General features: G+C 38.1%; 5 protein-coding genes and 1 long non-coding RNA gene across 8 annotated transcripts; 4 read left to right on the top strand and 2 right to left on the bottom strand.

The window, feature by feature from the left end:
• Positions 1 to 2,277: 2,277 nt before the first annotated feature.
• LOC139166851 (histone H2A.J-like) lies at positions 2,278 to 4,237 on the top strand. 2 transcript variants are annotated; one of them, XM_070751009.1, is made up of 2 exons: positions 2,278 to 2,356; positions 3,138 to 4,237. In XM_070751009.1, the coding sequence occupies exon 2, from the start codon at positions 3,145 to 3,147 to the stop codon at positions 3,556 to 3,558; it is 414 nt and encodes a 137-aa protein (XP_070607110.1). In that variant the 5' UTR covers positions 2,278 to 2,356; positions 3,138 to 3,144; the 3' UTR covers positions 3,559 to 4,237. The 2 variants fall into 2 exon arrangements, with proteins under 2 accessions (XP_070607110.1, XP_070607111.1); XM_070751010.1 differs by having other exon boundaries at positions 2,279 to 2,352.
• A 3,581-nt stretch (positions 4,238 to 7,818) lies between these two features.
• LOC139166849 (histone H2A.J-like) lies at positions 7,819 to 9,758 on the top strand. 2 transcript variants are annotated; one of them, XM_070751007.1, is made up of 2 exons: positions 7,819 to 7,893; positions 8,669 to 9,758. In XM_070751007.1, exon 2 carries the CDS (start codon positions 8,676 to 8,678, stop codon positions 9,087 to 9,089), a length of 414 nt encoding a protein of 137 aa, XP_070607108.1. In that variant the 5' UTR covers positions 7,819 to 7,893; positions 8,669 to 8,675; the 3' UTR covers positions 9,090 to 9,758. The 2 variants fall into 2 exon arrangements, with proteins under 2 accessions (XP_070607108.1, XP_070607107.1); XM_070751006.1 differs by having other exon boundaries at positions 7,819 to 7,897.
• Positions 9,759 to 17,793: 8,035 nt separating this feature from the next.
• NMS (neuromedin S) lies at positions 17,794 to 26,456 on the bottom strand. The gene is made up of 11 exons (XM_070751024.1): positions 26,279 to 26,456; positions 25,396 to 25,451; positions 25,079 to 25,129; positions 24,014 to 24,073; positions 23,844 to 23,870; positions 23,702 to 23,755; positions 21,087 to 21,161; positions 20,683 to 20,718; positions 19,682 to 19,723; positions 18,917 to 18,966; positions 17,794 to 17,888 (listed from the first exon to the last, which is right to left on the bottom strand). The coding sequence occupies exons 1-10, from the start codon at positions 26,454 to 26,456 to the stop codon at positions 18,928 to 18,930; spliced, it is 618 nt and encodes a 205-aa protein (XP_070607125.1). The 3' UTR covers positions 17,794 to 17,888; positions 18,917 to 18,927.
• Positions 26,457 to 32,861: 6,405 nt separating this feature from the next.
• CHST10 (carbohydrate sulfotransferase 10) lies at positions 32,862 to 51,410 on the top strand. Its single transcript, XM_070751022.1, has 6 exons — positions 32,862 to 33,566; positions 39,115 to 39,250; positions 40,290 to 40,387; positions 43,877 to 44,111; positions 45,964 to 46,069; positions 48,286 to 51,410. Exons 2-6 carry the CDS (start codon positions 39,151 to 39,153, stop codon positions 48,821 to 48,823), a joined length of 1,077 nt encoding a protein of 358 aa, XP_070607123.1. The 5' UTR covers positions 32,862 to 33,566; positions 39,115 to 39,150; the 3' UTR covers positions 48,824 to 51,410.
• Positions 39,075 to 66,129, bottom strand: LOC139166860 (uncharacterized). Its single transcript, XR_011559049.1, has 4 exons — positions 64,801 to 66,129; positions 60,612 to 60,806; positions 45,865 to 46,053; positions 39,075 to 39,314 (listed from the first exon to the last, which is right to left on the bottom strand). It is a non-coding gene; the product is annotated as an uncharacterized lncRNA (long non-coding RNA).
• Positions 64,770 to 108,787, top strand: LONRF2 (LON peptidase N-terminal domain and ring finger 2). The gene is made up of 12 exons (XM_070751021.1): positions 64,770 to 66,156; positions 88,064 to 88,182; positions 88,659 to 88,781; positions 89,421 to 89,582; positions 90,874 to 91,093; positions 92,343 to 92,442; positions 94,365 to 94,479; positions 95,850 to 95,971; positions 97,424 to 97,582; positions 98,587 to 98,749; positions 100,304 to 100,453; positions 105,206 to 108,787. The coding sequence occupies exons 1-12, from the start codon at positions 65,376 to 65,378 to the stop codon at positions 105,362 to 105,364; spliced, it is 2,373 nt and encodes a 790-aa protein (XP_070607122.1). The 5' UTR covers positions 64,770 to 65,375; the 3' UTR covers positions 105,365 to 108,787.
• The last annotated feature ends 10,206 nt before the right edge of the window (positions 108,788 to 118,993 follow it).

The following is a 118,993-nucleotide window of genomic DNA, read 5'->3' as shown; positions in this document are numbered from 1 at the left end:
TGTATTGTGCCAGCTGTACCGATGCATTATTTTATTTTATTTTTAATTATATGTTGATTTTTGGTTGAGCAAGAATGCTGCCATTAGATCCATCTATGTACTGTACAGTGTTCCCTCGATTTTCGCGGGTTTGAACTTCACGAATAGCCTGTACCACGGTTTTTCAAAAACTAGTAATTAAAAAATACTTCGCGGGTTTTTTCCTATACCATGGTTTTTCCCACCTGATGATGTCATATGTCATCGCCAAACTAATAAATTTTGCAAATAAATAACAAAAAAAATTATTGTTAATAAATAATTATGTTTATAAATATCAGGATCATTAAGTGTCTTATTCAATGGTGAGTACCAGTAATAATGGTGAGTAAATGGTTGTTAAGGGAATGGGAAATGGTAATTTAGGGGTTTAAAGTGTTAAGGGATGGCTTGTGATACTGTCCATAGCCAAAAAATGGTGTATTTACTTCCGCATCACTACTTCGTGGAAATTCGGCTTTTGCGGGCAGTCTTGGAACACATCCCCTGCGAAAATCGAGGGAATGCAAAATAAAAACGTAGCAACAGAAACATGAACCCCGTTACAAGAGAACTGCTTCCGCTCCGGTAATCTCACACTACTAACTTTCACATACAAAACTTTCACCAGACCAATCCTTGAATTCAGCTCATCTGTCTGGAACCCGCATCGCATTTCGGACATAAACATTCTAGAAAATATCCAGAGATACTTTACTAGAAGAGCCCTCCACTCGCAACACAATACCCTACACAACTACACTTACAATCTTCGGTTTAGAAAGTTTAAAACCACGTTGCCTTAAACACGGCCTAAGCATAGCCCATAAAATCATCTACAACCTCCTTCCTGTAAACGATTACTTTAGCTTCAACCACAACAACACACGAGCACACAACAGATACAAACTTAAAGTAAACTGCTCCAAACTCGACTGCAAGAAATACGACTTTAGTAACCGTGTAGTCAATGCATGGAAATCACGACCTGACTGCAGTATCATCACCTAACCCCAAAAACTTTACCCTTAGACTATCCACTTTTGACCTCTCCCGATTCCTAAGAGATCAATAAGGGGCGCACCAGTGTACATTCTGTCCCCTGTCCTAATGTTTTTCTGTTACTAGTATCATGTAAATAAATATTGTTATATTTGTATAGATTCGATAAAACAAATAAAATTAATAAATATGTAGCTCAGGATTGAACTGTGCTTTTAAGCTTGGTCAGTTACTTGCAGGCATTTCATAATCTGATTGGGGTAACGCTAGTGAATATTAACACCTAATTGGGTAAGGACATGTCTGCAAATAAAAAAACTCAGCCCCTAGAATTGACTACTGATTATAAATTATATTGTGGTTTTGAAGGTAATTTTCCAAAACGGATTTCAAAGATGGGAAAGAAATAGAAATAAAACATCCAGTAAATAGTAAATTATTTTCCCCCTATTAAGTAAGGGCCTCGAGAATGGAGGAGAATGGCTAATGAATGACTTGAATCAGTCAAAACCTTCCATCTATTCCGAAGTCAATAAAATTGATTGATTGATTGATTGGATTTGAATGCCGCCCCTCTCCATAGACTGGGGGGCGGCTAACAACAGTAATAAAAACAGCATATAACAATAAACAGGGAATGGGTCTCATTGAAATTGGGGATTTACAAGTATGAATTAAATAGTACTGATACTCAAGTACCTTGCTTAAGTTTACTGTATATTGATCTTTTGGCTAACATCTTGTGTCTGTGTCTACTCTTAGATTATTCTCCCCTCCCACCATCTAAGAGAAAACAAAGTCTTCATGGAAAGGTAGCTTGTGACACTAGGTACAGTACAGTATTAGCAATAAAAGACTCAAAATTGCCTTGTTAAGGAATAATTTTTCCCTGTTTGTGAAAGGAGAAATGGTTTCTATATACTTAATATTGTTACAGTTTCCCAATAGCCAAGCACACTTACCCATAGGTTCTCAATGAATCATGTTTTCTGGTTTTCCATAGCTTACTATGGAAGATAACATAGATTAGTTTGCATTCTTGTTAAGATAAAATGAGTTTGTTTATTTGTAGTTTAGTGTATTGTGCAATTCAGCTTTAATCTAGAAATTAATATTCAAAAGATAAAATAATTGTGGTAACCATCCTGCTACCCATTACAAGTTTTCTATTGTAAGATGGGATTGTAGTTTTGTTGAATTAAAGTTAGTATTAGTAGTTAAGCAGCTGCAGCTGCTTAAATCCACACTAATTATAAATAGAGGTATTTTTAAAGAGCCGATATCTGCCTCAAGGAAGAAGGAGTTATTTGCCTGCAGAGACTCCAGAGAGCAGTGAGTGAGTAATTTTGGAGGGTTTTTTAAAGTTATCAATATAACTTTGGTTTTGGCTTACTTAATATTATCTGATAAAATAAGAACATATACAGTAGTTAGCCTTATATTATCGAGAACGTAGAATTTTTTAAAAAACAGGACTAGATGTTTTATTTAAAATGTTGCAAAATTGACCAGAAATATTTCACCTGTTTTGTAGCAGTTGCCTAATTAGCAGACTTAAGTAATAAACCTGTAATGTTTTATATCTATACAAAGCAACCTGCTTTTTAGTATACCATTTAATATACTGTATTGTGCTCCATTGTGGTTTATTCAATAAACCATAATTCAGTACAATCCACTGAGAATACAGACACACAGCCAATATCAAAGAAACTGTATTGTGGTTAATGAACCAAGAGATGTCATAGTTTTATACAGAAGTAGCTACAAAACATATTCCCATAATATATAATGGTTCCACTGTAAAATTGTACTGTAGCTGCTCGGTAAAGTTAAATCTTAATAATTTATTCTTGTTATATAGCAGTTGATGCTTTTAATGGTATTCTGGAAATATTTGCCAGATTTTTCCAAACTGATTGAACCTGATAACATAAGTAGCAAAGCTGCTCCATTCACCTTGATAAAACAGGTTTTTATAGAAATATGGTAACAGGACTTGTATTCTTACTTGCATTCATGTTTAATGGCTAGTGCTTAAGTTTGTTAGCAGTCTATAGATCTGTGTTAAATTGCAGAGTTAAACTGAAGTAATGAAACGTTGTCTTTGTTTAAAGGACCAGAATGTCTGGACGTACAAAGAAACATCCAAAGCCTGTGTTGCCTGAGAGAACGAGCAAGACAAAAAAATCCGGCTTGCAGTTTTCTGTGGCTCGAATTCACCGGTACCTGAAAAAGGGCCGTTATGCTGAAAGAATAAGTCCAGGAGCCTCAGTATACCTGGCTGCAGTCTTGGAATATCTGACTGCAGAGCTCATGGAATTAGCTGGGAATGCTGCTCATCAGAACAAGAAGCACCGGATTGGACCACGCCATATCCAGCTGGCAGTAAGGAATGATGAAGAACTGAACAAGTTGTTTACAAATGTGACAATTCCTCAGGGAGGAGTTCTCCCCAACATCGAAGAACCTCTTCTTCTTAGGAAAACAGCACAAAATAAAAGAGACAACAAGGATGGTCACTCCCAGGAATTGTGAAAGGTTCTACATCTTTTCTTGCAAGAACAGACTCTGCTAAAAGGAAAAGACTGGAAATTGGTTCTTTTTTTGTAACATTTTCCACTGGTTATTATATCAATCCTCAAAAGAGGAACAATGTACTCCTTGCTCTAACATAAATGGCTTTTAGGCCTGAATGGGCCAGAGAATTAGTGGTGCATACCTCTCTGTTTCCATACAGACTCAATATTAGTGATCATCATTTACAGTGTTGTGGGAATCTTGTTGCAAAAAGCATAGATGATGTCTTATGTTAACCTGGCTATCCTCAGGTTGGCACTCTTCAGATATGTAATTCTCCAAACTCTCAACTTTAAGAAGTGTGGTTTTTTTCCTGTTTTTTCAAACAGTAAATAAAATTAAAGGTATTGGCAAAACCATTTTGATATTCAAGGTTTTGCACCCAGATCGGCACTTATAATTTATTTACTTGCATTGAGGATTATGATCAACTGAATTACATTCTTCCTTGCATTTCTGGTCTTAGGTTTTTATGATGTGGGAAACTAGTTAGCGTTTAATTCATGTACTTTTAGATGAGTTCCTCATCAGATGTGTTTGTCATTGAATTAAGAAAAGCTCTCCTTGAATGTTGGCTCCATTTAATACAAACCATTTATGTAATGATTTCATAATTAAAAATATACCTCACTTGCAATTGTGTTCAAAATGGTTTATTACTCAAAAGCAGAGAACATGCTTTTTGTGCCAAAGTTCCTAAGTTGGGTCTCTGGATTCCTTTGATAGCATTATCAACAATGCTGGTCTAGATAGATTAATAATTTCAAATTGTGGCAATCCTTAATGTGATTTGTTTGGTTCTGGTTAAATTTGTTGTGTGAATCCATCCTATATTTAAATGAAACAAAACAAACCGTGGTTTGGTACTAAGTGAACTTTGGCAATATAAGGCAGCTTCCTAATTTCAGATGTTTTGTGGAGCTAGAACTAGCTGCAGTGAAGATATGAATGTTGAATCTGCTATTAAAAGTAAATGGAAGCATCTCATAATTGATTGACCTTCCTCAAATAATTTTAGTAAGTTGGGTTGATGGTAACTCTGTAAATCTATTCTATCTGTAATGCTTTCAGAATATGTGTGTTCCCCCAGCAATAAAAAGTAGCTTCTGTGCATGCGCAGAAACAAAAATCCAAGGTGGCAGCACCCACGAACCGGGACTTCCAGAGTCAGCTCTATGATGGTCTCACCAATTTACTAACAGTTCTAAAGAACCAGTTAGAACCGATAGTAACCTACCTCTGTTCCCCTGTGTCTAGTTTTCGCATAGAATGCCCTATAGCACCATCCCAATGGAAGGACTTGATAAAGCTGTATGTATATCCATACAACTTCAGTGTATATAAGTGGGAAGATATATAAAATTACCGGTACTTCAGTTTGGCCTTATCACTTATAACTTGCATTCTTATATTGTTAAGTGGGTAGGATTGCATTAGAAGCATTTGCCTTTGAAATCTATGCATGGTATATTTAGGGTATGGAGTACCTAGCTTGAAGTTTCTTGCAAGTAAATTCCGGAACTTCCAAAACTTTTTGTGATCTATCAGTAGAAACTAGTATAACATTTGATATTTTTCATTTTTAGTATTTTTAACAAGTCGTTCTTTAATTAGTCTAAAATTGTACTTTCTAACCAAATATACTTTAAACAGGATATTTTTTCAGCCATTGAAAATTAAGCACGTCGCCTTCTTAATATCAACCTGCAGCCAGACAAGACTGGAAAAGTTTGGAATTCTGTCTATATGTAGACCTCAATATACAACAGTTAATTTAGTGACTGTTCAAAGTTACAGCGGCACTGAAAAGTGTGACATGACCATTTTCTACATTTATGATAGTTGCAGAACCCACTTGGTCACATGACTAAAATTCAGAAGTTGTGCAACTGATTCATGACAGTTGGGAGTGTCTGGATGTCTAGTGATCACTTTTTATAATCTTCTGATTATAAGCCATAATCATTGCAGTTCAGTCTTACTAATTGAAATGCAATGATTCACTTAACAACTGTGGAAGAAAGGTCATAAAATGGAGCAAAACTCACTTAACAAATACTTTGCAACATAATGGCTGGGCTCAATTATGGTCACAGATCGAGGAGTGAAATTTTTGGAATCTCCAGGATGAAGAAAGATTCCCATCTTTCCTCATCCTGGAGATTCCAGGAAATTTACTGGGGAGTGAGGCCGAGGGAATGTTTTTGGGAATCAGTTACATATGAAAAGATAAGGAAATCCATATAAGAATGTTGTGTTAAAGATGAACTTTGTTTTCCTATGTTAGATCTCAAAGTTTATATTATTTCTCTGTACTATACTAAATGTATCTTCAATAATGGAGGCTCATGGAAGGTAATTAAAGAATGGTCCAACCTAGAAAAGGAATTTCCTGGCAGTCAAAACAATTAACCAGTGGAATAGCTTGCCACCATAAATCGTGAGCCACTCCATCACTGGATGTTTTTAAGAGTCTAGACCAGGGATGACAAATGTGTGTCATGTTGTCCTCCCTTGACTTTTCCCCCCTTTGCTAAATGGGATGGGTGTGGTCAATGTGATGTCTGCTGTCCTGGAGATTGACACTCCTGGTCTAGGAAATCACTCATCTGAAATGGTAATTTTCTCCTGCTTCAGCAAGGGGCTTGACTAGAAGACCTTCAAGGTCTATTCCAGCTAAAGCCCAGGCACTGTATGTTTTTAATTTTTCAAGCTTTTTCCCTGATTTATCTACATTTATGTCCCTAAATGCTTGGTTTTCTTTATTTCTTTTTAAAATGTTTCCTCAGGAGGAGAGAAAGAACTTAACCTAGACTTTACTAGACTTACAATCTAAGGTTTAGAAAGCTTAAAACTACGTTGCCTTAAACAAAACCTAAGTACAGCCCATAAAATCATCTCCTACAAAGTCCTTCCTGTCAAAGACTACTTCAGCTTCAACTAAAACAACACACAAGCACACAAAAGATACAAACTTAAAGTAAACTGCTCCAAACTCGACTCCAAGAAATATGACTTTAGTAACCGAGTAGTCAATGCATGGAACTCACTACCTGACTCTGTAATATCATCACCTAACCCCAAAACTTTACCCTTAGACTACCCACTGTTGACCTCTCCTGATTCCTAAGAGATCAGTAAGGGGTGCACCAGTGTACCTTCCGTCCCCTGTCCTAATGTTTCTCTCTTACTAGTATCATGTATATAAACATTGTTATATTTGTATACTTGACAAAACAAATAAAATTAATAAATATGTAGCTCAGGGTTGAACTGTGCTTTTAAGCTTGGTTAGTTGCTTGCAGGCAACACTTGGGGTAACGCTAGTGAATATTAGTGAATATTAACACCTAATTGGGTAAGGACATGTCTGCAAATAAAAAAACTCAGCCCCTAGTGTTGACTACTAATTATAAATTATATTCTGGTTTTGAATGTAATTTTTCAAAGATGGGAAAGAAATAGAAATAAAACATCCAGTAAATAGTAAATTATTTTCCCCCTATTAAGTAAGGGCCTCAAGAATGGAGGAGAATGGCTAATGAATTACTTGAATCAGTTAAAAACTTCCATCTATTCCGTAGTCAATAAAATAAACAGGGAATGAGTCTCATTGAAATTGGGGATTTACAAGTATGAATTAAATAATACTGATACTCAAGTACCTTGCTGAAATTTACTGTATATTGATCTTTTGGCTAAGATCTTGTGTCTGTGTTTGATCTTAGATTATTCTCCCCTCCCACCATCTAAGAGAAAACAAAGTCTTCATGGAAAGGTAGCTTGTGACACTAGGTACAGTATTAGCAATAAAAGACTCAAAATGGCCTTGTTAAGGAATAAATTTTCCCTGTTTCTGAAAGGAGAAATGGTTTCTATATACTTAATATTGTTACAGTTTCCCAATAGCCAAGCACACTTACCCATAGGTTCTCAATGAATCATGTTTTCTGGTTTTCCATAGCTTACTATGGAAGATAACATAGATTAGTTTGCATTCTTGTTAAGATAAAATGAGTTTGTTAATTTGTAGTTTAGTGTATTGTGTAATTCAGCTTTAATCTAGAAATTAATATTCAAAAGATAAAATAATTGTGGTAACCATCCTGCTACCCATTACAAGTTTTCTATTGTAAGATGGGATTGTAGTTTTGTTGAATTAAAGTTAGTATTAGTAGTTAAGCAGCTGCAGCTGCTTAAATCCACACTAATTATAAATAGAGGTATTTTTAAAGAGCCGATATCTGCCTCAAGGAAGAAGGAGTTATTTGCCTGCAGAGACTCCAGAGAGCAGTGAGTGAGTAATTTTGGAGGGTTTTTTAAAGTTATCTATATAACTTTTGTTTTGGCTTACTTAATATTATCTGATAAAATAAGAAGATATAGTTAGCCTTATATTATCGAGAACGTAGAATTTTTTCAAAAACAGGACTAGATGTTTTATTTAAAATGTTGCAAAATTGACCAGAAATATTTAATCTGTTCTATAGCAGTTATCTAATTAGCAGATTTAAGTAATAAACCTCTAATGTTTTATATCTATACAAAGAAACCTGCTTTTTAATATACCGTTTAATATATTGTGCTCCATTGTGGTTTATTCAATAAACCATAATTCAGTACAATCCACTGAGAATACAGACACACAGCCAATATCAAAGAAACTGTATTGTGGATAATGAACCAAGAGATGTCATAGTTTCATTCAGAAGTAGCTACAAAACATATTCCCATAATATATAATGGTTCCACTATAAAATTGTACTGTAGCTGCTCGGTAAAGCTAAATCTTAATAATTTATTCTTGTTATATAGCAGTTGATGCTTTTAATGGTATTCTGGAAATATTTGCCAGATTTTTCCAAACTGATTGAACCTGATAACATAAGTAGCAAAGCTGTTCCATTCACCTTGATAAAACAGGTTTTTATAGAAATATGGTAACAGGACTTGTATTCTTACTTGCATTCATGTTTAATGGCTAGTGCTTAAGTTTGTTAGCAGTCTATTAGTCTCTGTTAAATTGCAGAGTTAAACTGAAGTAATGAAACGTTGTCTTTGTTTAAAGGACCAGAATGTCTGGACGTACAAAGAAACATCCAAAGCCTGTGTTGCCTGCGAAAACGAGCAAGACAAAAAAATCCGGCTTGCAGTTTTCTGTGGCTCGAATTCACCGGTACCTAAAAAAGGGCCGCTATGCTGAAAGAATAAGTCCAGGAGCCTCAGTATACCTGACTGCAGTCTTGGAATATCTGACTGCAGAGCTCATGGAATTAGCTGGGAATGCTGCTCATCAGAACAAGAAGCACCGGATTGGACCACGCCATATCCAGCTGGCAGTAAGGAATGATGAAGAATTGAACAAGTTGTTTACAAATGTGACAATTCCTGAGGGAGGAGTTCTCCCCAACATCCAAGCACTTCTTCTTCCTAAGAAAACAGCACAAAATAAAGGAGACAAAGAGGATGGTCAGTCCCAGGAATTCTGAAACGTTCTACATCTTTTCTTGCAAGAACAGACTCTGCTAAAAGGAAAAGACTGGAAATTGGTTCTTTTTTGTAACATTTTCCACTGGTTATTATATCAATCCTCAAAAGAGGAACAATGTACTCCTTGCTCTAACATAAATGGCTTTCAGTCCTGAATGGGCCAGAGAACTAGTGGTGCATACCTCTCTGTTTCCATACAGACTCAATATTAGTGATCATCATTTACAGTGTTGTGGGAATCTTGTTGCAAAAAGCATAGATGATGTCTTATGTTAACCTGGCTATCCTCAGGTTGGCACTCTTCGGATATGTAATTTTCAAACTCTCAACTTTAAGTGGGGGTTTTTCCTGTTTTTTTCCAATAGTAAGTAAAATTATAGGTATTGGCAAAACCATTTTGATATTCAAGATTTTGCCCCCAGATTGGCACTTTAAATTTGTTTACTTGCATTAAGGATCATGATCAACCGAATTTCATTCTTCCTTGCATTTGTACCCTTAAGTTTTTATGATGTGGGGAACGAGTTAGCTTTTACTTCACGTACTTTTAGATGAGTTCCTCATCAGATGTGTTTGTCATTAATAAAAACTCTTCTTGAATGTTGGCTTCATTTAATATAAACCCTTTATGTAATGATTTCATAATTAAAAATATACCTCACTTGCAATTGTGTTCAAAATGGTTTATTACTCAGAAGCAGAGAACATGCTTTTTGTGCCAAAGTTCCTAAGTTGGGTCTCTGGATTCCATTGATAGCGTTATCAACAATGCTGGTCTAGATGGATTAATAATTTCAAATTGTGGCAATCCTTAATGTGATTTGTTTGGTTCTGGTTAAATTTGTTGTGTGAATCCATCCTATATTCAAACAAAACAAAACAAACCATGGCTTGGTACTAAGTGAACTTTGGCAATATAAGGCAGCTTCCTAATTTCAGATGTTTTGTGCAGCTAGAACTAGCTGCAGTGAAGATATGAATGTTGAATCTGCTATTAAAAGTAAATAGAAGCATCTCATAATTGCTTGACCTTCCTCAAATAATTTTAATAAGTTGGGTTGATGGTAACTCTGTAAATCTATTCTATCTGTAATGCTTTCAGAATATGTATGTCCCCCCACGAATAAAAAATAGCTTCTGTGCATGCGCAGAAATAAAAAACCAAGGTGGCAGCACCCACGAACTGGGACTTTGAGAGTCAGCTCCATGATTTGCTCGCCAATTTACTAACAGTTCTAAAGAACCAATTAGAACCGATAGTAACCTACCTCTGTTCCCTGTGTCTAGTCTTCCCATACAATGTCCTATAGCGTTATCCCAAGGGAAGGAGTTGAAACAGCTGTTTGTATATACAGTTTCAGTGTATATAACTGGGGAGATATATTTATTTATTTATTTAATTTATTAGATTTGTATGCCTCCCCTCTCCGTAGACTCGGGGCGGCTAACAACAATAGTGAAACAACATATAACAAAACTAATATTTAAAATAGTTTTAAAACCCCTACTTTAAAAACCAAACATACACACAAACATACCATACATAAATTGTATAGGCCTAGGGGGAAGAAAATATCTCAGTTCCCCCATGCCTGACGACAGAGGTGGGTTTTAAGGAGCTTACGAAAGGCGAGGAGGGTTGGGGCAATTCTGATCTCTGGGGGTAGTTGGTTCCAGAGGGTTGGGACCGCCAAAGAGAAGGCTCTTCCCCTGGGTTCCACCAAACGACATTGTTTAGTCGACAGGACCCGGAGAAGGCCAACCCTGTGGGACCTAACTGGTCGCTGGGATTTGTGCGGCAGAAAGCGGTCCCGGAGATATTCTGGTCCGATGCCATGAAGGGCTTTATAGGTCATAACTAACACTTTGAATTGTGACCAGAAACTGATCGGCAACCAATGCAGACTGCGGAGTGTTGGTGTAACATGGGCATATTTAGGAAAGCCCATGATTTCTCTCGCAGCTGCATTCAGCACGATCTGAAGTTTCCGAACACTTTTCAAAGGTAGCCCCATGTACAGAGCGTTACAGTAGTCGAGCCTTGAGGTGATGAGGGCATGAGTGACTGTGAGCAGTGACTCCTGGTCCAAATAGGGCTGCAACTGGTGCACCAGGTGAACCTGGGCAAACGCCCCCCTCGCCAAAGCTGAAAGATGTTTCTCTAATGTGAGCTGTGGATCGAGGAGGACGTCCAAGTTGCGGACCCTCTCTGAAGGGGTCAGTAATTCTCCCCTCCCGGGTAATGGACGGACAGATGGAATTGTCCTTGGGAGGCAAAACCCACAGCCACTCCGTCTTATCAGGGTTGAGTTTGAGTCTGTTGACATCCATCTAGACCCTAACAGCCTCCAGGCACCGGCACATCACTTCCACTGCTTCGCTGACTGGAGATGGGGTGGAGATGTAAAGTTGGGTATCATCTCGTACTGATGATACCTCACCCCACGGCCTTGGATGATCTCACCGAGCGGTTTCATGCAGATATTAAACAGCGGGGGGGAGAGGACTGACCCTGGAGGCACCCCACAAGGGAGCAACCTATAGGTTGACCTCTGGCCCCCCACTAACACCGACTGCGACCAACCAGAGAGGTAAGAGGAGAACCACTGAAGAACAGTGCCACCCACTCCCAACCCCTTCAGCCAGCGCAGAAGGATACCATGGTCGATGGTATCGAAAGCCGCTGAGAGGTCAAGAAGCACCAGGACAGAGGATAAACCCCTGTCCCGGGCCCGCCAGAGATTATCCATCAGTGCGACCAAAGCAGTTTCTGTGCTGTAGCCGGGCCTGAATGCTGACTGCTGAGGGCCTAGATAATCGGCTTTTTCCAAGGACCGCTGGAGCTGAAGCGCCACCACCTTCTCAACAACCTTCCCCATAAAGGGAATATTGGAGACTGGACGATAGTTATTGAGAATGGCTGGGTCCAGGAAAGGCTTCTTGAGGAGGGGGCGCACAAGTGCCTCCTTGTAGGAATCCGGAAAGGACCCTCTCCCCAAAGAAGCATTGACAATCTCCTGGACCCAGCTCTGTGTCACCTCCCTGCTGGCCGAGACCAGCCTGGAGGGACACGGATCCAGCAAACAGCTGGCAGAACTCACAGCTTCAATGGCCTTGTCCACTTCATCAGCGGTCACCAGATCAAACTCTTCCCAGACAGATGGACAAGTATGGGCCCCAGTCACCTCGACTGACTCGTTGTCAGTCAACTCTGTTATCCAATTGGAGTCGAGGTCCACTCGGATCCAAGCGATTTTATCAGCAAAAAACATGTTAAAGTCCTTGGCACTACTCTGCAAGGGCTCCCCAACTCCCCCCAGGTTAAGAAGGAAGCGGGTCACCCTAAACAGAGCGGCCGGCGGGATTCCGCTAATGTAATCAAGGCGGCATGATACGCATATCTTGCCGCCTTGAGCACCACTTTGTAAGTCTTAATGTGAGTTCTTACAAGTGTTCGATCGGATTCGGACTTACTCTTCCTCCATCACTTCTCCAGCTGTCTCTTCTGGCGTTTCAACTCCCGGAGCTTCTCGTTGAACCATGGAGCTCTACACAGTCTAGTGCGGTGGAGAGCCTCCGCTGCAGCCTTGTTCCAAGCCTCAGCAAGAGACACTGCCGAACTGTGGACCAGTGCATCTGGAATAACCCCAAGTGCCTTCTGAAAGCCCTCTAGGTCCATCAGGCATCTGGGGCGGAACCTAATCGGTTCCGCCTCCCTGCGGGGAAGGATTGGAGCCAGGAAGTTAAGCCGTAGTAGAAAATGGTCCGACCATGACATATATAAAATTACTGGTACTTCAGTTTGGCATTATCACTTTTATTTATTTATTTGTTTGTTTGTTTGTTTGTTTGTTTGATTGTTTGTTTATTGTTAAGAGTTGAAAGGGACCATGCAGGTCATCAAGTTCAACCCCCTGCCTGAGCAGGAATCCTAAAGCACCCCAGCCAAGTGGCAGTCCAATCTCCTCTTGAAAGTGTCCAGAGTTGGGGAGTTCACAACCTCCGCAGGTAGGTTGTTCCAATGGTTGATCGCTCTGACCGTCAGGAAGTTCTTTCTTACTTCTAGGTTGAATCTCTCCTTGGTCAGCTTCCAGCCGTTGTTCCTCGTTCGGCCCTCTGGTGCTCTGGAGAATAAAGTGACCCCCTCCTGTGTGTGGCAACCCCTCATATACCTGTACACAGCTATCATGTCCCCTCTGGCCCTCCTTTTCTCAAGGCTATCCAGGCCCAGTTCCCGCAATCTCTCTTCGTAAGTCTTGGTTTCAAGTCCCCTAATCATTTTGGTTGCTCTTTTCTGCATCTTCTCCAGAGTTTCAATGTCTCTTTTGAAGTGTGGTGACCAGAACTGGATGCAGTACTCCAGATGTGGTCTGACCAGAGCGTAGTAGAGTGGTATTAATACTTCCCTGGTCTTGGAGTGTATCCCTCTGTTGATGCAGCTTAGGATGGTGTTGGCTTTTTTGGCCGCTGCTGCACATTGCAGGCTCATGTTTAGTTGATTATCCACCAAGACTCCAAGATCTCTTTCGCAGTTACTGCTGCTAAGTGGGTTTTTCCCCAGGCTGTATGTGTGTCTAGGTTTTTTTTTACCAAGGTGAAGGACTTTGCTCTTGTTGACGTTGAACTTCATGTTGTTATTGTGGGCCCATAGTGTTAATCTGTCTAGATCTTTCTGTATTTTGAGCCTGTCCTCTGGGGTGTTGGCTACCCCTGCCAGCTTGGTGTTGTATGCAAATCTGATTAGTTCCCCTTCTACTCTCACGTCCAGGTCATTAATGAAAATATTGAAGAGTACAGGGCCCAGGACGGAACCCTGTAGTATCCCACTGCCTACCTTCTTCCAAGTAGATTTGGAACCATTGAGGACAACTCATTGCATACGGTTGGACAGCCAACTGTTTATCCATCTGCATGTGTTGTAACCTACCCCATTTTTTTCTAATTTGTGGATTAGGAGATTGTGGTCAACTTTATCAAAAGCTTTGCTGAAGTCCAAGTATATGAGGTCCACTGCGTTGTGTTGGTCCACTGATTTGGTTATGGTGTTGAAAAATGATATGAGGTTGGTTTGGCATGATTTCTTTCTGACAAACCCGTGCTGGCTGTTGGATATAATGTTGTTTGTTTCTAGGTAGTGGCAAAGTTGTTTTTTAATTATTTTCTCCAGTATTTTTCCAGGTATAGAAGTCAGACTGGTTGGTCTGTAGTTGCCTGGATCAGTCTTTTTACCTTTTTTGTGGATGGGGACTACGTCAGCTCGTTTCCAGTCTTCTGGAAGGTCTCCAGTGGTCCAGGATTTTTGATAGATGAGGAGAAGTGCTTCCGCGATGGTGTCTGCCAGTTCTTTTAGGACTCTGGGGGGAAGTCCGTCTGGCCCTGGTGATTTGTACTCGTTGAGCTCCCACAAGTAGTCCCTTATAACTTTAATTCTTATATTGTTAAGTGGATAGGATTGCATTAGAAGCATTTGCCTTTGAAATCTATGCATGGTATATTTAGGATATGGATTATCCAGCTTGAAGTTTCTTGCAAGTAAATTCTGGAACTTCCAAAACTTTTTGTGATCTATCAGTAGAAACTAGTATAATATTTGATACTCATGCTATTTTTTTTTTCATTTTTAGTATTTTTAACAAGTCGTTCTTTAATTAATCTAAAATTGTACTTTCTAGCCAAATATACTTTAAACAGGATATTTTTTCAGCCATTGAAAATTAAACACGTCGCCTTGTTAATATCAACCTGCAGCCAGACAAGACTGGAAAAGTTTGGAATTCTGTCTATACGTAGACCTCAATATACAAGTTAATTTAGTGACTGTTCAAAGTTACAACAGCACTGAAAGTATGACATGACCATTTTCTACATTTATGATAGTTGCAGAACCCACTTGGTCACATGATTAAAATTCAGAAGTTTTGCAACTGATTCATGACGGTAGTGTATTGAAGTCTTGTGATCACTTTTTACAATCTTCTGATAAGCAGTCAATGGGGAAGCCATAATCATTGCAGTTCAGTCTTATTAATTGAACTGCAATGATTCACAACAACTGTGGAAGAAAGGTCATAAAATGGAGAAAAACCCACTTAACAAATATTTGGCAACTTAATGGGTGGGCTCAATTATGGTCATAGATCGAGGAGTGAAATTCCTGGAATCTCCAGCATGTTCCCATCTTTCCTCATCCCGGAGATTCCAGGAAATTCACTGGGGAGTGAGGCATGTTTTTGGGAATCAGTTACATATGAAAAGATGAGGAAATCTATATAAGAATGTTGTATTAAAGAACTTTGTTTTCCTATGTTAGATCTCAAAGTTTATATTATTTCTCTGTACTATACAAAATGTACCTTGAATAATGGAAGGTCATTAAAGAATGGTCCAACCTAGAAAAGAAATTTCCTGGCAGTGAAAACAATTAATCAGTGGAACAGCTTGTTTCTAGAAGTTGTGGGAGCTCCTCTATCACTGAAGCTTTTCAACAAAAGACTAGACAATCATTTGTCCAGAATGATATAGGATCTCTGGCTTGAGTAGAGGATTAGACTAGATCTCCAAGGTCATTCCAATCTCATGGGATTATCTTCTGCCTCAGATGTCCCAGCGACTGGTCAGACCCCAGAGTTGGCTTCTGAGTGCCATTGACCAGTGTCAGCTGGCAGGACCACGGAGGAGTCTTTTGGGGACTCTGGCTCTCTAGAATCAACTTCCTCCAGAGATATGCACTGCCCCCACCCTCCTGGCCTTCCAAAAGGCCCTAAAAACATGGCTTTGTCGCCAGGCCTGGGAACATTGAGCGACAACACACTGCTCCGATCCAAATCAATGAAAATTTGAGAAATGTTTTTTGATGAATTTTTATATGAAGGTTTTATTATGATTGATAGATGGCTGAATGTTTTAATTAATGGGATTTTATTGATTATATAAAATCAATAAAATCCCATACACTGAGTCAGTTAGAGAAGGACGGCTTATATATCTAATAAATTCAATTCAATTCGTTACTCTACTGTATGTTCTATCTATTTTCTAATATGTATTTCCATCTCTGCATTATTTCAATCTAGGCAGAAAGACACTAATTATATATATAAACTTGGCAGAGTCTGCAATATCATATTTCAATATCTTCTGTCTTACGAGAAGAAGCAGTGGAAGTGATGTGCCAGTGTCTGGAGGTTGTTGGTGTCTGGATGGGTGTCAACAAACTCAAACTCAACCGTGATAAGACGGAGTGGCTGTGGGTTTTGCCTCCCAAGAACAATTCTATCTGTCCGTCCATGACCCTGGGGGGGGGAATTATTGACCCCCTCAGAGAGGGTCCGCAACTTGGGCATCCTCCTCGATCCACAGCTCACATTAGAGAAACATCTTTCAGCTGTGGCGAGGGGGGCGTTTGCCCAGGTTCACCTGGTGCACCAGTTGCGACCCTACTTGGACCGGGAGTCACTGCTCACAGTTACTCATGCCCTCATCACCTCGAGGTTTGACTTCTGCAACCCTCTCTACATGGGACTACCTTTGAAGAGTGTTCAGAAACTTCAGATCATGCAGAATGCAGCTGCGAGAGCAATCACGGGCTTCCCTAAGTATGCCCATGTTACACCAACACTCCACAGTCTGCATTGGTTGCCGATCAGTTTCCGGTCACAATTCAAAGTGTTGGTTATGACCTATAAAGCCTCAGTATTTGAGGGGCTGCCACAAAGAAGAGGAGGTCAAATTATTTTCCAAAGTACTGGAGGATAGGACAGGAAACTAATCAAAAAGTGAAGCAACCTGGCTTTAAGGAGAAACTTCCTAAGTGAGACAATTAACCAGTGGAATAGCTTGCCTCCAGAAATCGTGAGCCACTCCATCACTGGATGTTTTTAAGAGTCTAGACCAGTGATGTCAAACTTGTGTCATTTTGTCCTCCCTTGACTTTTTTCCCCTTTGCTAAACGGGATGAGTGTGGTCTGCCTCGAGTTTGACACTCCTGGTCTAGAAAATCACTCATCTGAAATGGTCATGTTCTCCTGCTTGAGCAAGGGGCTGGACTAGAAGACCTTCAAGGTCTCTTCCAGATAAAGCCCAGGCACTGTATGTTTTTAATTTTTCAGGCTTTTATCTTTCCCTGATTTATCTACATTTATGTCCCTAAATGCTTGATTTTCTTTATTTCTTTTTAATCTGTTTCCTCAGGAGGAGACAAAGAACTCAACCCCTAGCTAAATTTTTAAAAATCTATATAATTAGGAGGTTTGCATTCCCATCTGTTCTGAAACACCTTGTATGTATCTACAGACTGCATTAAAGAGAAATTATGTGATTTTTTTGTATTCAATAGCATTTTGTGCAATCTAAATTAATGTCTTCAAAGAAGAATGCAAATTTCCTTTAAAGCAATCTCATTACTTTAATGTGATAGCTTTTGCCATTGAATTAGAACTTAAACTGGAACAAGCATGATAAATTGGATTGTAACGCAGCGAATATCCACTTTTATTCACTTTTATCTTCTAAATTTCATATTATTTGGGTTAACCAACTGTAAACTTGATTTTTAGTTCTGAGTAATTTGTTGAATAGGTCATATGCAAATCTTTATGATAATTAATTTGGAAATGAAGAGAAGCTAAAAAGATTGTCTTTGAGCACTCATACACATTTTTCAAACAAAATATATAGCTGCAAATTTATTGTATGTGACTTCATATGATACAGAATAATCTATTTTAATATTCATAGACATACATCTGTTTTCATAGTAGAACGTAATGGAGCAAGTCAGCCAAACATGGATGTATCTTCTGTAGAAATTGGAAAAAAATTACGTTTTAAAATATGTTCAGTCTTTAGAGGATTATAAGCACTTAAAATGTGATGCGAACACACTTTCATATTCAAAAGTACCATTATTTACTATGGGAAGCTCTGATGAAATATTAATTTGTATATCAAGATTGTGCCTTGCACATGTAGGAGATCAGCCTGGGACTCATAAAGCTAAGCTGAAATCAAATCATATTATTTCTTAATGTTATTTGGGTTTGAGACTCGTGGTTCAGTCATTTAATTTTGTGACAGTTCTAGTAGACACATTACTACAAAAGTAAGGATTCATATATAAAGGCATAAATACTTTATATAAAGTAATTTATAGCTCAAACAAGTAATCTCTAATAAAGGATGGATTGAGAACCCCTAAATTATATTCACCTTGGGCCAGATTCAGCCTTTGTTGCTTTTGAAAATGGTCCATTTTTCCAACCAATAATTTTAGGAAGATTTTTTTTTAACATCAATAAATTAAATAGGGCTTCCTTCAAATGAAGCTCAACTCCTGATGACTTGATAACATCTCCATGCAGCATTCGTAGCTACAATGAGGTTTTAGAACCCTTGCTTTCTACTGTTTAGTTACTCAGTAGTAAGTACACTTTGCAAAACATCAACTCACATAAATGATTATGGGTATAGAATTATCTGTTGAGGAATGAATGAATGATGAATGAATGAAATGTAACAAAGGCAACATGCTGCATTGTTAATTAAAGCAAAGAGAAGCATAGCAGGGCCTATAGCTCTTCCTGAATGACTTTATAGGTAGGAATAGCCTTAATATGTATGGTCACAATAGCAATATGTATGATCATGCTGATGCTGTTAAAAATGATTCATGCAGGACAAATACAATGGGCCATGAAAATGCTACATGGACTAAATAAACACATAACAACTTGTTCCAAGCTGCATCTTATGTCAACATTTCCAAAGACAGTAAGTGGTTTACTATATGAATAAAGAAACACTATTCTTATAAATAAATAAAAATCACCTTCTTGTAGCCTATTTGTCATCTGTATCAACAGTTCTTCCATTTCTAGGCTGAAAATGAATAATAAGATGGTGCTTGATAATGTTCCTTATGAAATACCAGTGGAAAAAATATTTGTACTAAGTTTGCAATAAAATTAGGCACTAGGTAATTAGCAATATCAATAACACTTAGACTTATATACCGCTTCACAGTGCTTTACAGCCCTCTCTAAGCAGTTTACAGAGTCTGTATATTGCACCCAACAATTTGGGTCATCATTTTACCAACCTCGGAACGATGGAAGACTGAGTCAACCTTGAGCTAGTGAAAATTAAACTGCCAAATTAGTAAGAAAAATGGGCCAATGTTTCAATTAATCCCTCATTCACCATCCTATTGCATACTCCCTGCCCACCTCACCATCATTTATTCCACTGAAATAATTAGAGTGCCATATTATGACTCAGCTAGTACAATGTAATAGCTTATTTTGGCTTCTTACTCAGTCAATTTCAAAGGAGAGACTACTAAACATAATTATATTTTGCTATTATGCACATAAATATTTTAATTGGTTTTCTTGACTAGGCCATTTTACTTCTCATCAAGCTTTTAATTAGTATAATATCTTATTTTTTTAATTTTGGGGAAGAGAAATTCATTTGTGTAGGATTTATGTAATTTGTTATAATTTATAAATATGGTCTCCATTTTTATTTTATTACAAAATGGCTGTAAATCAAAATGAAGTTTCTTCTTACAAGGAGAAAGAAAAATTAATACCCTGAAAAGAAAAAAGGATCGTCCTAAATCATCCAAACCATCCTGTAAAATAAATAAGAGAGTTTTAATAAAATACTTCAAAATGCAATGTAAGTGAACAGTTGTCAAACAGTTCTATTGTAACAAAAGCATGAAGTTGTAAGTTCTCTCTCTCTTTCTCTCTTTCTCCTTCCCTCTCCCTCCCTCCCCTCCCTCTTTTATCAGCTACAGATCTGAAGATGTAATGGAAGCCAAGGGGTGCCATGCACATCAATCTGGAGCCCGTTCCTCAGCTGCAGAGAGCTTTCTGGAAGGCGGAGGTGGTGGGGATGCCACACATATCAATCTGGACCTTGTTTCTCAGCTGCAGAGAGCTTTCCAGAAGGCTCTGACAGTGAAATGGAGATGGTGTGTGTGTGTGTCAGAGGATCTTGTTTCTTGGCTGTAGAGGGCTTTCTGGAAGGCTCTGATGGCAACATGGATACCAGGGTGATATGTGCAAGCAGCAGCAAGCAGTCACAAAAGTGGTCCAAGAGTGGGCTCCTACTGGTTTAGGTTGTCAGTGCCACCACCATAAAGTGAGTCAATGATTAGACCTACCTGAAAAGAAGCGCTAGCCATTTGGGGGGGGGGGTCCCCCCCCAAAAAAAGGCCAGTCATATTTTCAGGGAAACACGATATATATACTTAGAATGAGAACAAAAACAAAGCTAATGCTTAATATAATTGTTCCCTGTTTAGCTAATATTATTCCCTCTGACGTTAAAAATTAAAAATATTTCAGAGGAGGTAAGGTTGTAACAAACATTTTGGAGCTGCAAGTCTTCATCCAATAGCCCAAGGCCATAGTATATGCACACACAACAATGGGCTGTGGTGGTATAAGATTCAGAGGTCTCACGTGGTTCCTAGAATCTGTATTAATTTGCTGATTGTGATCAGTGAATCCAAATCCCCATCAAAAGGTTGGAAATTGGCAATAATATCCATATATAACAATAAGATCTACCTTTTAACATTACCTTTCTCATGAATTCTGCTGCAGCAATCTGCCATTCCTGCAGGAGAGAACACATGTGAATTTCATTACCTAAATGCCTTCAATTTGTATCCTGTTACTACCGTGTTTTCCCAAAAATAAGACAAGGATTTATATTTTTTCACACACCCCTCCCAAAATGCCCTTGACCTTATTATCAGTTATGGCTTAATTTTTGGGTGGTGGGTGCAGGAAGCGGGGTAGACTAGGCAAGATAGAAAGGATGGAATATAGAAAAAAAGAAAAAACATTGGAGAAAAGAAGGAAAGGGAAATAGAATTTTTCTTTAGTAATTACTCACAAGCTGATCACTTGACACAATGACTTAAAAATGGTTAAAATGTAAATTAAAAGATGCAAAGTAATATGGAATATATGAATGCATACTGGATTAAGGAATCTTTTCTTTCTTCTGTCCGACAGCTTTGGAGCAAGGCTCATTAAAGGATGTAGAGGGAATGACTATAACAAAAAGATATAGTGAATGCTAATTTAGATGTTACAATATTAGAATAAGTAACATCTAAAATTTAGATATCAGCCAGGGGTGGGTTCAAACCTACCTCGTTACAGGTTCACTTCCTCCTACACCACATGGGTGCACCTTGTGCAGTGCCAAAAAATCCAGGGGGCAAAAAAAGGCAAAAACAAAATGCCGACCGCATGCACAGTGGTGGAAACTTGGCTTCTGCACATGCTCAGAAAAAATGCTTTTTTTAAAAAAATTCAAAAACAAATTCAAAAAACAATGGCAGTGCCCATGGAACGGCACCAACCAAATCGGGTTCATGACATTATTGTGATGTCACGTGAGTTACTACCAGTTCGGGCGAATCAATCCAAACTAGGAGGAACTCAACTCTGATACAAGTTAACTGGTTTGATGCATGAATATTTCTAATGTAACCATCTATAAATTGGAGCTTTTTGGAGGTCTGAAATAGACTTACTGACTGAAGACAAGAGTTGCACGCAGATGAATCTGAGCCCACCTGAAGATGAAGCTGCATATTACTTCAACTCTGGATGTCTCGTTCAAGCTATGTTTCTATCTATATCATCCACATTTGCTCTCTGCCTTTAGTTTGAAAACTTAAGTAAGGTCAGTATCTATTGCTTGGATGTCACTAGCACAGGAATCATTGTACTAGCCAAATAATTATTTTTATTATTGACAGATATTAATGATATAAGTAGTGACTGATAATGTTATGTCCTGACGAAGTTGTATACCCCCTGCCTTTTGTATACTGCTGCTGGAAGTTACTCCCAGTAACCTAATAAAGAGCTGAAATCACTCCACCAGTCTCCTGTCTCTCCAGCACCATTCCCCGTAAGCTGCGCCCGTGAGCAGGCGCGCATCCCCAAATACCCCCGTGCACGCCATTTTCCACGGGCGCGCGCTCCCCATCCCCCTGCCAGCCTGCGGGGGGGCGCCGACAGTACAAGGAAAGGGAGCCGTGGCCACCCCTGCCTCCCCACCGTGCCTCCGGCCCCCTGGCGCCCCTGGCCTCTCGGCCCTGCCCCCCCCCGCCCGCCCGATCCGCCCCCTCTCCTCCTTCTCCATCTCCTGCACTCCCAGCCAGGGGGCTGCAAGAGAGAGTTTCCTCTGCGCGCTTCGGGAATGCCCGCCCCACCCCTCTCGCAGCCCCTTCGCTGGGAGTGCTTTCCTCCTGAGCTTTCAGCAAGGGGGCTGCAGTAGAGGCAGGGCAGGCGTTCCCGAAGAACTCAGAGAAAGCGCTCTCGCAGCCCCCTTGCTGAAAGCTCGGGAGGAAAACGCTCCCAGCGAAGGGGGGAGGGGACAGGGATGGAAAAAGAGGAGAAGATAGTAATAATAGTAATATATTTTGGTTTTGTTTTATTATTAATTTCTTTTAATAAAAAAGAAGGGATTTTTTCTTATTAATTAATTAATTAATTGATTGATTAATTGATTGATTGATTGGTTGGTTATTTATTTATTTATTTATTTATTTGTTTGTTTGTTTGTTTGTTTATTTATTTATTTATTTATTTATTTATTTATTTATTTATTTATTTATTTATTTATTTATTTATTTATTTATTTATTTATTTATTTATTTATTTATTTATTTATACTTCTATGCCACCCAGTCCCAAAGGGACTGCCGCTCAGACACTATACTTTTCCGCCCACACCGAAAAAAAATTAGAGGGAACATTGCTCTCCAGTTTCGGAACTCAACCGATAATATTGAATGTATGTATGATTCAATTATGAATCATCAGTAAGGAGAATCTAAATAACTTGAATAGGGTGCAAGGGGCTTTATTTTGCATATTATATTATATTATATTATATTATATTATATTATATTATATTATATTATATTACAGAAAGCTTTTGAGAAACAGAATTTATGTCACTGTTTGTAGCCCATTTGGCTCAGGAAATTAATTGTTCGATATTTTTTTTTAAATCCTGAAATTAGAATATAAATTACAGAAGACATCAAGCATCTGCAGCAGGGGGTGGTTCTAACTTACCTCGCTGCCGGTTTGCTTCCTTCCCTGCTGCATGGGCGTGCTATGCCGAAAAAGCCCAAAACAAGATGGCAACCACATGCACAGTGCCGGAAATACAGCTTCTGTGCTTGCTCAAAAAAAAATATTATTTTTAAATGCAATTCTTTACAAAAAAAATTTAAAAGAAGATGGTGGTGACCAGGGACAGGCACTGACCAAACTGGGTCCACAACATCATCGTGATGTCAACAATGGGCCACTACCAGTTTGGGTGAATCGGTGTGAACTGGGAGGAACCCACCCTGATCTACAGCATACCAAGTGTTCATCAAAATAAAGAAAAATGCATTATTTGCCTCCTCTTTGAAAATATCCATGGAAGATCCATTTCATTTTACTTTAACTGATTGCTGCTTAAAGAAGTTATAAATACACTGAAGAGATGTTATTTTACATATCTTTGCCTACTCTTTTGTATAAAAATGTATAACAAACAAATATGTTAAAGTACTAACCCCGGTTTTAAGTGGATATGTTGAGTCTTGAGCTCTAGAGTAGTGAAATAAAAACTGCATAAAAAGAGCTATTTTAGTATCTTATAGTGTTTCAATTAAAATATTATGCATATCAATTCTATTTTAAAAAATTAATACTCACTCTTTTATACAATTCCTGATTATTTTCCTAAGAAAGACAATGATAAACATATTAGATTAATAATAATAGTTGATAATAATAATTATTATTATCATAATTAATAATAGTTGATAATAACTATTATCAACAAAATATTATGGTACTATATGCAAGGAGAACAATCACCTTACCTCATCTATCTGCAGGCTGTCAAACATGGAGTTACAAAAATCCAAAAATGCACTGGAAATCTGGAAGGAAAATATATTTCAAAAATAATTCTGCTATTGATTATATGATTTGACCCCAAGTTTCCCTGAAATATAACCATCTGTCCATCAGAACTAGAAATTTTGAGAATTATTTTCCAAACTGATCGAAGAGAGAGTTCTTCAGGATGACCATGATATATTATTATAGATATATCTTTAAAAAAACAATGACATGAGTGTTAAATCAATATATTAATAAGAATAGTAAAATACAAAACATTTATATTATTTTTGATAATTCCAACAGATGCTTATTAGTAAATATTTGCCATTTTCTATACATTATTTATGAACATAACATTATAAAAACATTTTATGAAGCAACAGTTTAAAATGTAAAACACATTAATTATTCATTTCTTACCTGTGGCATGATCACTATAAAACTAAACTGGAATGTTAAAACATACACTAGCAGAATATAAAGGTTTACAATAGATCACTTTACAGATGTATAAAGTAGCCAAAGACAGTCAAAGATGATGTTGAAGGTAAATCAACAACTTTTAATAAATATTTTTAAATATAAAATTATTTTTTTATACTCACAATCAAACACTAAGACTAAATGTTAGACTATTCCTTATGTTGTGTTATTTCCACACTGCTTCTTTTATGTGGAATTGTGGTTCCAACAATGTTAGTTGATTAAATATACCCATATCCAAATGGCTGGAAAGTGTAATTCGAACTAATACTTGTAGGGATAGGTTGTAAAATAGAGCAATTTTATTGAAAATTGCTTAAGAAAAAACAAGTGCTTAAATTTCAGTATTAGAGAAAGACAAATAATTTACATTAATTATTTGCTTCAAAAAGATTTTTAGAAAAATAAAATTAATAGCATGTGGGTGAATATACATTTTTGAATGCATTTACATTTATGATTACTCTATCTTTTAAAACTAATTTTATATATATATATATAAATATATATATATATTACGAAAACAAATATATATATAAATATATATATATATTTACCTGAGGTTGTTCAAAGAGTTCTGTCCACTGACTGAAACATAGTGCCAGTCTCTAGAGCAAAAGTAGGAAAAAGAAAGTTATAATTTAGTTAAAAACTTGTGCAAAAGATTATGATATTTACAAGTTCTAACATTAATTCACAAGCAGTTCATATTTATATATTTTGCTCCTATAACAATGCATTTATTTACATGCATTTACATACAGCAAACACTACTGTATATGGCCTTTCTTACCTAACTGCAGTAGATTTCTTATTTTCCAGGCATTTATACTTTTCTGGTTTAGACATGAACAATATGTTAAATATTATGTACCTCATTTTTAGGAATATTTGATTCATCCAGATAGCTGGCAAAAGTTTGAGGAAATCCTATTAAAGTGAAATAATAGGTAAGTATTTGATGTAGTAAAGCATGACTGATTTAATATGAATTAATATAAAGAAAATACATACCCTTCTGAAAAAAACTTGTATATTATAGATCAAACAAAATCCTCTGATCAGAGAATCATATCACTTCCTTTCCTAGAATTTTAAATTTGAATTTAGCATTTTGAAAGTTCATTCTGTAATGAACTCCCATCCTCACTTATAAAAGAATAAAAACCTTTAACTTGGGATATAAAAATAAGCCAAACTTATGTAACTGAGAAGGTAGAAGAGAAAGGGAATACAGCCTCACATTTGAATACATACTGACTTTAAAGACTTGTGATCTGCTTTTAATTAATTAATTTTCATGAATTATTATTATTATTATTATTATTATTATTATTATTATTTATTAGATTTGTATGCCGCCCCTCTCCGCAAACCAAAACTTTTATCTAAAAAATTATCCATAGAAAAGGACATGGCTGCCATATTCTCTTCAGGACCTTGGATAGCTGAGAGATCGAAAGTTTACTTGCACTGAATTTGTGCAAAGAAAGGAAGGAAATGCAAATCCTGTTAATCAAACACTAAAACCATTAAAAATGAGTCAAAGAAAATCAGTATTTCATCTCTTATGGTAAAGTTCTTAAAACAAGAATTCCGTTTTAGGTCTTTGACCTTTAAAGCTTATAGAAACAAGAAGTACACTATACACAGACAGGATATCTACAGAGTGGTTTTAATTTGTGCAGCAAGTCACTCATAGAGTTGGGGCAATACACAAACATCTTAAATAGATATGGAATAAGAATGATTCTTACCTGAAATAAACTGTCCTGCACAAAAGCAGATTACAAATATCAAAGTAAAAGGAGAAAATGACTGTTTCATTTTCATCCACCAAATCAAACCCAAACTTTTCTGTATCACCAGTTCAAGTTCATGGAGCAGCCAGGTTACTACAAACCTTTCTATGCCTAGTCTAAACTTGAGAGGCATCTTTATGTGCAATACTGAAAAAGAACCAATCAGTGCCTCACAGTAGCCTCGTTTTCTCATTAAACTTCATGCTGTGTCTTTATTTAAGAAGTAAAGTTTCCCCCCATCAACTCTCAGCAAGTCTACCAATTAGGTAGATCTCTATACACAGAATGAAAGTCCTTTAAAAGGATGGAGAGGTGAGGGGGACTAGGATATAGCCAGGTGGGAAAGGGAAGTGCCTCTAAAATTTTCTGGTGAAATAATGTGGCTCAAATAAGCAGTCCCAGCAGGACGATTTGATACAATTGGAGACTTAATCATACTTCCAACAGACACTGAAATCAGTTTCCATATTAATAATAGACTTAGGCTTATATACCGTTTCACAGTGCTTTACAGCCCTCTCTAAAGTGGTTTACACACTCAGCCTATTGCCCCCAACAATCTGGGTCCTCATTTTATTGACCTTGGAAGGATGGAAGACTAAGAATCAAACTGCCGTACTGCAGGCAGCCTGTATGTATATTTCCACTAATTATAAAGCCAACATAATTCTAGAAAATCCCTAGGATACCTTTCTTGCATCCACTGACAGCCTCTCAGAAGTCCAGGCATCCAGTCCCAAATAAAGGTGCTGTGATAAAGATTCAGCAACAGAGGACATAACTCTTGTCACATCTGAGATATTTATTTATTTATTTATTTATTTATTATTATTATTATTATTATTATTATTATTATTATTTATTAGATTTGTATGCTGCCCCTCTCCGTAGACTCGGGGCGGCTTACAGCAATCATAAAAACAATATATAATGACAAATCTAATAGTTAGACGCTAAAATAACAATAATACATTTAAAAAGTCTAAAAAACAAGAAAACCCAATATATAAAAAACATACATACAGTCATATCATACACAGAAAACTACAGATTTGCCAGGAAACTAGCCTGTAGAAGAACCAATACTGAAAAGTACATTCCCACAGCTATATATTGGATGGATGCTCAGCATGCCTTCCCAACAGCAACTACGCTCCCAAAAGCACTATACCATCAACACAAAGTTCAACACAGAAACCGACAGAAACAACAACACAGGGTGATAAAACTAATATGGAAATGTAACAAATGATACAAGGCATATTTGATGAGATAAAAGAGATAAAATCAGAAATTTTAGGCAGAATGGATGAGAGCATAGGTAAAGTTGGGGAAGACCTGAAAAAAATAAGAGGCTTGATGGAAAAAAATGAGCAATGACTACAAAAAGCAGACGAGGGAATCTATGATAATAAAGAAAAGATAAAAGAGGTGGATGCATGTTTGGACGAAATAGACAGAAGAAAGAATAAATATAAACGCAGCGATGGATCATTCAAAATATTACTTATGGTTCCAGAAAGTGATAGAAGAAAAAAGAAGAAATCTTAGTGGAAAAAAGGGCGAAGATGCTAGCAGATGTGATGGGTGAAGACAAAGAAAAAGTATTAAATGATATTGATGAAAGGGGCGTGCATAAGTGCACCTTTGTGCCTACCGTTCTTGTCCAAATGTCTTTTTTATCTTTTCTATCTCTACTTTGTACTTATATTATGTTAAACATACTACAATACAATACTGTATTTGTATGACAAATAAAATAAATAATAAATAAATAAATAAATATGCAGAGTGAATACTAGATATGCAATGAGAAATAAACTACCCAGGGAGGTCCACATTAGATTTACAGAAAAGACTCGGAGAACAGAACTTTTACTAAAACTGGGAAATATGACTCTCAAATACAAGGAGAGATTGTCATCATGAAACAGGAACCAAGAAAGGTTAGAGACCTAAGAAGAGACTATCAATTCCTGACCAAAAAGTTGATTGAGAGAGTGTCAGTTTCAGATGGCTGACACCAGAAGGATATTAGTGATCTGGTGAGGGCAAAGAATAAGACTGGATACAATAGATAAAGCTGAAAATTTTCACTTAGCATGCCTAATTTATTGGCCTCACTCCCAGGGAGCAGATACTGGACTCTTCCCCCCAAACTGCAGTTCTAACATGTTTACCTTGCCATGCCATGCTTAAAACTCTAGCTTCTACCTCACCTTGTGTTTTGTCTTGTTTCTTGGATTTGCCACTTGTTTAGTAGACTCCTTATCTCAAACTGAGCTAATCCTATGATTATATTTGTAGTCGCTGCCTTAAAATATTAGTTTAAAAGACTAATTTTTGCTTGAACCTACATTACTGGACTTTCTATCTTGCTGGTTTCAGCACAGAAAAGCTTTATAAAACCTCAAATCAATAGGAATTGGGAGGTAGAGTGATTAAATATATTTTCTTGTCATGTATTAATTATCCTTTGTAAGTAGAGAAATAATCCCAGTTGTGACTAGGTTAATCTTTAGCCAAGTAAACAGAATCGATTGCCAGATCCTCTCTTTATCATAAACAGTCCTTTTTTTCAATTCTCAATCCAGTCTGCACAGGAGAAAGAAATCTTAAACATAAAATGTGTTATTTTAAACAACACATTAAGGCTTGTTCAAACAGAACCATATTGATCAGCTTTCTATTCCATCAATAAAATGTATTCAAAGTTTGAAAGTCAGTACATAACTTCAATTCAGGATTTTAAGTCCAAAATCATAGCTTTTTAATTATTTTTGCTTCTATATCCCATATTTCTTCCAGAGTTTTAAGATAACATAATCCAGCATTTCCTTTCTATTCCCCCCATAATAACCTTGTTAAGACTTCATTTATTTATTCAGTTTTTATTCTAGGCACTCCAACTGATTCTGGGTTTCACAAAGTATAAGGAACATAAAATCAATAAAATATAGTTAAGTTACAGAACAAATGCAAATGACAAAACAATTATACAATAATAAGATATAAAAAGAACAAAAACAGGAGTCTCAACCTTCATATCCGAAGACATAGAAATAAAACCATGTTCTTAAGCTCTTCAGGCTGGAGATGTATAGACCTCAGGTGGGGAGGGGGGAGATCTCATTGTTGAGGGCAAGTGCTCCTATACATAAGGCATACTTTCCAAAAGATGACACTGTTTAATTGAGAAGAATGAGACATGCCAATTCTACTAGATCAGTGATGTCGAACCTATGGCATGGGTGCCACAGGTGCCATGCAGAGCCATATCTGCTGGCACGTGAGTCGTTGCCCTAGTTCAGCTCCAATGTGCATGTGTGTGCCAGCCAGCTGGTTTTTGTCTTGCACAGAGGCTTTGAGAGGGCGTTTTTGGCTTCCAGAGAGCCTCCGAGGGGATGAGGGAGAGCGTTTTTATCTTTCCCTGGCTCCAGGGAAGTGTTTGGAGCCTGGGAAAGGCGAAACATGAGTCTATTGGGCCCACCAGAAATTGAGAAACAGGCCATTTCCAGCCTCCAAAGGGCCTCAAGGGGGTGGGAAAAGCTGTTTCACCCTCCCCAGGCATTGAATTATACACGATAGTGCACGCCCATGCTTTCAGGACCCGAAGGAAAAAAGGTTCGCCATCACTGTACTAGATCATACTACTACCCAGACAAAAAGTGTGGGCCCTCAACTAATCAAGCTGAAAGCCAAATGTGGCCTTCTAGATCACAACTAGAATCTTGAATGGCACAGCAGCTACCAGACTCCCTCTTTCCTCTCAGTCTTTTTTTGTATCTAGCATCTGCTAATGCTGGGGGAAAAACCAGATACTGTATATCTCAAGGTAAGCGAGATGGGAGGAAATAACTTTCCAGCTCAGTTTTCAAAACATTGAAAGTATTGCCCACAAGATCATATGCTGCAAAATCCTGCCTGTCAACGACTACTTCAGCTTCAACCGCAATAACACAAGAGAACAGAACAGATTCAAACTTAATATTAACTGCTCCAAACTTGACTGTAAAAAATATAACTTTAGCAGACGAGTTGTCAAAGCACAGAACTTATTACCAGACTCCGTGGTGCCAACCCCCAACCTCTTTCCCCTAGACCAGTGTTTCCCAACCTTTTTTGAGCCGCGGCACATTATTCATATTTTCAAAATCCTGGGGAACACTGAACGGGGGGGGGGAGAGGGGCGGCTAAAAAAAAGTTTTGGGGAAAAAAATCTTCCTCCATTTCGCTTTATTTCTCCCTCACTCTTTCTCTCTCTTCCTTTCTTCTCTGTGGAGGCCGGCGAAGGCTTTTCTTATTTTAAATGTTCCGGGTGGCAGGGGGATGCGGAGCCCGCACGCACACACACCCGACATTCCAAATCCTGCCTCAGTTGTGAGAAGAGCGCCTGCCCCGCCTGTCCTGTAGCCCTTTCGCTGACAGCCTGGGACAAAAGCGCTCGGTGAAGGGACTGCAAGAGGGGCCGGGCGGGTGTTAGCAGCCGGATGAGGAGGACGAGAAGCCGCTGCAGCCACCCCCAATCCCCCCCCTTCCCTGGGTGCCTTCCAAAGGCCCCTGGAAAAAGGCAGGAGGTAGCAACGAGGCGCGAGGACCAGCAGGCAGCTTGGCAGAGGGGAAGTGCTGACAGGCTCGCCTCCTTCCCCACCCCCGCGCTTCTCTCCTGCCCTGGCTTTTGCTTTGCCCGCAGATTTTCCCGCAGTTCAAAAGGAGGCAAGAGGTGGCCTGGATGAAATTGCGGGGAAATCATGGAGCGAAGCGAAAGCTAGGGCAGACTCGCAAAGGCGGGCTCAGGCTGCATGAGGAGAAAGAGGCGGAGGGAAAGAAGGCGACGGCAGCGGGACCTGCAGCTCGGTGGGCGTCTCCTCGTGGGATGGAATCCTCTCTTTCTCATGCTACTCCCACCATGGCTGTGCACAGTCCCGGTGCCCCTGGCTGAAGGTCGTCCTGTGGCTGGTCTTGGGCTTTACGGTTGCTTCCTGGTTCCCTCTCCTCCCACCGCCTGTGTCTACCGCCAGCGCCTCATTCCTCGGGCCAGAGCTGCCGCTTCCTTCCAGGCAGCCCAGCCACGCTGCCGTAGAAAGTGCAGAGGTTATTGCCGCCACCTCTGCCTCCACTCAGGGAGCCATCGTGGTTGAGCTGAGCGAGAGGAAAAGGCGCGGTGACCACGGTGGCTCCCTGAGTGGAGGCAGAAGCGGTGGCAATAACCTCTGTGCTTTCTACGGCAGCGTGTCTGGGCTGGCCGGAGGGAAGCGGCAGCTCCCACTCGAGGAACCAATGGCAACGGCCAGCGGCTTGGCGGGAGGCGACGGCAGGAGACACAGGCGGTGGGAGGAGAGAGAACCAGGAAGCGACTGTGAAGCCCAAGACCATCCACAGGATGGTCCCAGGCAGGGGCGCCGGGACACATGCGATGGGACTGCTCAGACAAGGAGCACAGCAGGACGGCGGCCGGAGGAGGAGGAGGAATAGGAGAAGTCGCAGGCTCCGCCACAGCTGCAGCCACCTCCGCGGTAGGAGCCAAGCCGGGCTCCAATGTTTGTAAAAGTTTCCGTGCCTCCTCTGTGGCCTTGATGCTTGGCAGGGAAGGAGGCCATGTTTTGCCTTCTTCTGAGGTCGCAGGGGAGGTAGGCGCACGCGACTGCAGCCTACTAGAGCCGGAGAAGCCGGGGGTTTCTCCCCCGCCCACAGCTTGGGAGGGGCAGATCAGCTGTTGGGCGGGGAAGGCGGGCTCCTGTGCGCTAGCTTGAAAAAGAGTGCGCCATGCTTGGAATTTGCCCGCGCCCAGCTCACAGGGATCTATGCCGGCAGTGCCCCGCCCAGCTGGAGCTTCCCTAGGAGCTTCGCGGCACACCTGACCGTGTCTCGCGGCACACTAGTTGGGAAACGCTGCGCTAGACTATCCACAATTCACCTCTCCAGGTTCCTAAGAGGTCAGTAAAGGGCATGCATAAGTGCACTAGTGTGCCTTCCGTCCCCTGTCCAATTGTCTCGCCTATATCTTACATTCATATATCTCTCCCTCTTTTCGTCATCGACATATTTTATTCTCATATCTCTTCTTCTATCCTTTCCTTGATATATTTTACTACATGTATATTCTCTTCAACCTTCAATGTGTAATAATAATAATAATAATAATAATAATAATAATTGTAATAGTTGGAGGCTCGTATCGGTCAATAGTACTTTATTGAAGAGGTCGGAAAGGCGTTACATGAGGTAATCCAGAACCATAAGCTGATGACAGGTTTTATATACCCCTGCCGGCTGAGGCAACCACCAATCGGGTAACATAACATTTGCCGCCCTTGCAACAGCGATAATGAACCAATAACTGTCACCTGGGTTCACCCAATAAACAACTTGTCTCCAAGCTTGCTTTTGTTATTGTTATGTCCTGGGCAGGACATAACAATAACAATAATAATAATAATAATTTATTAGATTTGTATGCCGCCCCTCTCCGCAGACTCGTTAATTGGTCAGCCTTTGCTTCAGCACCAAACGAAACCGCGGCTTAAGCGAGATTTGTCTCCGGCCTGCTGAATAGGACGGCGGCTTTTTTTTCTTCTCGCTTTGCCCGCCCTTTTCCAAGCTGAGTCAGCGCGGCACCCCAAGACGTTTCCCACCTCCCGCCCAGAGCCCCGTCTGGTTGGCGGCCGCCTTCTCTCTCTCTCTCTCTCTCTCTGTCTCCCCTCCCCGCTCCCGCCTTTCTCTTCCTTCCCCGCCTCCTCAGCGGGCCAGCCTGCCTGGCCGCCCGCCCCGGGAGGCAGCGCAGAGAAGGGCGCTGCGAGGAAATGGAGGCAGCGGGTTCAGCGCAGCCGGGCGACTGGCGCTGAAGGGAACCCCCGGGCGGGCGGGTGGCCATGTTGCTGGAAGCGAGGCGAGGGCGATGCAGCTTGCAGCCGAGCTTGGCTGTCCTCACGTGGTCAGGCTGAAGCGAGGCTCTTTCGGCCGCCGGCAACGCTAAGCAGGCCGGCCCTAGGATTAAAAAAAAAGAGAGAGACGACGAGGCGGACGCGGCGCTGCGTTGCCGAGCAACTGCGGCCCGGGGAAAGAGGCTTTTCGGCACCATCCCTGGCGGCGGCCAGAGCCCGGCTAATATGTAACCGAAGAGAGGCGTGTTGCACGAAGGCCTGTATCTCTCTCCTCAGAAGCGCTGGCCTTCGGCCCTGGACGGATAAATGGTTCCTCTTGGATTCCCAAAGAGGTCGGCTCGTTTGGCGCGTCCTCGGGAGTAAGTATTGGCCTCTCCGCGACGCAGCGGCGGGAGCCGGTGGCGGGGATAACGAGAGGTTGTTAAAGTCACCTGGGAGCGGGCAGTTGACACCGACATCGGTGTCTTTGCGTCGCACGCTTACCTACTGTGGACTCAAAACATTGCTTTCCCAACCTAGTTTTCTGACTCGGTTCCAACAGTCTCGGTTTAAGCAAGACGAAAACCTTGGTGATTCGGAGAGAACGCAACTGATTCTTGAATTTAAAGCGCCTTAAAGAAACTACGTGCATTTCTTACATAAGTGCCATAGTATACTGCTAAAAAAAAATAAAGGGAACACTCAAAGAGCACATCCTAGATCTGAATGAAATATTCTCATTGAATATTTCATTTGCACAACTATTCCATTTGCACAACAGCCTGTGAAATTGATTGTCAGTATAGTGGACAGTTTGATTTCACACTTGGAGTTATATTCTGTTGTTTCAGTGTTCCCTCTATTTTTTTGAGCAGTGTGTAAAATGTGCAGTCCAAATGTAAACTAGTTTATTATTTTGGAACACTTAATTGACAGTTGACAAACCCTGTTTTTTACCTGATTGAATTGACCCATTTTCTGGCTTTGTACATTACATTGAACCATTAAACTGATAAAATAGAGTCTGATAGTTAACAATCAGATTTTTTCTTTTCTACAAATACTTTACATAAGTCCCAAAGCCCAAAACTAACTGAATTGCTCAGGAAAGGAATCTTTAGTTTCCCATGCGCCGTGTGTTATCATTGTGAAAAAGGGCATATTCAATATTGGGGAAATTACAGATTAAATGATTTGCTGTAAAGTGCCCAGATTGGTTAGCTTGATGCTAACTAGGTGGGTCCAGAGAAGAAGATAGTCTCATCTTGCAAAGTTATCTTGAGATGAGTTTGATACTGTGAATCTTAAGTGTACAGGGTCCTCTGTAGTACACATAAATCTTGGTTAGACACAATTGCAACACACAACTTGTAATTTTACTTCCCCATTCTCTATTAATTTTGCTTGTTGTAAGCCATTTGGGAAGCACACAAATAATAATCGTGACTGTGGGACACAGTGACAATTATAAATGTGAGAATTGGTCACAAAGCTGCAGGGTTGGGTTTTTTTTTTTACACCACTGTAATTTTGAATAGTCTCTAAATGAGGCAATAAGTAAGTAAGGACTGCCTGTTTAACCTGTATCAGCTCAGCTACCTATAGTCTACAACTCTCCTAGTTTATAAAGACCTGATAGATGATTGAAAGCTGAATCAGAATAGATTTATTATCCTTCAGAGAAGGAGTTAAACTTGGGGAAAAATGAGTAGTATGCCTCCTTCAGAAGCATTCACTCAACTCCAGTATACTGTATTGGATAATTATCTAATCTCCAGCTTTCTGGGGTGCAAGTTTTTGCTTGAGATCCTTGCAGATCTCAAGTTCAAAGCCAGCAGGGTTTTGAACTTGATATCCCTGGAGAAGCAGATTATCTGGACCCATTTCACTTTGGCCTCAGCATAGAAAAGGCATTATTCTCCGTATCAGTGATTTCTGGTATGACAGGAAATTGACCTTTCTGATCCTACTTGATTTCAGCAGCTTTCAGTACCTCCTTGTTATCGGTCTGCCATTCTCCAAGCATCAGGAATGGGGAGCACTATATTACATAGTTCTCATTCCTGAAGAGATAGAAGTAGTTATGAGGGCAAAATTGAGCAGTAGACTCTTCCATTGATTATTACTGCTAATGGTCCTTGTGCTAGGTCTAATCCCAATTCCTCACTTACGACTTATTAGGTTCTTTCTCATGAGTGTGTAACAAGCATTTTCCTTGGGACCTAGATATGTTACATAGCCCTTATGAGTACTGTTATAGCTATTTATTAATGAATTAATCAAATTTCAAATTAATGGCGGCTTGCTGTAGGACAAGTTAGAAAAAATGATTGATAGATTTGTTTTATTTTATTTTCCACATTGCCTAAAAACTTCACTATCTGGCAGGAAAAAGCATCCATTTTGGGCTAGGGAAATTTTGATTGATGGCTAGACCAATAGATTTAGGCATTTGTCAAAATTTGGTATTGAGACCGCTGAGGTGTGAACCACATGGGAATTTCCTCATGCTGTAAAGCAGAAGAGAGCATATTAATTTTTCTTTACTCAGTCCCTAGAGCAGGAGAGGAACTAGAAGTTCTGCAGTGAAGAAGAACTTCTTCCTTTACATCAAAACATTTCCCTCCATATGAAAATGCAATTTGGACTTTAGGCCAAAGCTAATAATTTTTTTACAGGTAGTCCTTGACTCACGACTATAATGAAGCCTGCCAATTAACAGTCATAAGCCATGAAAGTTATATTGTGAGTCATCATATGACCAACCCAATTTTATGGCCTTTTTTGAAATGGACATTACATAGAAACAGAACATTGGCGGCAGAAAGAGACCTCATGTTCCATCTAATCTGCCCTTGTACTATTTCTTGTATTTTATCTTAGGATAGATATATGTTTATCCCAGGCATGTTTAAATTCAGTTACTGTGGATTTACCAACCATGTCTGCTGGAAGTTTGTTTCAGTAAAATTATATTTTCTCACGTTGCTTCTGATCTTTCCCCCAACTAACTTCAGATTGTGCCCTCTTGTGTTGTACTTGTGTTCACTTTACTATTAAAAACTCTTCCCTCCTGAACCTTATTTAACCCTTTCCCTTCCATCCTCCAGACTATACAGATTGAGTTTATTAGGTCTTTCCTGATAATTTTTATGCTTAAGACCTTCCACCATTTTTGTAGCCCGTCTTTGGACCCGTTCAATTTTATCAATATCTTTTTGTAGGTGAAGTCTCCAGAACTGAACACAGTATTACAAATTCCACATTAAGCAAACACCACAGTCATTCGCAAGTCTATTGTTTGTCATGAGACATTTTTGCTGGAAACTGGAAGCAGCTAGTTATAAGTCAAGGTAGTCCTCGAATTACAACAGTTTATTTAGTAACAGTTCGAAGTTACACTTATTTTTTACACTTATCAACTTTTGTAACACCCCTGTGATTATGTGATCAAAATTCAGATGCTTGGCAACTGACTCATACTTATGACGATTGCTGTATCCCAAGGTCATGTGATCACCTTTTGCAACCTTCTGACAAGCAAAATCAATGGTGAAACCAGACTCATTTAACAACTGGGTTACTAACTTATCAACCGCAGTGATTCACTTAACAACTGTGACAAGAAAGATAATAAAATAGTATAAAACTCACTTAAATGTCTCACTTTAACAACATAAATTTTGGAGTTCATTGTGGTCGTAAGTCGAGAACTACCTGTACATTAATTTCAATTGTCGTTTCCTTGCCTCTGTTAGATTAATCAATATCAGTGGATAGTAAAATAATGGTAATTATTTTATAAAATTCATATACATAATTAAGCCAAATTGTTAATAAAATACACACTAGTACTCAATGTTGTCTTATCCTGAGGTCAGTGTAATAGATGCACTCCACCACACCTGTGGCACTCAGGCGGCATGCTGCAGGCCCTGTCAGACAAGGAATTCTGGCTGATAGGCTCCAGGAGATGGGTCTGTGTGGCGCTTGCCCTTTCAAACCTCTGAACTCCTGCAGTGAGAGGTCCCACCCTTTTGAACCATAAAGAACCTGAAGACTTGGTACTTCTAGATGAACTGGGGGACCCAACAGGAAGCATCACACTGGTTGTGGTTGTGAACCCCACCTCCCGCTGTGCATCCTTTTCCCTCCATCCCCATCTTTTAAGTATAATTTTATTTTTGATTGTAATTTCCATTTTTATTGTTTTAGAAATATTTTGTCTTTTAAAAATTTTAATATTTTTAATACCCAGCTATCCAGAGGTGCAAATAAATTAATCATTGAAAGAAAGAAAGAAAGAAAGAAAGAAAGAAAGAGAAAAAGAATCAAATAAGTAAATGAACTAAACTGCCTATCTCAGAGATCTGTGTTGGCTTCACTCCAATTCTTTCAGTCCCCATCTTCCTCCCTGCTTTATTTCAGGCGTGCTGCATTTTCTGAGGCAGCTACCCTGGCACAGCTGAGCAGTTCTGGTCAAGTCTGAACACCAACTACTTAGTGCCTGAGCCTGGCTGGTCTGGAAGCATCCGGAACTAATTCCTGTCCCTGGTCTTTTCCCATACATTGGGACCTTTGTGAAAAATAATCAACCCATATAAGCCATCTTCCATCACCTGAAAGAGCCAAGGATTAGGGTGCTTGAGGACAAAAGCAGTGGGTAATATACAGGCACTGCAAAGAAATGTACACAATTTCCCCAAAAAGTTCTGTAGCTTCTACCAAATACATTAAGTGTTTAAGCAGTTTTGGAGGTTTTATGTGAAAAAACAAAAGTTAATCCACCTATAGTAAAATACTGTATATTCTGTTATAGATTACATATAATAATATATGAGAATTTTCAACTGCATTGTGACGTTATGTTGCTAAAGAGGGAGTATGCTGTTGTATATACACTTAATTGAGCAGAGTCCCATTGAGCTTATTCGGAGTAATATATGATTGCATAGTAATTGGGCTTCTTAATTCTGGCAATTAAATTATGTGCTGTTGTCTTTTACAAATCTGTTGTGACTGAGCACGGTGCAGACAGCAGTGTTGATAGGACTCATTAAAAACTGATTTATTCATAAGAAGATAGATTCCTTTCTAGAAACACAGCACATCTATATGTATTAACAAAATTACCTGATAATGGGAAGAAAGTTTTGAAATTAATTGCAAAATTATCTTTTAATTTTGAGAAAATTAAATAGGTTTAGTGGATTATTATTATTATGTCAAGATACCTTATCAACTACGCTTGTTTACTGAGCTCAGTAGCACTTGAAGTCTAATTCTATAACCTTTGATATTATTGCTAAAACCTCTCCAGCATAGTTAAAAATAAACTAAACTCTCATTTTTAAAATTAACTAACTCAAATATGTTCAGGATAGCAAATAATATTGCTAAATCTGAATGGTTACACAATAAACTAATAATAATGAAAGGGTACCTCATTTTTCTTGTGTCCATGCAAAAATACATTAAAATATGTAAGCTGTTCCCCCCACCTCCCATTCAAACTTTACTTTGTTATATAGGAGCATTTCTTTAATTCTCTATGTAGATGAGAGCATACTGAAATTTAGGGCAACTAAATGGATTTCTTTTCAGCAAAAAATAATATTACATTTAAAGCAGGGTGAAACGCTCCCAGTTCAGATAGGCCTGCCGATGGTCGGACAGCCAGTAGCAACGGCAGCGCTTGGCCCACCCACTTGGATGCCACCATTTGGGTTCTTTTACTCTCTGCACATGCACAGAAATCTTTGGCGAAATCCGGAGGGGTGGAGAGCATTTCACCCCTGATTTAAAGGCTGTGCTGTTAGACCCCTCACTAGTGTATTCTGTATTTCAGATATCTTTTGTTATTTGTAGAGACATAAAATGAAAGGGTACACATTATTATCATTTATTTTTGTGATTTAAAAAAAACAGAAACTAACAGAAGTTACATGGCTCATATCTGACATCATGTACCACCGGTGGCTGCTGTTAGCTGCATGCTTCTGGGTAATATTCATGTTCATGGTTGCTAGCAAGTTCATCACATTGACCTTCAAAGATCCTGATGGTAAGTTGATCCAACTGTATTCTTATTAATGCAAGTAATTGCTGAACAATTTTTGTGTCCAAAACTGTGAGAGAAATCAAACAGATCTAGTTTTGTTTTTTCTTATCCATTTTTTCTTATTCATATTTTCATTATGTTGACTTTAAAATAAACCTAAATGATTATGCAGCTTGCCTGTGAGTTGTAATAGTGAAATATTTAATGCAGGTGATTCCCAATTTTTCTTGGCTTTTTCTGTCTTTGTTTCTGACAAATGCCTAAATGTTGAAAGTTACAATTATTCCTTATTTCTTTCAACATTGAACACTATCTAGGAAAGTGAAAGTGAAAAAAAGATTTAATAGAATTTTAATTTTATATGGAAAGGTACAGATACTGATTTTGATATATCTGAGCATTTTGTTATTGTTCCTTTTCAATTTAACCTATAATACTTGCGCATAGACGTTAAAATCACTTATGTCTTGTCCTATAGGGAAGGCTTTTGCTTAGTTTCATTAGATAATTCTAATGAAACGAGTCTTCGGAGAGGGGCGGCATACAAATCCAAATAATTAATAAATAAATAAATAATTCTATCGCTGTTCTCTTTCACAGACAAGCAGAATGGTCTTAATTCATTAGAAACACTATACCAAGTTAGCATCTTGCAATCAACTTTGCAACACTTTCATAATTTTGTGAGATTTCCTTTTTTTATGCTCCTCCCTAGTCTAAAATTCAGTCCTTGTGGTAAAAATTATATCTTTTCAGCTTGGTTTAAGAAACAACACACAAACATAACCGTCAGAGAAGATGGGGAGTACTGTATTGTCTCAATGCATGAAGGTGACAAGTTTGGAGAATCTGGCTTACATAATTCATTACACTAAGGTTTTCTAAATCATGAAATTTGTTATTTTTTAAATAATTTGTATTCTAGAATTATAGCCTGATTGAGTGTAATTAATTATAATTATATAATTGTGATCAAATTGTTTATGCAGTACAAAGGGGAAAAAGTTCACTTTTCTTCAGTTAATCTGTTTTCTTCATCTAGTTCATGGTGCCAAGCAAGAGCCAGTAATACCAACAACTGTAAATGAAGTAGAAAAAGGTCATGTAACAAAAGAGAAGAGCCTGCCGGGACAGTTTCAGGTATATAAAAGGGACTGGTAGAAAAGTTAAATAAAGGAGTGTTGGTCTTACCTGATATTCCTCTTCTTGTAGGGTGGAGCTAACCTCCAAGAATGGAATGCCACCGTCCTATCATCCAATGAGGACTGAATCAGTCAAATTGTATACCTTGGTCCTCCTGCCTTAATCCCTCCTCCTTTGATGAATGACGAGACTCAGCATGAAGGACCCAAGGTCAAAAACAAATAAGATAACAATTTGATGTCCTGAAAGCCAGACTAGTCTAACTTTGTGCAGGATTGGAAGTTAACTGTACCTTGCCAGATGTGTATCAGGTAAGACCAATGGCCCTTCTCCATAGTGGGTGGAGCTAACCTCCAAGAGTGGGACATACCAAAGCAGTCTGTTCATTGGGAGGGCTAAGTCTGGCTGGCTGACCCAGTCTGTGGCACCATGAATTGGAGAACTCTGTGACCAAACACTGCCTCAGCTGACACAAAAACATCAGTTTTGTAGTGGCGGATAAAGGGAGTTGGGGAAGCCCAAGTGGCTGCCCAGCAGACCTGCTTGATGGATGCTTGAGTGGAACACGCAGCCATCACAGCCCTGCGTGTGGAGTCACCATCACCCTGGTCAGTCATGGCAAGGACTGCATGTCATAAGCCTTTGCTATCACGCTACACAGCCAATGCCCCATGGTGGTGGAGGATGCCTTTTGTCCCAAGGAAGTGAGCTGAAAAGAGAGAGGTGCGTTTGAGGTAGAACTTCAGGGCCCTTCTAACATCAAGCGTGTGTCACTGTCTCTCCAAAGAGTGTGATTGATGGGGACAAAATTGAACAAGACAATTTCCTGGGTTTTGAAAATAAGAGTTTATTTTCAGGACAAATGTGGGGTCCAGTTGGAGGATTACCCAATCAGAATGAAATATACAGATTCCCCCCTAACAGACAAAGCAGCAAACTCAGAGATTCTATGAGTGGAGATAATTGCCACTAGGAATGCCACCTTAAAAGTAAGGAGGTGGAGTGAAGTATTCTTCAAGGGTTCATAGGGGGCACCTGTCAGCGATAGCAGAATTTTGAGAGGTCTCAGGTCAAGTACCAATGGATGACAGGAGGACACAAATTTACAGTCCCTTTCAAGAACCTGCGCAACAGGAAATGGTGCGATAAGGAGTCCAGAGAACCACAGGACTAAACAGAAGAGAGCGCCGCCACCTGACAGCAAAGCATCTTGGGGGAAAGGCCCTTGTTAAGTCCAATCATGCAAGAATTCGAGGAGGTTGATGATGGACAGATCAACTGGAGAATAGCCCTCCTATGAACACCAGGAGCAAACATTTTTCCAAGTGACCGAATAAATTTGTTTTATGGATGGCCTGGAGAGTCCGAATGATAATGTTGCAAACATTACGGTGCCTTAGAGGGCCCTGCTCAAGCACCAGAAAGTCAGTTGATACCACCAAGGATGACCCCTGTCAGAGCGATGACACTATCAGTGGAATTCTTCAGGGCTGGCAGACTGACAGAGCTTTGAGGTCCACAAACCAGGCTCTCCTGGGCCAGCGGGGACCAAGGAGCAGGACTTCAGCCCACTCCTCCAAGACCTTCCTGATGACCTTGGGGAGGAGTGACAGAGGGGGAAATGCATGCAGCAGATTAGAAGGCCAGTTGCAATGGAGAATATCCACTCCCTCCACACCCTGGGTCTGGAATCGCATGAAATATCTAGGCAGCTTGATGTTCTCTGGGGTGGCAAGATCCATGATGGGAAGACCAAAGCAACTCACCAGGGCTTGGAGTATGGAAGCTCCACTCCGCCTGGTCTATGGTGGTGCAGCTGAATCAATCCGCAGTCACATTGGCCACCCTGGAGATGTGCTGTACCGAAAGCGACAGAAGGTGGCATTCTGCCCAAAGATCCAGGGTCCTGGCCTCGTCCATGAAATGATGGAACACGGAGCTTCCCTGCGGATTTATGCAGCTACATTGTCAATGGCCCTCTGCTTGGCAAATGGGGAGAATGCTCACCGCGCTCCACCCAGCGACTCCAATGTCAAGCCAGTCAGCTGGGGAGAACTAGTTCAAATCTAGTTCAAACTAGATGATCAATGGGAAAAAAACTCCTCTAAAAGGGAACGAGAAACATGTGTTTTGTTCAGGCCGAAGACTGAGTCAAAGAGGAGGAATTAAGGCAGGAGGACGAAGATGTACAGTTTGACAGACTTAGCCCTCATTGGTTGAAGGGACGGTGTCATCCCACTCTTGGAGATTAGTTCCACCCAATATGAAGAATGGTATGGTTGCAGCGTTCTCTATGTCATATTTCATTGTGTTAGATTGTAAATTGCTCTTAGAATCGGTCAGCCGAATAGTATAGAGATTGATGAGCAAAGCACCACTGTAACCATCTGTACTGCCTTCTGTTCAAAAGCAATTTTCCCCTGATTTATTGTCCCATAATTGAAGAGTTTTAGTTTTAAAAACTATTTTGGTATTATTTTATTAATTAAATAAATGAATTTTGTTACATTATTGGGTTATATTCATATTTTAAAACAATGTTTTATATTTTGGTATATATTTGGGGATACATTTTTAAGCATGCTTATCTAGGAATCTGTTGAACATAATAACAGATTATAACAATAATCTGGAGTACCACTTTCTGTAGCAGCTTTTTAAACACATTTAGAAGTTCTCTAAGTCTGTAAATTATACTTCAGGTTTTCATTTACATTTAAAAATTTAAACATGACCACTGTGCAACATTTTTGCATAATTTTTTATTTTTAATCAGTAAAGTGAAAACCATCTTCCTTTTTCTTTCTATAATCAGAAAAAAACATTCATTCATTTTAGTGCACATTTAGAATATTGTTTGACTTGTGCTGCCCATTTATTTGTAGAGTCAATTTCTAAAATTTTGTTTCCTTGCTGCTGAAATCTAATTACTTTGAATCAGCTTGACAGAAATGGCTGTTTCAAAAGACAGTAATACTGAGATACTGACCTTTAGAAACCTTGTACAGATAGTTCTCGACACACAACCACAATTGAGCCCAAAATTTCTAAGCAACTCCATTGTTAACTAAGTTTTTGCCTCATTTTGCAAACTTTTTTGCTACAGTTAAGTGAATTACTGCTGTGGTTAAGTTAGTAACAGTTGCTAAATTAATCTGACTTCCTAATTGACTTTGCTTGTCAGATGATCGCAAAATGTGATTACATGACCCTGGGACACTGCAACTCATAAATACATGCCAGTTGCCAAGCATCTGAATTCTAAAACATGTGACCATGAGGATGCTACAAAGGTCATGTGAAAATGGTCCTAAGTCACTTTTTTGGTGCTGTTGTAATTTTGAAAGGTCAGTAAATAAATGGATGTTAAGTCAAGGACTAACTAAATACGTTTGAAATGCTAGATTTTCTTGCATGAGTTGAATGTTAAATGCAAAGTAATTTTTCTTCTTCTCTTCTGTCATCCCAATCCATTTTTATATCAAGACAATAGGAAAAGGTCTATCTGAAGACCTTGTACATGAAGGCCTGGTCCATATAGAGCGGCTTGAACTACTCAGGAATGTCTGCCAAGATGCATCTCTGAAAAACCTCACCCATACTACTGTTTCCAAGTTTGTTTTGGACCGAATTTTTGTATGTGACAAGCACAAGATTCTCTTCTGTCAAACTCCAAAAGTTGGCAATACTCAGTGGAAGAAAGTCTTGATTGTTTTAAATGGTATTTAATTAACTTTCAAAGTCTAGAATGTATGTTCGCTTAGACATAAAAAATTTTCAAAAATGTCTAACAGCAAAATATAAAAATAAATATGATTCAGTGGAATACATTTTGATTTTTGGCATTTTATATTTGGCTTGAAAACTGCTTCAGATATCATAGCCCAGTTCTAGCTGCTTTGCTTAGATGTGTTATTGCCCACCCAAAGAACTTTATATATATAAAGTTCCTGTCCTGGTTATTTTGTGAAATGATTTTGTGCTGGGATTATTAAAGGAGAAATAATGCTAACCCTTTAAAATTAAACAACTAAGATATCACAGGCACCATAAATTTAAAGGTTTAATTTAAAGGTTTAATTTAAAGCTCTCAAGATCCCAGGATTCTTCACGTCATAATATTTGATCAAAATTCAGCTTGGAGATGAGGGAGGAAGAAAAGGATGATTTGAAAAATGTTTGCAACGTATTTCCATATATTAATCTTTACTGGAAAATAATGGTTTACATGGCTGGAATTAATACAAATCAATAGTTCAAATGTGTATATCCATATTTTTTAATTGAGCAATTAATGTTATTACTTGAACCTAACACCCTCTTTAGGGAGTATATACAGGGTTTTTGGTAGACTGTTTTATCACACAAGCAATAGCACCACATCTACCTCAGACAGACAGATATAGATATAGATATAGTCTGACAGCCTATCCTACTTAGAAAGAACAGATAATGCTTTATCTGTTATTACATTTTCATTGAATCCATTTTGAATTTTTGGTAATTTAGTTCAGGGCAAATTATAATAAAAAAATAAAACGGTTTGTAAAAATAACAAACACCAAGAAACCACTATAAAACAAAGCAATAACATTTTATTTTACTAGCATCTTTGATTTTAATGTAAAACAAAGTAGGCAGTGACACAGATTCAACTCTACTACATTATAAAATCACTCAATTCCATGTGGATATTATGTGAAAGATAATATTGCTTTGAACAATTTGACTTTGGGGGCTATAACTAAAATATTGTAATTAAGGTCCGTTGATGGAATTCTTTCTGACAGTGGACCTATATAGGTCCACTCAGAGTTTTTCTTAAATGTTGGAGACCCTTTGGAGCAGATAGGATGACAAGATCTGTTATTACAAGTAAAGGAAAAGAAAATCCTACTGTACTAGTAGATTTCTATATTATATTTTGGCTTAAGGACAAGCCAAACATGCTAAACTATATGTGTGCTTGTATTCCAGTTTCTATACTTTTTCAGGCAAAAGGCTGTAATGGAGAGTTACACATAACTCTGGGTAGTATGAAATCAGGGAATTGACTACTTGCTTTCTGCCCATATTTAAAAAAAATTAATATGACTGACCCACTGTATTTTTGGATCCAGCTGTTTGCACATCCAGATTTAGCAATTGGTCAGACTTTGGGATAAAATATCTTCCACACATAGAATGTTATAATCTGGCATGCGTCTGACAGCTGAAAGGGATTAATTATTCCAGGATGCAGACTCCAGGAGTCTTTGAATAGAAACCCTAGATTGTAATGAAAAAAATTAATTGAGCTTTCCATTTTTTTAAAAAGCAATTTAGGGTTCAGACCTATATTGTAGGAAGATGAGAAACTTAATATCAGGGCATGGAGACTGGACAGTAAAGTAGAAAAGTATTCCATAAGTAGACAGTAGCAAACTACTTGATGGACATTTTTGTGAAGTCACCAAAGTCTGATTTGTCCTTACCTTTTTACTTAATAACAAATAAATAAATCATGACAGCCACTATTGATGTAGATCATAATGGGAATGGACTGAAGAGCAAATTCTAACTTATTTTCTCAGGAGCTTTTCCTTCCATTGACGAGATCCCTGAAAACATTGTGCATGACCATGAGAAGAATGGTCTTCCACGCTTATCTTCCTTCAGTGATTCTGAAATTAAAAAAAGGTAAGTTGTATTTTAATGTGTCTTTGAAAATTCCTTCCATTATGAAAATCTCATTTTTGATAATTGGTGCAGTTTATGATTATTTAAATGGGCTGCCCATTCCCTTACTCTTAAATAGAGGTGATAATCAGAAAATGTTTAGAGGTAGTCCTTGACTTACAACCACAATTTGAACCCAGAATTTATGTTGCTAAGTGAGAAATTTGTTAAGTGAGTTTTGTCCCATTTTACAATTTTTCTTGCCAGAGCTGTTAAGTGAATCATTGCAGTTGTTAAGTTAGTAAGAGTTATTAACCGACTCTGGCTTCCCCATTACTTGTCAGATGGTTGCAAAGGGGATTGATTGTATGGTTCCAAGACACCACAACCGTCATAAATATGAAACCACTTGTCAAGTATCTGAATGTAAATTACGTACTATTATAAATCTGGAATTACCTGTATTATAGCTTTGGATGATGATCTATGTTGTCACTGTATACACTCACAGTTATATAAAAAGCATTAAAATTGTGGTAAAGACCAGTTTGCTTGGTTTTAGAAGAGAGAGTATGGATGTAAAGTACAGTGTTCCCTCGATTTCCGCAGGGGATGCGTTCCGAGACCGCCCGCGAAAGTCGAATTTCCGCGAAGTAGAGATGCGGAAGTAAATACACCATTTTTGGCTATGGACAGTATCACAAGCCTTCCCTTAACACTTTAAACCCCTAAATTACCATTTCCAATTCCCTTAACAACCATTTACTCACCATTATTACTGGTACTCACCATTGAATAAGACACTTAGTGATCCTGATATTTATAAACATAATTATTTATTAACAATAATTATTTTTTTTGTTATTTATTTGCAAAAATTATTAGTTTGGCGATGACGTATGATGTCATCGGGCGGGAAAAACTGGTATAGAAAAAAACCACGAAGTATTTTTTAATTAATATTTTTTGAAAAACCGTGGTATAGGCTATCCGCGAAGTTTGAACCCGCGAAAATCGAGGGAACACTGTATTGCTTTGGGATTTTTAAGAAATCACAAGGACAGAGCTGACTCTCACTACACACAAAAACAGAGACCTTTACAAAGTAATGCTTATAGTTATTACTTCAATTTTTTAAAATAATAATTCTTAATCTTGATAACAAATGGTATTTATAAGTGACCTTGATAGCATTTGCATCTTTAAAAATAAGATATAACACTGAAAAAATAATTTGAGTATAGGAATTCTTTATTTAGTTGCTACAATTAGGACTAGCAAGATGTGAGGACTGATCATAGTTATTTCTTCATCACTGTCATAATTGCAAATAGTGGCTAAATGAGGCAGTCACAGGTAAGAAGGGATTACCTGTGTAGTCCTAGGAGTAGGACAAGAAGAAAAAATATATGTTGACATTGTCATCTTTTTAAATAGACTTTTAAGGACTATTTGTATAATTTGATTTCATTTCAACTCTTATTTTTATTTTTTTCCTTTAAAAAAAACCAGCCAGACATTTTAGCAAGTGCATTCCACATTAAATGAACAGATTTCTGTTCAGCGATTGAAGTTGATTGTGCATTTCTTGGAACAGATTTACAAGACAGACAACGTTGAGTAAATCCTACTGACAGATTCCTGTCAGGTTCTTTGGCCATTGCCTAACAGTGGCCAAACAGTGCCTTGATTCTTTCCAAACAATATTCTCAATGAGCTCTCTTTAAACAAGATTTATTGAGAAGAAAAGGATAGTATTGTAATAATTTAAACATTCTGCATTTAGTACCAATAGATACCTGGCAGGAAGCTGCAAATGGCTATGGGATGCTGTAACCACGTGGGAATCATTGAATGATAGCAATTGGAACTGCTGCAACTGTGCTTATTAAGTCAACATGGTCATGAGTTGCCAACCCCAATTATCTCAACAAGGGAGGACTATCTGTTCTATAATACTATTTGGTCATTAGATAAATATAACTGGAAGCAAAGATTTAATTTTTGCAGATTTCTTAGTGTGTAATAATGCTTAACAGCAAAATAAAAATATTCTTTAAAAATAGTGCATCTAACCTGTTTATAAAGTTTCTTATTATGTGATGCCTCAATTGCACACCATTTGTTACTATGTCATTAAGAGAGGAATATGAGCAAGTCAGCACTGTTGTAAACAGAATTTTTAGTAAATTTCAAAATACTATCCACAATTACTTTTGCTTGTGTTTTCCATTCAGATTGAAACTTTATTTCAAGTTCTTCATCGTAAGAGATCCTTTTGAAAGGCTTATTTCTGCATTTAAAGATAAATTTGTCCACAATCCTAGATTTGAACCTTGGTATAGACATGAAATTGCTCCTGGAATTATTCGAAAATATAGAAAGAATCGTACTGAGACTAAAGGACTGCAGTTTGAAGACTTCGTGCGTTACCTTGGTGATCCAAATCATCGATGGTTAGATATACAATTTGGAGATCATATAATTCATTGGGTAACCTATGTTGAACTATGTGCCCCCTGTGAAATAACATATAGTGTAATTGGACATCATGAAACTTTGGAGGAAGATGCACCATTCATCTTAAAGGAAGCAGGAATTGATCATCTGGTATCTTATCCTACAATTCCTCCAGGCATAACGATATATAACAAAACAAAAGTGGAACACTATTTTTCAGGCATAAGCAAGAGAGACATAAAGCGCCTTTATGCCCGCTTTGAAGGAGATTTTAACCTTTTTGGCTATCAAGAACCAGATTTTCTACTAAACTAGTATCTAGAAATTCTGGCAAATGAATCTAAATCTTAACTGTAAACATATACTGTGTAACTGAGGCTCCTATTATTGCAATATATCTAGATTTTTCCAAACGTTCTTTGCATTTGTTGAATATTTGCAAAGGAGCCACGAAGGACTGCCAATTAGTCACTTAAAAAATATTACTACATGACACTGCGATAAAGCAGTGCAAAAAGTACTAAGATAGTAAATGTCAGACATTCCTTTTTTCCTTAGCCAATAGAGAATGGATGGACCAGTAATCTGTAAAGAAGCTTGATATGAATACAAAACAAAACATTTAGAAAGAGCAGCAGATTAACACTTATGTCAATGGTTTTACAAATCCATGGAGACCAAACAGATTGGTAAGTACTGTATAACTTAAAGAAAAGATTCCAGATCCTACCATGGAATCAATCTTAATCGGTTTTAATTTGTAAACTCTTGAGTTGTTATGAGGTGAAAAATCTTTTGCCAGATAAGCTATGGATCCCATTGAAGAAATTTTAGAGAACACTACAAATGATTCTTCATTTGCTTTATAACCTTAAATAAAAACCAGTATAGCATTGACTGTGTAATTTACCGGGATCATTAGGTCTACACATTTTGATATGGTCTTTTAATCCTACCCCACAGAGGTGCTATTATAAAGTTGCCACAATGAATGAGATCAATGTTCTATTGAAACCTAGCATCTTATTTTTGGGATTTCTTAGTTTCATAAAAAACCATACATATAGATGAGGCAGCAAGTTCCCATAAAGTACTGTATATTTATTTCATATGTAATATGTTATGTAAGTAATTTTTGATCTCTCAAATCTTGATATTATAAAACAGATTACAAAATTGAGAAGCAGGTGCCTATTGGTACCACGTTGCATCATACTCATAATGAGGCATAATTCCATTCCTATGCCCAATAGTTTATGTGGAGCTTTCACAACTGATCACTGGGTTTGTTTATTTCAGGTTCATAAAATGAATAAATTATCCTTCCCCTAAAATAGTCATTTTTTTTCCAAATGAGTTTCTTTTTACACTTTCACAGCAGAATTTGCCATATAAAATTATCAGTGAATAAACAGCCAGCTTAATCCAAACTATTGATGTCTGTGTGCATAACAATGAAAATATTAATATAAAATGTAAATGCCCAGGATTGTAAAGGCATAATACGTGTGTGTTATTTCTGTTGGTTGAAGAAATCTTTTAAGTTCACCAGCAATAAAATCTTAAAATTGATGCCTTTGTTCCCTTGGGTTTTCAGGAGGAACAAACCAGTTAAACTTTAGTTAGCAGTACGTAAAAAATAAATTTGGAGCAATACTTTACATGCTGTAATAAGGTCTTAATGACCTTGGTTAGAATGGTGGAAATGAAGAGAAATTCTATTAAACTAACTAAAATTCTTAAGAACTTTTGTATTTATAAATTTTAAAAAAAATCAGTGCCAAAACTCTTCCTTTCTGTGAAATAAAGACTGCTAGAGAGGGCTAATTTCAGAAAGATTCCTAAAAACTGAGCCATTCTACACAATATAGAAACAAAGGTAGTCTAATTTATAATGTAACAGTGGATGAGCAGGGGTAGGTTTGTACAACTGCTTGGTACTTTCTAAACAAGGCATATAGTAAGTAAGGCATACAGTAAGTATTCCCCCAAGTCTTATACAGCAGATTTGGTGAGGTGGAATACCTGGGCTTATAGACAGTATTATATTTATTAACAACCTTTAGATTTTACAATCTTTCCATCTCAACTGTAGCAAATCTGGAGAGGGGGATTGGGTGCCTTCAAGTTAGTCTGGACTCATGGTGATTAGATGGAGAAGTCTTTGGCAACATTTTTCAGGAGTGGTTTCTCTTTGCTAGTGGTTTCCTAGCTAGGGGTGAGAGTTGCTTTCACGCCGAAGGCAGGATTAGAACTCCTGGTTCCTAGCCTGGTGCCTTTAATCACAATAAATTAGCACTTCCTCTGTGATTAGAGAAAGCATATAAAATAACCCCCAAGTAGATTACTGCTATTTTTATTTTGTAATGTGTAGAATGGTTTAAATTTATGCATTATGGGATATTTTTAATGTAGACTTTTTTCCTCACAGATACCTGTTCTGTGTAGGAAAATTACATATTGTTATGTGCTTGAGTGGAAAGCTTGTGTGTACATACTGCCACCTTTGTATGTACTTACAGCTTTCCTTTACAAAAGTAACCTCTCTATAAAAATTATTCTATATGAAGCTGTCCTTACAATTAGCAAGAAAAAAACAACATAACTTAAATCTTGTCCTTCTAAAGAAAGAATATTAATAAATATCTGACATGGTAAGGTTAAAGTTATTTTTATATGACGTGGTAGGAGAAAATATGTTTATATCAGGATTAATGAGCTGATCAAGTTATTTCTCTGCTGAATTAAAATGAAATAATATGAGAAATGTGTACTAAATTAAGGCCTTAAAACTAGATCTAATTAAAGAAGTGAATTGCCCAGAATAATGTATACTGAGCCATGTCTCTGTTCTCAAAATAAATATGAAATAAAATACAGGTGATTATATTTATGCTGCAAATTATTTTTTCTGGTGACTTTTTAGTTCATAAAAGATGCGGGGAACTTTCAAAATAGCATATTTCTCTGTCTCAAGAATGAGAAAGATGCATATCATAGTTGGTTTATGGATGGCATCCCTTGTCACTCGACATCACTTCATACTTAGTCAATGAAATCAATTCTTGCTTTTGTTTTTGCCACTTTTTCCTAAAAATCAGCACGTCTCTTAATACACACAGATACACACACACACTCATTTATGTAACCTATTTTTGCTGATATTGAAAAGTAAGGAAGACTAGTAGTCTCCCCTTTATAGAGACTAATATAATTATATATCTATACATACATACACACACATACATACATACATTCAATGGCGTTTAACTAATATTTTATATTCCTAAATGTTCAGCTGTTAAAGACTCAGAAGGGGCATTGGTGTCACCTGATATGGCTCTTCTTGTAGGGTGGAGCTGACATCCAAGAATGGGATGAAACTGTCCATTCAGCCAGTGAGAACTGAATCTGTAAAATTGTAGATCTCCACCTCTGCCTCCATTTCCCCCTCTTTGGCAAAGACCAATGGAAGACTTGGCATGTGTTCTCCCAAGGTTCATTCATAAAATAAAATATCCCCAATATCACATGATGTCTCGGAATACAAACCAGACTGAATTTGGGTGGGATTGGATGTTAGATCCACCCTGCAAGAAGAGGTAAGATCAACACCACTTCTCCATAGTGGGTGAAGCTAACATTCAAGAATGGGACACACCAAAGCAGTCTGTTCATTGGTTAAGTCTGGTTGGTGTTCTCAGCCTTTGAATGTACTTTTTGAAGAACTTGGTGATCAAAGATCGCTTCAGCCGATGCAAAAATATCAATTTTGTAGTGGCAGATCAAAGGTTGGCGGGGCCCAAGTGGACGCCATGCAGACCTCCTAGATTGACGCATGGCCCAAACCACCATCGCTGCACTACACATTGAGTGCGTCGTCACACAGCCTGGTCTTGGTAATGACTGGTGATCATAAGCTCTCATTATGGTGCTATGCAACCATCTTTCAACAGTAGAAGGTGACACTTTCTGGCCCAAAGAATTGGGTTGGAAGGAGACAAAGAGAGCCTCCATCCTGTGCAGTGCGGACATGCACTTAATATATATCTCGAGGGTTTGCCTAACATCAAAGATGAGTCACTCACTCTTCTCTAAGGTATGGGAAGACAAGCTCCTGAGCCCTAGGAAACTAGGAATTTATATTGGGCACAAATGTAGGATCCAGGCGTAGGATCACTAAATTGGCATGGAAAATGCAGAGGTCCTGCCTCATCAACAGGGCTGCAAGCTCAGAAATTCATCTGGCGGAAGTGATCACCACTAGGAACACCACTTTACAAGTAATATAAGTATCTGCTGCATGTTATAGTACAGTGAATAGTGATAATGGAAGAATTAGGGATGCATTTGGAGAAACACTGTTCGTATTCTGAATGAACATAGTTCAGGGGTGAAATTATTCTGTTAAATGGGAGAATCATTGGAAGAAAGTCTTGATCATTTAGAGCAGGACTGTCACTATGGTCCAAGGGCTGGATGCTGGCCACTCACACCTGGTCTAAAAGGGAGGGAAAGTCCTGATATTTCCTATGACACTGCAAGTTTGACATCCCTGATTTAGAGATGCAAGAATGAATAATGACTTTGTACAATATCACACTTATTGAAGGTCTGTTTCAAATATGAAATTTAAGCATGTCCATTTATTTAATGAAACTAGCATAAATCTAAAAGCTTTGGTTCTGTTACGAGGAAACAGGAAAGTACTGATCAATTTGAGGAGAGAGACTGAGTAGTGTCAAAAGTGGAACTTCAGTAAAAAGGAAAAGTGAAAAAAGTAGACTACAAGAAGAGAAAGAATGTCTTGGATGGGAAAAATAGTCCCAAGAGAATGAATGAAAAAAAGAATGTTAAAGATGATGTGGAAACTACTGGAAACACAATAAAAAGAGTGCTGTTGAATGCAACAAAGTTTCCAGAATTATGTTAATGGAAGGTAAGAAAAAATGGGGGAATGTTGAAGTGAAAGAAGCTGTGGGTAAGATTGCCTATAAGAGGATTGCTTGAGGAATGGAAAACGAGAAACATGATATAAAGTCCACTAAATATGAGAAAAGGGGGAGAAATCTGAAGATATGCAAATGCTGATGAGAACTTTAAACAAAAATTATCTCCAATTTTGCTCAAGTATTGTTTTCCTAGCTATGAGATAGAAGCAACATTTAAAGATACATATTTCCCAAAGAATGCACACGCTGAACCTAAAGAATTAGGATTATTCTACTAGTCTTATCTGTTCTTTCTTCAAAAGAAAACACAGAATATCTATTTATCCTGAATATACATCATTTAGCAGAAACCTATTCCAGATTCCATTCTTAAGATTCTTTTCCAATCATTTTTATCCCCTTAACTGTCTTTGTCTAATGACATTTCGTATTGTGTCTGTGAAATATTTTTTTCAGTCCCTTGATAGAACTGGAACTCATTAGAATTCCACTCGACATTACCAGACTCAATCCTGATGGCAACATGTTCTGAATGTTCTGAAATGCCAATTGAAAGTTTATGGCATGTAGATTTATGGCAGTATCAATCTCAAGAGCTCAAATAAGAAATAAGGACAATTGTTAATGGCACAGAATTTAGATCCCCAAATCTCAAAAGTAAAAAAAGAGGACTGAATACAGTGGTACTTCTACTTATAAACTTAATTTGTTCGGTGACCAGGTTCTTAAGTAGAAAGGTTTGTAAGAAGTAGCAATTTTTCCCATAAGAATCAATGTAAAGGCAAATACTGTAATGTGTGCAATTGGAGAAACCACAGGGTGGGTGGAGGCCCTGTTTCCTCCCAAGAGATTCCTAGAGAGGCCCCATGGAGGCTTCTTCCCACCTTTTCTGGCCCTGTTTTCTCCCAGAAGATTCCTTGAGAGGCCCCACGAAGGCTTCTCCCCGCCTTTTCTGGACCTGTTTCCTCCCATGAGATTCCTAGAGAGGCCCCACGAAGACTTCAACCTGCCTTTTCCGGTTACAGTTTCGGAAGCTCGGGTTTGTAAGTAGAAAATGGTTCTTGAGAAGAGGCAAAAAAATCTTGAACACCCGGTTCTTATCTAGAAAAGTTCGTAAGTAGAGGCGTTCTTAGGTAGAGGTACCACTGTATTACCGAACTAGGAACTCTGAGATCCTTCTCTATAACCAGGGGTGGGCTGCTGCCCGGACGCGGGTGAACACAGTGGGGTAGCGAAAATGGAGCTTCATCCCAGAGCACCCAATTTGCACTGAAAGATGTTGAAAGAAAATGCAGGGTGTCTTGCATAAGCCACGTCCACAGTGTGGTAGTAAAATTTTGGGTAGCCCTTCCCTGTCTATAACATATACATCATATCCCTTAAAAGTTCCGTTAAAGTTAAAGAGATTCTTCTGAACAGCTGATCAACGGATGTGAAATTCAGGAAGAGAGATCCACAGCTTGCTGGTTTAACCCTGCTGTTCTGTTCGGGTCGTATGTGACTCGAAACCAAGTTTGAGTCCCTGTAAAACATTTTCCCTGCATATCTGAAACTTGAAATTCCATGAGTTTTCATCATTTCAGGGGTTCTCTCTATGAGAATTTTTTTTGGGGGGTGGGGGGTTTCTTTCTTGCTGAAAAAAAAAACCTCCCTAATGTTATGTTCCCGGGTCTATTTGACCCGGACTGCAAATTGATCATTTTAGGTACTTATATTTGGTCTTTTTGAAAGCTTTTTTCACCTGGAAACAGGTTTGAACATTTCTGCACACAATGATATGAAAATTGAAATGAAAAAAGTAAATCTTATTGGTTTATTTCGTGGATATAATGCATGCCCCCCCCCCCGTTTTTGTGAATTTTTTTCAATTTTTCCAGTTCAATTTTTTCAATTTTTCCAGTTCAATTTTCATATCATTATGTTCAGAAATGTTCAAGCTACCAATCCCACACCAACTTTAGTAAAATAGAATGGATTTTGCTAGCAAAACTATCCATAAAGTGAAGACTATTTCAAAAAAACGGAGGGGCATGCATTTCATCAACAAAATAAACCAATATGCATCAATTTTTCCAGTTCAATTTTCATATCATTATGTTCAGAAATGTTCAAGCTACCAATCCCACACCAACTTTAATAAAATAGAATGGATTTTGCAAGCAAAACTATCCATAAATTGAAAAAATTCACAAAAACGGGGGGGCATGCAATATATCCGCAAAATAAACCAATAAGATTTACTTTTTTCATTTCAATTTTCATATCATTGTGTGCAGAAATGTTCAGACTACTTTCCAAGTGAAAAAAGTTTTCAAATTGACCAAACATAAGCACTTCAAATGAAGAGTTTTTGGTCCGGGTCGTATGTGACCCGAACATAACATTAGGAAGTTTTTTCGAACAGAACAGCATTTTAAAGGCATTTAATATTTCTTTAAACACATCTCAGTAATAAATTGAAGGGAGTAGCAAAATTAATCCATGCTAATATATTAAATTTGGGACTAATATATTTTTAGAAAGCTACAAAAATAGAATGTTTATGTTGAGTTCCGATACTGAAGAGACAGGAGTGACTTCAGCTTTTTATTAGGTTACAGGGAGTAACTTCCAGCAGCAGTATACAAAAGGCAGGAGGTTTAAATAGGGAGCCAATCCAGCAGGGAACCAATCAGAATGTTCCTACTTTACTTCCCTGTCAGACTGGAGTGAAAACTTCCCCACTTCTTCAGGACATAGTGTGAAATCTGCTTATCAGATTTAGAAACAGGGACTCTGAATTGTGTGTAAGTAAAAAAAAAAGTCTAGTGTTCATCATGCAAAATATTTTTCTGTTTGAATTCTTAATTAACTACAGTAAAGCATTTTGAAACAGCATTCTGTATATTGAAAATCACTAGATTATATGGATGTTAACCCAATTTCACTCTAATGGGCAATACAAGAAATAATATTCTTGACATTTCTGAAGAATTGCAAAATGATGAGCATAGCCAAAAATACTTCAGTTAGCCTCCTTTGTCGATTTATTACTCATAGCCTGATATATAAGGCAGTTAGCAGCTGAAAAAGTGTTCTTTCAAATCGGCAGGGATAAGAAAAATCAATCTGTTTTTGCCTTTAGCACACTGCCAGTTAGAATGCATCATTGGACAATTGCCCGATGCTATATATGTTGACGAATCACCAAAATTAACTGATGCATCTGATGGATACCTTTGACGAGTGAAATTGCTGCTTATTTTCCACCCTATGAGTCAAATCCAAATTAGCCTTCCAAACTGAACAGCAGCGTGTGAGCAAGAGATCACGTGTTAGCTTTAAGGAAGTGAAAATAAATTCTAAATGAGAAGCATCACATTAAGAAAAAAAAAACATCTTCAGTATATGAGTCATGCTTCTAAAGGGTAAACACAAATGGAAGCTATGCAAGTTCTCACAGAAGGTTAAAGTGACCTAAGCAAAATGAAGTAACTAACCTAAGCTAAACTGAATATTTAAAAGTCAATCCTTTTATAGATAAACAAGCTTGTTTTACTTAAATTATGACAGATATTGGTGGAACTGGAGCACATGTAATATCATCCCAATTCCAGAGTTCTGGGCCTATTGCCTTTGATGGCACTTGTGTCATTTAATTATGCCAGTCCTGCCACCATGGGTGATCAAAAGTGGAATCATACATACAATATACCAGTGATGGCAAACCTGTGGCACAGGTGCCACAGGTGGCACGCGGAGCCATATCTGCTGGCACACGAGCCATTGCCCTAGCTCAGCTCCAATGTGCATGTGTGTGCTGGTCAGCTGATTTTTGGCTCACACCGAGGCTCTGGGAGGGCGTTTTTACCTTCCCCCAGCTCTAGGGAAGCCTTTGGAGCCTGGGGAGGGCAAAACATGAACCTACTGGGCCCACCAGAAGTTGGAAAACAGGTGGTTTCCACCCTCCAGAGGGCATCGGGGGGGGGAAGCAGTTTTCGCCCTCTCCAGGCATCGAATTATGGGTGTGGGCACTCGTGCATGCACAATAGCGTGCGTACATGCTCTTTCAGCACCCTAGGGAAAAAAGGTTCGCCATCACTGCAATATACCCTAAGAGCCAAGTGTTTCTGAGGTTATTGCATGGTTGATTGCAACATAACAAAGATAAATTCTAGCAGGGAATACCAACTGCGCATTTGGTAAGAACTGTTGGACCTCATTATAGATCAGGGGTGGGCAGTTAATTTTGCCATAGGGCGGCATGAGAAATTTGGATGGTTTTAGAGGGCCGGACTAATATAATTAACTAAGTTCTACCCAATACTGTATATTATTGGGTAGAACTGAGTTAATTATAATTATAAATTATAATTCTATACTATATATTATATATTACATTATATATATATATATATATATATAATTATATATTATATCTTGAACATCCGGTTCTTATCTAGAAAAGTTGGACTGACCTCCGTGGGCCAGTCACAGACAATGGGCGGGCCGCCTCCGGCCCTCGGGCCACATCTTGCCCAGGTCTGTTGATAATCCTCAATTTACCAAAATTGATCATTATCAGGACTAATTTTTTGTTGTTAATTAAGGTGGTTATTAAGTGAACTTAACACTTGATTTTAAATGTCAACGCTTGATTTCATGACTTTTTCTATCACATTTAAATGAATCAGATTTCCCAAAACTTCTTGTCGTTGAGTTTATCTTACTCTACAAAGCTACCTCTTTTTACTGGTATGGCATACAGACAAACATAGAATTTTAGGCTTTGGGTACTATCTTTACCTTATGTAATACAGTGTGAAATCTGGTACAATCTTTTTCATGACTCTGGTTTCCCAAAATGGAATTATTGATTTCATAACAGGAATAGTCCAACACCTTGTCTTGTTATTCTGTCTTCTGCCCTACTTCCCCAACCTGCTTGCATATCTTGTTACACCTGCCCAGCCTTGCCCTATGGATAAAGGTACCCTGTATTTTAACAAGCTGTGAACTAGCCTTAAGGCATACAACATTATTGCATTATACAGTAATTATTGTTAGCTTCAGAATTGTAGCAATTGTATCTGGCCCAGACATCCTTAAGCATATTGTAATTTATGGGGAGTGTCTCTGTTCTCAGAAAAGGATGCAGCACAGCGACAACAAATACTGTTGTTTTGAGTTGACCCTGGTGATAACCAAAAGGCGATTAAGGTAAATTCCATTACCTTATTTGAAGCAATTTCTAATATGCAGCTATGAACAACAAAACCAATCTAATTCTCTGCTTATATTGAGATATTTTCTGTTTTCACAAAGACAGCTACATTGGAATTTAAGGAACTCTTGCTCTCTTTACAAATCTACACATATTATTGTGAGGGAAGAGGAGCTCCAAGTGAAATGAAATATTTGCTTCCCCAGTAGCCACTCCGGTCTTATTAAGGATTACCTCTACAATAAAAATAATTGCTATTATATATATGTATGATCTCAGATTTGGCTATAATTTACAAGCATTTACTTCATAGCTTGCCATAACTAGATACGTTTTTTAGCAATTTTTGCCCAGTACGTATTCTAGTCATGGTCAATTAAAAATGGTCTCTGCTATCATCTATCATCACCTGGTAAATGAGAGATGGGCAGCTCTTGGTTGCATAGCACTTTTGGGTTATCCAAAAAGTAGAGTCAATAGCCATAATGACATGATTATTCATTAATTATGTACAGAAAACTAAATAGAACAAGTGTGTTAAGTCTTGAGCACACTTATTAATGCTAAAAATAACTCAAAATTTAACAGATAGTGTTTTTTACCCCAACTCTTCATTTCAAATACCAGTAATGCTTAGTTGATAAAAACAACCTTCTTTTGAGGTTAGTGACACTTAAACTGCTATGCATTTGTCTTCAAGTTATGCTGAACATTAAGAGTCATTACTTCACGGTTCATGTTTTGGACCAAAATATATTAAATTTTTAAAAATCACTGTTGCAACTCAAAATTTTAATCAAAAAAGGGGAAAGAACTTAATTTCATTTATTAAAAAACCAAGAACATTTTTGATTCACAGTGATTTGCTATATGTAGGAGTGTCCTGGGACTGCATTATTTGCTGACTAATTACAAAGTGTTTGCAGAGCAGATAAACAAGTCACTTAAGAGACAAACAAGCAATTTAGTCATAAGTGCAGCTTCCTCCAACTGGATGCCCACACAGCTGTTCTAGTTCAAGAAGACAGGTGTTGCCTAAGCCATTTGGAAAGGCAGATCAACAATGCATGTTGCCACTGTTTTGCATTCACGATGTAGAAACATGACCGGTGGTTGAAATTCAGTTCCAAGCAAAGAAGCAAAGCTGCCTGCCCAACTCCAACAGTCTACCATCTTTCTAGTGATCTGAATTCAAAATTCCATGTTTTCACTGTTAAATGATGGTGGTGGGAGTGTTGGTTTAGGGATATATATCAGACTTGATAAATGTTATAAGGGGCATGAATGGGCTACTTGATGTAATGGAAATCTCAAATGATAAAATACCCACGTAGTAAAAGTTAGTGAAGAGGATACATCTTGTTCTTCTTAGTCTCCCGGGAAATACCCTCTATCAAAGTACGTATATTACTTTGTTGTTATTTTTTACAGCCTTCCACAGAAAGAAATACAGCCTTTTGGGGTTTTTTAAAATGCCAGTGGGGGTTAGGTATATTGGGCTCAGAAGACTCTTTGATGAGTTGTTTTGAAAAAAAGAAAGAGTTCTTGAAGAAAATAATGCTCAGATCAGCACTCTTTGCACACACCTCAGTTGCCTTTTGAATAAAGAGACTATGCAACCACTCCAATAACAGATGGTGGAAGGCAGAATCAGCGAAGAACACTTTAAATGAAATCTCAGTATATCATACCCAGTTCAATTCTGTTGCCTTCGGTGCAGTGGAAACCATTCTCATAACAAAGTAAAATATTGGTTGTCCTTGACTTACGATTACAATTGAGCCCAAAATTTATGTTGTTAAGTGAGATATTTTACGACCTTTGTTGCCATAGTTGTTAAGTGAATCACTGCAGTTGATAAATTAGTAACCCAGTTGTTAAGTGAATCTGGCTTTCCCATTGACTTTGCTATCACATGACCTTGGGAAACAGCAATTGTCATAAATACCTTTTCACAGGTCTTTATATCAGTGTTGTCAAATTGTACATCATATGGTCAATCATATGACTGTCAAATCAAGTCCATCATACGGCCCGCTGCAGCCTCCTCACATTCACGGTCAAACTGCTGTTTAGGTAGGGGCCCACTTATCCAAGCGTCTTAAGTACAGTTCACTGAACTGTAGAAGTTGCCACGAAGCAGCTTAGATATTAAAATATCAAAAAGCAGGTCTTGAGTATAATGTCTGTGACACTGTATTAAATGATATTGTCAAACTAATAATCATTCCCTCCTCAAAATAAAATCCTAAATGGAAGATATAAGAAAGAATATCTAAAATGGAATTTCACTGGACTGGAATGATCAAACACATGCACTATCATTCAAAGTCCCTGATTCAAAGTTAACTTTAGCCGACAATATATATTACCTAGTTTTTAATAAGCCAAATAGTCCAAGCAAAATCACATTTTAGAATAGAATGGAATAGAATTTTTATTGGCCAAGTGTGATTGGACACACAGTGAATTTGTCTTGGTGCATATGCTCTCAGTGTGCTTAAAATAAAAGTTAATCAGGAATCATAAAGTATAATACTTAATGATAATCCGGATACAAATAAGCAATCAAATCATATTAGAAACCTGTCAATATAATTTGTAAGGATACAGGCAACAAAGTTACAGTCATACAATCATTTGCGGGAGGAGATGGGTGATTGGAATGATGAAAACATTAATAGTAGTGCAGACTTAGTAAGTAGCTTGACAGTGTTGAGGGAATTATTTGTTTAGCAGAGAGATGGCGTTCAGGAAAAAACTGTTCTTGTATCTAGTTATTCCGGTGTGTAGGTGCTCTGTAGAGGGTAGGAGCTGAAACAGCTTGTGTCCAGGATATGAGGTGTCTGTAAGTATTTTCACAGCCCCCTTTTTGACTCATGCAGTATACATGAGGATGTATGGAAGGAGGTTGGTAGCAATTGTTTTTCTTGTATTTTAATATACACTACTGTATAACACAAAATAATACCGTTCTATATTTTGATGCTGCATATAGCTACTGCAATCAAATATATGAAGAGCGTTTATTATTCCATTTATTGCTCTTTTTGTTCCAACTCAGTTTATCAGAATCTATACTTCCACCTTTTAATCTAAAAACTATAGTGTTTATTATTTGGATTCACCACTAGATGTCCCCAACAAACAATTCTTATTAAAACAGAATTTCCAGTATCTTTTAACCATTTTGGCAGTTGTCTATTAAACTAATTAAAGGCAGACAGGATGATTTTGTAGTAGTGAGAATATATGAAAAAACCTGGTCCCAGAAATGTTTTGCCAAGTATCTTCATGGTCCAAGGTTGTGAACAAAGGTTGGAAATGACTGCATATGTCCATTGATTAACTGTTAATGTGAAACACATGAATATATTTTTTGTCTATCTTAAAGTCAGTTTTTTTTAATCACATCATGAGGACTGTACTGCTCTCCAGTCAATGCAGTCCTCCTGATGCAATTTAAAAAATTATCCTGTCTTTCTTAGACAAAAAATATATTCATGTGTTTCACATTAACAATTAATCAATTGAAATATGCAGTCATCTCCAGCCTTTATTCACAACCTTAGACCATGAAGATACTTGGCAAAAGATCTCTGAGAGCAGCTTTTTCATATATAATCACTACTCAATTTTATTAGTTTCACAATGAAATTCTTCATGGGACTTGGTGATATATTTGAGTGGATAATGATAAAATATACTGTCCATTAAAAAAAAATCTGTAGATCACTTTTCAATGCAAATTCACATTCTAAATAAGAAAGTGCTCTGTACTTAAAACAAAGATGGCTGAAATTGTGATTGCAACTATGCAGGAAATTTTGCCAATATTAGAGAAGCAATTTGTCTTTTTTTTCAATTTCTCAGCCTAATTATTTAATATTTTCTGGTGTTTCCATTACAGTGGGGTTTCTTAGACAATGGCAACTTTAAAACTTGGGGACTTTAATTTCCAGAATTCCCACGTTGACTGGGGAATTTTCTAAGTTGAACTTCAGGTGTCTAAAAAAGTTTCCAAGATTGGGAAACCCCGCATTACAACATTTTAAAAGTATGCAGGTAGAGAGCCAAAAAACCCCCCCTCTTCCAGTTTCCCAGGAATTCTAACCTAGTAACCGAGTCTACGGAGAGGGGCGGCATACAAATTTAATAAATAATAATAATAATTATTATTATTATTATTAAAATGTGTTTCTCAATGATATCATAATTTCTGACAAATATAACAGATTCATGCAAACTATAAGCAGAGACTTACAATGCTCAAATTCTGTCAGTACTATGGAAAGATTCAAATTGATTAGCTATATGTATAATCATAACAACTTTCCCCAGTTTTCTGTCCAGCACAGAGGTAACCATACTAGGTGCTCTGGCTATTTTACACTACCACTTTCATTATCCCAGATTATTAACCATGCTTGTCAAATGCATCAAGTTTGACAATCCCAGCATAGTCAATTCAAATTGTAAGAAAATACATGAAAAAAGGTTACACTGATAACCTTGGATCTTGATCAAGGTGAACGTCATGTCTAATTTCAGAAGCCACTATTCAACATTTGATACTTAGGAGGGAGAATAGCTTCTTGCATAAGAAAAGAATGATATAATTACCCGTGTAGTCTTTCTCTGTGAATATATTTTTTTAATTTATTTTTATTTATTTATTTTGTCAAGTACTATTGATAGTATACAAAGATATAACAATGTTTATATACATGATACTAGTAAGAGAGAAACATTAGGACATGGAATGGAAAGCACGCTGGTGCACTTATGCACACCCCGTACTGTTCTCTTAGGAATCAGAGGTCAACAGTGGATAATCTAAGGGTAAAGCTTTTGGGGTTAGGGGTGATGATACTACAGTCAGGTAGTGAGTTCCATGCATGGACTACTCGGTTACTAAAGTCGTATTTCCTGCAGTTGAGTTTGAAGCAGTTTACTTTAAGTTTGTATCTGTTGTGTGCTTGTGTGTTGTGGTTGAAGCTGAAGTAGTTGTTGACAGGAAGGACGGTGTAGCAGATGATTTTATGGGCCACACTTAGGTTATGTTTAAGGCAAAGTAGTTTTAAGCTTTCTAAACCTAGGATTGTAAGTCTAGTTGCTTAGAGCAGTGTTTCCCAACCTTGGCAACTTGAAGATATCTGGACTTCAACTCCCAGAATTCCCCACCCAGCATTCGCTGGCTGGGGAATTCTGGGAGTTGAAGTCCAAATATCTTCAAGTTGCCAAGGTTGGGAAACACTGGTGTAGACTATTCTGTTGCAAGTGCAGGAATGGAGGGCTCTTCTAGTAAAGTATCTCTGGACATTTTCTAGAGCCTTTATGTCCGAAATGCGGTGTGGAATGCAAGTCATTCTTATGAAAAGCCCCCCCCCCCCCAATAAGCTATTTATCTTGCCTCAAGTGCAATTTTTGAACTCAGTGTATTTTGCACGCTATGATTTATGATTCAGGAAACCAGGCCGCAGTTGCATACTTAACACATTGTGTAAGCTCTTATAAATTGTCATCTTTTGTTCATTTCCTGCTAGAAAGTAATCTAGACTAGGCTAGAAGTCACCCAGCATCCTTGAATTATCCGCCAAGGACCTCATCTTTCTTTCTTTTAAAAAATATCTTTTATTATTTACATTTAAAAACAGAAATAAAAACAGAAAGACATACAAACAAACAAACAAAACCATACAGATTTATAATATATAGATTACTTTGGTATTAGAACTTAACCATCTAATAATTAATACATATGCCAGATTATTCCTTACAGCCTGTTTATATTTGTCGTATATTTGATCTCATCTTTCATTAGGTTCAAATTTGATGAAAACTGAAGGGGGGGGGCTCCGATCAATGGCCAGCAAGTACAGTACTCTGCCAGGCCCGATAAAACATTGCTGCGAAAAAGTTGCTTTCACTTCCTTCGGACGTTGCGAAGGAAGAACCAAGTTCGCCTCACATCTCCGTGTTTTCTCCATTTTCCTTTTTTAAAGCGAGCTACGTAAAACGTGTCTATCAAAATACGCCAGATTTACACCCAATGGTTGAAAAGGAAGTTCTAAAAAGCCCCGAGTAACTGAGACCGCCCCGTGGAAGCGCTTTCCCTAAACAGATGTGTCACCTACCCAACTCGGCGAAAGAACCCACCGAGCCTCTCCCTACGGGCGAAGGAAGAGCAAGGCCGGCCTGAGGGGGAAACCATTCGGTTACCGCCGCCGCCTCCCTTTCCAGGCCCGACCTCTCTCCGGCCATGTGCATGTGCGCCCTGCTCACCAGGCTTGGAGACTGGGCGGGCTCAGTAGGGCGGTGCTGCCCTCCGCCGGGGAGGACGAGTTATACAACGGCTCGGAGTTGCATAAGCTCCCGAGCCCAGAAATAGTCGCGGTCGCCTGGCTCGAGTGGCTCCAAGGGAAGGAGGGAGGGCGCCGTCCCATTCTCCTCCCCCTGACCCCGCTGCCGTCTCCGCCGCCGGGGACCGCCCGAAGCGGCGCTCCTGAGTTAGCCCCGGCCCTCAAAGCGCGAGGGTCCGAGCGAGGCCGGGCTGGGCCGTGGGGCGGAGACGATGGAAGGCTATGCTGGAACGCTTCTTCCCCGCGCCGCCTGCCTTCGTGGAGCCTGACTTCCACCATGGAGCCGTAGCAGCCGCAGCCCCCCGCCGCCGCCGCCGCCGCCACACCCACTTGGCTTCTTGGCGGCGACAATGGAGCTGGGGCCGGCCGCCGGGCTGCCGGCGCAACCGTATCCCCCTCATCCCCAGGCCCCGTCGGGCGGAGGAGGTCCCTGCCCGGAGATGCTGCAAGTGGCCGAGGAGGCTTTCCGAGGCGGGCAGTTCGCGCTGGCGGCCGAAATCCTGAGCTCGCAGCTGGCCGAGCTGTCTCAGCCCGAGCGGGGCCTGTGCCTGCGCCGAGGGGACGCGCTGGCCCGCGCGGGGCGCGTGGCCGAAGCGTTGGACTCGTACAACGTCGCCGCCCGGCTGGCCCGCTTGCGTCCCGAGGAGTTGCGCGAGCTGACCGAGAGTTTCGCCCTCCTCGTCCGCGAGAAGGAGCTCCGGCTGCCTCCCTGGCAGGGCCCCGGGAGTGGCGGGGAGGGCGGCCCGGTGGCGGCCGACCCGCTGGGGGACCCCGCTTGCTGCCGCCCGCCGGAGCCGCTCGGCTGCCCTTCGTGCCTGCGTCTCCTCCACGAGCCGGTGACTCTGCACTGCGGGCACACCCACTGCAAGCGCTGCGCCCAGAACGGCGGTGGCGGCGGCCAGTGTGTCCGCTGCGCCGTCCGGCGTCCCGTCTCCGCCTGTGCCTCTCCCGCTAGCACGGCCGGCCAACCCCCCGCTGACCTCCGGGTGAACGTGGTGCTGGGCGGCTTGCTGGAAAAATGGTTCCCGGCCGAGAACCGAGCGCGCCGGCTGTGCGCCGAAGGGGATGCCTTGCGGGAGAAGCAGGAGCTGGCGGCAGCTTTGGAGAAGTACAACCAGGCCCTTGAACTCGGTGAGTTGCCCCTTCGTCTCGTCACCCGCCTTGCTGATTTTCCTCAGTCGCCGGTACCGAGCCAATTTTAGAAAAGGCGAGCGTGACATTTAAAACCTCCGGGCTGTCACGGCCATAAGCCGACTTTTTTGGCTCACGAAAGGGGTGGTGGGAAAAAATAGGCCGTGTTATTGCATGTTTGCTCTTAGCTAGGAAACAGGTTAGTGGGGAAGGAAACTGTACTTGTAAGCAGCCTCTCAGGAGTGAGGTGAGTATACCTTCTTAGGCAATAACCATACTTTGGATAGGTAAAAGACAGAGTTGTGGAGTGTCAACAAAGTTGTTCCATTTCTCTGCTTCAGAGGTCTGCATTTTGGTATTGTGTTTCCATTTTTTAGACCTATTCTATACTGCGCCTCTCTCTGTGCACTGTTGATTCTTTTGTGCACCTCTACTGAGTCAACTAGACAGTGTTTCCAAACCTTGAAGATATTTGGACTTCAACTCCCAGAATTCCCCAGCCAGCAAATGCTGGCTGGGGAATTCTGGGAGTTGAAGTCCAGATATCTTCAAGTTGCCAAGACTGGGAAACACTGAACTAGTCTTACAATCCTAGGTTTAGAAAGCTTAGAACTACCTCGCCATAAATGCGACCTAAGCATAGTCCATAAAATCATCTCCTTCCTGTCAACGACTACTTCAGCTTCAACCACAACAACACTCGAGCACACAATAGATACAAACTTAAAGTAAACCGCTCTAAACTCTATTGCAGGAAATACAGCTATAGTAACCGAGTAGTTGATGCGTGGAACACACTACCACCAGACTCTGTAATATCATCACATAACCCTCAAAACTTTACCCTTACACTATCCATTGTTGACCTCTCCTGATTCCTAAGAGGTCAGTAAGGGGCGTGCATAAGTGCACCAGAGTGCCTTCCGTCCCCTGTCCTAATGTTTTTCTTTTACTAGTATCATGTATATAAATATTATTATATCTTTTTACCTACTTGACAAAACAAACAAATAAAAGAAATAAATAAACCTAAAATAAAACCCAAACTTAGATCACTTTTCCTGCAACACAGGCTTGTATGATGGATTGTGTTACAAAAGGGAAAGCATCCTAGAAATAACATTTCTAGCGCAATCCTACTTAGAACTCTGACACAGATCTGAAAATGTGACATGGGAAGTTGATTCATTCTATCACATTTCACAGTGCAATGATTGGTAGTGTTTTTAAAAGTTTGAAGTGGGGGAAGGGTAAATGTGATCTTTTTAATTACAGTTGCTGAATATCAGAGGAGCCAGCATAAACTGATTTGCATTCTTTCACATATTACATCACAGAAACAGTCAAAGGTTTTCCTAGTTATGCAAACAACTCTCTTTAGTCTGAGGACTGCAATTGTAGAATGGTTCCTTGTTAAATATAGTGTAAGGAATGTGTGGCTCTAAAAGAGACATGAACTTGTCTGATATTTAAACTGAAATCTTAAAACTTGTATGAGTTGTTATACAGTATTTCTTGGTGTAAGTTGCAGTAAGATATTCTTGGTCTGATGTGTGAATTAAATGTGAGTTAGTAAGAAAGAATTCCATTTATATATTTGTCTATTATATAAAATATATTTTTAGTACTGTTGTGAGAATCTTAGTGAAACAGCACTGTGGAAGTTAGTATAGTGGAAACTTGGGAATGATTTAGTGTACCTGAAAAAGTACTCCTATTATTCTGGACAGTTGTTCCCTCATTTCTTTTTCCTGCCAACTAATAATAGCCAATCTGATTTTCGTTATCTGTGTTTCTGCAAGTCATAGAAGCTGAAAATCAATGCCACAAGTATGGGTATGAGGGAGGGGGAGGAATTATGAAACATGCACAATGACATCATCACATAAGTGCCACAATTTACCGAGTGCAAAGATGTAAGGATGGCATGTGCTTTATGATATCATTATAGTATGCTGTGTTAATCATTTTACTACCATTGCAGTTTGCTGCAGATGGTGCTTGGTCCCCTTCCTTTGGGGCAGAATTCCTAGAACAGCATTCTGTCAACAGATATTCTCCAGACACATTATACACAACCACTTTCATCCCTGGATGAATGATTATGCTAGTGAAGATCATGGGAATTACAGTCAAAAAATATCAGGGGACCAGCCGCAGGTAGGAAATACCTGCTTTAAAGTGTGTGTGTCTCTGTGTTAAGACATAACTTCATTGCCAGTCCTCTTAATTCTGACCAAAGCATCTAAGAATTTCGTCAACATTTCTTACAATTTGGTTGCAGTTGTATATTTGTCAACATTTTTATTATATGGAACAGGCCAGTATATTTAATTACAAATTAGCTCAGATAACTCGAGCAGTGAACAATAAGTACAGAATTGCACCTGTCAAAAATCAAATAATTTGCACCATCATCATTGAAACACAATAGGAAAGAGGGGGATAATATGGTCTATGCTGCAAATACAGACATTTTGAATGTTTTGGTCTTGAATGCTGCTTATGAGATTTATGTAGGATTCTTATACAATAATCTAGTCACTACTCTAAATTTTACATGTTAATCTAACCACTGAAGTGCAAGCAGAGAAAAATACTATTACGGTAGTTTCCTGACATGTTCTTCTAACTGAGCTCTTCCTGGCTAACTTAATAGACTAGGAAAGAGTCTTATATGGAAAAGAGGTACTGTATACTTATTTTTTCTGTCTGCTGTTTTTGTTCTTCCCAGTAGACAGAAATATTAATGTATTAGCTACTTTAATTGAATTGTTACTTTCCATTAGTTTCCAAACAGTGCTGTTGCAGAACACATGTGCATTTTGGAAAACAAGGTGTTTCATGACTTACATTGTCCACCCCTAAAAGAGTTTAGATCTCTGTAACATGATAATCAAAACCATCTTTGTAAATTTAATAGCCAACATAATATTAATTGTTTTATTTTTTCTTCTGACATTGCTAATAAAAAAAAATTCAGTCATATTGGAAAACATTTAGAACAATGTTAGATTTGTTCAGTTTTGTAATTTGATAAGAAATATATGGATAGAGTTTGGGGGGAAACTTAGTTAAAATGCAACAACCTATGAAATTATCTCCCTCCTTTTTCCAAATACACATCGAGGGTTCCCTTTTTTGATGAATGATTCTTATATTCATCTTGAAAACCATAAACTCAAACGAGGGTGATTTTGTTATTTTGGTCATTCTTAAACTTAAAAACTGTTTTGGCAAAACTGATGAGCATACAATTACCGATGAACACTTTTAAAAGTGAAATATTAGGTAAGCAAAAATATAATTCTAAAAGACACAATCTGTAGATTTCAGTTGGTTTTATATCTTACTTGCAAAAAATATGGATTTTGAACAATTTTTAGTGATCAGATGCTTGTGATACAGGGAAGATAAAGTTGCTAAAAAGTTGTTTCCAAAATGTTAGAGCTAAGTTGCAGCTGTACTCAGCCAGATGTGGTCAGACTCATTCTTTGCTTTGTTTTTCCTGATCCTAATATTCCTAACATATAGTATCAGAAATGGCTAGACAGGATTCTAGAATTTATACCAAACATGGCCATCTAAGAAACTTTGTAAGTTCTTCTAGAAGACGCACATGCTTCTTGTGCCAGGAGAGTACTGCAGTTTGGTCACTGATTTTATTGGAGTAGCTGCCATCTGACTTTTTTAAAATGTAGAATTGAGTGATAGGAATTTATCTTTATCATTGTCTTTCAGTGCAATTTATATTTCAATCATATCATGCTGGCCATTGACCCCTCCAGTTCCTTCTTTACCAGGACTTGCTGACATTGTTGTTGCTGCCAATATATATGTTGCTGTTGTTACTTAGGATATATCTTTTCTTAGTTGGAATCATAATGTGTAGATTGGATTTTCCCCCCTTCTTATAGTTGTCCTTATGCTTAGATTTGTGAGGCTGTGCTTCCAAAGTAGTTAACTCGTGAAGACCGTTCAGATCCTTCAATGGGAATTTTCTTTTTACTTATATACTGTATGTGGGACAGAGAAAATTTAAATTCCATACTTCATTCTCCAAAACACCTGAAGGTAGGACAAGAAGCCCTTCATGGCACCGGACCAGAATATCTTCGGGACCACCTCCTGCCGCACAAATCCCAGCTACCGGTTAGGTCCCACAGAGTTGGCCTTCTCCGGGTCCCGTCGACTAAACAATGTTGTCTGGCGGGACCCAGGGGAAGAGCCTTCTCTGTGGGGGCCCCGACCCTCTGGAACCAGCTCCCCCCTGAGATTAGGACTGCCCCCACCCTCCCTGCCTTTCGTAAACTCCTTAAGACCCACCTTTGCCGTCAGGCATGGGGGAACTAAAACACCTCCCCCTTGCCCATGTTGTTTTGTTGATTGATTGACTGTGTGCCTGTTTTTTATATATACTGTTTTTATGAGATTATTAATTTAAATTGTAACTAGATGGGTGGGCATTGGATTTGGTATTATGTACTGTACTGTTTTTTTATTATTGTTGTGAGCCGCCCCGAGTTTGCGGAGAGGGGCGGCATATAAATCCAATAAACCTAAACCTAAACCTAAGAAGTAATGGGTGAAAACTAATCAAGGAGAGAAGCAACTTAGAACTAAGGAGAAATTTCCTGACACTTAGAACAATTGATCAGTAGAACAGCTTGCCTCCATAAGTTGTGAATGCTCCCAACACTGGAAATTTTTAAGATGTTGGATAACCATTTTTCTGAAGTGGTGTAGGGTTTCCTGCCTAAGCAGGGGATTGGACTAGAAGACCTCCAAGGTGCCTTCCAACTCATTATTATTATTATTATTATTATTATTATTATTATTATTATTGTTGTTGTTGTTGTTGTTGTTGTTGTTATTTTGAATTAAAGAAAAGCACAGCTGCAGCTGCCTTATTCATAGTGAATCAGTGTCTTGTAGATTCTCCCTGTCTCAGTTTTAGGCTACTCAAATCTTCTTTGACAAAAGCAGCTGCTTATTGGGTGAACAAAAGTAGATTTACCTCAGAATTACAATTGGAGTTGATTGTCAATGGCAGGGATTTCTTTTAAAATACTAAATAGGCTAGAAATAAACTTTTGCACAGAAGAGATCTTGCAGAGCAGTTTCTCATTTGGTTACTCAGGGCTAAAATAATATAGTTTTAGTTAGATAGCTAAGTGATTGAAATTTAAGTTTAAAGAGCAAACTTAACTGTCTCACATAAAAATTTAGGCCATTCAGTTAATAATATATTTGACCTACCGTATTTATAATGTTTGATGTTAAACATGCCACAGATCTGGGTTTTTTTTGGGAAAAATACATAAGAATGTGTCAGAGAAAGTCAATAAATCTTGCCACACACCATTACCTAATTTTATTTAAATGTGATTACAGCTACCTTGTGTACATAAGATAAAGGATATGTGGAAATCCACATAATTTATGACAGGTTTTATCTACATTCTAGACAAGTCTGTACTTTTAACATTGAAAGGCATGGAATAAATGGGATCCAATGGAAAACAAAGCCTGAATTAATCACTCTGTATCAAGTTATCAACAGTGAAATGCTTTACTGCCTTGCAGTTTATGACTCATCCTGCAGCATTTCTAGAAAAGCTTTTTCCGGTTTATGATGAAAACAGCCATAAGTAAAATGTGTTGGTACTGCTGCTTTGAGACAAAATAGACAGGTTCATTGCAAGACCATTACCTTTGACCTCTGCTGGTGAAACATCCAGAGTGATTTATTTATTCATGATTTTATCCAAAGTTGCTAAACTTTGCAGGCTTATGTAACAAACATACAGAGTAAGCAAGAGCCAGCTGAAGTCAGATAACAATTACACTTGACTTTTTTTTTAATTCAGAAGGTTAAAAAAAACCTTTTGTCCAGACTCTGTAAGGAGTATGGTTTCGTATGCATTATGCAGAAGCAAAGCTAGTATTACTTCTGAGTAAAGGGGTTAGCACAGCTTTATAGTTAGACAATATCCTAGGATAAGTAATGATTTCAGAATGTTGGCATAGCTGTATTATTATAGCTGTATATGTATTGTATTTACCAAAGAAGGATATGGAAGTCAGATGACTGCAAATAAAGTTGGATGCCTTTGAAGATCAGCCTTTGTTGTTACAGGAGAAAAGCATTCATTCATTCATTCATTCATTCATTCATTCATTCATTCATTCATTCATTCATTCATTCAATTTGAATAGCCATCCATCTCAAACCAGTAACACTGGGCAGCATACAATCATAAAGACAATTTAGACAATAGATAAGAGTAATTAAATTCAATTAGCAGCCAAGAAATATTATAATCCATCACGATCAACATAAATTAGGAAATGGGGTCCTTCACACATGCATAGCCAAGTCTTGAAGTCCTTCCAAAAGGCCATTAGGGTTGGGACCATCATAATTTCTGGTGGGAGGCTGTTCCAAAGGGCAAGGGCTATGACAGAAGGCATGTATCCTGGTCCCTGTCAGCCAATATTCCCCAGCCAATGGGACCTGAAAAATGTCTATCTTGCCAGATCAGATTAGACAGATAGAAATAACTGGAGAAGAGCAACCTGGCTCAAGACATGAAAGACTTTAAACAGTGGTAAGGAGCACATTGAATTGCTCCCAGAAGCACATTGGCAACCAATGCTGCTCCTGAAGCAGTGCTATATAGCCAACACCATTTACAACCCAGACAGCTGCATTTTGTACCAGCAGAAGTTCCCAAACGCTCAAAAGCAGTCCATGTGGACCATATTGCAAATAGTCCAAATGGGAGATAACAATTTCAGTGAGTAAAGTTTGCTGGTGGGGAGGAGAAGAGTCTTGGAAATGGAGGTAGGAAGCTGTTGGGCCTAGCCAACCTATGCTTTCTGGCTCACGTTTCCATATACAACCAGTAAAACTTATCAGCAAAGTCCTCTTGGCCCAAATGGGGGAGGGGATCGCGACACTCCTGTGGTTGTAAAGGTTGGGCGCATTGCTAATCACCTAGACTTTGATCACATGACCCCAGGAGTGTTGCAATGATTAAAACTTTAGGCAGAAGTTGTAAGTGCCTACAGCATGGTTGCAATTTCAAATAGTTGTTTAATGAATAGTTGTAAGTTATATGTACAATAAGAGAACTCCAGTTCCACTAGGACAGTCCTGCTGTTTTAACCGACATGCCTTTCAGAAATTGTGTGAATGGACGGGATTGTCTGATAGTACTAAAAAAGTTGTTGAGTACTTTTAAAGGATGTTTTTCTACCCATATTGCTATAAATAGGACCCCTGCTAGCTATTGAATTCCTAGACAGCTTTGTGTAATTTGGACTTTGATTGTGTCTTCAAGCAGGCATTCCTGTTACAAATACCACTAACGCTCTTCTCGCAGGTTTTCTCCACTTCAACTAGTTTGCTTTAAGAAACATAATGTCTGAGCTACTTAAGAATTTACTACAACTTTCACTTGCATTGAACTAAAAACAATACTAAAGTATCAAAATGGATAAAGGACATTGAAAATTGCATTCTTTTCATCTTGAATTCTTTCAGGGAAGATTTTTGAATGAGTTATTCTTTATTTATTGTCTGAATCTATGTTGATCATTAAAAATAAGATTAGATAACAATTTTCAGTACTAATTTAAATTCATTCCCTCCCCAGCCATTTTGAAAACTGAGCTAAATCTTACTTGGTTTTGTTTGCTGCTGTGTAGATATTATTCCATATTAGATGCCATGTTATTGGTTACTAAGTGAGAAATCCACACTCAATAAATCAAGTGTAGTTCCCCTATGAGAACTCCTATATTTAAACATTTAAAAATAGGTTCATACCTAGGCCATGAAGTCAAATAGTTTAAAAACTATAGTTGGCAAAACTAGCTTCTCTTTTTTTCTTTCTGAATCATAATTAATGTTTTTGAGATTGTGTGCAAGAGTTGTATGCAAGAATTTTGTTGTGGCAAAATAGTAATTAATCATGTAGAATTGAAGTGCTTGATTCAGATTTTATTTCTCTAATATATTTACTATGAGGAAAGTCGTATTTTTCATCAGGCTAATATGTCAGGATTTTGAAATTTATTAGTATTAATATTTTTGAGTAATATTTGAAATAAAATACAGTATATAAATTCTGGCTAGGAACTGCATTGCTAATGAGTTTTGATTTTATTATTACAAACAAGTAAGAGGTTTGTGTTTTTAAAGAGATAATAAGCTTCCTTCTAAGGTCAATCCAAGTGGTAAATAACATTACAGTATTTTAAATTGTGGTAAAAATGGTAAGTGGCAAAAATAGATGATAGATTTCCACAGCATCTGTTTATTGACAACTTTCTCATAATGCTTTTCAAATCTGTTAACACGAGCAGGGCAGTCTCTGTATGTACTCATTGTCTCATAGGATGATACGCGGAAATAATTTTGCTATTGATACACAGGTAGTCCCCAACTTATTACGACAATTGAGCTCATAATTTCTGTTGTTTAGTCATACATTTGTTAAGTGAATTTTGCCCCATTTTACAACCTCAATGCCGTTTTAACTTTGTTCACTAAATGAACTTTGTAAGTCCAGGACTACCTGTAGTGGTAATCACAATAAAAGTCAATTAACAGTGAATAGCAGACAATAGCACATATAAAATGGCTCTGCAATTCAGTCTTGACATGACAATAGGTATATGGCTGTGTTGTGTTAGCATACTAATAGCAAAAAGACGTCTCAATTCTGAATCCATCCAATATTTTTGCTTCTAAATTTCTACTTTTTATTTTTTTTGGTAGAGAAATGGCTGGCCACTGTCTTCTTCCAGGAAATTTTTGACTACTCCAGAGCCTAGCATATCCTGATATAAGCTAGGTCTTTATCCCATGTTGTTTCAATGGTACCAGTACCATTTCCTTCTGAAGCTAAAATGTTCTACTCTCCTGAGTCCAGAAAGGCTTTACCATTTCAGTGGCCAGATTCTTCCATAGCTCTAAAGAGACAGTTTCCTTTGGTGTTGCCCTTTTTGTTTTTCCCAGAGCTGCTGAAATCAGCTGAATCAGACCTGTCTACAGACTACTGGACATAAAAGCTGCTAAATGGGGCACTTCTGAGAAGGCTACATTACTTTTGCTTTTTCTTCTCTCCAAAGCACAGAGATTTAGTGGTGGGATACCTCTGCCTATTGCCGCTACTTAATTAAATTAGCTGAAGTATAAATCACCTTGCTTTACCCTTTTCTCTCAAGGCAAGTCTCTGAACAATCTTTTAGTAGGTGTCCAATTTTTTGTGGTAACTACCTTTGTTGTGTATATGATGGTACTGTATATAAATCTGAAAAGAGCATTAATGCTGATTGCTGAACTTTATAACCGACCCTTTCCCAGTCAGTATAATGAAATAATTATGTGAATTGTGTTCCTATTATAGTTGAAGCACATCAAAGTGGATAAAAGAGAAGATACATACTTCCCTGATAATATTTCTCATTGTATTTATTGTAAATATTTTTGAGGGGGGGGGGGCATGGGTAGGATTGCCCAATAAATAAAATATAAGCTTTCATTGTGATTTTGCTACTATCAATAATCTATGGACTTCTTGAGTATTCCCTGCTGTTTGCCTGTTGTTGTAAACCATTTGCAGTTAAAATATTATTTATTGCCTTTATTATTATGACAGGTTCAGAACAACTTGATGTGAGGCCAGAGAATGTTTCAATTCATGATGTTTCAATCTTTTGAATGAGTTCTATTGTCAAATATGAAATAATTATCTATGTCCATTATATTTATTGATAAGATTAGGGGAAGGATTTTTTTCTCCATCTCTCTCTTCTTCTATGAACTTGCAGTGATGGTAGGCAAATCATTATTTTGATGCGTTAATAGGTCTTATGCTGTAATTAATTGTTGTGACATTGACCTTAATTGTAAAAAGCTGATATGTTTATGGGATGGGGTGTTTGATTGTATTTGATTAATAAAAGTCTCAGCAATAATAGTATTGCAAGCATTTATTCAATATCAGAAAAGATACCAGACATCTAGACCTGTTATGTAGTATCAATATTTTTTTCTTTAGTTGTAGAAAAAGAGACAAATAACCTAGTCCTAGACTTTTGTCAATCAAGTAAGGGGACAAATATTAATCACTCTGTAGATACTTACCACCCCCACCCCCCACACCATTTGTTGATCCATTGGTTGTGACAGGAATTGACTGACTGGCTTGCCAGCTGAGCCTGACATTGCTGTAGATACTTGTTTGTAAATATCATAATGTTCTGTTGTTTGCCTTGGAACCTGATACTGCTTGCTCTTGACTTGTTGCTTCTTGATATAATACTTTGCTATTATTTAAGGACATCATAGACACAAGTGCTTTTCTGTCCTTCAGAAAACTACTTTTAAGAAAGAAAGTAAAACAACCCCGTCATAATGCCTTGTACAGTGGTGGTGTTTTTCCCCCCGCCATCAGCTCTAAGTTTAAAATTATACTTTAGCAATCTTTGGTAAAGGTACTCGTATGTGATGGATAATCTAATGACTCCAAAATGAATTCCTAAAATTTCAAATTTTCAAAGAATTTTCAGAGTCAGTATAAGAGCAGACTACTTTGTAGAGTTGCTGATAGACTTAGTATCATTAAGTTGGATGAACAAAGATGCTGACTGAAGAAATAGTTTCCTCCATTTACAAATATTTGTTTTTCTGGATTATACCAGGTATGGGTTTTACTTAGCTTCCCCACCAGTTCGCATTGTGGCGGAGGTGCACATTTTGTGTGCATGTTACTTCCCAGAAATGACCCTATGCACATGCGCAAGACTTTTTAAAAAGCTTCCGCGCATATGCAGTGTGGATGCTGCTGAGTCCCTAATGAAAGCTATGCCTTCAAAAGAGGCTAAGTGCGACCCAGCCGTGTGTGGGGTCACCCACGAAAGCGAATCCTAGAAAGAAGAACCTGGACACATTCTCTCTCTGGGTGGAGTGACATGGAGTAGAGCCATGCGCTCCTTTTTATTTGGGAACATAAGGAAATGGGGTATAATTACATATACATGTCAAATGATACATCAAACGTATCTTTGAGTTCTTCCTTTCCCATAGATATCAAGAAACAATCTTCTTGGAGCTTCCTAAAAGCAGATGTTTATTCACACCTAATTTCTCTGAAGGCTTCTTCTTTATCTGGCTAATCTTTCTTAATTGCCCTGCTGTTTGTGTGCTCCAGGCAATGAAAATTTCCCCCCTTTGATCCTATAATGTCCTGTCCGGAGTGGTGAAAACTTTGTTTATTTGAGCCCCGTTTGTTTTCCTGTAGTGATCGCCAGGAATGCAGATTAGGTGAGTTTATTGCCCTTCCTTGTCCTGGGTTTTATAGAAATAGAGTATTTTTTATGCTAGAAATCCAGATTTAATACAATCCTATTCTAACATAATTTGCTATACTGCAACAATGCAGAAGAAAAACCAAGATGGCTCTACTTATGGTGCCACCAAGAGAACTGACTCAAGGGTGTGGCAGGCCTGAGTCTCTGCCTGTTCCAGCAACCCAGATTGCCACATAACTATCGGTTCTATAGAACTGACCCCAACTGGGAGGAGCCCACCTCTGGATTACATGCATATTGAGAAATTATTCTGAATAACACCGGAAATTGCGTTCTCAGGAATGTGTCTTTCCTGAGTAACTCCCAAGAAATCTATTGAAGGCTGAAGTAGAGTTTGAATTCAAATTCCAAATAACTTATTTTCTTCAATATAGTTTCGACATGTCAGTTTCACAAAGAGAATTTGGGATGATTTGGGGGAGGGGGGAAATCTCCAAAAGCAAAACTGTATCCCCTAAAATCTATAAGAAAGCAGACAGGAAAACCACTCTCTCTCAAGAATGTACACAATGCAAACTATGATTTTCCTAAACAAACTCGGTGCATCTATATAGTGGAAGTGGTTGATTAATAATAACAGATCCCACCAGCCTCTCCTAACTCTGCCCCCGCCCTACCCATGTGTCCTTGATTTAAAAGTCTGATTTTTACTTTTTATATTTTAATTGCATATGTGACTTTAAGTTACCCAGGGTTACCCTTTGATAAGATGGGTGACCAATACAATTTGTTTGTTTGTTATTGTAGAACATACTAAAAACATTTTTAAAATAAAAGAATTATTCTCTCCCTTTAAAAAAGCAGATACAGTGTGTCCAGCAAACTTGGAAAACAGGGAAATCAGGGAATTATCGGGGAAATCAGCAGTTTGGGAAATATCAGGGAATTAATGAAAAAGGAATAAATCAGAGGAAAAAACAAACTCTATTAAAATGTTTAAAAGTCAGGGGGAAATCTTGTATTAAAAAAAAAACCAGGTTGTGCTGCCTGGCAGAGTCAAGCAAAAATGAGCATAACTGTGGCAATAACTTGCTTCCTCAGCTATCGATATTTCTCCACGGCTTAGCCGTTTGGCATGACGTCATCTATGGCCGCGCTTTAACTAGATCGCAAGCTACAGGGAAATGTCAGGGAGATATCAGGGAATTTCAAAATGCTTTCCCCCTGGATACCCTGAAATTGTGTCCTATAAACTATAGAAACACAAGCACAACTATTCTCTTAGAAAGAAAGAGAGAGAGAAGACAGCATTTTGGCCTCAAAGCAAACTGACACCATTATCCCAAGAAACAACAGTAACAACAAAACAATAATGAGTAAACCTTTTCATCTTGCTCCTTCTCAAATCATACCAGCAACAAGGGGAGGGATAAAATGGCAGGAGCGAGCACCCAGTGGACTGTATTAAAAAAGGCCATCTTAAAAGCCACTGGACTGTATGTAAGGCAAATAACTAAGGGTAAAAGGAAGAAGAAACCGCTATGGTTTAGCAATGATGTAAGGGCTATAGTCAATGAAAAAAAGGCTGCCTATAGGAGGTATAAAGAGTCTGGAAGTATAGCTGATAGAGAGGTGTATAAAATGAGACAGAAGGAGGTGAAACAGATCATTCTCTTAACCAAACTAAATCAGCTAGCGGTACCTGAACACACTTGTAAGTGGATCACAAGCTTCCTAACAGACAGGAAGCAGCAGGTGAAGCTAGGAAAAATCACATCAGATATATGTACAATTAGCACAGGTGCCCCCCAAGGCTGTGTGCTCTCACCACTTCTCTTCTCTCTATACACCAATGACTGCATCTCATACGATCCATCTGTTAAACTACTGAAGTTTGCAGATGATACAACAGTGATCGGACTCATTCGAGACAATGATGAATCCGCATACAGACGGGAAGTTGAACAACTATCCTTGTGGTGTGACCAGAACAATCTAGAACTGAACACACTCAAAACCGTAGAAATGGTGGTAGACTTTAAGAGAAACCCTTCCACCTCTCACAATTCTAGACAACACAGTATCAACAGTAGAGACCTTCAAATTTCTAGGTTCTATCATATCTCAAGACCTAAAATGGTCACCTAACATCAAAAACATCATCAAAAAAGCACAACAAAGAATGTTCTTTCTGCGCCAGCTCAGGAAGCTCAAACTGCCCAAGGAGCTGCTGATTCAGTTCTACAGAGGAATCATTGAGTCTGCCATCTGCACCTCTATAACTGTCTGGTTTGGTGCTGCAACCCAACAGGACCGACACAGACTTCAGAGGATAATCAGAATTGCAGAAAAAACAATTGCTGCCAATCTGCCTTCCATTGAGGACTTGTATACTGCACGAGTCAAAAAGAGGGCGGGTAAAATATTTACTGACCCCTCACATCCTGGACACAAATTGTTTCAACTCCTACCCTCAAAACGTCGCTACAGAGCACTGCACACCAAGACAACTAGACACAAGAACAGTTTTTTCCCGAACGCCATCACTCTACTAAACAAATAATTCCCTCAACACTGTCAGACTTTCTACTAAATCTGCACTTCTATTCTACTAGTTTTTCTCATCATTCCTATCACCCATTTCCTCCCATGTTGACTGTATGACTGTAACTTGTTGTGTATATCCTAAGATTTTTATTAATATTGCTTCTTCATTGCTTATTTGACCCCTATGACAATCATTAAGTGTCATACCACATGATTCTTGACAAATGTATATTTTATTTTATGTACGCTGAGAGCATATGCACCAAGACAAATTCCTTGTGTGTCCAATCACACTTGGCCAATAAAAATTCTATTCTATTCTATTCTATTCTATATGCTGCTAAAGCCTCAAAAGAGGAAGAAATTGTCAAATCTGTAAAGAAGGGAGATAAAAACCTTCTTCAGATATATTAGTGATAGGAAGAAGAAAAACTGCAGCATCACAAAGCTTAGTACCGGGAATAATACATGCATTGATGGGAATAAGGAATAAGCTGACCATTTCAATAGCTACTTCTGTTCAGTTTTCTCAAAAGACACCTTACAATATAATAATATAGAGGGATCTAGCATTGCTTCCAGCTGTACAGATTCAGCTCCAGTGATCTTAGAAGCGGATGTCTTAGAAGAACTTGAACGATTAAAGATAAATAAGGCAATGGGTCCAGATGGCATCCACCCCAGAGTTCTTAAAGAACTCAGATTTGTCATTGCTACCTCCCCCCCAACTGATTTATTTAACCAATCCCTGTTAACAGGAGATGTTCCTGAGGATTGGAGAATGGCCAGTGTTGTGCCTATCCACAAGAAGGGCAGTAGAGAAGAAGCTGGTAACTACAGGCCAGTTAGCTTGACATCAGTTGTAGTTAAAATGATGGAGACTCTACTCAAAAAGAGGATAAATCTGCACCTAAAAAACAATAACTTATTGGACCCAAATCAGCATGGCTTTACTGAAGGCAAATCATGTCAGCCTAATCTCATTGATTTCGACTATGTCACAAAGGTGTTGGATGAAGGTGGTGCCGTGGATATTGCCTACCTGGACTTCAGCAAAGCCTTTGATACGGTTCCACATAAAGAGCTGATAGATAAATTAGTGAAGATTGGACTTAATCCCTGGATAGTTCAGTGGATTTGCAGATGGCTGAAGCGTAGACATCAGAGAGTTGTTGTTAATGGCAAGTATTCTGAGCAGAGACAGGTTATAAGCGGTGTGCCACAAGGGTCTGTTCTGGGTCCTATTCTTTTTAATATGTTTGTGAGTGACATAGGGGAAGGTTTGGTAGGGAAGGTCTGCCTATTTGCCGATGACTCTAAAGTGTGCAATAGGGTTGATATTCTTGGAGGCGTCTGTAATATGGTAAATGATTTAGCTTTACTAAATAAATGGGCAAAGCAATGGAAACTGCAGTTTAATGTTTCCAAATGTAAAATAATGCACTTGGGGAAAAGGAATCCTCAATCTGAGTATTGTATTGGCAGTTCTGTGTTAGCAAAAAATTCAGAAGAGAAGGATTTAGGGGTAGTGATTTCTGACAGTCTTAAAATGGGTGAGCAGTGTGGTCGGGCGGTAGGAAAAGCAAGTAGGATGCTTGGCTGCATAGCTAGAGGTATAACAAGAAGGAAGAAGGAGATTGTGATCTCGCTATATAGAGCGCTGGTGAGACCACATTTGGAATACTGTGTTATGTTCTGGAGACCTCACCTACAAAAAGATATTGACAAAATTGAACGGGTCCAAAGACGGGCTACAAGAATGGTGGAAGGTCTTAAGCATAAAACCTATCAGGAAAGACTTCATGAACTCAATCTGTATAGTCTGGAGGACAGAAGGAAAAGGGGGGACATGATCGAAACATTTAAATATGTTAAAGGGTTAAATAAGGTTCAGGAGGAGGAAGTGTTTTTAATAGGAAAGTGAACACAAGAACAAGGGGACACAATCTGAAGATAGTTGGGGGAAAGATCAAAAGCAACATGAGAAAATATTATTTTACTGAAAGAGTAGTAGATCCTTGGAACAAACTTCCAGCAGACGTGGTTGGTAAATCCACAGTAATAGAATTTAAACATGCCTGGGATAAACATATATCCATCCTAAGATAAAATACAGAAAATAGAATAAGGGCAGACTAGATGGATCATGAGGTCTTTTTCTGCCATCAGTCTTCTATGTTTCTATGTTCCTTGTTTTTCTAGAAAGTAGTTTCACCATTAAATTATGGCTGAACTTTGTACAAAGATCACCAGTGCAGGGGAGATGCTCAGGTGTTGAGCTGTCAGATCCCATAGGAGTGAGCCAAGTCTTTTTTCTCTGTGTGTGTGATCATTGCTCATACTGTTGGCATATTCTTATATATATTTTTTTTTAAAATAGCATGATTGAAACTCCAGAGCTGATTTGAACTGTGGTTTTTGTGTTGGGAGAGGGGGGAAAAGATGATATTAGGAAGTGAGTGGTTTGAATTTCATAATTGTAACCAAGCCAGCTTCAGCTTCTTTTTTGCTTCTTTTTAATCCATAGACTTGATTAAAACACAATCTAGAAGTTTATACTTATATAACTTTATTTTTCTTCTTTTGTTTACTTATATGGACTCTATATAAAGAGTGTTCAGTAAGGCATTGACAAGGTGCCCTGCATCCTTTGACCTAGTAATATGTCTTACCTTACTCCAGGTCACAACCTTTAGCCTAATAAATATGTGTTATCTTACTTTAGGTTTAGGTTTAATAACCTGTTTTAGCCTTCTTGTTCCTGGTACCTTCTAGATATGCAAATTCAGTGCACAGCTCTTAGCCAACATGTGTCAAGTCCTAACACAACAGGATGGTGCTAATTTGTGGAAGACTTTGTTGTTTGTCCACCTAGTACAAATAATTCACTAAATCTTACCCATTTGATAGAAAGTAGGTTTTATTAACCACAGCAGCCAGTTTCGAATGCATTGGTTCTTCTTTTCAAACAGAATATAAAAATTAAACTAGCTGACCATGACTAGGGGCATAAGAAATATATTTGAAATGAAATGATGCATCATTTAGAAAGGAAGCAATTATCCTTTTCCTTTCCAAAAGCATCACAGTTGTTTCTCTGAAATTGGTTTTTTATAGTTAGAAGACATGCAGAATAAAGTATCATGCAGTGGGTGTCTAGTTACCTAGAGACTGTCAGTAGCTCACATTTTAATGAAGCAATTTAATTTTTTGTTATGATGACTCCTTTTTCAATCATTTTAATATACCCCTGGTAACTAATTAGGGTCCTACATTGTGAGTTATTGCTAATGGGGATGTGCTGAAATATTTGGGGGGGGGGGCACACCTATATCTCTATTCCCCTTTCTTACTTGTCTTCCTCAAATTCTATATGTCCAGGGATGCAGTATTCTGATCACACTCTAACCATCTTTTTAGCACAGTGTAATTAGAATATTTACCATTGACATTACTGGAAAGAAGGAACCAGGGGAAACAAAGACAGCGATATTACAAGGATTCTACTTCCATTACCACCACTATCCTAATTCTCTCAGATTATAATTGTCTGAGTCCATAGATTAGCCCGTCTCCAAAAAAGCAGGAACGAAAAGTCTATGTATGGACTTCAGAGAAGATAGATAGCTCCAATACATTTTGTCGTACCTCTGAATAGAACCTTGTAAACTCGCCTTCTTAAATTGTGAAGTGCTATCCAACATTTGTCTTCCCAGTAACCAGTTCAAAAAGTAATAATTTTACAAGAATCAAGCCTGGGAGGACATCCAAGTGAAGAGGAGAACTAAACCCAGCATCTGAATCTCAAATTAGGTCAACAGAATATATTATTATGTTAATAGTAACATAGAAAACAGACAAATTACTGTCTGGATATCCACCCTCCAAAAAAGTGAAGATATTTTTTAGATCTAAAGTGATCTAGATTTAACATCTGAAATCTCAAAATCAATTTAATAATCCCCCCAGTTGTACCGTATTTGTGTCCATTTCTGTCATTTGCAAGATATTGTTTTGTGAATGACCTGAAGGCAACTTTTGTGTAAATTTTTGTTTTTGTGAGAAAAAAAATTGTCTAAATTTTCACCATCACCACATGAATTACATAACATCATTGCATGAATTACATAAACATCATTACAGAACATGAATTACATAAACATCATTACATGAATTATATAAATCACTAGGGATGGTATACTGTAATTTATTTAATAGATATTCATGAAGAATGGATACTCCTTTCACCAAAAAACAAGCTTCACTTTGTCTGAATTACTTATTTCATTTTTTCAGTACAATTCAGCTCTGTTCTTCATACAGACTAAAAAAAGATATGCATATGAACTGTGCCTTCACAGTTGTTTTATCTCTGAATTCCTTCTTTTTTTATGGTTTCTTTACCGAAACAAACTTATAATATCTTAACTCTGACTTTAAAATGTTTCTGAGATATGGAGTTGAGACAATTAACCAATAATATGCAGCTCATATTTTCAATATTCAGTAAGAATGGTTGATGGCTTTGCTTCTAGGTCAGTTATACTTTTAAAAAAAATTGAGGCTGTCATCATTAATGGAAATGCAGGTTATAAATATTTCTAACCATATTGCTTGAGCTGAGATTGCATTATTGACACACTTTAATATTAACACTCACTACACATATCTTATTTTATTGCTTTCCATAGTATTAGCAGTATGTATTATTAAACAAACATTTTAGGCTTTAAATCAACTTTCCCCAATTGTATGCTGTTCAATTACCATCATCTTCAATCTGGCTAGCAAGTTGAGGAAGACTAATTTAAATTGACCTCAACTATTAAAGACTGAAAGTAAAGATAATGTGATCTTTATGACATCCTCAGCTCCTAGTCAGTTCAGGCACAAACCTAATAGTTTTTTTGGTGTTGTTGTTTGCCGTTGCTTTCATCCACAATAATTTCTATATTGTTATTCTTTGTATGTCCAGATATAATTCTGAGATTCCTGGTAGTCTCCTATTCAAGATTAGTTTAATATGATTTGCCCAAATAGTATAATCGAAAATAGTCACGTCTTGGGAAAGGTCCATATTGGGGTATTTGGTAGGACAAAATATTACAATTGCATGTAATTATAGGTCTTGACAAGTTACAACAACACTCAAAAAGTTATGTATAACTGTTCCTCTCACTTACAACCTTCACTCCATCCCCATAATCAAAATTTGGGTTCTTGGCATTCAGCACGTATTTTCGGTTGCAGCCTCCTGGAGTCATGTGATCACTATTTTAAATCTTCCCAGCTGACTTCCAACAAGCAAAGTCATTGGGGGAAGCCATAATAACTTAATAGCCACATGATTCACTTAACTGAAATGATTCACTTAACAATCACGACAAATAGATTGTAAAATTGGGTGTGACTCACCATCTTGCTGAACAACCAAAACTCTAGTCTCAATTGTGGTTGTATCTCAAGGACTGCCTGTATGTGACAGTTCGTTTTTGAAATTGATGAAATTATTCCTGTCTTTCTAATATTAGCCATTTATGTTTTATATCAGTAAAGAATTAATAAAATGCACCCAGGAATGGGCTGGAATAAATACACTTTGAAAGAAGCATAGCATAACTGTTGGTTGGTACATGAACTTTCTCGAGTTACAAAAGTGTGAATGTGTGTGTGTCCAGTTTGATTAATAAATTCCCAATGTAGCTTAACCACAAGAACATATTACAGGTGAAGGATTTCCAGATTGATTGATTTTGTGTGTGTGTGTGTGTGTGTGTGTGTGTGTGTGTGTGGTATATATATTGTAGTGGTTAGAGCACTGCCTTTGACATGGAAAACCAAGGGTTAAAATCCTGGCTGGTACCTATCTAACCAATAAAAATCCTTGGATAAAGCTCCCCTAATGTTTCGTGTTTCCTCTTATGTCAAATGTAAGAGTGACATGAACTAGCAGAGTTGTGCCAGCTTGAATATCACTTAAATTAACAGGTTCATGTCAAATTTTGGGGAAGCAAGACAATCTGACAATTGGGCTACTGGAACAGACCATATATGAATGAGACAAGAGAACCCATAATAATAATAATAATAATAATAATAATAATAATAATTATTATTATTATTATTATTACTATTACTATTATTACTATTATTACTATTATTATTTATTAGATTTGTATGCCACCCCTCTCCGTAGACTCAGGGCGGCTCACAACAGTGATAAAAAAACAATACATCGTAACAAATCTAATATTTAAAATCTAAAAATAACAATTTTACATTAAAAAGTCTAAAAACACTCAATATATAAAAACATACAGACAATCATATCATACACAAAAACTACATGGGCAAGGGGGAGATGTCTCAGTTCCCCCATGCCTGACGACAGAGGTGGGTTTTAAGGAGTTTACGAAAGGCAAGGAGGGTGGGGGCAATCCTAATCTCTGGGGGGAGCTGGTTCCAGAAGGTCAGAGCCACCACAGAGAAGGCTCTTCCCCTGGGTCCCGCCAGCCGACATTGTTTAGTCGACGGGACCCGGATAAGGCCAACTTTGTGGGACCTAACCAGCCACTGGGATTCATGCAGCAGAAGGCGGTCTCGCAGATATCCTGGTCCGGTGCCATGAAGAATTGATGGAATGCTACTACAACAGGAGACCTAATGAGTAAGGACATATGAATAAGTGTGGATACATAATACATGAATAGGCATGAGTTTGCCTGACACACGTCCAGGCAGAAATGGTATCAGCTATTAAGATTCAGATGTATCATTCATACAGTGCATAGACCCATTTATTTGCCTTTTGATAAAAGATAGCAAAATTTATATTGGAAAATCCAGAATCTCCTTGTTACACAAGAACCTGACTCATTGTCTTATGAAATAAGACATCCTCTGGACAACTTTCTGTACTAAATGAAATGGAAATGATTCATAATTAGGGAAGGCTTTTATCACTTCTATCATGGATGTATTACTAACAGCTTAAGATGTTCTGATTCCTTTAGATTCCTAAGTGGCTTGTGATGTCATTGATCATAATATGTAGGCCATCATTTGCATTGTTGTTTTGTAGATTAGGTAAGATCCCAGTGGGTCCTTCCTAAATGAGGGCATTACTGAATTGGAAGATGGTAAAACATAGCTGAAATTGAGAGCCTGAAAGCAAGGAAGTCTGATACAAAACACTTTTCTAGATGTAGATCGTGCTCTCCTTGTATTTCAAGTACAACATACAGTACTAAGATTCCTGGATTGGGCATTATTTCAGCATTTCCAGTAACAGCCATGGCTTACAAATTTGTTTTCCAAGCTTCATGGGGCATTATTTTTTAAACATTTTAGATCAAATGTGTATTAAATGTTCACATTAAAGCCTGAAAAAAGGATAGGCTGCTTCCTGCAAGTTTTGAAGCACCTCTTATGACCAATGTTGGAAACTGCTGTATGTCTGAATGTGTTGGGAAGTTTATAGTAATGAAGAATGAACTGACTCATTTGAATGAACTAGTTATTTTTAAAAAATATAGTATATTATAAGACAAGAAGCTGCTTTATATTTGAAAGCAAAAAAAACCTCTTTGGAGCTACAAGGATTTGAATGTGGCATTTGTGTGCAACTTATAAAATGACCACATCTTTTCCCAGATTGTATGGCTATTTCCTACAGTCGCCATGGCACCTTGACAAAAATGTTGTTTGGTTTAAGAAATTGCAGGTCAGTATGTATTCATGTTCTGTGCTTCAACATTCCTTTTTGCCCTTAAACTGAAAGCATCACATAACCAGATTGTAGTGCGTTGGTTATATTTATATCTATTTATATCATCATCCACATGCTATGGATTTTAATTTTGCAGGCTGTTTTTCCTCAATCGAGTACAATTTTAGTAAGATACACATTTGTTTATAGTACAGTACTTCATTTGTAGACATTTTTGTTACGAAAGAATGAATAACTAATATTTAGTTAATTACTGTTTCAGAAATTAATCATGTGTCATTTACACTTTTTCCTCTTGTATTCCAGCTTCTTGTAAATGTTGGTTAATAGCACAACGGGCAGAACTTTGTATAGCTATGAAGAATTATCAAAAAGCCCTTCCTGATGCAGAAATACTGTGTCAAAATAAACCCCATTGGCCCAAGGTACAGTATCTGTTTGCAAGTCATCTCTTTGTATATAAGAAACAGTAATTATTTATCATGTATAACTTAAATCTCTTCAGTGAGGGTTTCTAGCTTGGTGCCTTAACCATTACAGAAAACATTACATTTTTCACTAGCTGCCCTCAGTTCTTTGGGTATACATACCATCTCTAAGAGACATTAAATGATATTCAAAATAATTGCACATTACTTGTTATTTCCTTTTGTAATTTTTCAAAGTGTGCTTGGCTTAGTTGTTTGACTTAGATGTATTTCCACGCTTAAACGTATCATGTGGGATTAAAATTTGCACCCATCATTGTTTCCCTTTGTACCTTTGTTTATTATCTTCATTTTCTGTTCTGTTTTGAAATACCGTCATGCCCGTAAGAGGTAAAGGCACTCTAGCCAGTATTTCTTGAAATCACAAAGCTTTAACTACTTATCTCTTTCCTTCTTTCTTTCTCTGCATGCAGGGTCATTATGTCAAAGCACAAGCTCTTTCTGGATTAGGAAGCATTGAAGAAGCATTGAAGGAATTTCTTTATTGTGTTGCCTTAAACCCTGAATGGAACTCAATGAAGATGGAAGCCCAAAAGGTAAAATATTATACTTTTCATTCATAATCAAAGTATGGCACTTTTATGTATTTAGTTTTTAGCCTCTAAAGCTATGTAATCTGATCCATGTAAAATAAAAATTGGAAGTGAAGCATTAATTGTTTAATTATTCAAATTGTTTTTATTCTGCTTTTTCTCACTAAAATCCAATGATTAGCTAAATGAAAATCAAAGCTATTGGGTAAACTAAATATTAGGGTGTAACATGAACATTTAAATTAATATAATTTAATCTAGATGGGTGACTTTTTCTCAACTCACCCCACCCTACAAAGTTGTTGTTCGGAAAATAGGAGGAAGGAAAAAGTATGCTCACCACCTTGAGTTATTCATAAAAATAATAAAGGCATGATAAAAAGTAAATAAGTAAATTAAGTGGCCAGTGAATTAGCTATTCATATAATTATTAATCTGCATCTGTCAGCCTTCAGGCATCATTCAACCATGAATAAACTTCCAACTAGAAAATATCATGACATTTGAAATGATTCTACATTTAGTGGTCTTGTTTTCATTTTTTTCTTAATGGGATAGTGGAGAGGATAACAGTTTGGCATATGAATGTAGAATCTTTTACATATGAGCTGAATTTTATGATATTTCTATTTTTTTATCTAGATAATGTGTGAGATGTTTTTTCCAGCATTTGAAAATGTTCCTGATAGTTTAACAACACCTTTTTGTAATCGGACCTCTTATACAAGATTGAAACCTGCATTTCTAAGTAGCATAAATACACAGTCTTCTAGTGAAGATGGGACAACTGCAGAGAGCTCAAAGGTACTTAACACACAAACCTGCTCTTTATTTCAGGGCATTATGTATGACATCTTATTACAATATATTCAGCATTATATTCAGAAATGTACTGTTATCTAGCTTTATTTTAGCTTTAGTTTTTGTTTAATTTGGGAAGGACATAGCTTCCCAAAGAAAACTGATTAAGAATGGAATGGAAACTAAAAGTAGTGATTGGTTATTAAAATGACCGAAATTGCTGTTTTATATAAAATGTTTGTGATCCAATATAAGTTAAAATTTGCATATTTGGAGAGTTCTTTTTAAAAGCAGACATTCCAATTGCAACCATGGAAGCTATCCTGTCTTGTCCCCATATTTATACATTTTTGAAATCTGATAGATAGTTGACAAAATTTAAGGAAGTGAGAATCTCGGCCATCATAATTCCTAATTTAAGTGCATACTTGGTAACTATGCTTTATGTTAAAAAATATTGTATTGTTTTATATTGTTGTAAGTTGCCCTGAGTCCTAAGAGATTGGGCAGCATAGAAGTCAAATAAATAATAAATTTAAATAAATAAATAAATCCATATTTTTTTTAAAAAAACCTGTATTAAAATACAGCCCATCCTTTTGTGTTCAGGTAAAGTATTCCGAGAAAGCTTTACCTGAGCAGCTGATTCACTTTGTTTTGAAATATACATATAGTCTAGTCCAGTGATGGCGAACCTTTTTTCCTATGGGTGCCAAACGTATGTGTGCACACTCACTATCACATGCGCGCGAGTGCCCACATCCATAATTCAATGCCTGGGGAGGGTGAAAATGGCCTCCCGTTCCCCCTGGAAGCCTTCTGGAGGCTAGAAATGGCCCATTTCCCAACTTCTGGTGGGCCCAGTAGACCTGTTTTTCACCCTCCCCAGGCTTTAGAAGCTTCCGTGAAGCCAGGAGAGGGCAGAAATGCCCTCCCCCATTCCCCTGGAAGCCCTCTGCAAGTCAAAAATGCTGTCCCATAGCCTCTGTGAAAGCTGAAAATCAAGTAGTCAGCATGCACATGCATTTTGGAGTTGAGCTAGGGCAATGGCTTGTGTGCCAGCAGATGTGGTTCTGCGTACCACCTGTGGCACCCATGCCATAGGTTCACCATCACTGGTCTAGTCCATATTATTCAGTATATTTACATTATATATAAATATTAGAGTAGAAACAGTCACAGCAGAAGTCATGTAACAGATTGCCAATTTCTTAGTTCTATGATCAACAAAGGCATGTCTACGGAAGGCACGTTTTTGTCTTTATTTACATATAAACAAAATGTTTTATTGTAGGAGGCTATGCTGAGGTTAACAAGAAATCCTTCCCAAGAGAATGATGTCTATCGCTGTATTGATTCTTCAATTTCCCATCATGATTTCTACTTTGAAGAGAACAAGAAAACATTGGGGAAAGTCCTCTCCAGCCTACCCAGTGCAAACTTGAAAAGAAAATTTTCTACTGATGGGGGAGACTTACAGAATCTGGATGTCCCTAGCAAAATTCATAGAAAAGGTCTGTTGCAACCGCTTACATGGTCTCAATTTTTCTGTTTTTATTTTAGAGGAAAAAAACCCCTACAATTTTGAATATTTTTGCTAGTTATGGAATATTTTGCCAGTCAATCTAGCAGTTCCTATTTTAAACTGAATAAGTTAAATTGCTCAGTATTTTGTGTAAAAAAAAACACAAAACATTTCAACAATCAATAATAACAATATTTTATAACTTTAAATGAAAATGAATATAGTATGACGCTTGTTATTCTTGCAGTTGTACAGAATAAAACAAGTTATAATGATTAGGATAGTGTTGCCATTGTCAGTTTATAGTTTCTTTCCCAAAGCTGTTGCCATTTATCCATTTATTGTATAGTATGTCCAAATCTTTTGCCCATTTAATCATCATTTCCCTCACTTGTTCTTTCTCTAAATTAATATATAAGAAATAATTATACAGTTTTTAATTAGTCTTTTATCCGTTCCTGTGAATATTTCATCTAGTTCTGTCATTTCTAAATTAATACCATCCATTTTAGTATCCTTATATCTCGACTGCAATTACATTCTCATATACCAACACATCTTTATTCATTGTTTCTCCAATTCATGAGTAGATTTCAATTCTCTCTTATCTGTTAGAATATCCTCATATCATGCAATATTCCCCCAGTTAAGTCTATTCAGATGATTTAGTGCTTCCATTGTTGATAAACAATATGGTATGTTTCTCTTTTATCTCTTCCCAAACTACATACAAAGAGTTTCCCATACAATATCTCTGGAAATAGCTATATATTTTATTTCTTCCATACCATATAAATGACTGTCATCCTATCTATAAATTATGTTCCTCTGAAACCAAAAGTCTTTTATTTCTTAACAAAATCCATTCTCTCATCCATATCAATACTGCAGCATCATAATATAGCTCCCAATTTGGAAGTCCAAATCCACCTCATAAGTCTTGCATCTTGTACAATTTTTATATTAATCCTCGCCTTTTTTCCTTGCCAGACAAACTTCAAAATCATTTTTTACTTCTTTTTTTAAACACAATTCTAGTCTTATTGGTATTGTTGAAGATTAAAGCAGGAATTGTGGCAATGTCTGATAATTTTAGAACTCACTGGAAATACTTTTTTTGAAATATTTTTGAAATATTTGATACATCTTCCTCCTTCTCTTTTAATATTTTGAATTGACTAATTAGGCTGTTCAGATAAGGAGTCATTTATTTCACATGTTCTTTTTTTTATTTTAAGATGGAGATGCTACTTGTGGAAACTCAGCTTCTCTTCCCATAAAAGAGATTCCTACAAATCTAATGGATGCATCTGACTTTGAGTGTTCCCTTTGTATGAGGTATTAACAAGCTGCACAAAATGTCTTATTCTATAGGATTTAAATTTCAGCAGAGTTGCATGTATCTTACTTCTCTGAACTTAGAAGCATAAGTAGACTGAAAGCTGGATTTATCTCACATAAATTTATTTTATTTATTTTTATTTTATTTATTCGATTTTTATGCTGCCCTCCTCCTTAGACTCAGGGCGGCTTACAACATGTTAGCAATAGCACTTCTTAACAGAGCCAGCATATTGCCCCCACAATCTGGGTCCTCATTTTACCCACCTCAGAAGGATGGAAGGCTGAGTCAACCTTGAGCCGGTGATGAGATTTGAACCGCTGACCTTCAGATCTACAGTCAGCTTCAGTAGCCTGCAGTACAGCACTCTACCTGCTGCGCCACCCCGGCTCATAAATGCCGTGATTTATGTTCTTATGTCAGACATCATGACATAAGTATGTAAGTCATAGTATCCATGTGATGACACTGATGTGTAATTTTCCAGAAAAAGCAAATGTCCATTCCGTTGCTAGGAAATTACATACATACATACACGCACACATACATACATGTATGTATATATATGTGTGTGTGTGTGTGTGTGTGTGTAAATATATGTGTGTGTATGTATATATATATATATATATGTGTGTGTGTGTCTATATATATATATATATATATATATATATGTGTGTGTGAGTGTGTGTAGCAAAATAAGCTTCTATGCTGTTCATATTTTATGTTGCTTTTGATATTGTAATTGATATTTGATTTTGTTGATTATTTTTTCATGCATTATGTTAAACATTTTTACTTGATGAATATTTTATAATTCTGTTAAGTTGTAATGAAAGCTGCTGTGACTTCTGAAGATGTACACAGTATGCTAATTTATTAAATAAGAAATAATACATTAATATGGTTCGTTATGTTGGTTATGACCTATAAACCTTCATGCCATAACCTTCATGGCATCGGACCAGAATATCTCAGGGACCGCCTTCTGCTGCACGAATCCCAGCAACCAGTTAGGTCCCACAGAGTTGGCCTTCTCCCGGTCCCATCGACGAAACGATGTCGCCTGGCGGGACCCGGGGGAAGAGCCTTCTCTGTGGCGGCCCCAACTCTCTGGAATCAACTCCCCCCAGAGATTAGGACTGCCCCCACCCTCCTTGCCTTTCACAAACTCCTTAAAACCCACCTCTGTCATCAGGCATGGGGGAATTGATTCCCCTAGGCTGTTTCCGTTTTATGTATGGTTTGCATGAGATGTATGATTGTTTTTATATTAAGGGTTTTAAATGGTTTTAATCATTGGATTTGTACTGTTCTGTTGTTGTGAGCCGCTCCGAGTCTTCGGAGAGGGGCGGCATACAAATCTAATTAATAATAATAATAATAATAATAATAATAATAATAATAATAAATATTTTCTGCTCATTAACCTTAATTTTATAGTTCAGAGAAAATAATGCATTAATATATTTTCAGCTCATTAATTTCTCTTTCATAATTCTCTTATATAATTGTGCTCAGAAACAGTTTTTGAAAATGAATGAAAGAGTTATATGTCAAAACTTCAGAAATAAGCTTTTCTTTAGTAAGAATGGGGTAATTGTGTGGTGGGTACATGATAATGCCACATACTGTATATTTCAAGAACAGATTACGTACATGTGGTATTATGCAAAATCTGTGGTGTTGTGCAAAATGCTTTTAAATCAAGTTGGATTTTAAAGTTCCAAATTCCAAAAATTGTTACAAATGCTTCTGTTACAAGATAGAAAAAGCATTATTATTATTATTATTTCTGAAATAATAATAAAAACGATGCATTTAGAATTCAAGACAGCTTCAGTGTAAAATATTTTGCACAAATGTTCAAGGTATGCAGATGAATGGATATATGAAATTGTTATTTTCATGTTTTGTTCAGGTTATTCTACGAACCTGTCACTACTCCTTGTGGACATACGTTCTGCCTCAAATGCCTTGAACGATGTCTGGATCATAATCCTCACTGTCCGCTTTGTAAAGAAAAGCTCTCAGATGTAAGTCTTCCCCATCCCATTTCCAAAAGCTGCTTAAATAAAGCATTGTCTTTCTTGAACCTTTAAGGGCCCATTTACCCCTTAAACCACTTCCCAAAAAGGGGAGAAATGATCTGATTTTTGGAGAGGGCTTCAGAATTTTTTTTTAAAGGTGCAATACAAACGTTCAATAAGCCAATTTAATGCTTGAAAATCAAAGTTTTATGTGAAAATTACAACCTTGCTGATTCTGGTGTCCTGAAATGAAGAGGGGAGAAATAAATACGACTCACCCTAATACAGATAGCTAGTATTTAAATTTACTGTATTTTTCAGGGTATAGAACACACTTTAGTTTTAGGGGAGGAAAATTGGGTGGGAAAATCTACCTACCAAGTATTCATCTGGTTAGCATCCTTAGTCTGGTCAGCTTCAGCACATTATTTTATTCCCTGGTTTAGGGTTGGAAAAAAATCTTAGGAGGGAGTAGCAATGAAAACATGTCTGCAAAGACTTAGGGCTGGGGGAAAAACTTATTCGGAGTAGCAATGAAAAAATACTGCAAGCTGCGAAGATCATTAGCACCTCATTAGGGCTGAAAAAAACCTTTTTTTCTGGAGTTAGTAGTAATGAAAACAAGCCTGCCAAGATTTAGGGCTGGGGAAAAAACCTTTTTCATAGTAGCAATGAAAAAACCCTGCAAGCTGGAAAGATTGTTAGCACCTTGTAAGAGCTGAGAAAAACTTCTGGAGGGAGTAGCAATGAAAACAAGCCTGCAAGCCAAGAAGGTCGTTAGAGCTGGGGGGAGAAACTTCGAAAAAGCTATGTTCAGAGTATAAGACACATTCAAATTTTCAGCCTCTTTTAGGGGGGAAAAGGTGTATCTTATACTCCAAAAAATACTGTATGTGATATTTGACTTGTCTTACCAAACAAGAAGAAAAAAGGTAGCTTTCTTTTACATCACCTTAATATAATATTTCTAAACCTTGGGCACTTGATATGTGAACTTCAATTCCTAGAATACCCCAGGCAGCTGGAGTATTCCAGGAGTTGAAGTCTACATATCTTCAAGTGCCCAAGGATGGGAAATATTGCTATATATTTCAGAGATATTTTCTGAAGAAGCAGTGTAGAATAATGAAATGGCCACTCTTATGTGCATATTATAGCCACTTAAAACCATAACAGTAAGTTGCTAAATATAGTAGTGATTTAGTAGGTCTGGTTTTAAATGCTTGATTATTGTATTCTGTGCAAATTCCTGATTTCATTTTAAGGTGTTAAAACAAATACATTCACTTTACTATTCTATTCTCCAGGCCAGTTTAATTACTGATTAGTAAAATAGCTAGAACTGAATAACGTGGATTCTTAAATTCCCTTTATAGTTTTTGGCAAGTCGAACTTACAAAAAGACCATCCTTACTGAAGAATTAATAGTTCGCTACTTTCCAGAAGAATTATCTGAAAGGAAAAAGGTTTATGAAGAAGAAATGAAGGAATTATCAAAGTAAGCGATCTTCATTTATAAAGGGAATATTAGTAAAATTAACTGGGTTGATTAAATAACTTGTTTATATTTTGATAATATTTATAATTTGCTGATCTTCAGACAATTTTTTTTATTTTAGCATGCTGGCATGGTATATGTGAAAGAAGATATTTTGATATTAATGTGTCAGTTCTTCCTTTCTCTTGATTTTTCATAGAAAGTTTGATTAGAGAACCTCCACTTTATTAACATTTGGAAATAAAGTTCTTGTTTCACATAAACTTTGCTCAGCTTTTATGAAAAGGTAGTGGGAAAGGCCATTGGAAGCAGTCTCAATATACAACTGTGAGTCAGGGATATGCATGCCGTACCAATGCTCAAATAATTAACAAAAGCCTCTGAATGAGACTTTTACAGAAATGCCATAATTATATTCTTACATTTGCTCCAAAAACTATGTGGAGGACCACGTAGTAAGTTTCTGTTTGGAGAAGCAGTCCTCTCAACCTTTCCACCTTGGTGGCCCAGGCGTGGTGTGTGTGTGTAAGTGGCAGACACACGTGTGCATGTGCAGTTCTGGTGCTAGTGACATGCTCGCCCACCCTCTGTTTGTGCAAATGGAGCTTTGCATGTGAGCAGAGAGCACTTGTGTGAGCCTACGAAGCTCCACTCACATGAACAGAGGGCGCTTGAGTGGAGTGTGTTTGCTTGCGTGCAAAGCTCCACTTGCACCAGGGGAGAGTGCTCGTACATGAAGTTCCATTTGCATTTGCAAGCGGCCTTCGCTCACATGAGTAGAGTTTCTGGTGCAAGCACAAGCACTCACCACTCAAATGCCCTCCGTTCATGTGAGTGGACACTGGCACGGCATGGTTTTGAACTGGGGATTGAGATCTCCTGGTTTGGATGACAAATATACAGTTATATATGGAACTGCTGGTTATCTTATACAGAGAAAGCCTTTGTAAAAAAATAAAATCGATAGAACGGAGTTCTTTTAGGACCAAACTGTTGTTCATTTTATTCTAAACCCCATATTGTCCCTGTATATATACAATTCAGATGTATTTCTTGCTACATCTGATTTTAGTTGTGTAGTTGTTTGAAGTAATTGTTATGTAACAAAGAGGCATACTACAGAATGAAATGTCAATTTTCCCACAACCAGTGATACCAGTTTTATCAGGACTGTAGCATGTTCTAAATTTCCAATTTGCCCACGAGCCACAACATTTTATATATGATAGCCTTGTGCCTTAAGCATGTACTGTACATCTTGAAATATTTCAGCTGAGCATGGTCTTTGCTATGTTTAGATAGTCTTCTCTTGTATTTGTTAGTAACAGAAGAGATTCAGAAGCTGAGTGAAAACACGAATGCAATGAAACTTATTTCATTAGTTTTAAAGATGGATTTCAATTATTTGTTTTACCTGCATAAGCATAAAAGTAAATCTTTCTTCTCTTGCAGTCTAAATAAAGATGTTCCCATTTTTGTATGTACCATGGCTTTCCCTACCATTCCCTGTCCTCTCCATGTCTTTGAGCCCCGTTATCGATTAATGATACGAAGATGCATGGAAACAGGCACTAAACAATTCGGCATGTGTTTAACTGATGAACTGAAAGGGTAAGCTAAGGATTTAGAACACCTTTATAAAATACTGCATATATGAGTGCAAAAATGGTAGAAGGGCTTATGTCTATAAGATACGGGAAAGGGGTCTCATTAGGAAGATGGAGGTTGTTGTTTCTTGTACAGTGTTGGGGAATACAGTGTTCCCTCGCTTTTCGCGGGGGATGCGTTCTGAGACTGCCCGCGAAAGTTGAATTTCCGCGAAGTAGAGATGCGGAAGTAAATACACTATTTTTGGCTATGAACAGTATCACAAGCCTTCCCTTAACACTTTAAACCCCTAAATTGCAATTTTCCATTCCCTTAGCAACCATTCAGATTATTTATTATATAAATTCAGATTTATTATTTAATAAATATTATGTTTATTTATTAAAGTTTGTTAAAAAAAATTATTTATTAAAGGCAGACGAAAGTTTGGCAATGACATATAACATCATTAGGTGGGAAAAAACATGGTATAGGGGAAAACCCCACAAAGTATTTTTTAATTAATATTTTTGAAAAACCATGGTATAGACTTTCCGCGAAGTTAGAACCCGCAAAAATCGAGGGAACACTGTATACCAAGATCTAGCAATTAGCTGATCAGTAACAATCTTAGTGTAAGCTTTCTATTTGGGAGAAATGCATAATGTTTAGGGGAAAATCTGACCATCTAGGCAGGATTCCCAATTTATGTAGATATTTGCTTCCCATATTCTTCTGGTGGGAATTTATTGGGAATTAAAATTCACCTCATTTGGGGGTTATTACATTGGGACGGGAAATTTAGATGGAGCATCAAATGAACTCAAGTAGTAATTTCATAGCTTTATACAGAACTGGAACAAGCAATATTCCTGCAAGCCTTTGTACTTCCTCTTACAACGCAAGGCGTAATAATTCTTTTTACAATTTCTTTCCAAATATATTTAGGCAGGCTATGGGGAATATATAAAGGCTGCTTCCTAAAATATATTTAGAATCACAGCCTCAACATGGCTTTGTCCCTTCAGATTTGCAGATTACGGCTGCATGTTGGAGATCAGGGATGTGAAGTTTTTCCCTGATGGGCGTTCAGTTGTTGATACAGTTGGTGTTCGACGTTTTAGGGTCTTAAGCCATGGTCAGCGAGATGGATATAATACCGCAAACATTGAATATTTGGAAGACCAAAAGGTAACTTTTTAGTGTAGTAGTTTTTGATACCTCATTTATTGAAAAAAAAAGTTTTCTGAGCCATCCTTTGTCTCCTAAATTACAGGACAACCCATAATGTAACTTCTGGCTGGCTTTTGTGATTATTTTTCTTTAGTTTATTTATTTATTTATTGGATTTCTGTGCTGCCCCTCTCTGAGTTAGTTGTTGCACGAGTTAATTTTTTTAACCCACAGCTGATGATATTTTTCTCCCCTTTTGTTTCCATTCCCTTACTAGTGATCTGCACCAAATTCCTTTAAAAAACTATATTTTTAAAATCAAAATGCCATATTCTGAAACACTCAATTCAATACTAAATCCTACCGTATTAAAAATATATTCCTGAAGAGAGTTACAGCATTACTGTGCACTTGTTTAGTCGCCCTCTTTTCCAAGGTAGTATTTAAATACTACCCTGGAATACTACACCAAAATTACTTTCTGTTTATATATATATATATTACACAGACGGGATATTTTGAGCAGAAAATGTTAGAAATGCCACTTTCTAATCTGCAAATTATATCATATCTTCCAATGTGTAGCACCAATTCTCTTCTTTAAACTGATTCAAAGGCATTAGCAAGCTCTATCAGATCACATGTTGTTTAAGCATGCTTTGGTCAGTGGCTTTTAATCCTATTAATTTATATGATTGGTTTTTCTAAGAGTATAATGAACAGCAGCTCTAAAGAGAAATACACAAAGAATAGGCTCTCCCCGGTTAAAATTAAATAGACTGGCATTCTAGATGAACAATGGTGTAAATCCAGAGTTAGCATTTTACTGTCATTTCACAAATGTAATTCAAATGTTAAAATAATTCATATGTATTAAAAATATTCAAACAGTTTTTATATCTATACTGAAAAATGTTAATTCCCATGTTCTGTACTTTTCCACATCAGTCTTCATTATTGATTGTGAATAGAAAACAATCCACTAAGTCATACTGGATTTCTTCGAGGGCTAGATCAGCATTGTATGATAGTTCTCATCAGAGGGTGGGGAGAGACTAGACGGACGCCTCTTGCAGCACCCTGCTGACTGAAAGGAGGCATGGGGGGGCCACGCGTGCCCCCCATGCCCTGTTTTTGGCCTGGATTGCCTTCAGCACTTTGCAGGCCAAAACAGGGTGCAGGAGCCGCGCACATGTCCCCACCCCACCCCTGGTGTCCCATTTTGGCTGCCAGAAGCACTGCAGGCTGATGCTTTGCTATTTCCAGGCTGGCCCCATGGGCCAAATTTAAGCATCCTGCGGCCCACAGGCCTTGAACTTGACACCCCTGCACAAAGTGATAAATTGGCAATCAGCTGGTAACCCAATTTTCACTGTTATCCTATTGAATACTGAACACCTTACCTGTGCTGCTGTCTTGGAATTTTGGGCTGATTCAAAAGGGAGGTGATTTTAAAAAGTCCCCTGTTTAGGATATTTAAAAATAACTCAACTTTTTTTAGAATGGTATTTGCTTTTGTTATGCTGCACAAAGCACGCATTTATTTAAATCCATTTTCATAACTCAAATTAGGTTGAAGGAGCAGAGTATGAAGAGCTGGTCCGCATTCACGATTCCGTTTATGATCAAGCTGTGTCCTGGTTTACTTCGCTTAAAGACAATATGAAAGCACAAATTTTAAACCATTTTGGACCAATGCCAGGGAAAGAACGTGAGCCGCAGGTAAATATGCAATGGTATATCAATGCTAAAAATGAACAGGGTACAACAGTAAATAACCACAGTGAATAATGTATGCAAGCAATTCACATAAAGCAAGTGCTTAATTTAAAATCTGTGAAGCTAAAATGTTCATAAATTGTGTGAAAATACAGAGGATATGAAGTTTAAAAAATGCAACTCTTTCAGCTCTTTTTTTATATATGGTATATATCCACTTACGGCTAGTTTTTTAAAATATCAGATGATGTTGGCAGTGGCAAATGGGTGGAGAAAAGGAAGAGTTCATTGCCCCCCTCTTCCCTCAATAGCTCCCAGTTCAGAATATCTGATTTACTCCCGTCTTCCAGCTCCTTCCCTATCATTTGTTCACCATTTGCTTCTGTTAATATTTCATTGTGGCATAAGCTAGTGCAGTGATGGCAAACCTTTTTTCCCTTGGGTGCCAAAAGAGCATGCACGCTTGCTATCGTGCATATGCAAGTGCCCACACCCATAATTCAATGCCTGGGGAGGGCAAAAATAGCTTCCCCTACCCCCTAGAGATCCTCTGGAGGCCAGAAACAACCTTTTTCCTAACTTCTGGTGAGCACAATAGATTCGTCTTTCACCCTCCCTGTTGTGGTCTGGCCCAGCTCCTGCCCCAAGGAATGTGGAGGTGGACGCAGGGGAAACATCAACATGTAATAGGCCTGTTTTATTGCCGACAGAGTCAGGTAGTGCAGTTTCCTCGGACAAAGAAGAAGGTGGGGGTAACTTGGAAGAGGGGGGCTTGGCACACAGCCCAGGAAGCCAATCTCCATTATCTTCGGTTCATTCGGATGAGGAAGTGTTAGACCCACGCAGGCGCAGACTTATGCATGGAAGAGACCAACTGAGGAAATATTACAGGAGATAAGAGAGGCCACCTGTGTTTGGGTGGAGCTCCAGTAATTAGAGCTGCTGATATAAATAGCAGCGTGCTGGCTTGGGCCATTGTGGAAGATTATCTGATCGCCGTTCTTCAGGACTGTGCCTTGCTGTTTGTTGATTTTTCACGACTTTGAAACCAAAGCAAAGCAAAGTGTGTGTGTTTCACTTTGTGGAAGAAGGAGGGCTGTGACGTTTCTTCACAGCTGCTAGCTAAGTACTTAAGGACTGATTAAGGGGATTGTACAGACTACCAGGTTGTTTTGGGACGAGTGCTCTTTGCAATACAAAAAGGGTGCTTTGTTTCTTTTGAATTTTTGTGATAAATAACATTGTTTTTGAACTTTCAAGTGTGTGTGTGTGTGTGTCTGAAATTTGTACCCTTGAATTTTCGAGAGACTCATACCATAGAGCCCGGCAGAACACTCCCCAGGCTCCAAAGGCTTCCCTGAAGCCAGAAGAGGGTAAAACACATTCCCCCATCCTCTTGGAGACTCTCTGAAAACCAAAAACGCCCTCCCAGAACCTCTATGCGAGCCAAAAATCAGCAGGCCGGCAAACACATGCACATTGGAGCTGAGGCAGGGCAATGGCTTGCATGCCAGCAGATATGGCTCGGTGTGCCACGTGTGGCACCTGTGCCATATGTTCACCATCACTGAGCTAGTGGTTCACCTGTACCCCCTGACCCCACCTGTATCTTCAGTCTCTTCTCCGACGTCCCATTACATAAGTATGCCTTATTCTATCATCCTGTTCATTTACCTTCATTCTCCTAGTGGCTTGCCGGAGTCCCTCCTTTCCTCTCTTGTCTGTTCTACTTTGATTTTGGAGAGGAGGTGGGAGAGAAAGCATAAGTACGTTTATAATTATACTTACAACTGCTATAAAGAAGAACATGAAGCCACTTCTTCATACCTGTTTTCTATCTCTTCTATTTTTCATTTACTTTTTTTCTTACATTTTTAGCTGTGACTTCTTTTTCTTCTGTTGTCTGTATTCATTTCACCTTTCTTTTTCAAACTGTTAATTAAATTATATAGCTAATCATGCACAGCCACCGACAAGCAGTTTGCTGTGTTACCTGAAGAGGGCTCCATGAGTAAATCTCAAAGGCTTAACCCCTTTATAGGTCAAAATCCAATAATGAGAGGTATCTTTCACAATATGGTCATTTAAAAAGTGATTATTGTAAAACTCTGCTGGTAGGAATCCATAATTTGGTTTTCAAAACCATGCAACTCTTAAAATTATATTAGTGGCTATTTAAAATGTTCCCGGTTCTCATTTACTTTTAAATTTAAAAAGATCGATCCCAGTTGCATTAATCCAATTATATTTTTGTATTTGAGATTGCATTTGGGCTACTGTATTCACTACTGGAACCACATTGTTCACATAGACTAATATTTGTTTTTACAGCAGCATTTGGACAAATTGTGCATTAAGATTTTAGATTGAGTTTTGTTTCCTTGGTTGCATTTACCTTTTCTTAGACTATGAGTCATACGTTTATGTTACAGTGCACAATGAAATTTGTCCCTTAAAACCAATAAGGCAGTTCTGTGAAAATAGTAATATAGAATGTATTTTAATGTTGTGTTTCTTCCTTATTTGTTTCTGTAAATTTGTTGTATTTCTGTGATCTTTAAAATCCCTTTTGAAATTAAGTCATGCCCAAAATAATGGGTAAAAATTTGCTTTTGGGTTAGGGGCTGCCTATTTTTTGTTGGCCAAGAATTCAAGGATGAGAAAAGTTATGCACTTTCAGATAAAGAGGATGATTATGTTTCCAGGTTTTTAATTCAACAGGGGATTTAGTCACTTCAAAGCAGGGATGAAATTCAAAAATGTTCCCTTCTGGTTCTGTGGACGTAGCTTGGTGGGTGTGACAGGGGAAGGATAGTGCAAAATCGCCATTCCCACCCCACTCCTGGAGAACAATACTGCAAAATCTTTATTCTTACCCCACTCCAGGGGAAAGATACTGCAAAATCCCCATTCTCTCACACTCTTGGGGGAAGGATAGTGCAAAATCTCCATTCCCACCCACTCCAAGGGAAGGATACTGCAAAATATCCATTCCCTCACTCTCCTGGGGGAAGGATATTACAAAAACTCCATTCCCACCCACTCCAAGGGAAGGATAGTGCAAAATCTCCATTCCCACCCACTCCAGGGGAAGGATACTGCAAAATCCCCATTCCCTCACTCTCCTGGGGGAAGGATATTACAAAAACTCCATTCCCACCCACTCCAAGGGAAGGATAGTGCAAAATCTCCATTCCCACCCCACTCCTGGAGAACAATACTGCAAAATCTTTATTCTTACCCCACTCCAGGGGAAAGATACTGCAAAATCCCCATTCTGTCACACTCTTGGGGGAAGGATAGTGCAAAATCTCCATTCCCACCCACTCCAAGGGAAGGATACTGCAAAATCTCCATTCCCTCACACTCTTGGGGGAAGGATAGTGCAAAATCTCCATTCCCACCCACTCCAAGGGAAGGATAGTGCAAAATCTCCATTCCCTCACTCTCCTGGGGGAAGGATATTACAAAAACTCCATTCCCACCCACTCCAAGGGAAGGATAGTGCAAAATCTCCATTCCCACCCACTCCAGGGGAAGGATACTGCAAAATCCCCATTCCCTCACTCTCCTGGGGGAAGGATATTACAAAAACTCCATTCCCACCCATTCCAAGGGAAGGATAGTGCAAAATCTCCATTCCCACCCCACTCCTGGAGAACAATACTGCAAAATCTTTATTCTTACCCCACTCCAGGGAAAGGATACTGCAAAATCCCCATTCTCTCACACTCTTGGGGGAAGGATAGTGCAAAATCCCCATTCCCACCCATTCCAAGGGAAGGATAGTGCAAAATCTCCATTCCCACCCCACTCCAGGGGAAGGATACTGCAAAATCCCCATTCCCTCACTCTCCTGGGGGAAGGATATTACAAAAACTCCATTCCCACCCACTCCAAGGGAAGGATAGTGCAAAATCTCCATTCCCACCCCACTCCTGGAGAACAATACTGCAAAATCTTTATTCTTACCCCACTCCAGGGGAAGGATACTGCAAAATCCCCATTCTCTCACACTCTTGGGGGAAGGATAGTGCAAAATCTCCATTCCCACCCACTCCAAGGGAAGGATAGTGCAAAATCTCCATTCCCACCCCACTCCAGGGGAAGGATAGTGCAAAATCTCCATTCCCTCACTCTCCTGGGGGAAGGATATTACAAAAACTCCATTCTCGCCACACTCTGGGGCCATCCAGAGGTAGTATTTGCCGGTTCTGTGAACTACTCAAAATTTCTGCTGCTCGTTCTCCAGAACCTGCTGAATTTCACCCCTCCTTCATGGATATTTAATGTTTTTGAAACCTCATTTTCATACTGTAAATCTGCAGGAAATTACATTCATAATGCTTGATGGTTTGCTATTTAATTTTGGCACATTACACACTGGACTATGTGGGAGCCAGAAAAAGCAGTTTAGAGTTTGGTTGTCATCTGTCTTTATTCTATTGCTTTAGGTTGATATTTTTCTATAATTGCAAACTGTCAAGATAATGACAACAAAGTTGGGGGAAGAGTCTTACTACACAAAATAGGGAGGAAACCTGTGACCCTCTAGATCTTGCTGGACTGCAATTTTCTAAATTCTGTAGCTTCACTACAGATCACTTGTGGGTGATCAAGAACTATTTTCAGTTTCTGCATTCTGTGAACGGCACAGAATGTTGTCTTCTTCAATTTTCTTACAGCTATCAGATGGTTTCTATCTGCTTGAATTATGTTACTAAAACGGTTAATTTATTAATATTTTCTTTACAGAGTAATCCCAGTGGTCCAGCTTGGTACTGGTGGCTGTTGGCAGTATTACCACTAGAGAACAGAGCCCAGTTGGCCATCCTTGCGATGACTTCACTTAAAGATCGTCTCATTGCCATTCGCCGTGTATTAATATTTGTGACCCGCAAAAGACCTAGATGACACAGTCTTATTTATGAAGATACACTGAAAACAACTGGTTTATAATGCTAATAAGAAAACAGTTGGCAACTGAACAGTTCTTCCCTCTGCTCATCTAAGCATTCATTCTTCTTTGCACTCGCTGGACCCAATAGTTAATCAAGTATTCTGTGCCTCTTGTCCTGGAATAATCTGAGCCTCTTGGAAGTTATGCCACAACAGAGCGTACAGTAGTTGCAGGCATCAACTGAGTACATAATCGCCATCTACTCATAATAATGAGTCAACTGAGTCAGAAGTACTAAAACGTCTACAAATCCCCAGCTGACATTTTTATTTCTTTGTAGAAACAAACTTGGAGTAGTGGATTAGAAACTGAGAATATGCATTGTCAGAATTGTCCTTGTGGTAGCCAGTTGAAAAGAAATTCTTAAATGTTCCTCTGGAAGAAAGCACCAAGAGCAACTTTTTATCTGCAACATATGGACAGACATATCGGAAGTAAATGGGATTGCCAGGATAAAATGTTCCTCTTCTAAAGAACACTGTCCAAAAGAGTATCTGATGAACAGCTTTGTGGCTGGTTATAAGCCAATTCCTTGTGTTTGTAATTTGCATGCTGTATGTATTGAGAAAACTGTTTCATAATATATCTAAGAAGATTGAGTCATTCTTCCTTCCCAAGCTCCTCTCCCTTCAGAATGACATCAGGAACCTACAGTAAAGTGGAGAGCCTTGTAGTTGGGACATGGAACTAATAGCCTCTCACAATGGACATAATTGTGTCTTAGGGAAAGCTTCTCTCTGCCATTAAATACTTGAGATTGCGAAGCTCCGTGGCTGGATCATGGCCAGCATATTTAGTGTATATCTACACTGTTAATTTCAAGGTCTTCAGCGATTATCTTACTAAAGGCTGTTGAAAAATTGAACCACCATTTCAATTTTATCCTTCTAGGTTTATCTGGAAGTAACACTTAAATAAAAACCATCTTTACTCACAACTGCCATAACCAGCCTAATGGGTTCTTCTAAGAAAACTTAGTTACATATACTTTTGAAAACCAAAACCTTAATATTACTTGTTATGTACCGAATACTGTTCGTGCTTGAAGTTCTTGCTGATATGATAGGAGACACAAATGGAATCCTGTACTGCAAATTTCAATGCAAGTTTAAATTAGATGTAAATATATCTGTATTTTGATGTCTTCATATATGTGGTTAACTTTTTAAAAATAGTCGAATTATTGGAAATAGTTTAGTTTAGTTGTAAACATGAAACAGCAAATCAGTATTGCTAATTCAAACTGCTGGGATCTCTGAATTTCCATAAACAAATGAACAGGACATGAAAATAATATTAGTTCTGGTTCTAGAACATAGTGCAAAGACAGCAAAGTAAAAGATACAGTTGTAAAAAAAACATAATCTGGCAAGAAAATAATGACAATACCAAAATGTTTCAAAAGTGCCTCCTTTATGAATTAGAAACAGCATGTGCCCTTTGGACAAAGGCATAGAAATTTCATATACAGGAAGTCTAATCATCAAAAAGACTGATTTTAGTAAGTGCGATAATTGGTGCAGTATTAGAAGATTGTCTAAAAAATCTTGACCAGATAGTAGTTTCCTAAGACTGATCAACACAGCTTGAATGTACTGTAATCGCTTCTTCTTGGAATTCACCTTTTGTAGTTAAGCATTGACCTGTGACTGCTGTTTCAATTGTTAACTGTGCAACTTGCAAATGAAGCTCTAATAATTTCTGCCATAGCCTTCCTGCAAGTTCTAATTTCTTTACTAGAGTTTGTAGATTCTCTTTCAAGTATTTTTTAAAAGTTTGCATCTGGTCCTGGCTGACCTTGGTTGATCTTGAATACTAAACAAAGTCAGTTCCCATTACTACTTGGATGGGAAATCATCTGGCATCTCTAAAGCTGTATGTGAAACCAGGAATTTTTTTTTAAAAAGCCATGGCAGAAAGGGGCGATGGCAAGCCACTTCAATATCATGCCAGCAACATTGCATGAATTTTCACCAGAAGTGAAGCGTGATATTACCTGTTTCAATATTTAAAGCCAGAGAGAAGGAGGTTTTCACTCTGTTCTCCTTTCTATCCATTCCTTGGGTGCTATCACACTTTCCTTCAACACAGCTGTCTTCCTGTTCATTCACTGGACTTTAAAAGCTTCCAAGTTTTATCAAGAAAGAGGTTTTTCAAAATGAACCTCAGTGGGGTTTGTTTGTTTGTTTGTTTTGCAGGGAACTTGGACCACCTTCATTATTTTTCACAGTAGTTTTAGCTGTGATTGTTTGGATTGTCTCTGTCAAGATTTGGGCTCACCTCTTGGTTTTCTCTTTCCTATTCTTTGTTCCTAAGTTACTGTTTTGGCACTTCCCATTTTTGAGGCAGAGTCCTTTATACTATCCCTGAGGTTCCCTTCTAATCTTTTGGATGAGGAATTTTATGAGTCTTCAGCACAGTACATTTGCGCTTTAAAATCAAAAGCCAGGCTGATGAGCTTTTCAGCCATCAGAACCTGGTCACCTCAGCAGGAATATTAATATAAGTATATGATGAAAGCCAACATTTTAATGTTCTTTCTCATAGGCTGATCAATCTGGTAATTTACAGAGAACAGAGGGTTGCAGTGTCCTCATTGTCTAAATTTTTTTGCAGAAATAATATTCAGAACATAATTTTATTGAGTATAAAACAGGGCTGCAAGGACATCCCAGCCACTCCTGTAAAAAGCAAACACACAAAAACCTGAAATCCATAATAGTTCTGCTTCCAAATAATAGGTGAAGCTTAGGCCATTTTAAATTTCACCATTCATGAAATATTTGCTACAGTGGCCTTTATCTACTGTTTTCAAATATCCTTTTTCCTTTCAGTTGCTAAGGGTGCTTTGGGATTTTGATAAGCTGATAATCAGCAGATTTCTGCTCTTTGATTCATGCTGCAGTTTATTTTCAATGAAAAGGAGTAAGATTTGTTCAGAAAACTGTGTGCATTAGTCATACAGCGCCTTGCATAACTGAAGGTCTGGTGTTGGGTAGCGCCTTAATTTTGCAGCACTAGAATGATTGTATCAACAAAGCACCATAAAAACAAAATCTGGCACACATGACCAGTTTTTAAAAAATATTTAATGTAGATAAAACTTGAAACAAATATACTCATGTTTTGAAACTAGTTGATGTGTGTATGTGGATAAGTGTAGATTGTTGTATATATGTGTAAATATAAATTATTCCTTACTTTTTATACTTAGTAAAACAAAAGTCAGGTATGTGTTACAGCTATGTTTGGCACTCCGTTGCATAAAACCAAACTTTTTTTAAAAAAACTTGCTGCAATGTTCTTTTTGTGTATATTTGGAATATTCATGGAAAAATGTATTTAAGTGACATTTCAAATAAATAATTTCGGTTTGCCATTGTCGTATTTAATTTTTCTAACTACAAAGCATCAAAACTCAAATGTTGTATACATCTTTTTTGAAAGAAATTGTAATCTTACTTTTCCAAGACGTTTAAATTTAACTACATCCAACATTAGTCTGTTATTTTCTTCATTGGTTGGATGCTGTTTACACATGTATATTAATGTACAAGGAATTATCTGCAATTGAGAACAACAGCAATAGCTTCTTGCGTATCTGATTTCCAGGCATTTTCTCTTCAGAATTGCACTGCGTCTTCCCAACTGTTTTTTTGCCTTACAGGAGGAGAAGAAAATGTTAAACAAGCCCTTCTCTTCACTACTTTTTCCTGTTTCATATTTTTTTAAAAAGTAGAAGTGCTTTCAGCTTAAAATACTTCCTGCTTGTCTAATCACTAAAGAATTTACTTGCTACTAGTTAAATACATTTTAATGGCCTGTCACATTTTATCTCCACAATAGTCTAATCAAATTTATTTATTTATTTATTTATTAGATTTGTATGCCGCCCCTCTCCGTAGACTTGGGGCAGTTCTTGATTTGTGACTGTAAATGAGTCTGACAATTACAGTCATAAGTTGTTGCAGTTATAACGTGGATCGCCACATCATGACTGACAGAATTTTATGACCTTTATTTGCAGCGTTTGTTAAGTAAACAACATGGTAAACACATTGATGGAGCACTTTACCAGAAACTGGAAGTAAATGCCAGTTTTTAGCAAACACATTGTTAACAATAGTTAACAGCCATAAATGCTGGCCACCTACCAATTGTCCGAAATGTGATCAAATGTCCACAGGGACGGTCATTGGAATTACAGAACTAGATTGAAAGTAACTTTTGGGAAAGTCATAAATTCTGACCATAAGTCAAGGACTACCTGTAATTTTAACATTGGAGGAATTTATCATGCAGCATTTCACAACACAATCTGTTAATACAATTATTATTGTTCTTAACTGGAACTTATTTTTTCAGCTACAGTAAGTATATATTTTATAAATTTTTAATGTAAAATTAAAGCACGTTAATTTTCATTAGTGGAATTCTTTTTTTATCATAGTATACTTTGAAACAATATATCACAGAATGCTGAATCATCATCCAAACTGAATTTAAATGCTGATGATTATTTAGGAGTTTTAGGTATTAGTAATGGGTTTTGGAACAAATTATGCAATCAAAATGTAATTTCCAGTGATTGCCACTGCCTGCTGGTCATCCTGACCGGGTTCCAGGATAATTATATCACCACTGGTCGGGTATTGAAATATTTATCACTACAAATTAAGAATGTTCCTGAAACATTTAAGTTTTTTTAAAAGTTTTTTAACTAAAGTTCCAATTTGTGCATACTCTTATTTTCATTGCAGTAAAGATTATATAATAATAATAATAATAATAATAATAATAATAATAATAATAATAATAATAATGTATTAGACTTGTATGCCACCCCTCTCCGAAGACTTGGAGCGTCTCACAACAAAATACAAAACACAAATCTAATATTAAAAACAATTATAAAAACCCATTATAAAACAGTCATATCATCCAATTAAACCATACATAAAATGAAACAGCTAAGGATCAGTTATGTCCCCCAAGCCTGGCGGCATGGCTGAGTTTTCAAGAATTTGCGAATGGCAAGGAGGGTGGGGGCAGTCCTGATCTCCGGGGGAAGTTAATTCCAGAGGGCCGGGGCCACCACAGAGAGGGCTCTTCTCCTGGGGCCCGCCAGATGACATTGTTTTGTCGACGGACCCAGAGAAGGGCAACTCTATGGGACCAGATCGGTCACTAGGATTCGTGCGGCAGAGATTTACCGCAATTAATTGAGTAAAGCGGATATAAATAGTTCTCGACCTACAATCACAACTGAGGCCAAAATTTCTGTTGATAAGGAAGACAGTTGTTAAGTGAGATTTGACCCATATTATGAGCTTTCTTGACACAATTGTAACTACTGTGTTTCTCTGGAATGATTTTAATAGGGCAGATTTCAATGTTAAAGAGAGAAAAGGGCACCTTGTGAAATTCCACAAGATACTTAGATAAGATTTTAAGAAAAATAATTTGTAATGATCCTGGAGATATACATACTTGATTATTGCAATTCTCTGTACACAGTTGCCCTAGAAGACACTGCTGGTTCTGAAAGTAGCATAGATAATTATGACCAAGTTGTTTTGTCTCATCTACCACTTCTGATTCATGAGTTGCATTGGTTATTTTTAGGCTTTGGGGAGCAGTTGAAGATTTTGGGTATCATCTATAAAGCCCTTCATCTGTTTATGACCTGATCATTTGAAGAACTGCTGCCTCCTGTAGTTTTTGATTGTCGTATAAATTCTGTCAAAGTTGTCATGTTCCAGGTCCCATTGATTAAATAATGACACCTGCAAGCAGGCCTTCACTATCATGACACCTGTACTCCGGAACAACATTCCCCCTGAGATTTCTATGGCCTCACTGTAGCCTTATTTACGTGATTTGTGAAGATCTGGCTGATCCTCTAAGCACTGAATTTGAAAGGATGATGGACCTTTTCCGTGGTGGTTTACTTTTTAATTGTGTTTATTTTTATTGGACACTACCTTCACTATATCTATTAACTATATTACTATTCTTGTAAGCTGCCCAGAATTGTGATACATTGGGTCAACCTATAATTAAATATGAATTAACAATATAAATAAATGTTATAATAATAGTAAATGTTAGTATAATCCAATTATACAAAAGAAACATAAAACTTTTTTTATAAAGATGGCTCTAAAAATATCAACTGCACTGTATCAAATACCATATTTAATGAAGCTGCTACTGTTCCAGTTTCTCTGACTTTATATAAAATATTAATATTTGAGGCTTTTCATAAAGTCAGACATTTTTAAAAGCATTATTATAGGTGATAAACAACATAGGAGTTTTTAAAAAGTCAGTGTGTGACTCATGCCATTCAATAGGATAACCATCAGAACCAGCTTTTCCTGCTTTTATAGATTTAATAGTATCTATTTTTTTTCTGAAGAGATAAAGCTAAAGGCTGCTCGTGTATAATCTTTCTAAGAGCTACACTATATTTTAAATGATTACTTTCTTCTCAGTATAATTTGACTTAGTATTATAAAAATGAGAACATTTTTTTTTAAAAGTTGTTTTAAATTAGAGACATTGTGCACTGTGTCCTAAGCATCCTTAGAAATAGAAATTATATTCCTTTGTCATTTCTTTGATAAAAAGGCCAATGTTTTTCAGTTTTTTTCCTCTTGGTGTCAATATGTTTGTTTTACACTATTCAATTAATTACTACATATCACATGGATGGTGAACCTTTTTTGGTTCATGTGCCAAAAGGTCATGCATGGGTGTGCCCACACCTATAATTCCATGGGGGGGGGATGTGCACATATGATTCCCTCACTTCCTGCATGCAATGGCACGTCTGTTTTTTGCTGTCCCCAAGCTCCAGAGCCTTTCTAGGAGCCTGGGGAGGGCAAAATCAGCCTTCCCCGCACACGTACCTGGAAGCCCTCCAGAGGCCAGAAATAGCCTGGTTCAAATTGGGAAATGGGCCATTTCTGGCCTCCAAAGGGCCTCTGTGGGGCTGGGAAAGGCCTTTTTTGCCCTCACAAAAAGGATCCTAAAAAGGCTCTGGAGGTAAAAGGCGAAAGATTTATACGATCTGAAGAGAAACCAGAGTAGTATTAGTATTAGTTAAAAGTAATGAGATGGGAGAATTCAGGGAAATAAGCAGCGGTAGTAAGCGCTCAGGCGGTAATAGTCTTGCGTTGGAAGGACGCGACAAAATGGACAATGCAAAATTGGTATAGATACATGGTGGACCACATTCAATTTGAGATTATGGATAAAAGGATGAATTTGATTAATGGAACTGATTTTTGACAACTGATGGGACGATGGGACAAGGTAAGACAATATATGGCGAGTAGGATCCGAGACCAAGCCATAAGAAACAAGTTGGAATCATTTTATAATATGTAAATAAATATTTCGCTCTTGCGTTAAAATAGTCTATACAAGAAACACCCCCGATTGGTGGTGGGGTACGAATGTTTGTCTGGTGGTGGGCATAATCACTGAGCACTTGTTAGATGTTGTGTGAGTGTTATTTTTAATATTATAAAATCAATAAAAATATTTATTTTTTCAAAAGTCTCTGGAGGTTGGGGAGAGCAAAAAATCAGCCTTACCGACCCCCACTCTGGAGGCTAGAAAGAGCCTGTTTCCCAACGCCTAAGGGGCCCAAAAAGCCTGAAAATCATCTGGTCGATGTGCACATGCATGATCTGAACTCACGTGCCCACTGATCTGGCTCCACATGTCACTTGTGGCACACTTGCCATAGGTTTGCCATCATGGACACATCAGATCCACAAAGGGAACTGAGACACAATTTGGAAATATAAAAAGTGTTATATAATTCATATACAATTATACTACATAAATATTGTTTTATTATTATGTAGTGTCAACTCTCTTGATATCAGATAGTTTCTCTATATTTATTCAACATTATTTTTCAGATGTGTTATTTAGATGTTTTACTACTTTTACATGAAGTATATGTAATAATACAAACATGAATACATAAATATTTCCAAACAGAAACTAGGTTTGTGCTTGTTAGGTTCAATTTCTCTAGTCTTGTTTCGGCAATTTATAATGCATTAAAATATGTTGAAAAAGCAGGATGACTTTTTCTACAATTGACAGTGTTACTAGAACACGATATTTCAATGTCTCCATCAATTTAATCATTTATATGTCCAATCAACTAAGCATACATTTGATTTTAAAAGTATGGTAACTCTGATGCAAAATTAAAGAAAAAGTATAGTCTTGTTACAAAGGACTTAAGTTACACAAAAAGTTTTAATATTGTGTCTAAAAAGGATTTTGTATGTATATATACATGTTTAGACATAAATAGGTTTAATATGCCTTTGTGCATTTGTTTTACTTTTGTTTCTTTTTTCTTTGCTTTCTGGTTAGATAGATAGTTATATAAATTTAATTAATAAACAAATGCATGTATATATGAGCCGGACTGGCGCAGCAGGTAGAGTGCTGTACTGCAGGCCACTGAAGCTGTTGAAGGTCAGCAGTTCAAATCTCATCACCAGCTCAAGGTTGACTCAGCCTTCCATCCTTCCAAGGTGGTTAAATGAGGACCAGGATTGTAGGGGCAATATGCTGGCTCTATTAAAAAGTGCTATTGCTAACATGTTGTAAGCCACCCTGAGTCTAAGGAGAAGGGCGGCATAAAAATCAAATAAAAAAATAAAAAAATAAGAAGGAACATGTACAGTGATCCCCCGAGTTTCGCGATCTCGATCTTTGCGAAACGCTATATCGCGATTTTTCCACCCGATGACGTCTCTCCCTTCCTTTCTCATCTTTCTTTCTCTCTCTCTTTCTCTATCTTGCTTCTTCCTCTCTCACACTCTCTTCCTCCCTCTCTCATCTTTCTTTCCTTCTCTCTCTTTCTCTATCTCTCCCCCTCTTGCTCTCGAGCGGCGGGCGGCACCCAGGGAAGGTTCCTTCGGCCGCCCACCAGCTGATCTGCTCGGCAGCGCAGTAGCAGCGAGGAGCCGAAGATGGGGTTTCCCCTTTGCGTGGGCAACGGGGAAACCCCATCTTCGGCTCCTCGCTGCTACTGCGCTGCGGAGCAGATCAGCTGGTGGGCGGCCGAAGGAACCTTCCCTGGGTCTTCAACTCCCAGAGCGGCGGACAAGCGGCGGGCGGACAAGCGGCGGACAAGCGGCGGGCGGACAAGAAAAGCGGCGGACGGACAAGCGGAAAAGCGGCGGACAAGCGGCGGACAAGCGGCGGCCGGAAAAGCGGACAAGCGGCGGACAAGCTGAAAAGCGGCGGACAAGCGGGCAGGCAGGCGGCTCCTCAGCTGCTGGGTCTTCCCAGGTGCGGAAGTAAAAACACCATCTGCGCATGCGCGGCCATGGAAAAAGGGGCGCGCATGCGCAGATGGTGTTTTTACTTCCGTACCACTACATCCCGAAAAATCGATTATCGCGAGGGGTCTTGGAACGGAACCCTCGCGATAATCGGGGGATCACTGTACATGTGTTTTATGAAATATAGAGAAATTGTCTTCTCCAACCTAGTACTATCTTAATCCAAATTATTGATTCCACATCGCACAAGGTTTCTTAACTAGCAGGATTCTTAACACAGAAAACCTGAAATTATTTAACTGGTTTTAGGTTACTTCCTTTGTCAAAATTATATTTATTGGCAAAGCATTAAAATAACAATTTTTCATTCAGGATTCTGCAGGACACCTTGGGTATTGAGACAAATGACCATTGATCCAAAGACTACCCAAATGCAGATTTGTGTCTACAATTGCCAGTGACCATTGTTCTTCCATTCCATCACTGCAGGACTCAACAAATTGGATTTGGACAAAGATGATTTGCAGATGAGTTGTAGCTAAAGATTAATTGCACAACAGAAACCTATGCATAGAGTTTTAGGTGGAACATTCATTACAAAGGTGCAATTCCATTCTCTCAGCAGAAGAGTGCCATGTAGGGAAAATCATTGAGAGATGACCATTCCTGCTGCATTCTTGGATGTTCTTAGCATGCTACAACACATACTGGGCATTTCTCCTTGACTATCGGACTGTTGATCATCAGTCTGTTCCACTCAATCTGCCAGGGCCAGAATTTCACAGTAGGATACACAATTTCTTATTTCACTGAGTCAAAGATCTATTGGCTACCATCAGCTGGCTTGACCCATCTGCTGATAGTTTACCAGGATGTGGTTGCTGTGCATGTTAGTTACTTAGTGCCACAGATGAGACTGAGTGCCACTAGAGTCAAAGATGATTAATTAGTCCTATGAAGGCCATGGCAGACACTTCCACCAGAGGTTATATCCCTCTCTGAATACCCCATATACCCCAAGGGAGATTATAAGATTGCAATTATCTATTGAAGAGAAGGTCAGAAGTAATTATGTTTTCCTCTTTTCTCTCTTGTATATCTTTTTCTTTAGATTTGCCTGTTTCTGAAATTCCTAATAAATATAAAACCATAAAGAAAATCTCATAGGAAATAAGTTTGCATGCCTGGGCTTGCTTATCTTCAGGCCTGAATTTTTAATAGTCAGCACAGTTTTGGTGATATTATGTCATAGCATTAATACAAAGAATAATTATTTTGTCCAGTATTCTATTGAATCAGCAACACTATTTTAAAAAATTGAAAATACTTCCCTATTAAAATTAGAAAAGACAGGAACTAACAACATAATTTATTAAAATGATTTTCCAGAAACTGAAGTAGAGCTGCATTCTCTTAGCAGTTTTCCAATCTGGATCTGTTTTAATATTATTACATTTTTAAATTCCTTGGACCTATTTGTTTTTCCAATTTAGCTGGCTAGTAGTAGCATAGACTGCCATCCAACTACTCCTTGGCTTTGGGGTAAAAACAGAGAAACCATGGTCTTGTTCCAATAGCATTGTTTCCTAGGTTGGGAACAAAATATTTTTTGTTTTGGAACACACGTATGTTTTTGAGATTTGTTCCATACGAATAGAGCAACTCAAAATGTATCTATGATGAAAATGTATCTATACTGAATATAGGCATTTAATATAAATCATAGTGATGAAAAGTGACAAAACATGAGTCATGACCCATTAATGCAAATCATAGCCTTTCATGTTTTATCTTGAAGTTGTATAAAAGGACATATGTAAGTCATAGGTGTTGAATTGCAAAGCACATTTTGTCATTTGTCATGTATCCGTTCCCCACTTTCTTCCTGAAGACATCCATGCTAGAGTAGGGAAATCTCAATACATTCCAAGAAGATGGAATAAGTCCATAGGCAATAATATTACTGTAGGTGTCATTCCCAACTGATCAGAATAGTGATGGTGTGTTTTTCAGCACTATATAATAAAGTTTGTATGTCTTCAATTAATTTGGCTATAATTAATCTGCAAAAGATAGATTAATGTTCAAATAGCTGCTGGATGATTGCACAACCACCTACTGTAATAATGTTCTGGAATTAAGTACGTTTGGGATGACAGGGAAGGGTAATCAGCCCTCTCTTCACAGGCATCAGAAAATTATGCTAATTTAATAGAAGGATTTACGATATTGGAAGTTGATCAGAAGGTTCTCCTCTTGTTCTCTGGCCTGAAAAATTAAAAGAACACTAGCTCTTCTTAAAATCAAAATCACTTTCAATTCAGTCAGTGTGGCTACTACATATTTATATGTTTTCAGTGCAAGCAATCAAGATTAGATCAGGACAGTAGGTGGTCAAACTACATTAGCTACAAAGTTCTGCCAACTTTTATATAGCTGAGAATATAAGTTTCTCTTGCCAAAAGATATCACTAGCTTAACATCCATATTTTGCACAGCCAAGTATCTAAAATCACCTTTATATTGAAACACAAATTTAAAATAATTAGGGTTTTTTAATGTTCTCATCTATTATAATTTAATTTAATTTAATTGACTTCTAAGCTGCCCAATTCCTAGTGGACTTATAAGATCAGGAAGTAGATTTGACTTGTTATCATGATCATGAAAGAGAACTGATGGTCTCTGAAAGCTGAAGTTCCCAAAGTCTTAATGTACAAATAAAGCAATTATTTTAACAACAGCTCAACATATTCATGTTACAGCAGACTGATACATTTTAATCCATAAACTCCAGATTATTCTCAAACAATAGATGTAGAAGTAGGTACTATAATGGAAAGGAAAACATGCAATTTCTTCTGGAATTCTTCCCATCCTCTTTTATCAGCAGCAGCTATATGAGAGATCTGTATTTTTTTCTGTGTAATAAACATGCTCCATTTCTGGAATTTATACTTTCTTCCCAAGGAAAAGGGTATCTATGTACATGTTCATGTATTTAGGTGTAATAATGAGGGTCTGATACAGAGGTGAAATTCAGTAGGTTCTGACCAATTCTGGAGAACCAGTAGCAGAAATTTTGAGTGGTTTGGAGAACCGGTAAATACCACCTCTGACTGGCCAGTCCCATCTATTTTCTGCCTCCCGAGTCCCAAGTGATTGTCAGGAAATGGGGATTTTGCAGTAACCTTCCCCTTCCCTGCCCACCAAGCCCTGCCTAAAACACCAAGCCCCACTCACAGAACTGGTAGTAAAAAATTTGAATCCCACCATGATTTGATCAGGATAGTGTATGTATAATAGATTTGAACAGTGCGGTGATATATGTGTTTTCTGTATGTGGATATTCATAGAATATTTCCAATATGTGTTTCAAGGAATAAAAATAATTTTTTAAAGGACAGATACGTCCGATGTCAAGACCTCCAACTGCATTAAATTGTGGAAATTTATATTCCTACATGTTCTGTCTGGGTCCTTCCAGAAGCCAACACCAACCAAAAAGAGAATCCAGACACACTGGTAAAAAGCAAAGGCAGTTTATATAAGTCAAAGCAAACACAGGTAACAGAAACTGTTCTTACATACAGGAACACGCTGGAACTTCACAGAGGTTTCACGAAGGCCATGAAATGAAACAGGATTCTTGCTGTCAAAAACAACGCTGGAGATAACAAACCCATGCCTCCCCCAAGTCTTCCAGACTTCTAGACCACAAGCCAAGATCAGAGACGCCGAGAAGCGAAGCAGGGTCACAGAACTTCCAGTTGATAACGCTCCACAAGGCTGCAAGGGCGGGCCTGCCTTTTAAACCCTGCTGAGGAGAACCACACCCAAACCCAGCTGTTGCCAATTCAATGATGCAAATACCTTTCTAATTGGTCCCGTCTCTGAGCTGCACGTCGCTGTCTCATGTCAATTATAGCCTGTGCTTCTTCATCCAATGAGTCCAGGCTACTAGCTGGGGAGAGCCCCCCCCCCCCCGGGGCTCTCAGGCTGCTCTCCCTCCTCCTCTTCCTGACTTTCCTCTCCCCCGTCTGCCTGGTCCTCCCCCTCCTGTTCACTGTCCTCCTCCTCTGGGCATGGATCCAGCAGAGACGCAGCCGGTCCCTGAGGAGCCTCAGGCTGAATCACAACACTACATATCTTAAGGAAAGCCCATTTGGTGTGAAGGTTGATATCACGCTAGAAATGGGATATTATGATTGCCTTGGCATCCAAACCAGCTGGGTAACGTTAAGCCAGTCACTTACC

The sequence above is a fragment of the Erythrolamprus reginae genome, chromosome 4 (assembly GCF_031021105.1).
Source record: "Erythrolamprus reginae isolate rEryReg1 chromosome 4, rEryReg1.hap1, whole genome shotgun sequence".
Classification (NCBI taxonomy): Eukaryota; Metazoa; Chordata; class Lepidosauria; order Squamata; family Dipsadidae; genus Erythrolamprus; species Erythrolamprus reginae.
This window is presented reverse-complemented; position numbering and strand designations above follow the sequence as displayed.

Excerpts from the sequence above, each read along its gene's own strand:
- NMS (XM_070751024.1), bottom strand. The coding sequence starts at position 26,456 with ATGCCTCTCAAGTTTAGACTAGGCATAGAAAGGTTTGTAGTAACCTGG. Across the intron at positions 23,871-24,013 it reads ACAGCCTGCAGATAGATGAG|GAAAATAATCAGGAATTGTA; the intron begins GTAAGGTGATTG and ends TGTCTTTCTTAG. Across the intron at positions 19,724-20,682 it reads CAGCAGAATTCATGAGAAAG|GATGGTTTGGATGATTTAGG; the intron begins GTAATGTTAAAA and ends TTTATTTTACAG.
- LONRF2 (XM_070751021.1), top strand. The coding sequence starts at position 65,376 with ATGGAGCTGGGGCCGGCCGCCGGGCTGCCGGCGCAACCGTATCCCCCT. Across the intron at positions 92,443-94,364 it reads GAGTGTTCCCTTTGTATGAG|GTTATTCTACGAACCTGTCA; the intron begins GTATTAACAAGC and ends TGTTTTGTTCAG. Across the intron at positions 95,972-97,423 it reads GAAATGAAGGAATTATCAAA|TCTAAATAAAGATGTTCCCA; the intron begins GTAAGCGATCTT and ends CTTCTCTTGCAG.
- LOC139166851 (XM_070751009.1), top strand. The coding sequence starts at position 3,145 with ATGTCTGGACGTACAAAGAAACATCCAAAGCCTGTGTTGCCTGAGAGA.
- LOC139166849 (XM_070751007.1), top strand. The coding sequence starts at position 8,676 with ATGTCTGGACGTACAAAGAAACATCCAAAGCCTGTGTTGCCTGCGAAA.
- CHST10 (XM_070751022.1), top strand. The coding sequence starts at position 39,151 with ATGTACCACCGGTGGCTGCTGTTAGCTGCATGCTTCTGGGTAATATTC. Across the intron at positions 39,251-40,289 it reads GACCTTCAAAGATCCTGATG|TTCATGGTGCCAAGCAAGAG; the intron begins GTAAGTTGATCC and ends TTCTTCATCTAG. Across the intron at positions 40,388-43,876 it reads GCCTGCCGGGACAGTTTCAG|ACAATAGGAAAAGGTCTATC; the intron begins GTATATAAAAGG and ends TTTTATATCAAG.